Genomic DNA, 144,179 nt, shown 5'->3' with positions numbered 1-144,179 from the left:
ATCATAGATGGCATCATTTTGGCACACTGCATGCTCATTATAATAAGTCACCTGTAGCTACCTGATTTATCATAACTAAGGCTACGTTTATGTCATGGAAGTCATGGAAGTCGCAGACTCCGTGACTTCCAGAGACCTCCATGACATTCTCTACTTCAGCCCCAGGGGCTGCCAGACTCTGGAGCTGGCAGCTAGGAGGGCCCTGGCAGGGTTCCAGTGACAGGCGACAGGGCTCCCTTGCAAGGTTCCAGTCACAGGTGACAGACTCCTGAGGGGGCCCTCCTCAGGGTTCCAGTGACGGGCAACAGCCTCACATGGGGGAGGGGGACACCTCAGGTGTGGGGCTGGGAGTGTTCCATTTTCTCTTGGGGAAATATGGTCACCCTGCAGCTCCCAGCTGCCGCGGGCAGAGGGGGAACCCCACAGCTCCCAGTCACCACGGTGGCAGGGGAAACTACAGAGCCGCAGCAGCAAAAGTCACAGATAGGTCACGGCGTCCGTGAATTTTTGTTTATTGCCCGTGACCTGTCCGTGACTTTTACTAAAAATAACCATGAAAAAACCTTAGCCTTAATCATAACTGTATCTTTAAAACAGCCCATATATAGAATGATCCTGCAAATATTGAGCATGATTAAGCATCTAACTTATCTTCAAGTATGTATGGTACTGTGAATTAGGGTGACCATATGTCCATTTTTTATAGGGACAGTCCCAATATTTGGGGCATTTTCTTCTATAGGTGCCTATTACTCCCCACCCCCATCCCGATTTTTCACACTTGCTGTCTGGTCACCCTACTGTGAATTCATTCTGTGGCTCCAATCTTGTACACTCTCACACATGCAAGTTGTGCTATTGAATTCAGTGGGACTGCTCCTATTTGCAAAGTAACTCATATTGCTAAGAGTTTTTCAGATGGGAGCTATAGTACATAAATTACACAAATTACTACATTTTAATACACAAAACTTATTGACACAGTAGATAGTGCAGCCCTGGGGGGCCCTACAATCTATTGTGTCAATAATCTGAGGATTAGCAGAGTCTCATACTTCCACTGACTTCTATTTGGTTGTTTGTGAACAAAGACAACAAAAAAGTGGGAGTACTGCAGAGGCAGAAAGGTAAAACCCTGTGGAAAAAGACACTTTGTGTACTGGTGTGCAGTTTGAAAAGGGGATACATCCTGACTTTCTCCAGCCAAAGAAAGCTGGGACCGTATTATTTATGTTGTGTATATAATTAGATTGTATAGCACCAATCTCAGACTCTTGGGGCCTGCTTTTTAAATGCACTGAGTACCCACAGTTTCCAGTGAAGTCAACTGAACTTGTGAGTGCTTGGCACCGTTAAGAATCGGGCCCATTAAAAAAATTTTAAAACAACAATATTGAATTCAAACATTCTAACCATTAATCTATTAACTGAATTGCCATATAAGCCTCCCCAACATGTACACAGACACAAACACAAACTTCTGCTTCTCAAAAAGAAAAGGAGTACTTACAGACTAACCAATTTATTAGTCTCTAAGGTGCCACAAGTACTCCTTTTCTTTTTGTGAATACAGACTAACACGGCTGTTTCTGCTTCTCAGTCCATCAACCCAGCCCTTCCACAATTGCCTATAGAAAAGCTGGGGACACCAAGTTCCAAAGATAAGGAGTCTTCAAACAAAAAGCTCTGACAGCCAGAGTCTTTCATTTAAAATGACTGCCACTGTTGAAATTTATAGCTTTGCTAATATCTCACAGTGAGAGAGATACTTTCTCAGGAAATGGGTTACAAACTGTTTCAGTTTAGAGCTGCTCAGAAAATTTAAGCAGTAATTTTCCTGAAGTTTGGTCTGTGTTCTGAGCAGGTCTCATTAAAATCAATAACTTTGAGCTTCAGTTTGAGCTGCCAGCTCTGCAGTGTAGCATGCTCTCTGTGAGCAACCTGAGCAGTGATGAGCTGGCAGAAGCTCAAGAACCGGTTCCTTCCTCCAGGCCCACCGAAGACCTGGAGCGAGTGAAGGACCCGCCGCCGAAGTGCCGCCAAGGGCTCGGAGTGCCACCAGGTCAGTAAAAATTCACTTTCGAGCCTCCCCAGCTGAGAGCTGAGGCGGGATGGACAGGACGGTCCCGCGGGCCAGATCCTGTCCGTCCCGCCTGAGCTTCCCCACCCCTTTAACTGACTCTAATTCTTTTCTCTGGACATTACACCATGTCTACTATGCAGTTAGGCAAATAATTTCTTAAAACTATGTTTGATTTTATCAATCATTAATCTGTGCTAACGCTGAACTTTTGGAACTATTATTAAGCAGAAATCAAATTATTATTATTACTACTAATAATAAAGTTTACACTTCAGAACGAAGATTTAGCTATCATAACACATATGGTATCTGTGAAACCCTTAAAGGAATAAAGGAAGGGAGTTAGATATCTTCATGAGATGAGGGCAACAAAAAGAGTGCACTGTGAAACTGCATCAGTTAATGAATTTCCCTTGGAAAGTGGGAGTACTGTTTATGAAAAAGTATTATGCTGAAGATTTTTGTTCTTGTTTTAATAGTGTAGGTCTTGAAACTGACAAAAGCAGCCGAAAATAACAATGGAAACTGAAGGGATGTTGTATATTATGAAAAATAACCACAGTCTCCTTCTACAGTAAGTTTTCTAAGGCTCACAAGTTTTTAAGCAATGGTTACGAAGAGTGTGCCAAGTCAAGCACTTTCCTTTTTGGTCAGTCTGCTACCACTCCTCATGGTAAATAATACCTCACTCTGTGAGGAGTCTACTGAGCTCAAGGGCACTACTTAGAAGAAAGCACTATTCAGTGTAAGGATGGTAGAATCTGGCCTTGACTGAGAAATGACAACATCGCTAATGGAAATGGCTAGTTGGATGGCTAAAGAGACCTCTCATCAGGTAATCTTAATGGAGAGTAATAAACCTGATACGCAATAAGTGAACAATCGGATAATGGAGTCATGGAACCATATAGGCAAGGTGGAAAATAAATGTCAGGGAGTTGAGAAATCTAATCAATGCCTGATTAAGCTAATTGAAGCCTGGCCACTGAAAATTAATGATTTGGAAAATTAGTCCTAGAAAAGGAGAAAAAGCAAAGATTATTGGATCTCACAAAAGAGACAGACAGTTCAAATGTGAACACAGTTACCAAGAGATTAATAACTGGTACCCTGGGTGTGGAAGAGTTTGCGATATCACCTCTTACTGCATTGAGTATATTGCTCCCCAGTTGCTTCTTCAAGCATGTGCCACCCAGTAAGCCTCAGAAGCCCATCAGTTTGAATTTTTAAAATTGTAAGTAAAAGGGAGGAAATGAGATTGAAAGGTGTTATGTTCTAATGGCTCCAGAATTTCTTTCCCTTCCATCTTCAGTGCAGGGGTATAACAAAGGAGCTGAGCACAAAATGACAAACTTTAAGTAGAGCTGATAGACAATTGATGGCATAAAATGCAAGTATTCAAACTGTATTCTGCCCAGTTGCAAGTTTCTAGCTCCATTCACCACTCAGGGTCCTTACAACTAGAACAGCCTCAGGGTTCCTGATATTTAAAGCCCTTAATCAAATTAAAGCAGGGGCCCTGGTAGAGAGACACATGGTCCAGTGGATAGTGGGTGGAAGTCAGGAGACCCTCCTTGGTTCTAAGCACCCCTTACCGGGAATCTTAACATTTTGTTTGCTTTTTTTGACCACCACTACACACTGAGCAGAGGTCTTCCTTCACGGTGAAGAGTGATGCCCAGGTCTTTTTCCTGAGTTTATGTAACTTAGATTTCAATAAAATGTACAAATAGTTCAAATTATTTCTTCTAATATATATCACTTTGTTTGAGGCAACACTGAATTTCATCAGTGACCCTGCTAGCCATATGCCTAGCTTGGTTAAGTCCTGCTGAAGTTCCTCATAGTCTTCTCCAGTCTGAACTAACACACTGTTCACCCCCTTTTCCAGATTATTAATAAATATACTACCCAGCACCAGTCTTGGAGGCATCCCACAGTTAAACTTTTGCCGTGATGAAAATTGACCATTTTCTTCTACTCTTTGTTTTGTGTCTCTTACTCAGTTTCTGCATGACAATACTTTACTTCTCACATCATAACTACTTAGTTTCTTTAGTAGCCTCTTGAGAGAGACTTTGTCAAAGGCCTTTGTTTGTCCAAATAAATTATATTGTCTGGTTCCCATTTATCCACTATTTTATTGACACATTCAAGGATTTGAATACGTTAGTGAGGCACAATTTTCCTTTGCAAAAGCTATGCTTATTATATCCCCAATGTATCATGATCATCTAGATCTTTTGTAATTCTGTTTTTAATTATCACTTCAACCAAATTGCCAAAGGCAGAAGTAAGGCTTACTCGTCTGTAATTCTCCCAATCACTGCTATATCTTTTTTAAATGTAGGTACAATATTTGCTACCCTCCAATCTTTTGCTATAGTACAGCGGTTCTCAAACTGTGGGTCAGGATCCCAAAGTAGGTTGTGACTCCATTTTAATGGGGTCGCCAGGGCTGGCTTAGACTTGCTGGGGCTTGGGGCTGAAGCCGAGCTCCATAGCCCTGGGCGGCAGGGCTCAGGTTACAGGCCCCCTGGCTAGGGCTGAAGCCCTTGGGCTTGGCCTTTGACCCCTGCCCCGCCCAGGACAGTGAGACTCAGGTTTTGCCCCCACCCCGGGGCGGTGGGACTCAAGCAGACTCAGGCTTTGGTCCCCTCTCCTGGGGTCATGTAGTAATTTGTTTTCATCAGAAGGAGGTAGTGGTGCAGTGAAGTTTGAGAACCCCTGCTATAGTAGCTGACATTAATAAGAGATTGCATATTTTTTTTACTAGCTGCCACTGCATTCTTAAGTTCATTCAGAATTCTTGGGCATATACAATCTGGGGTATACTGCTATTTTTAGCTGATCACTTTATCATGTTTGGATTCTTCAGCAATTTATACTTTATCTCATCAGATGAGCAGAGAGAACCTCAACTCCCAAGTCTTCATTGCCTTAAAGGTGAAATTCCTTAAGCTGGTGGATGTCAAAATGCCATCCTCTGAAAGGGTGCCTCCTTCAGGATTTGTCCTGACTTAATCTATTAGCCAGTGCCAGTATCCTGGAATGGAGATGTGCACCAGGAACAATGCTCATCACAGGAACATAGGCTTCACATCAACATCCTGGAGCTGTGGATGGTCCATCTAGCCCTTCTGATCTTCAAGGAGTCCTATAACAGCCACCACATTTTGTTAGAACAGACAATACAGCAGTGGTCACCTATCTGAACAACCAAAGCAGAACAAAGGGTGAGATCCTGTTGCTAGAATCAGCTCTTTTCTTCCATATTACACATTCTGGGGAAACAACCTCCAGGGTGACTGAAGGAACCTGGAGGAATGGACATTCAACAGGGAATCTTCAGAATTGTATCTCCTACAGCTGTCTTCCCTCCATGGACTGTTTGCATCCCAGTCCAATCACTTCCTGCTCACAGGGCAGTACATACCTCGAGCCAAAAACCTGGAATCAGGAGGCTTTCTCAGTCCCTTGAATAGCAGTTATTTTATGTACCCCCACAACTTTGCCCACTGATCTGGAAGAGACTAAATAAAGCACAGTGAGACAAGTGCCAGGTGATTCTAATTTTCCCCAAGTGGCTAAGAGCCTCATTTGCTGAATATCTGTGGCACTCCTCCGTCTTCCAGATAGGCCAATCCTTTTCCAGCAAATGTCCATCCTCCAGACAGCTTTGAAGTCCTCAGGATCAAATCTCATGAGAGGAACTTCTTAAAAGTTGGATCATTCTGATAGAGTCCTGTGCACTCTGTAATATTCTAATAGGAAAAAGTATCAACTTAGTTTACTAGAAAGCATGGCTGTCTTCTCAGCTGGCATAGGTCTACTGAACTTGGGCAAAAATGATCCCCAACTCAGGACAACTAGCTCTCTACAGGACCAAGCATTGGCCCTTAATGCCCTCAGGGGGTTTACTGAAGGGGAACTGACTCATCCCTTTGTGACTATACTGCTAAAATTTAGTAAATATTCAAGCATTCAATCTTAAAATTAACTTTTCTGGAGTATTCACAATTGTAACAATCGTGCTTGAGTTTTCACAGAAAGGACGGTGGACATGACCAGATCAAAATTTGCTTTTGAATTCAAATGAATGATTGCATACAATTTTTCCCACTATACAATCAGCTCTAGTCAGATTTGGCACTGATATAGCAATGTACCAAAACATGCATATTGTGAAAGCACTTAGAAGGTGCACTATGTTAATATGTTTGTATGGAATTCTAAAAATAAAAAATGAAATTGTCCTATGAAACAGATGAAGTAATTTTTTCTGTTCGCTACTGTTGTAAGTCAAAGAACTATATTAGAACCAGTCAGGAAATGCACACATTCATGAACACTTCATGAGAAGTTGGGTTGTATCCAGGCTTCATATACTCTTACTCCACCATTACATATTGTGTTGTGATCGTGATGAGCAGGAATGGTTTAAATTGGGTGTGCAAGATACAAAAAACCCCAAAACCAAGCCAGTCCTCAGGTCAACTCAAAAACATATCCACCCCTTCTTCCATGTTGCCTCACACCCATGGGACTCTCTCTCTGAATCGATAAGGTTACTGCTCTCTCCTTCAAATCCCTGCTCAATACCAACCTTTCTTCCACCATTTAAAAGAAATTTTCCAGAGGCAGGTGGGGAAAACTAATAATGTATCTACTTAATAATAATAAAAAAGCAAATGTGTATACGTATGTAACAAGGATATATATTTGATTGTATCTTTGGCTCCCCTCCCACATACATCAAATGTCACCTGTCTTTTAAGGCCCAAGTCCAACAAATACATATGTACATGTTTAACTGTAAGCATGTGAGTAATCTCAATGAGCTAACTTTAAGCAGGTGAGCAGTCTCAGGATCATGCCCCCAAACAGTAAGTTTTATGTGAAGGGGGCTGTGACAGGTTGGATCACAGAAACCCCCTTGGGGCTGCCATCTGATGTGCCAAGACTACTTCTGCTCCTGCTTTCCTGCTCTCTCAGCTTAGGACTTCAGTGTCCTGCCTGGTTAGAGCCAGACCCGCTAGCCTGCTGCAAACCCAGACCCAGGTCTGAACCACGTCCCCTAACAGCTGTAGGCTTAATTGAAAGCAACTTAAGAAGTGTTCCTGCCTTTAACACTCAGATGCCCAACTCCCAATGGGGTCCAAACCCTAAATAAATCCGTTTTACCCTATATAAAACTTATACAGGGTAAACTCATAAATTGTTCACCCTCTATAACACTGATAGAGAGATATGTTTGCCCCCTCCCCCTCCCCCCCCCGCCACCAGGTATTAATACATACTCTGGGTTAATTAATAAGTAAAAAGTGATTTTATGAAATACAGAAAGTAGGATTTAAGTGGTTCCAAGTAGTAGACAGAACAAAATGAATTACCAAGCAAAATAAAATAAAACACGCAAGTCTAAGTCTAGTACAGTAATAAAACTGAATACAGATAAAATCTCACCCACAGAAATGTTTCAATAAGTTTCTTTCACAGACTGGATGCCTTCCTAGTCTGGGCACAGTCCTTTCCCCTGCTACAGCCCTTGTCCCAGCTCAGGTGGTAGCTAGGGGATTTCTCATGATGGCCTCCCCCTTGTTCTGTTCCACCCACTTATATATCTTTTGCACAAGGCAGGAATCCTTTGTCCCACTGGGTTCCCACCCCTCCTTCTCAGTGGAAAAGCACCAGGTTAAAGATTGATTCCAGTACCAGGTGACATGGTCACATGTCCTGTGAGACCCCAGCCTTCATTCCTCCCAGCCTGACTCACAGGAAGGCCTGCCTGCAAACAGAGCCATCCACAGTCAATTGTCCTGGTTGATGGGAGCCATCAAGATTCCAAACCCCCATTAATGGCCCACACTTTGCATAATTACAAAAGGCCCTCAGAGTTATATTTCATATTTCTAGTTTCAGATACAAGAGTGATACATTTATACAAATAGGATGACCACAGTCAGTAGATTATAAGCTTTGTAATGATACCTTACAAGAGACCTTTTGCATGAAGCATATTTTAGTTACATTATATTCACACTCATCAGCATACTTTCATAAAATCATATAGAGTGCAATGTCACAGGAACCATATCTCTATATGTGTTGGCACATTGCCTATCACACTGGAACTTTGATCCTCCTGATCGGGGCCTCTGGACTCTACTGCAATATAGGTAGCTACTGCAATATAAATATTAAATAATAATAAAATGAAACAGTAAAAGGTAAGTTCCCAGACTGAATTTGTCTTCTCCCAACAAAGAAATATGAACTGTGTGCTACTCTTTATAATTTCATGGTGTATCCCAGTGTTACCACAAGCCTTGAAAGATAAGGGTTTTTTTCTTTTAGGAAAATCAAGTTATTAAATTGGTCAGAGAGGACACTAACAGAAATGTACTAAAATCTTTTTTATTAATTACAGAAGGAATTTCATTTGAGAGTCGCACAAAATTTTGCTCAGTTTTCACAGATAAAATATATTATATTAAAAAAGTCCTAGGATTTAAATTTGGTAAAACTCCAATAGTGTTTAACTGAGCAAGTTATTCACTGCATGGAGAAGTGCTCTGCAGGACTGTTTCATTCTTTTACAGAGCATTAGTTTAATCACCTAGGAGATTTCTAACAAATGATGAAATCTAAATGGGAACAGGAACTTAAGTTATCTTGGGAGGAACATACTTGGTTTTACATTCTGTCTTAATACCAGACAATGTGCTGAAAATAAAACAGTCTAAATGCACTTTAGTTTCATCCCACAAAACGTATTTTGTTCCTGTTAAATATAAAAGAGCACTATCAGAATACTTTCTATTGACGCTGTAGGGATTTTTCACTTTTTCCTGTTAACAACCCTCTTGAAAGTGAAGTCTTTTTGATTCTTTAATTTGAAGTTTATTATTTTCCAATATAAAATAATTGCAATCAGTATAGTGGCAAATTATTAATTGCATGAACAAAAGGAGACAAAACCAACAGACAAAGGGGGAAAATCCTGTACTCCCTATTCAGGAAAAACTGCCATTACATGTTTTTCCTGAGCAACAAGTACAGGATCAGGCCCAAACAACATAACAATAATAATAAAAATACAATTGATAATAAAATAGACATGTAATATAAGTTAATAATGAAAAACCACATTAATATTCAGTATATACTGCTGCCCTGTATACTCCCACTTCCTCAATGCTGTTAGCAGTTGCAAATGTGTTCTGCTCTATAAAATGCATAAAGATATCCCATGTATACAGCTTGACATTCAGTAAATCATCCTGAAGTTTGCACAGGAGACAGACAAGCTATTTTACCACCATTTTTTCTCCATCCTTGTGCTCTTGCACTGTTATTGTAGGATTGTTGGGCTTGTAATTATATTTGTTGTATATAGTTCACAGCTAGTAGCCCTGATAGCCCAAAGGTTGAAGTACTCACCAGGTACCATCTAATTCTAATAGACATATCATCTTAGTAGTGTATAAATATAAATGGGAGCTAATATGCAATCTTTTTGTCATACTCATGAATCACACCAGTAGATCAGAAAGTTGACATCTGGTTCCTGCTTCCTCATTTTTCCAGGTAAACTGCACCAGCCCTTATACCTCCCTCTGCTTCCCTTCTCCTCCACACTGGTTCAGCTCTGCTAGCCAGTGCATGGGGGGAGGTGGAGTCAAGGCTCCTCCCATTCCCTGCCTTTGTTCACTCACTCCCTACCCCCTTGTGCTGGAAAGGAACAAATGGCCCCATGGCAGCGATGCTCTTCTCCTGCATAGGCTGGGATGAGGGGAGCCCACACAGGGGCATACTCCCCTTCATGGGTGCATAAAGCAGCTCACAAACGAGCACAATGGAATTAGGATATAGTGTGAAGGATATGAATAAATTGTATTGTCTTAGTTACATGGTAGACATATTTAAAGGTTTAAATGGACACATATTTTCCTTAGGTTAATTAATCTGAGCCCAATCCTGCTGTTATTGAAGTCAAGGGAATTTGGCCATTGATTTCATGGAGAGAAGGAGCTGACCCATGACTTAGCTAGTTATAGGTTTAGATTGGCTCCTTCTCCAAGTGAAATCAATGGACTTATGCAAGGGGAGTATATAAAATGTAATTGTCAGATATATTTCTTCATATTCATGTGCATACATTTAAAGAAGAGAGTAAAGCATGGAAAATGATTGATTAAGAATATGCACATAGTGTAACAGAAATGAATGTGGTGTAGTACTAATGCAATACTTAGTGAATACGCTGGTGAAAGAAAAGGAAAGGTCATGACCCTGTTTCAGTACTATGAGTTCTCAGAAAGGAGATCTCAGAGTAGCAAAGGGAACTAGGAAAAACAAAACCTCCAGTACTAAGAATACACTCAAAATGGATCCTGCATGTAGGAATCTAAAGACACTGAAGAGTGGAAAAAGCATATACTACACATATATGATAACCATGCAAAACATTTATTCATGATTACATTAAAATTTGTATTAAATAACCCCCCATCTGGACCTAATCGGTAGACACTGGATGAGAAAACAGATATAGGTAGTCAAATATTTAACTCTGGGAAAAGGAACTGTTTTTTCACTTCCAAACATTTGCACAGACAGTTTTCATATTTACATCAGAATTATGTGGACAGCTGCTAAAAAACCCACTTTTATTTAGATTGCATGTTCTCTGGGACAGGGACTGTCTTTAACTCTATGTTTGTACAGAACCTCTACAGGGCCTCTGTCACATCCTACGTTGTTATTATTTGTATTACAGTTGTTCCTAGAGGGCCCATCTGAAATCATTGCACTAGGCACTATATACGCTAAGAGATGGTCCCTGGCCAAAGTGCTTTCAGACTAAATAGACAAAGTGTGGGAGAAATGAAGTGATATTATCCCCATTTTACAGAGGGGGAACTGAGATATAGAGACTAGTTCAGTGACATGTCCAAGCTCACACAAATTGAAGCTGCCTCTCCTGAATCCCAGTCCAGTGCTATAAAAACTATCGGGTTTTTATAGGTAGATTTTTATATTTTGGAATCCAATACTAATTCAGGCTGAAGAACAAAAGAAGCAATGCTTTAGTGGAGCCATATTAGACTTCTGTTTTGGGGAAGAAGTGTGACTGAGTGTTTAGAGCAGGGAACTGGGTGTCAGCACTCTTGGATGTTAGTCCCAACTATGACACTGACTCTGAGCGAAGTGAAGACAAGCCACAGTGCCTTGTCTGTGCCTCAGTTCCCTTATCTGTCAAATGGGGGTAAAAACACTTCCCTACCTCAAAAGAGTGTTGTGTGATGTTCTATTAAGGATTGTACAGCATGTCGAGTTCCTCATTTGAAAGGCCCAGTTAAAAGTGTTATATTTTACATCTCCTAACTTTTACTATTTGTAGTAAGCAGTCCAACTGGATGCTCTGGCAGGGTTGCAATTTTGATTCTGAAGAATCAGGCCAATCTGAGCTATTATTAGTTACCCTCATTCTGCTGCAGCCCCTCCTATCCCAAAGCCAGAATCCCACAAAACCTCTATGCAGTCACACTGCTGCTTTCCAGCCTCTCCTATTCACCCAGCAATTTTATTCTTTTTGTTTGTTTGTTTTTCATATGAGTAAACCCATCCCACAGAGTCTGTGGAACAATGTGAGACCAAACAGATTTTATTTTTAAAAACTTCTTACAGCCTGATCTCAGGCGAGAGTCTAACTCCAAATGAGCTTCACTGAGTGCAAATACAAAGCTTGGAGCAAAGCCCATTGGGCAAAGAACCTCAGGGGCTATTAATCCACAGCCTACAATTTGTAAACGTGCAGGATACTGAGTCAGTAGAAAAAAATAATTTTAAACATCTGTGGTATTCTTTCAATTCCAGATTAATTACACTGCTCAGATTTTAATGTTAGCCAGAAATTTCAAGTCTGTCCACTGCTATGTTGGGAATGTTGCATTTTCCTTTGTGTTTATCACTCCTCTGCTACAGTAGGAGGCTTCCTGTCCAACACAATCTTATGCTGTCTTCTGTGTCCTACTTTATTCCACTGCTCACCTTGTCTGCCTTTTCTTTCTCCCTTTGTACTGCAACTTTCTGTAACTCTTTGTTAAACCGGATTATTATTATTACTTTTAAGACAAAGGCTGTATATATACCCCCACATCACTCCATCAAAATGGCAATATAAATGAAAATCTAAACAGGCTGTTTAATTCTTTTGAGAAGCTAATAATTATTTTCAATCAGCAAGGACTGCTCTGCCATTTCAAAGAATGATTAATGAGAGCAAATGTGTTTGTAATTTATTAGCAGCAGCTTTTGGGCAGGGGGACTCAGAAATGGCAGCAGTAGCATCAACATCTGACTGTATATTACCATACTATAGTTAAATATGAGCCCCATACTCTATACAGTGATCTATACTCTGTATAGTGACATAAAGCAACTGGGACATATTAATGAATGGTGCATGATTACTTTTTGTGGAAGTTTTGTAGAAAAAACACCATTAGGTACCTCTTCCAGAACACTTACTCAGACATCAGTATTCATCAAGGTGTGTTTCTCTAAGAACAGAAACATATTCCACCAGAACATAGTGGAAAGGGTGTGTAACAGGGCGTGCATGCCCCGCACTGGGACTGCAGGGGATAATTCCTCTTTTTGGGCCAAGGAGGCCATGCCCCCTCAACCCTTCTGGGTATGCTCCGTTTGGAGGCAAGGTATAAAAGGGAACAGCCCAGTTCATTTGGGGTTGACTGCCAGAGAGGAAGGCGGTTTGCTGCAGGTTCCTGCTGAAGGACCGCAACACTTGATGACACAGAGGCCAGCCAGGCAGCAGCCACCCGTGACCCCCAGGGGCTGGATGCCACAGAGGGAGGAGAGACCGGGGGAACTCCAAGACCACAAGCCATGGAGAAGCAGAAGTAACCCAGGAAGACTTTGTGGGGAGGTGATTGGAGAACTGGAGACTAGCTTGGCATGTTTCCGCCAGATCCCCGCCGAGCTGATGGCAGGCAACCCTGCCACCGTCAGGGCCCTGGATTGGGACCCAGTTTAGAGGGATGGCCTGGGTCCCCCTATCCTGGCTGCCGCCCACCCCAGGGGTGGCAGCCTGCCTCACCAGCCCTATGGACTCTGGCCGCTAGGCTGCACAGCCCTGATAGAGAGGGCAAGTGGATTGACTTTGGCTGTTAGGCCACATTACTCTGAGACCCAGAGGGGGTTGCTCACACTTGACCATGGGCCCATAATGACTGTGCCCCATTCCCAAAAGGGGACAGGGCGTGCATGACCGGCGACAGGGTGTATAAGTTGAAACAAAAAAAAGCAGAAGATGCGGCGGGGAGGGACAATAGGAAGGAATATCTATCGTAACTAGACGAGGCTAACTGCATGAGCTCCATTACCATAGTATCTGAGCACCTCACAATCTTTAATGAGTGTATGTATCCTGTGAGGTAGGGAAGTACTATTGTCCGTATTTCACGGCACAGAGAGGCTCAGAGAGAGAATAAGGGTATGTCTTCACTACCTGCTGGATCAATGGGCAGCGATCGATCCAGCGGGGATCAATTTATCGTGTCTAGTCTAGACGCGATAAATCGACCCCCCAAGTGCTCTCCCGTCGACTCCTGTACTCCAGCGCCGCCAGAGGTGCAGGCAGAGTCAACAGGGGAGTGGCAGCAGTTGATTCATCGCGATGGAGACACCACAGTAAGTCAATCTAAGTACGTCAACTTCAGCTATGTTATTCACGTAGCTGAAGTTGCGTAACTTATATCGATATCCCACCACCACCACCCCAGTGTAGACCAAGGCTTAGGGTCATATTTTAAAGGTATGGAATGTAGGCCTTCCTCTGTTCAGCATTTAAATACCTTTAAAAATCTGGCACTCAGGAGCCTCAGTGCAAGTCTGTGCAGTGGTTTTTTACACCCCTAAGCGACATAATTATACTGATGCACATTTTTTGTGGAGACCTGGCCTCAGTCTCATTGAAAGTCAGTGGGACTTTGGCTTTTAAAAGCCAGATTTTTAAAGTTGTTCAGATGTCTAGTGGGAATTTCAAAAGCACCCAGGCACCTGACCCCTTTGATTTCAATGAGAGTTAGGTGGGCACCTATCTGCATCTTTAGGCACCTAAAATTCTTTCAAAATCTGATCCTAAATACCTAAGTGACTTTTACAAATATGACTTAGGCTCCTAAGGCCTGGTCTACACTAGGAGTTGAGGTCGAATCTAGCAGCGTTAAATTGATTTAACTCTGCACCCGTCCACATGACAAAGCCCTTTTTTTCAACTTAAAGGGCTCTTAAAATCAATTTTTTTACTCCACCCCTGACAAGGGGATTAGCGCTTAAATCGGCCTTGCGGGGTCGAATCTGGGGTAGTGTAGACGCAATTCGACGGTATTGGCCTCCGGGAGCTATCCCAGAGTGCTCCGTTGTGACCGTTCTGGACAGCACTCTCAACTCAGATACACTGGCCAGGTAGACAGGAAAAGGCCCGCAAACTTTTGAATCTCATTTCCTGTTTGGCCAGTGTGGCAAGCTGCAGGTGAGTGCAGAGCTCATCAGCAGAGGTGACCATGATGGAGTCCCAGAATCGCAAAAGAGCTCCAGCATGGACCGAACAGGAGGTACGGGATCTGATTGCTGTATGGGGAGATGAATCCATGCTATCAGAACTCCATTCCAGTTTTCAAAATGCCAAAAAATTTGTAAAAATCTCCCAGGGCATGAAGGACAGAGGCCATAACAGGGACCGGAAGCAGTGCCGCGTGAAACTTAAGGAGCTGAGGCAAGCCTACCAGAAAACCAGAGAGGCAAACGGCCGCTCCAGGTCAGAGCCCCAAACATGCCGCTTCTATGATGAGCTGCATGCCATTTTAGGGGGTTCAGCCACCACTACCCCAACCGTGTGCTTTGACTCCGTCAATGGAGATGGAGGCAACACGGAAGCAGGTTTTGGGGATGAGGAAGATGAAGAGGAGGAGGTTGAAGGTAGCTCAAAGCAAGCAAGCGGAGAAACCGGTTTTCCCGACAGCCAGGAACAGTTTCTCACCCTGGACCTGGAGCCAGTACCCCCCGAACCCACCCAAGGCTGCCTCCCGGACCTGCCAGGTGGAGAAGGGACCTCTGGTGAGTGTACCTTTTAAAATACTATACATGGTTTAAAAGGAAGCATGTTCAATGATCAATTTGCCCTGGCATTCGCAGCCAGTACAGCTACTAGAAAATCTGTTAATGTGTGTGGGGATGGAGCGGAAATCCTTTAGGGACATCTCCATACAGCTCTCCTGGAGGTACTCCCAAAGCCCTTGCAAAAGGTTTCTGGGGAGTGCAGCCTTATTCCGTCCACTATGGTAGGACACTTTACCACGCCAGGCCAGTAGCACATAGTCAGGAATTATTGCAGAACAAAGCATTGCAACGTATGTTTGCTGGCATTCAAACAACATCCGTTCTTTATCTCTCTGTGTTATCCTCAGGAGAGTGATGTCATTCATGGTCACCTGGTTGAAATAGGGTACTTTTCTTAAGGGGACATTCAGAGGTGCCCGTTCCTGCTGGGCTGTTTGCCTGTGGCTGAACAGAAATGTTGCCCACTGTTAGCCACGTGGTGGGGGGAAGGGTGAGGAGTTAGCCACATGGTGGGGGGCGCAAAATGTGACCTTGTAATGAAAGCACATGTGCTATGTATGTAATGTTAACAGCAAAGTTTACCGTGAAAGAGTGTACCCATTGTTCTATAAAATGTGTCTTTTTAAATACCACTGTCCCTTTTTTTTTCTCCACCAGCTGCATGTGTTTCAAGGATCACAGGATCTTCTCCTTCCCAGAGGCTAGCGAAGATTAGAAGGCGAAAAAAACGCACTCGCGATGAAATGTTCTCTGAGCTCATGCTGTCCTCCCACACTGACAGAGCACAGACGAATGCTTGGAGGCAGACAATGTCAGAGTGCAGGAAAGCTCAACATGAATGCGAGGAGAGGTGGTGGGCTGAAGAGAGTAAATGGTGGGCTGAAGAGAGGGCTGAAGATGATAGGTGGCGGCAGCGTGATGAGAGGAGGCAGGATTCAATGCTGAGGCTGCTGGAGGATCAAACTAATATGCTCCAGGATATGGTTGAGCTGCAGGAAAGGCAGCTGCAGCACAGACCGCTGCTACAGCCCCTGTGTAACCAACCACCCTCCTCCCCAAGTTCCATAGCCTCCTCACCCAGACGCCCAAGACCGCGGTGGAGGGGCCTCCAGCCATCCAGCCACTCCACCCCAGAGGATTGCCCAAGCAACAGAAGGCTGGCATTCAATAGGTTTTTAAGTTTTAAAGTGCTTTGTGGCCTTGTCCTTTCCTCCTCCACCACCCCTCCCGGGCTACCTTGGCAGTTATCCCCCTATTTGTGTGATGAATTAATAAAGAATGCATGAATGTGAAGCAACAATGACTTTATTGCCTCTGCAAGTGGTGATCGAAGGGGGGAGAAGAGGGTGGTTAGCTTACAGGGAAGTAGAGTGAACCAAGGGAGGCGGGGGGGTTCATCAAGGAGAAACAAACATAACTGTCACACCATAGCCTGGCCAGTCATGAAACTGGTTTTCAAAGCTTCTCTGATGCACAACACACCCTGCTGTGCTCTTCTAACCGCCCTGGTGTCTGGCTGCGCGTAACCAGCGGCCAGGCGATTTGCCTTAACCTCCCACCCCGCCATAAACATCTCCCCTTGCGGTTTATGTACTCGTTGGCTTGGTGCTCCGGTGCCAAGATAGGGATATGCGTTCCGTCTATCTCCCCACAACAGTTAGGGAATCCCATTGCAGCAAAGCCATCCACTATGACCTGCACATTTCCCAGGGTCACTACCCTTGATATCAGCAGATCTTTGATTGCGTTGGCTACTTGCATCACAGCAGCCCCCACAGTAGATTTGCCCACTTCAAATTGATTCCCAACTGACCGGTAGCTGTCTGGCGTTGCAAGCTTCCACAGGGCTATTGCCACTCGCTTGTGAACTGTGAGGGTGCTCTCATCTTGGTATTCCTGCGCTTCAGGGCAGGGGAAAGCAAATCACAAAGTTCCATGAAAGTGCCCATACGCATGCTAAAGTTTCGCAGCCACTGGGAATCATCCCAGACCTGCAACACTATGCGGTCCCACCAGTCTGTGCTTGTTTCCCGGACCCAGAATTGGCGTTCCACCGCATGAACCTGCTCCATTAGCACCATGATGCCCACATTGCCAGGGCCCGTGCTTTGAGAGAAGTCTGTGTCCATGTCCTCATCACTCTCGTCACCATGCCGATGTCGCCTACTCTCCCAGTTTCGCTTTGGCAGGTTCTGGTGCTGCATATACTGCTGGATAATGCGTGTGGTGTTTAATGTGCTCCTAATTGCCAAAGTGATCCGAGCAGGCTCCATGCTTGCCGTGGTATGGCGTCTGCACGGAGAAAAGGGGCAGAATGATTGTCTGCCATTGCTCTGACGGAGGGAGGGGCGACTGACGACATGGCTTACAGGGTTGGCTTACAGGGAATTAAAATCAACAAAGGAGGTGGCTTTACATCAAGGAGATACAAAAACAACTGTCACACAGAATGGCCCCCTCAAGGATTGAACTCAAAACCCTGGGTTTAGCAGGCCAATGCTCAACCCACTGGTTATCCCTCCCCCCGGTATTCCAGGCAGGACTGAATCTCCATTAAACTTTTCAAGGTGCCCCGACAGACCTCACCGAAATGATTGTCGGCCATTGATTTCGCAGAGGCAGGGAGAGGGGAGCAAATGACTACAAAACAACTCTGGTGTATTTCTTGTTTTGATCCACTCCATCTATCTTTTACATCTTAGGCTGGCAGCAGACGGTGCAGTAGGACTGCTAGCCATCCTCATCTCCTGGCTACTCGGCAGAAGATGGTGCAATAGGACTGCTAGCCATCTTCATCTCCTGGCTGCTCACCAGAAGACAGTGCAATATGACTGCCAGCATGACTAAAGAGAATGACCTGGTCGAGTCACTCCTATTTATGTCCCTGCGCCCATATCTGCCCAGGCGCTCCTGACCGACCTCACCGAGGCGGCCAAGAGCACCTAGGACATGATGACGATGGTTATCAGGCCTATTGCACTGTCTGCTACCACAAGACAATGAGCTGCTGCTCTGTAGCAATGTAGTACCGCGTCTGCCAGCACCCAAGAGATGTACAGTGACAGTGAACTGAGTGGGCTCCATGCTTGCCGTGTCTGCACAGGTAACCCAGGAAAAAAGGCGCGAAATGATTGTCTGCCTTTGCTTTCACAGAGGGAGGGCAGGAGGGAGGGCCTGATGACATGTACCCAGAACCACCCACAACAATGTTTTTGCCCCATTAGGCATCGGGATCTCAACCCAGAATTCCAATGGGCAGCGGAGACTGTGGGAACTGTGGGTTAGCTACCCACAGTGCAATGCTCCGGAAGTCGACGCTAGCCTCGGTACTGTGGAAGCACTCCGCCGAGTTAATGCACTTAATGCACTTAGAGCATTTTGTGTGGGGGGACACACAATCGACTACATAAAAACGATTTCTAAAAAAACAACTTCTATAAATTTGACCTAATTTCGTAGTGTAGACATACCCTAAGTTAGTTAGGCATTGCAACATCAAGCAGAGCCATGCCTAAATATTGTCTATAAATCTTGACCTAAATAATAAGGCCCAAGGTCACTGAGGAAGATCTGTGGCAGAGCAGGGAACTGGACCCCACTTTCCCACATCCAGGCTAGCACCCTAAGCACCAGACTGTCCTTCCTCTCAGGCATTATGACCTTCCTTGGGCACTAGAGCATGCACAAAGGAGCAATGAATTCACATTCATAAATGGAAGAAGGTAAAAGTGTTCTGAGAACTCAACAAATTACAGTTGTTCCAAACAGTTTTAACTTGCAAACCCAGCACTTACCACACAAAGCATATATAACTCAAGCAGACACTGAACTTGGCAGCATTACAGGGATAATATTTTCCTAAGGATGAACTATTCTTGTAGAATTTTGCCAGTATATTAGACACAGATATGCTTTCCTTCATCAACAGGAATGTGTGTCTTCTTGTTCCTCCTCATTCTTATTTAGCCAATGTATTTACAATGAACAATGCAAAGAAGCCCTGTTCTTTGGGATTTCTCCACGGTGCATTATAAAGTAGATTTTTTTTTTTTTTTTTTTTTTTTTTTGGCCTTCCTTTACCGCATGGAGGATTGACCACTGCTGGAAGCAAGATACTGGACTTCATGGACCAATGAGCTGAGCTGATCTAAAAAAGCCAGGTTTTTGTTCCATTCCCTTTGATGTCCCCTTCTCCATGTATTCTTTTGTTTTTGTTCTAAGTGTTGTATTTGTCTGATCTAGACTACAAGATCCTGAATTAGACAAGCTTGGCCAAGATTTTCAGACCTGACTAGTAATTTGGGGTCCTCAAATTTTGGGTACCCTCCTTGACACACTACTTTTAGAAAGCGTTGAGAACCCAGCCTCTGGAAAGCGGGCCCCTTTTAGGGTTCTTTCATCTCCCTCTTGCAGTGCACCACTGTATTTGTCTGTCTGGACTCAATGACTAAACTTATGATGAACAGTGCCTCCCCCTAGCCCAAAGTACTGATAGAATATAGTGTTCTGCATTTGACTTTCGAGAACACAGCAGTAGTTAGAAACTGTCTGCCCCAATAATTCAGGGACTGATTGTGCCCCGAAGATCTGTTCACAGAGGGGGACCTTTGTATATGGATTTTGCCTCCCATGCAGAAGTGGTCTCAAATGCCTTTGCAGCTGCATTCCCCACAACTACCCCTGCAGCTTCCATGGAAAAAATGGATCTGTGCAGCGGGAGATAACAGGCACTGGGAAGGCTGGGGGAAGAGGGGCAGGACCAGACATCATTCTTTCTGTGTCCAGTAGAACCCAGTAGAGTGGGAATGTAATACAACTTCTGTGGTGGGGATCCTTCTTTAAGGTGGAGTCCCAGGGTCTGCCACCTGCTGCCGAAGCCCTAGCAGCAGAGTTCTAATGGAGCCACACTGCCTAGTTGTTGGAGATGGGGTCAGTGTCAGACAAAGGCATAGAGCCTGTGCACTGGTGAGCCTCTCCTCCTGCTGATCCTTCAGGATATTGGGTGAGTCCTGGGGTCCGTAGGGCTTGCAGGTGGGAAAACTCTTCCTCCCCCACCCCAATGGAAAACTTCTCTCTGTACCCTCCTGCAAGCATTGCTGCAGACGGGGCTGATCGGTCCCTCAATATTTAAGTGATTATACTTGGTTTTCCTCATCTTATAATGTGAAGATCTGGAATATGTTCCTTGACTCATTAGTCAAATATGTGTAGGTAGGGGAATGACAAAGGACGAAGAGGCAACAGCTTTTGAAGCATCTCATGCCTGCATCAGGAAAGTCAGCATGAACAAAAACCATGCTGATGCAGGTGTCCTGTTCTGCCTTATGATTCCAAATAAGTTTTGTGCATTATGGATGGAAGGCTACTTTGTGCTGCTGAACAAAGCGTAGCATTTGGTGTATTACAGGACATTTACGTCCTGCTCTCATGAAGGCACAATAGTAGCAAATCTCTTGTCAGTCCAGAATAGTACATCTTGATAATGTTCATATAACCCATGCCAGAGCACCACAATGAGCTGGCAAGGGTTATGTTCACATGGCAGAATGAGTGTTTTCCATACATCTGCCTAATGAAATCAAATATATGAATAATTCCAATCTTAATTACATTTATCAGCGTATAGGTTATTAAAAGATGTGTTTATATTTCACTGAGTTATTAGTAGAACTTTCTCATACCATTTCTATGGTTTCCAATGAGAAGGAAGGTGCTACTGGACCTGGCTACAACTGATCCTGCAGACCTTATCTGGGATATCTGAGAACCTTTGGTAGCATCAATTCTCTGATGATTTGGTTCTCTGATTGCTGGGCAGGAGCAGACAGAAGATGTTTAATGGGAAACTTTAGAAAAGCAAGGTTTTTTATTTTTCAGAAAATGCATTCAGATGTTTAACTGGAACTACTGTACAGTTCAGTATTTTAAAGGTAAGGGAGTGAAATCCTGATGGAACATATTTAATTTGGTTCTACTTATCATGCAGAGCAGATTTATCCCAATTTTCAAGAAAGCAAGTAGAAGCACAAACCAGTTATCTTGGCTTGCCAGAGAGATGAAAATTATGTGATCAAAAAAGAAATGTCTTTATAAAAAGTGGAAGAGTAGTGAGGTGAAAGGATGTAGTGGGTGAGGTGAAAGAATGAAATGAAGACGAGTTTCAATGAGTTATCTTGGGCACATACAAGAAGAATCACAGACAAAAATGTGTAAAGGGCATGGTAGCTAAAATAATATGATGTAGGACTCTTGAACACTGAAGCAGTAGAGACCTTGACAGAGGACATGAGAATGGCTGAAGATCTGAATTAAGGTTTTTTTCAAAGGTATTTATTAACATTAGGAGATGAGAGATCCAAAATATATGCTTTTAAGTGTGCAAGAGGGCAAGAGATGAAGATGATTTTATAATAGCCACAAGCATTGTGTTCAAAAATTATACATAAACTGATAGACATAAATGCTTTATACCTCAGAATAGTAAAGGAGCTCTTTCAAACTATTTAGCATCTGTAAGCAATGTGTGCTAGGTCTCAGGCATATACTAGACAATTGGAAAGGGGCTCATATTAGCTCCATCTTTTAAAAGGCATGAATTATGGAATGTTAGGGCATTATCTATTCGGAGGGCGGTGAGGAGGGGTCAGATCCTCAGCTGGTGTGAATTGTCATTTGCATTGCTTTAGCTGTACAGATGAAGGTCCACCAATGCAAACCCCTAGCGTGGACAAACTGCTCTGGTGCAAAAAATGAGTTGCACCAGTTCAGTTTAGCCTGGGTATTCTGATGCAGCATGTCTACATTAGGGATTAACACCAGGGCAGCTACATAAGTGCACAAAAAACAAAACAAAACAATGTAGACAGGGCTTCAACCATTCGTAGGTAGAACTATGGAATCTACCATAAAGGACAAAATGATAGATACGCTTATAAATAAAGTAAACAAAGATATATAATATTACAAAAATATGTTAGGACAACTTTTTTTAAAGAGGAACAGAGTAAAACTATTTGTCTATATTACTGTCTCTGTAAAGCTTTTGCCAAGCATTTCTTTCTAGGGCTATGTCTAGACTAGAATCTAAGGGGTGGGGCAAATACATTTTAAAAGTCTCACACAGGCAAGGAATACTGTCTTTAACATATGTTCGCTGGTTGTGATACAGCAGAAGGTGGAGCTTAGGCTTTGACTCAGCCAGGTTAGCATGTGTTATAGTTAACGTGCGCTAACATCACACCTTTAAATTCTTGTCGAGGCTCAGAGAGGCCAATTTCTGTGTGGAATGCAGATATATAAATTAGAAAGGTCAAATAGGCATAAGCAAAAAGTTAGTGTGATGACAATTGCAGTGGACAGAAGTCACCAGTGGGGTACCTCAGGAATCAGTGGTGGGTCTGTTGCATTTCAGGTGGTTTATTAATTGCCTAGAACAGGGTTGTGCCTGTAGATGGGCAAAATTTTGTGACGACTCCTGAATCATTATTAATACCTTATGTGACTCACAGTATGTCTTCACTTGTGCATTATCTTGACTTAACCACACTCAAGTAAGAATGGCCACACTGAAATAACACTCCAGCTGCTTTGTCCACACTGACGCTGCACTCATTCGTGTGTAGCACTAAAAAGACTTCTGGGGGAACATCCCATGATTTTTTGCATTGTAGTAAACTTTAAACTGAGCCATTTTACGAATTCTTCCCCCGTGAATTGTGGGAGAATTTGCCTGTCCCTCTTGGGCACATGGTGGGGATTGTGGAAAGGTATTGGAGAACTAGTAGCACTCAAGTGGTGCTAGCTTTTGTTCATACTACAGAGTTCACACTACAGAGTAGCCATGTTACAAGGGGACAAATTGTGTTTATTCAAGCTTTAGCCTATACCTCCTAACAGGACAGCCCACTTGTGTTAAACGCATGATGGCACTGGATCTAACGGCTTTTGTGCGTGGAAGGGACTTGGATTAGGAGGAGCAACCCTTGAGTTATAACTTGAGTTAACTTGATTGTGGGTTCGATTGGTTGCACGCTCAAAAATTGGCATTAAAATTGGAGCCTGTATCTTAAAATCTGGTGCTCAGTGATCACAGTGAGGTTATTGGTGTGCTGAGACCACAGTCTGTCATGCTAACCAACACTGTCTGATTGGTCTCTGTCACAGGGCAGCCCCTTCCTGGTGCGCCCTCCTGATCAGGCCAGGTCTGGGTGAAAGGCTCTCCCTGTCCTAACCCAAGTAACGTGGCCTGGTCAGGGGCCTAACCTTGACAACACTGGCATTGGCTCTCTATGAAGGACTAGTGTTTATATTAAGGACTTTAACACCCAGATGGCTATTTTTGAGTTTTAATTTGTTTCCTGTCAACTGTGGGGCTAGATTGAGAGCTGACCTGGCCAGAGAGCTAGGCCCTGGAAGCAGCAGACCATTGTAGAATCAGGACACTACAGAGGAAGAACCCCTGCAGAGCAGAGGAGGGTGCTGTAGTCATAAGTGCACAGGATAAGAGTCTGTCTGTATTCATCTGTTGTCTCTTATTTTATACTTAGATTGCAAGCTTCTTGGGGCAGGGCCTGTCTTTTTGTTTTGTGTTCATACAGCACCTAGAGAGCTGGCAGGTCACATGGTATTGGCTCCTGCTCCTTGTTACCAGCGGAGAGAAACAACAGTTGAGAGGAGGAGATAAATAAGTAGAAAAAGTGGATAGGGTGATTCACTTTTTTCAAACAGAACAAAACAATTAACACATTAAAAGACAGCTAAGAATACATCTTTTCCTAATACTATTTTACCTTGTAAAAAAATTGCTACAGTTGCCACAGGAAGGTTACGGGTTTACAGTGGTCTAAGCAATTGTGAATGGTAGCGGAGGTATCCACTTCAGTCTCTCTATGCAAAAGCTTGAAATTTAGCCTATTAACTCTAATATCATTTATTTGAGTGCATTTGCCTCCCATTCTAAAAAATAAGCTAGTCATAAGCATTACCATGCTTTATATCAGACAGTTTCCCTGTGAACGTTAGTATATAAAAAATAACTTATAAATGGCTACCCACTGGGCATTAAAGTAATCTAATGAAGTTAAAGCAGCTGTTTTAAAACATATTCAAACAAAATCTAATCATTGAGATTTGGCTCTCTGAATTTTATGTTGTACTAATAGGTATTTAAAATGTAGCTGATATTAAATGAATTCTTCAAATCAAGTGAAAAGTCTAGCTATTTGAACACCTCATTATACTACACTGAAGATCTTTTTCATCCATGATATCCTATTAAGGGTTGTAGTGATAACCAAAATTGTGTTCACTGGTATAATAAAAACGACATGCACAGTACCATGGTCCTGATCCTGCAGATCTTACACAGGCATAACTCTTGCTTATTCCAACAGGAGTTTTGTCAAATAAGGACTACAGAATCAGGCCTTCATTTGTAAGCCTACAATATGACTTCCAATAGAAATGTAATTTTCTGTGGCATCTTAAAAAAACCCAAAGCTTCAGTCATGATTAAACACTTATGCATGGATATTCCTTCCCCATCCCATTCACAGATCTTCTTTGAAGCAGGATGGGTGCATTAGCTTCAGACTATTTAACCTTAAATGGGACACCATCCGCTTCAAAACCACATTTCTCTTCTACCTACAAAATGTTATATCTATCCCAGTAAAAAATAATACCTAAGATTACTATAACTGAAAGGAGTTAGCCTTGGGTTTTTTTTTATTTTTGCTATTTCTTTTCAGTACTTTTACTTTGCCCATTTGACCATCATGTGTAGCAGCTTCACTCTACAATCAGGCTGTTTATATGATCAGGGTCTTAGTTTCTGCCTGGCTAAAAAGACCCTTATAAACAGCAGCAGGGGAATAGAAAACCTTAATTTTTAAAAGATTTTGTTTTAATTCAGGACCTATTATTTAAAGGGCAAGCTACCAGAAATCTGTTTGGATTTTTTGTTGTTTTTTTTAAATTCGTAAGTTTAAAAAAGATCGAGCTGACAGTGTCCCTTTAAAATATTCAAAATAAAAGAGCATTCATTCAGGTAGGGTTACACATATTTTATATTAAAGTATAAATGATAGATATGGGCATCATTATTCCAAATTCAACCATAAAAAATATTCTGCAAATACTAATGTGGAATGAACAGTGTAGTAGAAAGGCCCCCAATCTTAGGAAGGAGAGCGTAGAAAATGCATGGTTTCAATGTACAGACATGATCCAGCTCTAACTAAAGTCAATGAGTATTTTGCTATTAAATTTAGTGGGAATAGGTGAATGCCTTTTGAGAAGACCTGGTTCAATACAATGTATTTTAGCTAATAATTTCTGATACCCACATAACTAATTCTTGTCCTAGGTGGTAGCTATCAGCTATTAATATTTATATACTACAAGAAAATATATCGCCCCAATCTTTTCTCTTAACATCTTCCCTCTGATTATTCCCATCATTTTCTGAAGCAGTCATCTCATTATGCCTAGTGAGCCAAATTAATTGCTGGTGTAATTCAACTAAAGTCAATGGTGTTGCACCACGTAAGAGTTTACCCAGGATGATCTCTATTAGATATATATTACCAATATATATGGCTAAAATGAAACAGTTAATTTCAGTCAATAGTGAAGTATAGAGATGCCTATGAAGAGTAAAATAAAACTGAACAAAAGATTCAAAGAAAACAATTACTAACAAACAAATAAATGTGTTTTATGCTAAATCACTTCTGGAGTAAAAACAAAAAATCTATCTACAATAATTGCAGAATGAGCAGGATCATTTTAAAATAGAACCATTAGCCAAATGGATCCTAAATGTGACAAAAATCAATATCCATGTTTTGCTGAGTTTAGTTTTATATTCTCTTCATATCACATTCAGCTTTTTCCTCCCATACTCCTCCCATTCCTCCCTTTCTTTTTTTCAATTTCAATTTCCTCCCCCAACTCTGTTCTGAAATGTACTAGAATCCTTAGTGATGTATACTAAGCACAAATATTGCCACAAAGGTGAGAATTCTAGTAACTGTCACTTTGCTGCTGGCCCATCAGAACTACATGAATGTGACAGTCCATCTCTTTCTCACAGTTGGTCCAGGAATAAAACAAATGTATAAAAGAGTGAATGGCACGTGTACTTTAGCCATGAACCTGGTTGCCTCTTTAGCTGCTGCTTCTCTTTCATACTTTTTCTCTTCTCTCTTTCACACACTGAAAAGATGGGACAAGGGGTACCATTTGGTTGTTCTCATGCCAAGATGAGGAAAATAGACAAACCCTCCCCCCCCCCCCCAAAAAAAATCTAAAATAAACTAACTCCTGGTGTGGAGGGGTTATTTAACATTCTGATCTTGTGGACTAAGCACTTGACTGGGAGCCCAGGAACTTCTAAATTCTAATAATAGCTTTACCAATTAGTTTTTCCATGGACTCAATCAATTCATTAAGCCTCTCTGCCTCAGTTTATCTGTAAAAATTAATATAATAATTCTTGTTTGCCTCCCTCACAGAGCTGTCATGAAAATTAATTAGGTCCCAGTTCTGTCCATAGGTGTGTGTGGACACCATTTCCATTGCCTTCAATAGGAATTGTGCCTATTTATCTGAGAGTAGAATTAGGCCCTTGAGTGTTGGATTTTGCACTGCTCTTGAAGATGTGATAGGCTGAGTATTATTATAAATTTATTAAGGGAGATGCGAAGTATGCAAAAAAATAAATGTTGAACAGGAAGCTGTATTACTTAGTCATACCCCTTAAATACTGGACAAAGGAGAGGAAAAGGCAAACAGTAAATGGAGAATGGAGTTATCCTTTGAATTAGTACAAATATGTGTCCCAGAATAGAAGGTGGAACGAGAAGATGGTTGCTGTTGAAGGAAAGTATGTTAAGTGCCTAAGACACTGAGTAAATTGTTCAAGAACATTTCATGCTTACTTAATGAATGATTACTCTATAATGTTGCCAAGGTCAGCAAAACCTTGGGTTATCTATCATGTGAATGCCAGTTCCATGAGTTAAAGTGACCATAAATGCAGTAACTTAACTGATGTTTTTCAAAGATGTGTACCTCTATTATTTATTTATTTAGACTTAGTAAAAATGTGCCTATCCCATATGCTGTTGTGCAGGTACAATCTTTACAAACTATATATTAATAAACAGGGCCAAGGTCCAAAACTGGAGATTCTCCCACTTCCCCCGGCCACCATATTAAAAAATGTCTTGGTAACACCTCTCTCATCCTCTTATCTTACTCCCCCAAGAAAAGACCCAGAAGGACAGATACTATGCCTTGAAGGTCCACAAGGTAAGGCTCTGGGAAATAAATGAAGGAAGTATGTTCCATAGTATAAAAGATACCCTCACTAAATTTGCCTTGACTACAACCCCTCAAAACAAAATCAGGATCTGAAGAAATATTGAAATAAGACCTGAAGCAGTGCTCTGTGTAGCTTAAAAGCTTCTCTCTCTCACCAACAGAAGTTGGTCCAATAAAAATTACCACATCTACCCATCTATCTCTCTAATAAAATCAGGAGGCTGTTAGCTCAAGCTTCTTAAATATCTCCAGTGCCGTATTATCACCTGTGGAGAAAGGCAGTCCCTGAGTTAACTAGGACCAAATACATTTAAGGATTTAGGGCTTAAAACTAACACCTTATATTCCATCCGGAAACATATCAAAAGCCAGCTCAGATCACAGAGCAGAAGTGCAATGTGCTCTGTATGACAAACACTACTCAACAAGAGGCTGCCACATCTACAGGAGTTGAAGTTTCGGAAGGCTCTTATGGTGCAGCCCCATGAAAAGTACTTTGCTGTAACCCAATCATGAGTTGACAAAAGCATGGGTCACTGTGGTGAGGTCTGAAAGGAAAAGTTGTAAATGGTAAGTGCTTTTAGACACTCCTGCTGGACATCTAGAAACAGATGATTAGTGAATCTGTGTAACACAAGGTGTGCATACTCCCCCAGCTGAGGGAGCAACTATCAACTCTTGCTACTTCTTCCAGTTTATTCCTCCAACCTACCAGCATTATCTTGACCTTGTCTGGATTACATTGCATACCCTGATTCTGGCAAGTCAGTGTGTAAAACAATCAACCCTCTCCTCAGGAAAAGAATAGAGCCACTCAACAATGACTCAATTTTTCATTACCAGGTCTGCATCCAGGGCTGGATTTACATCTTGGGTGCCCCGAGGAACAGGGGCTAGTGCTGTGGGGCTGTTTCATTGTGGTGTAGACTTCTGGGTGTGGACTGGGGCCAGATCTCTGGGACCCTCCCCCCAGCAGGGTCCTAGAGCCCAGGCTCCAGCCTGAGCCCACAAGTCTACACAGCAATGAAACAGCCCTGTAGGCCGAGCCCCATGAGCCTGAATTAGCTGGCATGGGCCAGCCGTGGGTTTTAGTTTGCTGTGTAGATATACCCCATAAGGGCAGATTTCTGTGCCTGCCCGGAGCTTCACTAATTTAAGTGAAGTTTCATGTGGGCTCAAGGATCTACCCACTGGGACCTAGGTATACAATGGTGACAATGCCTCAAAGAGCACTATAGGTCAGCAATTAGTTTCCTTAACGAATGGTTCATTTTGTTGTTAAAACTTTTTAATATATACCTATACAACAGCATTTGTAATTATTTGTATAACTATTAATTATTCTTGTGGGGATATATGATATATACCATTAACACTAACACTGTGTTATTCAGATTTAATCCTGGGAATCATTCTCTATTATGAACAGTTTCCTTGTAATTTACTGAGCATTTTTTAAAATGTTTATATATAGATAGAAGGGTTATATAACCACTGTAAAGTAGATTTTGCTATTGTGTGACTGCCTGCTGAACTAGCCAAACTGAATTTAGGGCCTTATCTGAAACCCCTTAATTCACACAAGCAGTTTGAATGAGGTCAATGGGAGTTGTGCATACTCAGCACCTCTCAGGATTAGACTCTTCTGACGTAATACAATACATGGGCCAGTCCTGCATTCCTGTATGCCCAAAACTTCCACTCGTGCTAATGGAAGTTTGGAGTGAACCAAGACTACAGAAGCAGGCACATGATACTTTGCTCTTGCGCTCAATTGCTCTTTATGACTAGGTCATTTTTTTTGTATAAAGAGGTTTTCCCCTCCCCCTCAATTGGTTTATTTTTCCTGATTCAATTAGGTAGTGCATTAAAGTGAACCAAACAGTTATTACTGCAAGTGCCACAATTCAGAAGTGGTTTCTTGAACAATTATTTACTGTTTTGTTTTTGTTTGGTCTGCTGGGTCTGTACAGTCTGTTCTGTCAGTGCACAGAATTTAAAGAATAATTCTCAGTGGATGTTATTAAACCAATGCCATCTGAGTGCTTCAGTTTTCTTATTTATATACACAAAATAAAAATACTGCACCTTTTTGTTGTTGCTTAAATGGAAAGGGTCTTGGTAACAATTGCTCTTTAATTTACCAACACCAATAAACCAGAATTATTTTGATGGAGCTTTTGTCTAGTAACTGTTTGTTTTGTAGATTATATCTAAAAATGTTTCCATTCAGAATCTGGAAATTCATTTATTTAACCATTCATAAAAAAGTTAAACTCGTATGTAAATATAAGCTGGTGGACTGTGCTACCTTTGTTTCCTTCATTTATTTTAATCTCATTTGGAAGGTTTTTATTTTTTTTAACTGCTTGTTGATTTTGTACGAAAAGTGATATGTCTGTGTTAGATGTGGCTTTGGAATTCTCTTTAACATTATAGCACTTGTTTTGGACCAGGTGTTGACCGGTCAAATTACAGGAACATGAAGTATAATTTGTACTTGTCACACAGGCAGCCCTCGTTTAAAGATGTTAAGTACTATCTTTTTCACCTGATTCAGTGAAAGGCGATCTAAATTTGTAGTGGGCAGTTATACCCTCTCAGTGTGCCTCCGCCCTCAGCACTCCCTCACCCTGTGGATAGTGCTTTGTTATTTGAGCTCTGGAATTATGCAGGACACAGCTGGTGAAGTAAGCTAAAGAGGGGTGGATGTGGGAGGGATGGAGCTTAGAAACCATGCCTGGGTTTGTTAATAGGGAAAAGCTATTTCAAATTGAGAGGATGCCATTTCTAAGTGATTAAGCCAGAGAGAAACATGATTTATTATTCTTCCACAGGAACTGTAGGAGATATGCAGTTATACCCTAATGCACACAATGGTCCAGATTGTCAAATGTAGGTGCCAAAACTTAGGTTCCTAAAAATGTAGACACCTTAAATAAAAGAGGCTTATTTTTCAAAGGACTGGGGTACCCACAGCTCCCATTGATTCTTGCTTAATATTGACTGATTATATTTGGACTCATTAGAATAACATTAACATACATAATAATGACCAATTAATTGAAAGGTATAAGAAATATTAAAATTGTATCCCACTCTTTTGAATGCATCACACAGCACATTATGGGCTATAGTCTGAGTGGTGGTTGGAGCGGGGGACTGGCAATCAAAACTCCTAGTTCTTGTCCCAGTTATGCCACTAGTTTGCTGTGTATACTTGGGCAAATCACTTAACCTCTCTGTGCCTCTGTTACCCATTTTACAAATGGGTATACTAATACTTACCTACCTCATAGGGGTATTATAGAGTGAGATTCACAAAAATACTTAGGCCTCTTAGTCTGGGGTTTAGGTACCTAAATCCCAGTTTTTACGCTCCTTGTGATCCACAAAACTCCCCCCTCCACCCCCAAAAAAGCCTGTAGGTGTCCAAATTCACTCAGTGCCTCAGTTTTCAGGTTAAAAGTTCCCTCGGTGCCTAAGTTTCTGCCTCTGAGCATGTGCACTGCTGGCCCATGCTAGGCATCCAGGTGCCTATCTTCCACCCAAGCCCTAGATTGATCCATGAACTGGGGGAAGATAGGCCTTGGCTGCCTATCTCACATGAGGACCCCAATCTGACAGGCAGGTACAGAAACCACCTACCAGAGTAGGTCCCATTCAAAAGCTGCAGTGGTTACAGCCCTGATGTGAGATATTTGGGTTCAATTTCCCCCTCTACCTGATGGGGAGAAAAGATATGAATGCACTTCTCAGGAGAGTCCACTGAGTTATGATGGGGGGTGGAGGGCTCTCCGTCTTTCCTGTTGGAAGATTTTTCCAGTTTGTATAAATACTTAGAGTCACTGGGCCAGAGAAAGAGAGAGTGTGTTCGTGTGTGAGAAGGACTTCATACCCTTGCATCAAGGTAAGAGACACAGTCCAGTCCCTCTGCGCCGATGATGACTGTTTATTTATATACAGTGGAAAGAGCTTTGACAGGCGAGATTGAGAGAGCCCCATATCAGACTATCCCACAGCTCTGCTGTTCAAGCACTTACCTGAGGTGTGTGAAAGATCCCATTAAAATCCTTTCTCCCCCTCAGGTGAGTGCTCTAACCACTGCACTAAAGATTATAAGGTGGGCACCACTTCCTCTTCCAGATGTTTTGTGTGGAGTAAGGCAGGCACCTAACTCATTCTCACAAAACTAAACTTAGTCACCTAAGCTGCCTGGCTGCAGGAGAGGGGTTCCCAGTTGTGGATTGCAAGCAGAGACAGCAATCCTTGCAGCCTGGATTTAGACCCCTATCACTTTGGGAAGGGAAGGGCTTAGGACACACATCTGTCCTTGGCATCTCTTGTTGGCGAGTTTGAGAGCTCCCTGCCTAGCATGCTGGCTTTTGCGGATCCCATTCTTAGGCACCTAGCTCTCCCTGTTCATTGTATAGAGAGCCTATGTGCCTAATTCAGGCTTTGTGGATGACAGTGTTATTCCTGTGATTTTCTAGGTTCCTAAAAGTTAGACATTGCAACATTCAGCATCAGAGCACCCAAGTCCCTTAGTGGATCCAGGTCATAATGCTTAGTTAGTTCAAATTTGTAAAGCACGAGACTTTCATATGGAAGATACAGGTACAATAAAAGTCCAGTCAGGAGTGCCGGAAGCTCCCTAGAAGTGGGGGGGCCACCAGTGCCCAAACCATGGTTTTGTCCCTTCCCCCATGGCCCCACCCCTTCCCCAAAGCCCTGCTCTTGCCCTGCCTCTTCCCCAAGGCCCTGCCCCACTCACTCCTCTCCACCCCCTTCGTCCCCATCACCGACCCTTAAGGCAGGTAAAAAGTGATGGGGCCATGGCCCCCTGGCCTCACTGTTCCAGCACCCCTAAAATCCAGCATATTTTTATTTTATATGTTGTTCATCCTGGGAATGATTCCGCAGCTACTCCACTTGCAAAGCTCCCAATTAGGTCAACTGGAGTTTCAGCAGAAACTAGAAGCAGGCCCTCTATAATACTCATTGACAAGATTCATTATCAACGCTCCTTCTGAGTCATTATGAGCTACATCAGTACTCTAAAATATTTTGCTGATGAGTGGATTATTTAAATTTCTCAATGCACCATTAGCAAGATGATTTTAAAAATTAAATAGCAAAAGGATGATTTTCCTTTCCTATCTTTCTCTCTAGCCCTCAAGGCTGTGAAGGAAAGTCTGAAAATGTGACATGAGTCCACCCTAACGGCAAACAGAAAGAATAACCAACGTATTGTTTTTAAAATCTCATCCTTTTTAAGCCAATCTCATGATTTTGGTGGGTCTAACTCATGATTTTTGAACACGAGTGGTTGACAATACTAGGTGAGGGGGAACTGGCCTTAAGCTGTCTCTTTACCTTCAGTTCTGCAACTGGAGGGAGACTGGATTAAGTTATGAGATGCAGAACTTGGATGGGATGTGGGATCCCCCCCCCAAATCAGAGCACCTCAGAAGAGCAGGAGTCCAAACAGATTCTGTCTTTGTGCCTGAGGCCAGCCCTCAAAACAGAGGGTCGAATTCCCCCTAGTGTTCTAAGTGCAGTGTCACAATTTTATTTCAAGTCTCACAATATTTGGTGGTTTTCCTGAAGCCCAGCAGCTGGAATCAAGGGATTACATGAAAACCTCTGCTTTCAATGAAAAATAAAGAAGTGTCGCCCGCACACACACTGCTGGTAAATGTGAACCAAGCGCACCCTGAGGACTTGGAAACTAGAGAGCAAATATAAACAAACAATCTCATTATTTTGGAGCCAATTTCACGATTTCCGAATGCTTGGGGCTCGCAAGGCTGTAAGTGGGTGCCACCCGGTAAAAGGCCATGCAGTTGCAGGTGGTTCTGCTGCTCCCTTCACGCCACGCCCGCTTGCCCTTGCGTTTGTCTTCTTAGCTGGCTGCAAGCAGTCGCCAGCTCCACTGCACGCTGAGAAGGGAACAACAAACAGCCTTGCACAGAGCGGATCCGGTTTACACCCCCCTCGTCATCCCACCCGGGCAGCTGCCCGCAGAGCTGGACGGACCCGCAGCGCAGCCCTGCTGCCTCTTGCTAACGCAATAACGCTGCCCCCCTCCTACCACAGCGGGAGGGGAGAGGAGGGCAGGTCCAGCGCGGCGCAGCAGCCCCTCCCTCGCAGCTCGTCTCGTTCGGCCAAGGGGTGGGGAGGAGGAGGGAGGGAGATAGAAGCGCGCAACATCGGCGCAGCGCTGATAGAACGCGCCCGTCCGCGCGGGCAGGCTCGCTAGGGCTTGCGCCCGCCCACCTCCCGGGTTTTCTAATAGGCGCTGCACGGTGGGGGAAGTGCCCAGTGCCGGCAGTGGCGGGGAGAGGAAGGCTGGCTATTGGCTGAGGAGATGGGGGCTGGCGTTGTGCTGGTGGGGAGGTGTCCAGCTGATTAGTTGGAGGTGGCGGGACAGGAGAGGCTTAGCTGGGGGGAGGGAGAAGGTGGACATGTGGCTGAATGGGGCGATAGGGGAGGGGGAGAAGAGGGAAAGGCTGAAGAAGGGTTTGGGGCGTTTGGTTGGCAAGAGCTTGACTGAAAGAGAACAGGGCGGATTTGCCCCCAAATCGTCTAGGGCTGTAGGGTTAGTTAGTATGCAGGAGAGTCTGCCACTGAAACAAATATAGCTAACCAACCCTCCATCCCCCCACCCCAGACATACACCCACACCCTGGAGAGGAAGTGATTAAAATATGGCTTCACCTTTGCAATGTTTGCTGTCATGCATATGCAAAAACGAGCCACCTGAGTGGCTCTTGGGGTGAAAATAAACCCTTCGCTGGAGTGAGACCTGTCAAATATTAGTCCTAGAACAGGTCTGTGGTGCTTTCTCATTGGGAAAACTTGATTTTCCTGATTTTTTTTTTTTAAACAAGCCTGCAAGTGGTTGAAAGCCTTGCCCCTGGAGGGTTTCTAATCGTGCAAAATGGATCAGCCTCTTGAATGTATTTACCTTGCAAAATAGTTCCTTTCTGCTGTGGCATTTGATTAAAATGGGACTGAGAATGACTCCTGCATTTTTTGGAACATGTTGGGATGACATAAGATTTTTAAAAAATGCTGCTAAATAATATTACATTGAAAACTGCTGGATCAAAACATGTTTTTAAAGGACTCTGAAGTTATGTTTACATGCTCTTATTTATTTTATAATGGTAACAAAATAATGGATAATGGGGATCCAGTGGATGTAATTTATTTAAACATTCAAGAGGCTATTAGGGAAAGTTGCTAACCACAGAGGGAGAGGTAAATCCTGTCAATCATGGATTAAAGTCTGGTTAAGAGATGGGTGGGGGGAAGAATAAGAATAAATGGCAAATTCTCATTGTGAAGAAAGTTAATAGTGGGGTGTCCCAGTGATCAATATTAGGCCCAGTGTTGTTTAATATATTTATTAAGGGCCTGCTGGAGATGCTGACTAATGAGGCACTGAAATCTGCTCTCTTCACAAATGGCATAGGTTATACAAGATTGGGGAGGCACAACAGAATGACTTGACAAAACTAAATAATTAGGTAATGCAATGGCAGATGGGATTCAGTGTAGGTGAATGCAAGGTAATGCACCTTGGAAGGAATGATTTAAACTATTTGTACACACAGATGGGTTCTGAATTAATTGTAACCTTTCAACAATAGGATTTAAGCATCCGTGTGGACAGCTTAATGAAGATGTCTGCTCAATATGCTATGGTGGTCAAAAACAGCGAATAAGATGTTAGGCTGTAATAAAAAATGGAACAGAGAAAAATACAGAAAATACTGTAATACCATTATATAAAACATTGCTAAGTAGGTTCTCCCTTTGATTATTCTGTTTTGGTCACCTTTATCTTTAACGGTATGTGGGGATAACTCTGTATGAGAAAAAAATTGAATGACAATTTAGGGCTCAATCTTACAAAGCTGAGTGACCTGAACTAGAGTTGACTACAGTATTAGCTCAGGTTTTCAGCAGCTTACAGGAGAAAGGCCTAAGGGTTTTTTTGTTTGTTTGTTTGTGGGGGGGGTTGCAAAAAGTACAATTTTATATATACATATATACACATACAATGAAAGATGGAAGAGAGAAGACCATGTGACGTCCTTATTTTATCTTGTCCTTTAATAATAAGGGGCTATTCAAAAGGATATATTTTATCTCTGCAATGTATAATTAATCTGTGAAACTCACTGTCAGAATGTTATTGATGCAAATAGCTTAGTTTAATTCACAAATGAATTAGCCACATGCAAAAAAGAGCAGGCCAAATCTGTAGCTGGTGTAGATTGGTGTAGGTCCTTCAAAGTCCACGGAGCTGTGCTGATTTGATCACCAGCTAGGGATCTGGCCCAGCATCTGCAGTTATAGAAAGATAAAATTGACAACAGCTATTCATCTTCCTGTTTTGAGGCCAAAACTGAATGCCAGCTGGATTAAGATAGAAACCCCCTCCAACATATATCTCCACCACTGTATACATAACTGGCTGGCTGCTTTATCTTGGGTGGTTTGTCTTCTGAACTATGGGGCCAGGAAAAAATTCTTCCCATTCATTCATGGTATAATATTGTTCAATTGGCAGGTGCATTATAAGTCTTCATTAGAAGTAGTTAATGTAGACCACTACTTGGAGGCCAGATCCACTGGACTAAATGGGTCACTAGCCTGTTCTGTCATAGCAGTTCCTATGTTTAGGCAAAAGATGTGTGACTGAACTTCAGATGTCCTTTTAGCTGTTTGTTTTCCTTCCTGAAATCAAATCCCTGAGCACTGTGCGAAACAAAAATAAACCAGGGCTATACATGAGCAAGAACAAACCTAGTATTAGGGTAAAAATAGCATAAATTCAATTTAAGCCTGCTACAGTCACAGAGCTGTTTGTTTGTTTTTATTCTGCAAGCCCATCATAAGTATTCTATGAGGAATCAACTGCCCTTGACAAGTTATACATTTAAGATAATGACTGAAGTGTTAATAAAACATTATAAGCTGACAGAAGTTTTCTTCTCAAATATGAAGACCTTTAGAAAATCTGTAAATGAAATTATTGAGCAATTAATGTTTGTAAAGCCTGTGGAAGATTAAAAGCTTTACATAAATGCTTATTAGCATATTAATAACAAGCCTTATCCTACCAGATTTACTACCATCCTCATCCAGGGTGGGTTAGGCAGGACTCCATGGCAGATAGAGAAGTGAGTCAGTGATGCTCCTCTGAGAACATCTTTCACTAAAATTCCTGGAGACTATCCCTAAGACAACTTCAGATGGATGTGAGGGCTCTCACACAAGGCTTCCCTCCCCTCCACCAACACACATTCACATCCCGAAGCAAGCTATGAGGGGGTTATTGGGGGGGACTATTTGCTCAGTGAGTGGGCAAACTGGTTGGTGAGGATGTCCTGGGATTAATTTTGGGAGAGTTTGTTTGGAAGGCAGCAGAAGGGTGGGGACAGGGTTGTGGGCGGGGGGAGCTGCTGTTGAAGAACATGGATAATTTGTTAGGCTGCTACTGTTTGCTGTATCAAGGATATTTTTTCTAATGGGGAGTTGCAGGTAAACCGCAGGAAATGGGTAATTTGGAAAGAAAATTGCAGTGATCTTACTGAGCATAGACAGTGAAGATTGAGAGTTTGCAAGGATACTTCATCCGGAGTTGAGAGGAAGCAGGGGCTCCAAAAGGATCATTTTTGCAGGGGTAATTTGTAAGGGTCTTGGAGCTGGGATATTTGGGACATACAGAAGGGTAAGAGTAGAAATCATTGTTTAATTCTGCTGTTTGCCCTCACATCCATCCATTAATTCTGCTGTTTGGGAGCGTGGAAAGGAACTGCGGCCAAGGGTAGGGAGCTGGAAATGTATTGTAGTATAGGTTTACATATATATATATAGGACAAAATCCTAGCTCCGTTGTAGTCAATAACAAAACTCCCATTATCTTCAGCTGGGCCAGGATTTCACCCACGATCTTAAATAAAAACAAGGAACCAGCATAGTCTTAATAATTGTATGACAACAACTACATATAATAATAATACTCAAACTAATCTAGTGTCTTTCATCCAAGAACCTCCAGGCACTTTACAGAAGTAAGCACATGTTATTATCCCATTTTACAGACAGAGAAGATGAGGTGCATTTGAGATTGAGGGGATGGAGTTTTCAAAAGTGCATAAGGAAATCAGATGTCCAACTCCTGTTGACTTATATGTCACTGGCAGAGTTGGGAAAAAAGCCCACCTGACTCCCAGTCCCTTGCTATAACAAGTTGCATAAGTCATTATATAACTCTAATTTACTTTTCTGATTACACAATAGTTATTTAAATATATCAAATGCTTCTCCTTTAGAAAGTAAGTAGAAAAGAATGCATGCTGCTTTCTAGAGTAATTAGTTAATGTTGGTATTGTCCTTTGAAGCCATAAGGTGCTACTTTATGTAAATATTAAGTATTATTATTATTTACTATAATTAGTGCATGAATATGATATAATTAATCTGACGTACGTGGACAATACAACCTGCTCAGCTTGCCTAAAAGTTAAAGTTACAAAATTGCACAATTGTCTAACATATATTTGATTAGAAAACAGGTTTTAATTTTAGGTTTCTAAGCTATTGTTATTAACAAAATTTAAGTTTAAAAATAATTGTAGAAAGTATGAGTAATTTTATATTTTAGACATTAATTTTTAAAATATAATTACTTAGTTTTTTCCCAGAGGGCTCATCTGTGTTACTGTACATATTCCAACAGTTAAACAGACAACAGTTAAAATCTATCTGGACCCATTGTACCCAATGGCCCAAGAACCAGCCACTGACAAAAATGAAAATAGGCACCCACAGAAGTTATCCAAAAGGAAAAGAAAGTAAAAAAGTGAGGTTTCCCAAAGGACACAATTCAAATGGAAAGGTCTTAGAACAGGGGTGGGCCGCGTCCGGCCCACCAGACATTTTAATCTAGCACTCAAGCTCCTGCGGAGAAGCAGGGTCTGGGGCTTGCCACACTCTGGCACTCTGGCACTCCAGTCATGGTTCCGCACAGCTCCCGGAAGCAGCAGCATGTCCTCCCTCCAGCTGCTACACAGAGGGGCAGCCAGGAGGCTGTGCACACTGCCCCCAAGCCAAGCACTGCCCCCGCAGTTCCCATTGGCTGGGAATCACGGCCAATGGAAGCTGCAGGGGCGGCGCCTGCAGACAGGGCAGCATGCAGAGCCGCCTGGCCATGCTGCTGCATAGGAGTCGGTGGGGGAACATGCTGCTGCTTCCAGGAGCTGCTTGAGGTAAGCGCTGCCTGGAGCCTGCACCCCTGACCTCCTCCCACACCCCAACCCTGTGCCCCAGCCTTGATCCCCCTCCCGCCCTCTGAACCCCTTGGTCCCAGCCAGGAGCACCCTCTTGCACCCAAAACTCCTCATCGCCAGCCTCATCCCAGAGCTCGCACCCCTAGCTGGAGCTCTCACTTCCCCCCGTACCCCAACCCTCTGCCCCAGCCCAGAGCCCCCTCCAGCACCCTGAACTCCTCATTTCTGGCCCTACTGCAGAGCCCGCACCTCCAACCACAGCCCTCACTCCCTCCTACACCCCAACCCCAATTTTTTGAGCATTCATGGCCCGCCATATAATTTCCATACCCAGATGTGGCCCTCGGGCCAAAAAGTTTGCCCATCCCTGCCTTAGAACAAGTCTTGATGGCTGTAACAGCAAGTCTCCTCTGGATATGTTCAGGAAGGGAGATCCACAGACATGTAGCTTCTGAACTGAGAATGCCCTACCCAGATAAGATTAACTCTTATGACAAAAAACCAGGACAATTTATCTTATCTCAAATGCCTTAGGGAGACAGTGGGGGAGTGTTGAGTTGAAAGCTGGCCTGAGTTACAAAGCCTGAAACCTAAGGGTTTGCAATAAAAATTATTACCAACCTGTAACTAAAGATATGTACTAAAGGGCTTCTGAAAAGATTGGTCAGACTGGAATGTTTTCCCTTTCCCGGGGGTTATAATTGTAAAAAGAAATCAAATCAGGGGGAAGTGTGTGTGAAAGAGTCTCACAAAATTCTGACTGAACAAAATAAGAAGGCTCAGAGCTTATAAATTCCCCTGAACCACAACATATTCCTGATAGTCCTTGCGTGAATGTTTTTGTCATTACACACATTGTATACACATTATAATTATTTAATTTAGAAGAAAAACAGAATCAAATCAAAGGGGAAAATGTAACTAATTCTGCAACTGTCAGCAGTGCATAATCCATGACCACTGCCACGACTCCTTGTAACCCTTTATCACCAAAAGTAAATTGGAAGGATTCAAATACTTCACAATGTATGTAAATACAACATAAACATTTAAAATTAGCAAGGATGCTGGTGAAGCACTAGTGGCAGCCATGGTCACAGTGACAGCAACAGAGCAGGAATTACTTACTTACATACACAGCCCCTAATCCTGCAGACACATGTACTGAATTTTGAGCCCACGGAGAGTGCCATTGAAGTCAATTTTGTGTGTGCAGATTAGAAGATACTGCTCCACATGAAGATGTGAGATCCAAGAAGGGTATGCAAGTCTGTACTTACCTAAACCTGAAGTGAAGTATAATACCAAAGACAGTTCTCTTATATATCCTAATATTTATTACATTCCATCTTAATATGTCTAATATTTTTACATATATGTAATAATGGAAATGTAAAGGTAAAATGCAGGTTTAGTAAATAGAAAAGTACATTCACATTTTAGATTTGACATGAAAAATCTTTGAGCCATATCCTCAGCTGGTGTATATCAGCATATCGTTAGTGGAGCTATGCTAATTTACACAAGCTGAGGATCTGGGCCTACGGAAGTCAGAACTGAGATTGACATCATGCTTATGTCTGAGTTGCCCAGGTTTTGTCATTTTAGATCATAATCATAATGGGCCAGATTCTGTTAACCTTGCTCATGCTGAGCAGTCAGTTCCCAGGTAGTCCCATTGATTTAAATGTGAGTTTGTGGTATGCAAGGAATGAAGTGCAAGGCTCTAATGTGCAATGATCTACAAAAGTATAATAGAGCTGTTAGTCATGTGCATAAGTATTTGCAAGGTTGGGGCCTGTACGGGTGTAACCACAAATCTTTGTGAACAATAGTTGCTTTTTTTTTTTTTTTTTTTGTAGAACATAGCAACACCGTCTAACAACTTATCCAGTGAATAATGTCGGTGGTCTGCATCAAACAAATTACTTGTCAACTACCAATTAAATAATTTATTCCAGGAATATTTTCTCACATGTTCAACCTATAATATATAATTAGAGGGAATTCTCTATTTTCTGTACCAAAGAAGTTTTCAGAAATGTCCCACCAAGACATCTGCATGCACTTAAGAATACATAGTATCTATATGATTATCTTTTATAAGGTCATCTGTACCAGGGCTTGGATCCAGCTAGTATGTGGTAGCATGGTGTCCAGGTACCTCCCTCCAGGGGTTATCTTGGTCTCCAGATCTCAGCCTTCATTTTTTAACAGTAAGGGCACGTCTTCACTAGCAATGTTAAAGTGCTGCCGCACCAGTGCTTTAACGTGGCTTGTGTAGTCGCAGCAGAGCGCTGGGAGACAGGTCCCAGCGCTCTAAAAAAACCCACCTCCACGAGGGGAATAGCTCCCAGTGCTGGGAGCGCAGCTCCCAGTGCTGGTGCACTGTCTACACTGGCACTCTACAGCACTGAAACTTGCAGTACTCGAGGTGTGTTTTTTCACACCCCATGAGCGAGAAAGTTGCAGCGCTGTAAAGTGCCAGTTTAGACAAGCCCTAAGTCATTACCAGTTGTAGTTGTAAAGAAAACCTCAAATATGTGAATGGACAGTAACCAATGTGGAGAAGTCTACACAAGTCTGCAAAGAGCCTGACACAATGGCTCTGAGAGGTATGAACTGCCCCATTCATTTGATAGGTGTTAACTGAGATGACCAGTGATGATAATTTTACGTTAACTATTTCATTCCACCTGTAAGAAAGGACAGGAAGGATCACAGATCTGAAAATGTACTATGAGTGAGATCTGATTTTGGTGCCACAAATAGCTGGCATTTAGGAGATAGCACCACTTATTTTTCCCCCCTCAATCAAGGAGCCAAGCTCTAGGAACGTAGCAGAGTCTATGGGCATGGGCAAGGCTCACCAAAGGAGAGTTAGGCTCAAGGAGCCCAATGTTACTCAGAGAGATGCAGTCTTACTTTTAACATCTGTACAATCTACTACGAGTAGTGTTTCCTCTTACCAATTCACAGAAGAAGGGCTTATTTTCTGTGTGGAACTTGGAAGAATACCTCCAGCTTTTTTTTCTCAATTTGACATCTATCTTTAGTGTTTGTTGTCCGTTCTTGTAAAAGGGAGGTTTTGATGAATTTCTGTGTACTTCAGGTCCACAGTAGTATATTTTATCAGATGAAGCAACAAGAATGGTATAAAGGGGTCTGAGTTTAAAGTGAGAAGCAAGCCCAAGTCCCAAGTTAGAACGCGCACCACCACCAGAAGTAGGGCAGTGTGGACATCAGCCATCTCAATAATGACTGGCTGTAAGTAAGAGGTGATTTTATCATGGTTACGAGTACCTTCATGGAGAAAAAAAAATTCTGATAGTAGACAACTCCTTAATCTAGCAGAAAAAGACATAAGGAGATTCAATGGTTAGAACAGGGATTGGCAACCTTTGGCACACGACCCATCAGAGAAAGCTGCTGGCGGGCTGAGCCAGTTTGTTTACCTGCAGTGTCCACAGGTTCGGCCGATCGCAGCTCCTACTGGCCGCGGTTCACCATTCCAGGCCAATGGGGGCTGCGGGAAGCGGCGTGGGCCGAGGGATGTGCTGGTCGCCGCTTCCCGCAGCCCCCATTGGCCTGGAGCAGCGAATCACAGCTGCGATCAGCTGAACCTGCGGACGCTGCAGGTAAACAAACCATCCTGGCCCGGTAGCGGCTTTCCCTGATGGGCCACGGGCCAAAGGTTGCAGATTCCTGGGTTTGAAGCTGAAGTTAGACAAACTCAGACTAGGCGCACATTTTTAACAGTGAGTGTAATTAACAATTGGAGCAATTTACCGAGGGATGTGGTGGATTGTCTGTCACCTGAAGCTTTCAAATCAAGTCTGGAGCTCTTTCTAAAAGATATGCTATAGCTCAAACAGAAGTTGTGGTATTGATACATAAAATATTAAGTGAAGTCCTTTGGCCTGTGTTATGCAGGTCAGACTGGATTATCACAATGGTCTCGTCTATGAAATCAAGACAGCAACTACAGTTCTAAATATGGTCTCCATTCTACAGATGCTTATGCACTAAGTAAAGAATGTGAGATTATGGCTGAAATTGGAAGACTCCAAAATTATGCTGGAGATCTAGGTTCAAATTGTATTTAAACTCATTTTTATCTATGGTTTCTTGAGCTTAGTCTATCTCCCAGTGAATGTTTGTTCACATAACAAAACTACAATAGAGTCTGGTACAATTCAGCATACTTGGCATCCTCTGTTCTGGAGAATCCTAGCATTTGCATTATGAGGTAGTAAAGGAGAGAGATTTAATTTATTAAAACAATCAATAGATTAATTTATGGTGAACATCAGTATTGAAACTCTCATTGGTATATGGCCACTATTCTCTACACTTTATAAGTAACCATAACTAGCCATCTATGAATATAGGAATCATATTTAAAAAGAGTTTAAATTGTTTTTAAAAGGTACAAGAGAACTCTCTCTAAACTAGATTAAATCTATCATTATTTCTACTCCCTCTTCATATAACCTTTGTAAATCATATAAACCTAGGGATGATTTGAGACATTTCCTTTTCATTGTAAAATGTTTAAGATTCATACTTAAATATTTTTAACTGTGCTCATGAAAGGTACTAAATTAACATATCTGGAAACCAAAGTCTTCTGTTTATTCACAGAAGAGGCAGTGTGGGCAGAGACAATGTAAATTTCCCATGTCCCATCAATGTTTCAGTCTAGTTGTGGAGATACCTCACTGAAGGTCCCTAGTACACAGCCAGACAACTTCAGTTTGGAAGAGCCCACCCATTGAGGTACCACCTAGGTAGCAATGTGCTGTTTGCTCCCCCGATATCTCTTTCCTCTCTCCTCGTGACCTCAGACAGAGTCGTTCAATCTTTGTGCCTATTCAGTCTTTCACCTTTTTGGTTGAGACTTGCAACAAGGATAGATGGCATTTTATACCATTTGTCATGTTTCTTTAATGTGGACATTTGTCTACTAGAAACTGGACAGAGACCTTCAATTTATTTCATGGCGGCCACTGGGCTATCAGTTGGTGAGTACTTTTCGTCACAACTAATTTGGACTGAATTTGAGCCCAGTGACATTGAGCTTACTTCAGAAGCCATTACCAATCTCCTAAATGCCCAAAGAAGTTCCCAATCCTATTATTTAGTCCCATTTAATAACAATATCCAAAAGATATAGAGATGTACTAAAGATGTCCACACTGGGATTAGGTGTGAGAGAATACAAACAGATGAAATTTAATGATTATTTTAATTATTGTATCTTCTTGAACCACCTGAGAAATAACTTTGTTCTGAATAGTCTCATTTTCAGATTTAAATTTTAAAAGAAAATGTCTTAGAATAGAATTACACTTACAAAACAAAAATGTTAATTATGTTCCCTCAGCTATGAAGTAAGTGTACGGGGAAGGGGACACAGTACAAAAAAAATGGATCCTGGCAACCACCCATTATCCCTGGATTCTCTCAGAGTGAAGAGACAACACAGGTTTATGGTGCAAAGGATACAGCCACTATATATATATAAACTAACTTGAGCCATCTAGACAAACAGAAAGAAGGCATGTGGGGAAGTGCTGGTGAGACTAGCCCAATTTATCATTCTCCTGGCACATGTCCCTCAGCTTAGAACATCTCTTCACTGAACAAACCTATGGTTCCTGGCATGTAACTGGGTAATTTAGGTATGGGGGGACCGCTCACTAGTGGCAGTGTGTTGTTAGCTCCCCACTGTCACTTTACTCTGGCCTCATGACCATCTGTCACCAGAGGGCATTAACTGCCCTATGAAGCCCAGCAAAGAAAAAAAATCTGACCTGTGCAGATAACTCTCTCTCTAGCTTTCCTTTCTCCCATACTAATTGACTGTGGCTTATCTACTACAGATTCTGCATCTTGCAGATGCTTGTCATCAGTCTATCAATCTTTTAGCATCATGCCACTACTGGAGGGGATTCCCACTGGGGGAGCTCTCCCACACCAGGGTTGGCTGGTTATGTGCCAGGGTTTATAGACTCACTAAGTAGCTAGCTTCACTGTGGTGAGAGGATGCTCTAAATAGGAAGACATATGGTAGGCTCTGGGGAACTCCTGGCTTGTCTACGGAACCAGTGGAAGGAACAACAACAGTGATTACATGAGGCTTGTGCCTGACATTGCATGCTGTAGCTTCTCCAGCTCTATCCTCCTGACTTTGACAATATCCAAACTAGAAAACTTGCCAAAGTCATTTTCTTCCAGCTGGATAATCAGGGAATCTGGTGCTGAGGCTTATAACCAACTCTGCAGTGCTGGCACCAGCTGTGTCTACTACATTCTCCTTCTACCAAACCAAGTAAAAGTGACAGACTCCTCAGACAACCCTAACTATTGTCCTTCTGAACTAGTCTTTGTCCACTGCTCTGTACAATGTGTGATAGAATGCTCACAAATGCACTCCAGGATGGTTTGCGTTGGCAAGGTCACAAATGAGTACAGCCTGGCTTTTCAAAGGCGCCAAAGAGAGTCAGATGCCCAAATCCCACTGAAATTCACTGTCCCAGTGAGAGAGATACCCTGATCTTCCTATCATTGTATGTCTAGCGCTGAACATTGTTGTTGGTCCCAGGAAATTAGAGGTGCATGGTGGGTGAGGTAATATATTTTATTCAGCCAACTTCTATTGATTAAAGAGACAAGCTTGCAAGTTACACAGAGCTCTTCTGCAGGTCTGGGAAAGGCAGCTGTGCATAACATTTATTGCATCTGCTTGGATTCTTCTTTTTGGTTTTCCATTCTGCTATGCCTATTGCTGTTGCTCTAATGTGCAAGGAATGAGAGGAGTAAGCACTCAGGATCCCACTATCCTACATGGCCTTCTGCTTCAAACTCTTAACTCCCAAGTGGGGGGGGTCCATCTTCATACTCCTGTGCTAGCACATTGTCAGATATTTCTCCATTCCTCTTCTGAACACAGGTACCAACTATACCCAAGAGCCTGTTGCAGCTGGGTCAGCTTTTGAACTTCTCTGCCATACTTTTACTCCCATGGCATGCCTTCCCTGCATACGCAGTGCCCTACTTTCTCATTAGCTGATGGCAGCACCAGGTCAGTTATGCAAAAGGCCCGAGAGAACACCAATGTGTATGCTGCCTTAAATAATTGTGCTTCACACTGGGACTGGCAAACTGATGGATTCATGCTTTGTATCGAGTACTCCCCATTACCCGTCCCCTACCTTGTCTTCCTGTTTTTTTCCGATTTGCTGTAGAATCCTATGCATCCCTCTGGTGAACCATAAACTAAGTTGCTTTGCAGCCTCTGATGAAGAAAACACCATATAAGATGTAAATGCCTGAAAACACCTTTCAGGCCCATAGTGTATTGGGTGATATGCCTACTCATCTTTCTTGCTGTCATGTGCCAGTTCTTCACAATCTGCTTTGGCATCTCTACTTCTGGTGCCAGCTTCCAGAATCTGTAAAACTGAAAATAAGAAAGGGCATCCAAAGCAGTGTTAATCCTAACTGATATGTGTTGAGCTTTGAGAAGGCATTGCAATACAAATGGTCTTACCAGTGTCACCATGGATTTGTATTTAGCAAATTGCTTGCTCATATTGTCCACAACTGCCTAATTGTCAAACAGCAACAGTATGTCCTCAATACTCATTCTTTTGCCCACAAAACTACTACTACCATCAAGGGAAAAATCTCCAGGATGGTGGTTGTCCCTCTTCTTATCACTCATGGCCCAGATTGGAGACCATGGCTAAATCATATTCCCCAAATCAAGAGCTTCAAATGTGCCAGAGAACACCTGATTATCCTCTCCAGCAGGCCAGATATTGCATCACATGGTTGAGACCCCATTCAATTCCTGTAGAAATTCAAGCCAGATGATGAGGTCACTTCCTTAGCAAAGCTATTCTGGTGATGTCCTTGCTCCCATCTTTTAATGCTTCCTGCCACCCCTTTCCCTAGGGAACTCCATCCTTGTCACACTTCACTGTTGTTGTTTTTTAAGTGGTCTGCCTCTCCCCTCCTTCTGTTCATTTATCAGCTCTGTGCTTGGTTCTTACCCGCTGTGTGCTGGACTGCTGCCCTCTGCACGTCTTCTGCTCCAGTTGCATCTGTATCCTGAACCCGAGTTGGTTCCAATAGCACTGTTCACATTACCCACCTGACTAAGTTCCCTCTAAGCTGCGCGCCCGTGCAGCAGGCTATCAAGGGCCATGCAGGCGCACAGTGGGGAGAGACACCTCTCCTCCAGGCCACAGCCCCAGAGCTGCTGCAGCAGGGAAAGGCACTCTCCCCCAGGCCCTGGGGTACTGCAGCAAGAGAGGGCTCTCTCCCTGCCGCAGCCCCAGGACAGGCTGCACTCCAAACCCCTCATCCCCAGCCCCACCCCAGAGGCCACACCCCCAGCCAGAGCCCTCACACCCCCAGCACCTCAACCCTCTGCCCCAGCCCTGAGCCACCTCCCACACTCCGAACCTCTCAACCCCACCGCCGCCACATATCACCTCCATATTGGTGCACATAACAAAATTCATTCCACACATGGATGGAAAAAATTAGAGGGAACATTGCCGCCAGAGCAATTTAGGCAGAAAAGCATCACCTTTAACTGACCTCTTAATAGGTTATGGCCAGGGTAGACAAGTAAGGCCCTGGCCAGTCAAACTGCTTTAAAAGAGGGTCAGACTTCTCCTTCCCCAGTAGGGCCCCTACAGCCTGCCCTATGCTGTCACAGCAGTGCCCTGTAGTTCTACTCTTTGAGATGCATGTGTGCCCGCAGCACACTTCTGTTCTTGCACTGGGAAGTGGAGGGGACAGAAGCATTACTGCTTGCTACTTGATGGCTGTTTGGACCTAACAAGGGGTATGCCCCATTCTTTGTCTCCAAGCACAGCTGCCATAGAGCTGAACCAGAGCCTTCAGCACTCCCAGTGAGCTGTGACATAGTGTCCCTTCTTCAGAGTTTCATACTAGATAAGATTTAAAATAGGACAGTATTCAACTTCACTGCAGTGTTTGCAACCCTCCTCCCCTTGCCCTCTCCCTCTTGTGTGATAATTTAGTGCAGCTGGGAAGATTTGGTGGATTTTTACCTAGAGATGCATTTTGAAAATCCAGGATTTCTGAAATGTGGGGTTCTGTTTGCATGCCATCCCACCGTACCAAATGAGTGCTGAATGTTAGAGGTGATGTGCTGAGGGGCAGGTTTATAGTGATGTGCCTCAGCTTACAGGACTACTGTATTTACAAAGCAGTTACCATGTTTATGTCTTTCTTTTTTCTTTTCCAGCAAAAAAGCAGTATCAAATAGCGCTTATATTCGTTTCCTGCAAACCCGATCCCTCTAAATCAGCCCCAAATCACCACAAGACAAAGCCAGTCAGGCGAGAGGTTGTGCAACTTTGCAATCACCTCTTTCCTCCCCCACCTCCCAGATCAAGGGCAGCAGCAGCAACAACCGTGTATGTGTAAAAAGGTGGATCTCGGGAATGAGTCTTGCTGAATTTGTTTACAGAGCAGAGTCGCCTCCGTGTGAATGCCAAAGCTACCGAGAGAGGTAAACACAAACTTAGCAAAAGCACACGTACATGGAGCAGCCGAGTGTAACCCGGAAAGTGCGGATTGGATCTGTGTCTCTGTGTGCCATGGAAGACAAACATCCCCAGTTCTGTTCCTTGCCACCTGCAACCTCTGCTTTAAGCGTGCGACAGCCCCCTCCAAATAGAGGCAGAGGAAGAAATACCTCGAGGGATGTGGGGGAGGGAGTTACCCCTTCCTAAAAAAAAGTAGACACGCTCACATAAACAGCATTAATTCTCACGTGTCTGGAGCTGTATCGAGGAAGCCCAGCAACTGTGAACAAGGCTCGAGCAAGGCTGTTCAGTAGCTTTCAGTGTAAGGCTTGTAATCGGAAGCAGTGTTGCAGAATTGCATGGGGGGGGGGCGGGGGGAGATACCATACACACAACCTCTGCTCCACAAATCGACGGCAGTTTAAAACAGCCTGATTGATTTGAGCTGGGAGGGAGTGCAAGTTGAGTACCATATTATGTGACAAAACCGAAGCCTGTTAAGTTGTTATTAGCAGTGGCGGCAACAGTGTCCATTATGATACCGAATCTATATTCTCTGTCAGTCTTCTCTCCTCCGGTTCTATGCAATAGATTCGTAATCCCCTCCCCCTCCCTCGCTTTGAGATACAAGAGGAGTGTAGCAGGGATATGGCTCCTAGCATTAGCTGATCTGAAGACACCGCATAAGTGATCAGCAAACACACGTGTCGCTCAACCAGAACGAACAGGATTCTTTGGATTCCTTCCAGATCCGCCTGGCTTTTTTTTCCCCTTTCTTTCTTCCCCCGCCCCCCTCGCTTGCTCCAGGTTTTACTTCTGGTTGCCTGTGAAGCTTTTGCTCCTCCCTTCTGAAATCCTATATTAACTGTGGCCGAAGCAGGGTAAGGGAAACACAGCTCATTGTTGGCAAGTGCTGATGAGCCTCGCAGAGGAGCGAGAAACAGCTTTTGCGTCCGCAGCCGCCGCCGCAGTAATACCAGCGCTAATTAATAATTCCTATCCTCACGTAACCACAGGGAAGAGAAAAAGAAAAGCCCTCTCTATGCTGGGCTAGTTTTACTGACTGGTTTCATCAACACCCTTGGAGCAACAACAACACAAAGAGAGAGAGAGGTGAGGGTAATGGAGGGGGTTTTGCTTGTTGTTTTGCTTGTTTATACTTTGGTGTGCGGCGGCAGCCCGGATGTGAACGGCGCAAGAAAGAATACGGGTCATTCTCCGCGGTGCACCATAAGCGCCTTAAAATGCGTGTTATAAAAATAAAATAATGGGGGGGGGGGGAGGAGAAGCCTTGTGGACTTAATTCCAAAAGTTGCTGACGCGGGGAGGTGGGACTTGTTTCCCTCGCTGTTCTTTGCGGGGTATCTTTTGAAAGGTTTCCATGGCTTGGAATGGGAAGAATGGCTCACTCGCCTGGGAGGCGGGTGTTGCAGGCGATACTTTTAGGGGCTAGGTGTGCAGGAGTTGCAATGGGAAGGTGGGTGAGTTCTCTGGATTCGCAGCAGGGACTGCAGACTTCTTTCAAAGAAATCAGTAGCATTGTGTGGAGGAGCGCTGCTGCACGCTCTCTCGGAGGGGAGGGGTGCTCCTGAGCTCGCTTTTTAAGGGACTCCTGTAAGTGTAAAAGAGTGTGGGTAATGTCTGTGGATTTTAAGAAATACCTCTTCCCGTATGTTAACTTCCTAGGTGGCAAATGGCAGACCACATGATGGCCATGAATCATGGGCGATTCCCTGATGGAACCAGCGGGCTTCATCACCACCCTGCACATCGAATGGGGATGGGTCAGTTTCCGAGCCCCCATCACCATCACCAACAGCAGCAACATGCCTTCAGCGCCTTGATGGGCGAGCATATACATTATGGAGCTGGAAATATGAACGCAAATGGCGGGATCAGACATGCAATGGGGCCAGGGAACGTGAATGGGGGGCATCCTCCTAGCAGCATGCCTCCCACGGCAAGATTTAATAATTCTCAGTTCATGGCCCCCCCTGTTGCAAGCCAAGGAGGCCCCTTAACGGCCAGCATGCAGCTGCAGAAGCTAAACAACCAGTATTTTAGCCACCATCCTTATCCTCACAACCACTATATGCCAGACTTGCACCCTGCAAATCATCCGATGAACGGAACAAACCAGCATTTCAGAGACTGCAACCCAAAGCATAGCAGCAGCAGCGGCATGCCTCCTTCAGTCCCCCATGTCCCTGCAGCAATGCTGCCTCCCAATGTCATAGACACTGACTTCATAGATGAGGAGGTGCTCATGTCCTTAGTCATAGAAATGGGTTTGGACCGCATCAAGGAGCTTCCTGAGCTGTGGTTGGGACAGAACGAGTTTGATTTCATGACAGACTTCGTTTGCAAACAACAGCCCAGCAGAGTGAGCTGCTGACTTCTTTAAAACAAACAAAGGACTTTCTATCCGTGTGAATGAAAACATTCCCTTAGACACAGTATCTCGCTTTTCAGTGCTTGAAAGGTTGAGAATCTGGAAAACAGAGTAAACTATGAGCTTGTATAAATTGGGGTTGTTTTTAAATAATTGCTGCCACTTTTTCTTTCTTTCTTTCTTTTTTGCTTTGACACTCACTTTTGCTTCCTGTAATAATTATTTCTGGCTAACTCTGGCTTTTTATGGGTTTCCCCCCACCTCTTAATTTCCTCACAGTAACATGTCCATAATTTCTACAGTGCTCAGCTGTTAGATACTAATCTTGGCAAATTGCTTAATCTTGTGGATTTTGTAAACAATGATTTCCAATGACTTGAACTGCATTCAGATTCTGAGTGAACAGGGAAAAATTGCATTAGTTGGTTGCATGAACTTTGAAGGGCAGATATTACTGCACAAATGCTGCCATCTTGCTTCATTTTTAACTATGCATTGCAGTGCAGACTTTTTTTTTAAATATGCTAAACTGGAAGCTTAACAGATGTGGGCCAACCCCTCCTAGATCAGGAAAAGAATAATGTTACTTAAAGTCTGCTACCCAGTCCCCTCCCCCCATATGTATAGACAATAATATGGTGTGGATGAAATGTTGACTAGTCAGTGGCAAACATTTCACAGATTTTTATTTTGTTTCTGTCTTCAGCATTTTTGACACTGTGCTAATATAGTTTATTCAGTACATGAAAAGATACTACTGTGTTGAAAGCTTTTTAGGAAATTTTGACAGTATTTTTGTACAAAACATTTTTTTTGAGAAAATATTGTTAATTTATTCTATTTTAATTTGCCAATGTCAATAAAAAGTTAAGAAATGCTTTAGTTTTTCTAGAAGTCATTTACGAAATTTTTTCTTCAGAACTCCCCTTGCCCCTGGTAAGTAGAACATCTACCTGTAAAACTGTGTTGGTGTGCAGGAAAACATTCCAAAGTAGAATTACATTGCACCAATGTATACTGAGCTCAGAAGAGCAGGATTTAAACATAATTATGGCATAAAGCTTAATAAGAACCATTGTAATATGCCTGTCAGTGTGGTTTTATCAAAAATAAAGTTGCCAAGAAGCAACTTTTTGTGTGTGACTTGCCAGCATAGTTGCTTTAAATGTAGTTGTCCAGAATTATGATGCATAAAGTATTTATTATATTTATCTATTAAACTTGTAATTTTATAAATTCTCTTTCACTTACATGTTAGACTTTTTTTCTTTTGTATTTTTACTATGTCATGTTGAAGAGTTATTTAAGAGATGGACTCATTAGGTGGTAGGGATTTTTTTTCTATGCCATCTTTGATTATTTGGATTACATAAATGCTGTATGAAACTAAAAGACATGCATCACATTGAAATCTACTATTTTTCTTATTTAGGAAAAGGAAATACCTAGCAGTTATAAGTTTTCTACGGTGGGACAATCCTAATCCATTTTTCCCCACCCCCCCCCCAGACATGGTTGCCAACTAATTCCCAATTAAATGAATTCATACCCATTTGTTTCCAGTATTTGGGGGAACCTCCTTTCACTATAAGGCAATATATACATTTTGTTCTTTTTAAGGGCCAAATCTTGTTGTCCTCTTTGCTCCCCTACCCTCCCCCCCGAAAAAAACCCAACAAAATCCCTTCCATGTAAATCCTTACTTCAGTAAGGACAGCAAGATCATATCCCTAATACTTATAATCTCATTTAGCTATGCTTCCCAAGTTTGACACTGATCTGACACCATCCTCTTTCTAATTCTTTTTAAATTATTTTTTCAGTGTTGTCAGTTCAAGTGTGATGAGAAAGAACAAAACTATTATGTAGTTGAATTTTTGAACATGGGTGTATATAAACAGAGGACAATAACCCCAGGTAGAGTATTTGTGTTTGTAAGTTACAGTGTTATGAATCCAGCTGGGAAATTAAGCTGGTTAGTATTGCCAAACAACTGATAGCTAAAGTATCACTTTTACCTTTTACACACAAACAAGTTTGTAACTAGAGTTACTATGTGACAAATCATACTCCTATTCAAAATGGCTAATGTTCATAAAGTACACCAACAGATAACACTAGAGACAAGCAGGTGTGCAGGTTTGCGGGGGCAGTAGTATAATGATCCTTTACTCCCCAGTATTTCCGGGTAGGAAACATTCATTCTTTCCTTCCACCTGCCTCTGAAGAGACGACAGTATGTTTCAGACCATGATCACTAATTTTGTGTGGCACTAAATTTAATACCAAATGCCATTGAACCATATCTTATCAAATGTCCTACAACTTTGTGTTTGAAGAATGCAGATATAGTCTTAATACCTGCTGCCTAATTTGGCACTAAATAAATCTTTTTCCATTTTTGAGGCTGTTTGTCCTACACATTGCTTTGACAGCCTCCTTTGTTTTGTTTTGTTTTTTTTCTGGTATAAAACAAACTATCTGAATACTATACTTACTGCTATTTAAGTCCTCTTCGGTAGACTCCTAAAACATAAGGGAATAGTCTTCTGTTTACTGCTACAGATTCTTGATTTATAAAGTTGATGAAAACATGGATTCTTCTTAGTGGAAGCATTACTACTTAGTCTGTGTGCAGTGATAAATCCTCCCATATAAGCTTTTCCATAAATAGGTAGTTTTATAGGCACACAGGAAAAATCTATTTGCATACACCTTATTGCATAACTCCTGTGCTCCAGTTCCTCCAGACAATGTCAGATCAGACTGAACTGCAAAAAGCACTGGTTTTTTCCAGAGAGAAATAGTGCAAAGAATTTGTGTCGACTTTTGAGATTATACCACAGATAAATTTGCAGAACATTTATAATCACATCACCTACATTGTCACCTAATTGCTAACAAAGAGTCAGATCACAGTGGAGGTCGTAACTATATTTCTTTTGCTACATTTCAGACTACATTTTCTTTTTCATAGCATTGTCTACCAAACAACAGTTAGAGCCTGACCCTACTCTCTCTGAAGTGAAGGCAATGGTAAAATTCTCACTGATTTGATGTGGAGCAGTAGAAGGCCTTGAGTTGGTCCTAGCTGGCTTTTGTAGTGTTTATAGATATGTTTAAATAATTTGTAGTTTGAGCAAAATGATTAGTGAAATATGTACAGTGACCTAGTTTACCAGATATTCATAAACCTTGTGGTCTTGCATCCTGTTAATTTGCTTATAGTACAGGAAACCTGACCTCTGTACTTTGGCTGTTTTTCAAAAAGTTCTAATATGGTACATGAGATCTACTGTTCTTTAAGCCATGTCCATAAATAGACGCACTGCTTTAGTTGCAGGGGAGATCAAGGATAAGCTTTCACATAACACCAAACACACTTGTCAGAAAAATAGATCCTGATTAATAAAATAATTTCAGGATCTTGTGGTTGGAAAAATATAGGCACGGCCGCTTTGCTGGTACTGATAAAGCCATTACAGCCTGAGCTGGGTCTTGCAAGAACAGTTACCTCATCACGGCTGTTTATGGGGTGCTCTACAGAGCACACCAAGAATAGGCTGACATCTATTGTGAAGTTTATAGTCTCCATGACTTTTACAACTGTAAAAGCCTGGGCTGGATATAAATTGATGTCATCAGTAAAGGCCAGGTTCTTTAGAGCAAAATATTAATCCACTAATCTGTTATGGGTGGTCATTTTGAAATATAAACTCTTTTCAACCCTGAATATATTAGGTGTTTGCGCCCCCTTGTGGTTTGCATATTAAAAGGAAAGCAGCTATTTTCTTAAAGGGATATTTTTTCAGAACCATTTTTACCTGTGGAATAACAAGCATACATCTGAATGACAGATGACCAGTTCAATTAAAGGGATTCTGAAAACAAACTAATAAAAACTGGAGAAAGGCAGTACATTAAAACTCAGAAGAAAATAACCTTATATGACAGAGTTATAACAAACTGTAGGCAGCTTACTGCACTCCTTACTCCATGAAAATTCCCAGTCAGGAACCAGTGCTACAGTATTCTGCAGGAGCAGTCCAAAACACTGTTGTATAATACAGCATATGTAAACAGGGAAGCTGTAAAGTGCAGTCACTTTCAGGTGGAAAGACGGCAACTATTCTGCACCCTAGCATCATTATCCACACTACTGGGGGATGAAGTGAATAATAAAAGTATCCAATCGTACCCACAAGGAGTCAAAATATAATTACTTGGCTTGGAAATTGCCTTATTTCTGTAAAAAGGGCCAGAGTGAGATGTCATGTATTTAAAAGTAAACAAATTCCCTTTCTATGTTACATACCGCACTGTACGTGACTAAAAATGAAAACATTTCCTTTTCACTATGATTGCTCTTTGTTTACTTTTAATATTTCTCTCAGCATGGACACTGATCACTTTTGAGTCAGTTCCTTTTTCTTGTTCTTATTCACTAGCACAGTGTTACAGAGTTTGGGTTTCAAGTGCTGCAGAAGAATGCTTGTTTTAAAAAAGAAGTTTTCCATTATAATTAGAAAAAATTATGAAAATATTTCTGTCAGGCTCATGTTTTGTAAAAGTTTATTGTTCTACAAAATCTAAGAGTTAAACTGTCCCCTGCTTAAGTTATTCCTGTGATAGGGACTGGAAACTGCCCAAGTCTTGGTTGCATGCAGTGTAGTTGTAGCTGTGTCAGTCACAGGATATTAGAGAGACAAGGTGCGCGAGGAAATATCTTTTATTGGACCAGCTTGTTTCTCTTACCAACAGAAGTTGGTCCAATAAAAGACATTACCTCACTGACCTTGTCTCTCAAGTCTGGATTGGTGGAGTTTCCATTTAAATTTTTGTTTGGCAGAGACACTGGTTTCCACACACCCAGCTCTGACAGGGAGTTTATATTCTGCAACCTATCTATCTTTGGAGATTGACCAGAAGTTACCGTCATCTATCTGTATGGACACCCATACCCATTATGTTTCATGGCCCTCCTGTGTCTGTCTCCCCACTGGCTTCTTCTCCCAAAATTTCTCCTGAGTGAGGTATTACCATGCAATAGGGGGTACAGGGTTAGTTACTACTGAAGGGACCAGTGTTCATTTATACCGAAAACCTTTACAGGGCTGATAGAGGAAATGATGGAACAGAAAGTTACCATTGTCCATGCATGGGCCTTGCATCCTCTCACCCATGGAGCCTTCAATTCCTGCAGAGCAGCCACGGAGGTGTTCCCATATTACTGGGGCAAGGAAGGCTTATGCTGTGGATCTGGCCTACCCTTTAAACTCATCTGTTCCGTCTGTCTCTCATCTCTCATGTTGACAGAGGAGTCACTGGGGACTAACTACGGGACCAAATTTGACCTGACAGTGAGGGAAGCAGAATAAATGATGAAGGCAAAGTCATTTACTTTTTAAAAACTGGTAGATAACATTGTCAGGAAAATAGAAATAAGTCTAGAAATCAAAGGAATTTGGGACCCAAGGCAGAGGCAGTTTCTCAGGCTTGCATGTACTTCAAGTACATTTTGTCAGTAGACAAGAGATTCAGAAATTGTATTTACTCATTTCAATAGCATGCCCCTATCGTTAAAATCAGAGCTCACATACAGGATAAAGCTGAGTCTCAGGAACTGCAACAATAGAGAAACACATCAAATGACTGAACAGATGAATCACTATTATTGTATGTTCTCTGTTTTCCTTTTTGTCCCATTATAGAAAAGACATTTGCAACATCACGATTTTAATAGAGAAGGGTCAGGTGTTTCAATCCCAGTCCATCTGACACAGACACATACACGCACACTCTGATGGGCAGTTTGATCAGTGCCCAATCTTAATAGCCATATCAAAGAAAAAGAGATTTGCTACATGAAAAAAATAAAAGGCTTCCATCCATTGATATTCAGTATTCCTAAAATGCTCATCACTTTTCCTCATCTCTTTTCTTTTCCCTAGTCTTCTTTTTGATGATTTCTTATAGCAGAATGTTTACCAGGAAAGCTATTCACCAACTTGACTATTGTTAAGGCTACTGGTAAAGTAAAATAAAAGATAATGGGCATGATTTTCAGAAGTGTCAAACACCTATACCTGCAGCTAAAGTTCACAGCAAGTATGGGTGCTCAGCACCTCATAAAATCAGGCTCCAAGTAATAGATACACTAGGGTGCTTTGGGACAAATGTTATCCTGTCTCAGCCTCTTTGTATGCCATGTAACAAATTTGATTGTTGTGTAGGAAGATTTTAGGATCATGGTAGGACTTTGAACCTATTTTGACTTTTTATCTGCTGCTTAGCTAAACAAAGAAGCACAATACAAGGGGGGGTGAGAGGGGAATAGATTTTGAGCCACTCAAAAGTACTGTGAATTCTATATCACAGCCCACCCAGCTAATGTTAGACCACTGCACACGAAAGTGTGAAGTTTTTTAAGTCTGTAAGATGTCCATTCTTCCTTCATTTAAATAAGTGCTTGGTATATCTTTGCTTCACCTAATTAAGCAAGGATCCTTCGCCTTCTCAAGTCAATCACAAAGTTCAGATCGGGCTTGTCCAGGATGCAATCTTAAGCCTTTTGCTCAACCTGTTTTAGGCTATCATTCCTCTATTTCCCCTGATCCATTGATCTCTCTCTGCACAACTTCACTTAATCCCCTTTTTGAGAAGACTGGCAGACAGCACAGTTCAGTTTTACACTCATCAGTTTAATTTAGGTTAAATAAATACCAAAATAAACACTTTAAAATGTACTTTATTGTTTTTGGGGAAGGGGAGTTGCCTTTAAGATACACATTGGGACTCTTTGCAGGCTTGCACCCCAAAATAGTATGGAATACCTGAATTGACCTATCAGAGAATTGACCCCATGCCAACAAAGGATGAGAACATCATTACATAGGTAACCTACCTAGTCCATGTGTTCACTGATCTGGATCCTCCATGCAACAATACGTTGTGCGATAAACCACTAGATCATAAGCCACATGGCTCTTTAGAAAATGTTCTCACCTTTTGAAGCGAGCTTCTTTTTTCCGAAGCTTTTAATGAAACACTGCAAATGAAAGACAACAGTGTACAGATGAGCACACAGATTTGTTAAGGAGCCACTTACATTGTTGAAACTCTAACATGAAAAATGTTTAGAGTTAATTCCCATTGTACATACTGAGATAGAACAGGAGTAATTTAACATGACAGATTAAAAAAAAATCTACTGCCATGGCTGCAGAGAGTCTGCAGTACTCAGCCTCTGGCCACTAGATGTAGCTGAAGCTCTGTCTTATTTAAGCATATAGTTAGAGATAGATATTTCTATTTGATTTATAATGTACGTCTTAATTAACTGAAAGGCAGTCAACAAAAAGGAACACTGCTTCATGTTAATGGACAGTTGTTCTTTTTCTCTTTAACTTCATCATACTATGCTAAAAATTCCATAAGGTAATGTAATCACAGAAATAAGAGTAATATGGAAATGGTCATCCACTCTGTCCTCTTCCCAGCCAGTCCAGGATAGCTCCTTACTTTGTTCATTCTAGCCATAAATGTTTCAAGCAATGGGGCTTTTCACCACTTCTGTTGAGAGACTGTTCACAGTCCACAGAAGTCTTGAAAGTCACCTCCCCCAGTGCTATCACTAGGGCCTCTATTTGCCCATATTAGCTCTGCAGCTGCCAACCTATTGAAATGTCACCTAATTCCAAAGCTGAACCATTGCTTATTATTGCAGTTCAAGAGACGAAAGGAGAATTCTGTAGTCTTTCCTGCAGGTCCTTTTTGCAGGTGCTCAGCTGCAGCCCTCAAATGGTCACTATAAGGTGGCCAAGAAGGTGGAACAACACTGATCTCTTTGGTTGTGGATGGGGGAGACAAACCAAGAAAAGATTTGGAGTAAGCTGTAAAGCAGGATCAAAATATTTACTCTCAGTTTCATTGCTTTCATCTTCAGCTAGCTCTCAGAAGGCTGGAGTATCTGCAGACAAGGATCCTGGTTTGTGGTGCATGCTGATTAATAGTGGTTAATAAACATCGATCCATGATTTGACCGGAGATAAGGGCCATGACTTTGCAAGCATCACCAAAACCTGGTTCGATGATGTTGCTGGGCTTGTTCTGGCACACATGGGGATGACCTGTATTTGAAACAGCATAAAACTATGTAAGATTGATGGGTTGGTGATGTAGCTGTGCTGTTCACTTCCAGTCTGAATTGCAGGCAGTCTCCCATACCGAAATTGGATCAATACACTTCCTGGTATCTTCTTCCTTTTTTGGTCAAGATTACTGAGAAGGTTGTGACAAGACAATTCTTTGAACATCTAGATGCCTCCGGCCTCCTTGACTGGGAGTGTCTATAGTCTGGGAGCAGACCTGGTTATGGCATAATATGACTAGGTAAAGGCACTGCAGCCTGAAAAGAATTAACAGGTCGCAGTTGGTCACATGTCTGCTTGGGACAGAGTATAAACGGAAGGGGAACCTGGCTCAAAGGGAATGGGTGTGCCTTCTCTCCTGGCTGGCTAAAACAGGGAAAACCTCTGGGGTAGGACTGAGCATTTTTTTTTTCCAGTTGATTTTCTTTTGGTGATTGTTTGGTAGAGATAATAAGCCAGCCTGGAGGAAAAAGCCTCAGCAGGACTGAGTCTTGGAGGTTCATTTCCTTTTCCTGGCTGGTGAAACTACTCACCATCTTACACACACTGACTACTCCGGTTGTTTGATAGATGATCTCCTACTGGCACTGGATAAAGATCAAGGTCCTGATTTGTCCTCCACATCTTAGCTGTGTGGGAGGCAATGCAGCCACTTCTGTCAGCTTTCCACCCTCAGAGAGTTGTCCTAAGCAAGAGGAATTCTCCACAAGCCATCTCTGGTCATTTTAAGACTGCTTTGTGATGCTTATGTGGCACAAAGTGGCCTTAGTGGACTGGAGAACCAGGTTTCAGGTATCCGTGCTCAGGTGATGTTGGCTTCTCTGTGAACTTTAGCAGGAGTTGATCAGGATGCCTTTCAATTAGGGCTGTAAAGCGATTAAAAAAATTAATCGCGATTAACTGCATGTTAAACAACAATAGAATACCATTTATTTCAAATATTTTTGGATGTTTACTACATTTTCAAATATATTAATTTCAGTGGCAACAGAGAATACAAATTATACAGTGCTCACTTTATATTTATTTTGGATTACAAATATTTGCACCGTAAAAAACAAAAAAATTGTATTTTTCAATTTACCTCATACACATACTGAAGTGCAATCTCTTTATCATGAAAGTTGAACTTACAAATGTAGAATTACGTACAAAAAAACTGCATTCAAAAATAAAACAATGTAAAACTTTAGAGCCTACAAGTCCACTCAGTCCTACTTCTTGGTCAGCCAGTCACTCAGACAAACAAGGTTGGTTACAATTTGCAGGAGATAATGCTTTCTGCTTCTTGTTTACAATGTCACCTGAAAGTGAGAACAGGCATTCGCATGGCACTGTTTTAGCTGGCGTTGCAAGATATTTACGTGCCAGTTGCGTTAAAGATTCATATGTCCCTTCTTGCTTCAACCATCATTCCAGAGGATATGCTTCCATGCTGATGATGGGTTCTGCTTGATAACAATCCAAAGCAGAGCAGACTAACACATGTTCATTTCCATCATCTGAGTCAGACGCCACCAGCAGAAGGTTGATTTTCTTTTTTGGTGGTTTGGGTTCTGTAGTTTCTGCATCAGAGTGTTGCTCTTTTAAGACTTCTAAAAGCATGCTCCACACCTCGTCCCTCTCAGATTTTGGATGGCACTTCAGATTCTTAAACCTTGGGTCGAGTGTTGTAGCAATTTTTTGAAATCTCACATTGGTGCTTTCTTTGCGTTTTGTCAAATCTGTTGTGAAAGTGTTCTTAAAATGAACATGTGCTGGGTCATCATCCAAGACTGCTATAACATGAAATATATGCAGAATGTGGGTAAAACAGAGCAAGAGACATACAATTCTCCCCCCAAGGAGTACAGTCACAAATTTAATTGACACATTATTTTTTTAACGAGCATCATCAGCGTGGAAGCATGTCCTCTGGAATGATGGCCGAAGCATGAAGGGGCATATGAATGTTTAGCGTATCTAGCATGTAAATAGCCCTGCTACGTGGCTACAAAAGTGCCATACGAACGCCTATTCTCACTTTCAGGTGACATTGTAAATAAGAACTAGGCAGCAGTATCTCCTGTGAATGTAAACAAACTTGTTTGTCTTAGCGATTAGCAGAATAAGAAGCAGGACTGAGTGGACTTGTAGGCTATAAGTTTTACACTGTTTTGTTTTTCAGTGCAGTTATGTAACCAAAAAAATCTGCATTTGTAAGTTACACTTTCACGATAAAGAGATTTGCACTTCAGTACTTGTATGAGGTGAATTGAAAAATACTATTTCTTTTGTTTATAATTTTTACAGTACATATATATGTAATCAAAAATAATTATATAAAGTGAGCACTGTGCACTTTGTATTTTGTGTTGTAATTGATATCCATAGTGAAAATGTAGAAAAACATCCAAAAATATTTAATACATTTCAATTGGTATTCTATTGTTATAAGTGCGATTAATCGTGATTAATTTTTTAAATTTAATTTACTTTTTTTGAATTAATCGTGTGAGTTACCTGCAATTAATTGAGACCCCCCTACTTTCAATGGCTTCATTCCTCTCTTTTGGAGAGGTTACAAGCATTGTTTTGTGCAATTGCACTTTGTATCCCCTGGACAGTCTCAGGTGTGGTTCTTCAGGGCTCCATCATGTCCTCCCTCTTGTTCAGTGTGTATCCGGGGTTGTTAGGAGCGTTAGTGAGACAATAAAGTTTTATAACTGTCTCATCCAATCCAGCCAGTGCTGTCAAATACTTTAGCAGGTGTTCAAAACAGACTGGAGCATGGAAGAGGGTTAGCTGACTGCATATCAGTCCAGTTAAGACAGAAGTGATATTGGTAGAATGGGAAAGCCATGAGAAGCTGCAGTGAGGATATGTGCCCATAATTCATTATAAGAATCTGCAATTTATGCATACTCAATGAGTCTTATAGCAGCAACCCAACCTAGCTCATTTCCAGCTATATATGGCCAGTAAGTTTGTCTCAGTTCTGAGCCTTGTTACCATGATTTGTGACTTTGTTAATTTGAGATTAGACTACTGCAGAGCACTCTATATAGTGCTACACATTGAGGCACCTCGGTCTCTACTTGTGGTACATAACAGTGTAGTCTCATTCAGCCTAACTCAATTTATTGGGCTTAATATAGGAGTATCTAGGGGAAATTTAATGGCTATGATATAAATGATCTAATGATCCATTCTGCAAAAAACCTGAGGTCTACCAACCTATTCTTGTGGAGTCATGTCTTTCAATGGCCTGTTATATGTTTTAAGAATTTAAACAGACTCTCTGCATTGAAAATAGTGAATAGTAATTTAAAAAAATCAGTGACATCATTATTAATTTTTATTATTACTATTAATTTGTACTGCGGTAACACCTATAGCCCCAATCTGAAATCAGGACCTCATGGTGCTACGCACTGTACAAACACAGAACAAAAGGATGGTCCGTTCCCCAAAGATTTTACTGTCTTTGTAGAAGACAGGGTGGGAGGGGAGCACAGGGTAGCAATGAGACAAGTATAACTGCATTTTATTAGACCAAAAGAGAAAGGAGGGAAGTTTATAAGAAAAATACAATTAGTAAGTAATGTATTCTTACAATGACAACAATGGTGATGTGTGCAGAGCCGGGAATTGTATTTGCAAATTGACTGTGATGGTTTAAGGGACAACCACAAAATTTTGTCACAAAGGAATAATTACTTTCATATGTTAATTTCCCAGTTGCAGTGTGTATATTGAACTAAAACAACAGCTATTTTGAACACGGAGGACTACTTTTTATTGACCACTGAAAGTGGCCAAACATTTAACAGCCTCATATCCTGCAAGCTCCTCATGTGAACCCTATACTGTGAAGGATAGTGGTAGGGTTTAGAGCTTTGGCATTCAAGTCAGTTAGCAGGAACTAAAACAAGGTCCTGATTCAAAGCCCGCTGAAGTAAATGGAAATCCTCTAAGGCCCCAAGACCCTTTTTGAGGTGGCTCCATTTTCTCCAAGCATGTGAATAATTCCCATTGGCATGTATGAAGAGTGTGTCTAACGATTAAAGCAAGAGACAGAGTCAGAACTCATTCTGTTCCCAGCTCTATAGCTGACTCACTCTGTGATCTGGGCCAGTCATTATATTTGTGTATTTCTATTTAACTCTTCTGTGCCTCAGTTTACCTATCTGTATAATAAGTACAATAATATATGCCTTCCATACCTCACCAAAGTGTATTGTGGAGCTCTGTTAATAGATGTTTATGAAACACTTTTAGATCCTTGCATGCAAATTACTATATAAATGGAAATCATTATCACAAAGAGCAAAGGAGACCCCTTTATTTGTCCTTTAACCTTTAACATCAAAACTAGTTCTTAATTTGAAAAGTCTGACCTATGTTTTTAAAAAAGGCCTGTTTATTTTAACCTAGCTAATCCACGATCTGTATATAAACAATTGTTCAGTTCAAACAACGTGATAAAACCATCGTTAATATTATGAATAAGTGATTAACAAACTTAAGAACAAAATGAAAATGTGAGCAGTCACATGTCTTTCAAATCTATAATAAAATAATCAGAATGCTGATGATCATTTTGGGGTACTTCCTGCTTATAAGGTACTGCACTGAAATGGAATTGTTCGGGGGGATAACAATTATTGATTCAGGTTTTTCCTAATTCTGCAATTCCCTGCATTCTGATTAGGTTGGGGTGTCTGATTTACATAATCACTGGGAGGTAATGGAGAAATGCTACAAACTAAATCATAATCTTGCCTTTATAATGTCATATGCAGAGGAAAACTTGTTATACTTTTTGAAATTCATAATAGAGAAATGTTAAGATATATCTGAAGATATTCAGGGCTAAATACCACCCACATATCTCTCTACAACCCCACTGAAGTCAGTGGGGCGGCCAGGGTATAATTTAAGACAGAACTTGGTGCTTACAGTAAATGACAATACACACACACTGACTTTTATATCTGGGGACATGAAGATTTATTATTGATCTTGGCTTCACTTCAGTCATATTTACCTTTCAGGTCAATAAAACTTGATATTCCCCATATCAGAGCTGGTTGTTTTTTTTTTCTATTTGTCTCTACCCCTGCTGTTTTTTATGTGTTTGTTTTTCTTCCTATGTCTTTACTTACTGGAGCTTTGAACTGTTCTCAATAGAAGCATGTTTGAGGAGATGAGTCCACGTACATAGCAGGCAAACTCTCACGCCTACATACCCATATGCTAGGTCTGCAACACGACTTTAATTTGTGAATGGAAATACATCTTTATACCTATGTACTGAGAGGCCTCATGGAAAAGATTCTGTGCCCATAGACATCTTAAAATGTGCTTCAATACAGAAAAGTTGTTGTTTGCGCCACAAACAGCTTTAGACAGCACACAATAATATCTGCTCTTTCTGTTATTCACTGCATGCTCCCTTCTGAACAAACAATTCATCTGCCAGTCTGTCTAGAAAACAGGGTTATCATTATACTTAATTCACCATCATTGTGTCTATTACTATTTCTATCTCTATCTATATTTCTTTGTCTTCCAGCACAAATGGTCCTTACCATTTCCAAGCACTGTACATCTACTATCTCAATTTTTAACCTTCTACTCTATCAATCTTTATTCTCCCTATTTGTATCATTAGTTAAATATCGTTCAGATCTCCTTTCTTAGATTTCATTGTCATCAGAACCTGGTCCTGGGAGGGACACTCCAGATAAAGACTTTTGGTTCCAATCCTGAGATGCCTTACAGCCCATGTCTCCTGCACTGCTAAGGATCTAGCCTTCAGTTTCCAACTTTCTTATTTTCTATTCTTCTCATTAACGGGTGTTGCTTGTGAAATCCAGGGAAGTGCCACATACCGAGCAGCTGCAGAAATGGGCCCTTGGTAGATCTTTTCTATTTCTAAGTTTTAGTGATGACCTAAACGGTGGTGCATGTTGATAACAACTTTGATGTAAGTGAATGTTATTTTCACACTTAAGGAGGTAGAAAGAGGATGTAGCAGGAAAAACAACTAGCAATGTAAGAAAGTATTATATAAAGTAAGCCCATCCTACTTTATCTTACACACCTTTGGTATAGTTGCTTTCCATTTTATTGTCCCCTGCACTGTCCTTGGCATGTAAATTACTGCAGTTTACATGCTATGTGAAACTTCAGTAATACCGGAGTAAAATATATATAGGAATGACAGAGTAGGTCATGCTGGTGGGGGAGTGGCACTATATGTGAAAGAAAGCATAGAGTCAAATATAGTAAAAATCTTAACTGACTCAAACTGTACCATAGAATCGCTATAGCTAGAAATTCCATACAGAAATTATACGTGTATAGCAGGAGGAATATACTTCTGACCACCTGATTAGGATGGTGATGTGGACTGTGAAACGCTCAGGGAGATTAGAGAAGCTACCAAAACAGAAAACTCAATAATAATGGGGGATTTCAACTATCCTGATACTGACTGAGTACATGTCCCTCAGGATGGGATGCAGAGATAAAATTTCTAGATACCATTAATGACTGCTTCTTGGAGCACCTTGTCCTGGAACCCACAAGAGGAGAGACACTAAGTGGAGCATGGGATCTGGTCCTAGAAGTGAATGTAGCTGAACTACTCAGTAATAGCAACCATAAGGTAATTAAATTTAACATCCTGGTAGAGGGGAATATCAAAGAAACCCACCACAGTATCATTTAACTTCAAAAGGGGAACTACACAAAAATGCGGAAGCTAGCAAAGAGAAATCAAAAGGAACAGTCACAAACGTGAAAGCTAGCAAACTGAATAGAAACTATTTTAAAACACCATAATACAGGCTCAAATTAAATGTATATCCCAAATAAAAAAACCATTAAGAAGACCCAAAATTATCACCATTGCTAAACAGCAGAGTAGAGAGGCAGTTAGAGGCAAAAAGTCACCCTTTAAAAATTGGAAGTCAACTCCTGCTGAGGCAAATAGAAAGGAGCATAAACTCTGACAAGTCAAATGTAAAAATATAATTAGGCAGGCCAAAAAAGAATTTGAAAACCAACTAGCAAAGGACACAAAAACAAACAGCAATTTTTTTAAGTACGTCTGAAGGAGGAAGCCTGCCACTAGATGATCAAGATGCTAAAGGAGCACTCCAGGAAGACAAGGCCTTGGCAGAGAAGCTAAATTAATTCTTTGAATCAATCTTCACTGCAGAGGATGTGAGGGAGATTCCTACATCTGAGCCATTCTTTTTCAGTGACAAATTTGAGGAATGGTCCCAGATTGAGGTGTCAATAGAGAAGGTTTTGGAGCAAATTGATAAACACAAATAAATTACGAAGGAACTCAAATATGAAATTGCACAACCACTAACTGTGGTATGTAACCTATCACTTAAATAAGCTTCTGTACCAGATGACTGGAGGATAACTAATTCAACATCCTAGTCAGATGGCAAAAATAACGAGAAGTCCTTGTGGCACCTTAGAGACTAACAAATTTATTTGGGCATAAGCTTCCGTGGGTTAGAACCCACTTCATCAGATGCATGGAGTGAAAATACAGGAGCAGGTATAAATACATGAAAGGATGGGGGTTGCTTTATCAAGTGTGAGGTCAGTCTAATGAGATAAATCAATTAACAGAAGGATACCAAGGGAGAAAAAATAACTTTTGAAGTGGTAAGAGCGTGACCCATTACAGACAGTTGACAAGAAGGTATGAGTAACAGTAGGGAGAAATTAGTATTGGGGAAATTAAGTTTAGGTTTTGTAATGACCCAACCACTCCCAGTCTCTATTCAGGCCTAATCTGATGGTTAGCTGCAGAACTGGAATTAATTTGCAAACTGGATACCATCAGATTAGGCACCCATCCTTTCATGTATTTATACCTGCTCCTGTATTTTCACTCCATGCATCTGATGAAGTGGGTTCTAACCCACGAAAGCTTATGCCCAAATAAATTTGTTAGTCTCTAAGGTGCCACAAGGACCCCTCGTTATTTTTGCTGATACAGACTAACACGGCTACCACTCTAAAACCTATCCATCTCATGAGAACAGTCTTCTGTCCATCAATGTCTCCTAGAGGTCAAATATCCCAAAGCCCTCCTAATAGCACCACAACCTGAGCCATCTGTTGATCATCATAATCTTGTCTCACCATCATTCTCCTGCTCCAGGGACAGGTAGAATCCCACTGAAGATCACCTGAGCCTCCATTTCATTAAGCGGCTTCCCCAGCCTGGATGCATTCTAGTGAGAATCTAGCTGTGTCGTTTGTTCCCACATGAAGGACAATCAGTGGATTCTTTCCTGCTCCCATTAGGATCCTCTTCAGCCCCAGGTCCACATCCCGTATCTTAGCTCCCGGCCAACAGCACACCCTTCTGTTCTCTGGATCAGCTATGGTGACAGGCCTGTCTGTTCTTCTTAGTAGAGAGTTACCGATCACATAGACCTGCCCTTTCCTGGTAATGATGTGATTCTCTGGCCTTCCTCCTGTTCTTTCTGGCTGCAAGTCCTCTTGTCTTTTATTCTCCCTTGCAATCTTCTGTGAGTCATCCTGTATTCTCCTGTGGTTCTGAGGTACAGGTATTTCCATTGGCTATTCTCTTCTTACAGGACTAGCCGCTCTTCTCTTCTTCCTTGCCCTCCCTCCTTCAGTTACAGCCTGCTCTGCCCCTTCTTCATTTTCCAACTCTGCAAACCTGTTCATGAGCTCACTTTCTCCCTCACTATCTGGTCTTTTCCTCTGTCTGGTTCTCATAGTCACATGTTTCCAATTGTTACTTTCCTCATCCAGCAGTCTCCCATCACAGTTCTTCAGTCCAGCTTGCATCTTCAAATCTTGACTTTTCCCTTCAGCCTCCTCTTGCCTTCCCTCTATCATTTGCTTGAATCCCCTTCAAAACTCAACCATAGTTTTCTCCTGCATCTCCAAACCTCAGATTGTCTCTTCCATCAGTTCTATCAGGCAGCATTTCATACAAACTAAGCCTTTTTCAGATACCCGCTCCAAGATCACGTACATCCCGCAGCTTCCACATCTGGTCATCTTCATTGTCTCTTCTATTGCTTGGTTCAGTACCACTGCTGCCTCAGTTCCCTCTGAAGCACCTGGCATTGGCGTCTGTCAGAAGACAGAATACTGGGCTGGATGGACCATTGGTCTGACCCAGTATGGCCATTTTTGCGTTCTGAAATAATTTACACCACTATTTACATTTGAATTTGTTCCAGAGACTTCCATGTGATTATACCTGCTTACACCAGGTCTAAATTTGGCCAGACAATCTTGGATCCCACAGGTGTGTTGATATGAAGTCTTTTTTGATGGAGGGGTGACACATTTTTTAAGGCAGTTGTACTGAAATAGATGGTTTTGAAAAAAAACTGTCCTCGGTTCAAGGATTTTTTTGCACTTCTGTTCAGATTCTGCTCCAGTTTACAGTGGTGTTAATCCCCAGTAGCTCCACTGAAGTAACAGAATAATTGAGCAGAAAATCTGGCCCTTTTTCTTCTCATTAGATTTCCTGCATATATTGGCGTAAAGAAAGGCTGTTTCAAAACTGCAGAGATGCATTCAGATATGACTGCATGCACCACCTGAGGGATTCCGTTACCTTCAGTGGGATTTTTCGTGAGACTATTAATCAATTCACCAAGTTCCTCAACGGCAGATAGCATAACAGATTTATAGCGAGTTTATCTCTTAGGCAAGCTGAAGTGGTGGAAATTGCCTGGAGAAAATTGAAACCATAATAACTGATTTTTATTGCTGTTAAGATTTTGAAAGTCCTGAGTCTTTCCAAGATCAAATCAAAACTGCTCAGCAGCAAGCCATGGGGAATTCCTCCAGATTCCTAGAGCAGCTTTCTCGCTTAAATCCAGAAATGATACTGTTACAGATGTAAATTTAGAATGAAATTATTTGCCTAAAATAGACAACTCTGTTACCTCTAGGGATTTTCAGTATCTGCTAATTTGGCTGTGTTATTAACTTTGTCATTGGTATCCAGGATCTATGAATTGTAGAGGAAAGCTGCAAAAGCTTAGTTATATAAGAAACCCTCAAGGCCATAAAATGTTAAGAGGCAAATCATAAACTCACAGCTCTTCTGAGATTGATTTGGAGCCAGAAAATCAGAGGGAAATGAATACTGTATGGGACACCTGGTTTATGTATGTAAATAAATATATGTGCATATGCAAATATGATTTTTTTCCCCCTCTCCATTTTGATGTGGGAGCTGCTGGTGATAGCAGAACTTCGTCCCATTGCCAGCAAGGTCACCATTCATAAACATCTGATTGATCCAAATGTTTACCACATTCCTACAGGGGTAAATTAAATCTGAAAGAAGACAATTCATGACTCACAGTAGGGGTTTGAAGGACCATGGGCGCTGGAACAATTTGTAGAGTGGGGTTGCTGAGAGCCATTGAACCAAACTGTAAACCCTGTATATGATGGAAACCACTTCAAGCCAGGGGATGCAGCAGCACCCCCAGCACCCCTAGTTTCAGCACCTATGTGTAGGACCCGATGGCAACAAAACTGTAGCTCTATAAGGCAGAGAAACACTGCCAGACTAAGCACAAGCCTCTGCATTGTTTGCAACAAAATGTGTCCCCACATATCCTGGAAACAATTGTCATATAGTGTTCATTCCACATGATACTTCTCTTACGTGTTTCGTAAAATACATTGCACATATGTTTAAATATGATGGGCCAAATTTATCCCTGAAGTAGAATTACACCAGGAATGAATTCTGCCCATTTGTGTGTAAACCCCTGTAACGATGCTGGTTCTGGCGGGACCCAACTGAGAGTGCCAATTCAGGACAAATTGCTTAAAGCAGGGCAGTTGCAGCCCAAGGGTGGGGTTTCTGTGCACACCAAGGCAAACCAAACCAGCCAAACAGAGAAGACTTTGGTTTTACCCCACTGGCTAAACACAAGTCACACAAGCAATTCCCTTAGACACTCCAGTTTCCCAGTATCACCACCAGTGCCACTTGTTATGGGGACAAATGGTTATGAAAACCAATACCCCAGTAAAAGAAAAAAAGGTTCTCTCGATCCCAAAGGACCAAGCCCCAGACCCAGGTCAATATACAAATCAGATTTTACCCACAAATCACGTTGTTGCCAATCCTTTAGAATCTAAAATCTAAAGGTTTATCCATAAAAAGAAAGAAATATAGATGAGAGCTAGAATTGGTTAAATGGAGTCAATTACATACAGTAATGGCAAAGTTCTTGGTTCCGGCTTGCAGCAGTGATAGAATAAACTGCAGGTTCAAATCAAGTCTCTGGAGAACATCCACAGCTGGGGTCCTTGGTTCAAAGCTTCAGTGTAGCAAAGTTCCTCCAGAGGTATGAAGCCGGATTGAAGACAAGATGGAGGAGCTGTAGCAGCTTTTTATATTCTCTTGCCATGTGGTCTTTCTTTCTTTGTTCCAAAGACAAGCTGTCCATCACATGGCCTGGAAAAACCTCAGAGTTCTGTCCATAGGCATGTCCCTGCATGATTTGCTGAGTTGCAAGGCGTGTCTGCCTTCTCTCAGTGGGTCAATTGTACAGCTGATGGTCCTTAATGGGCCCTCAAGCAGGCTAGGCAGAGCTGACACCAACTTGTCTGAAGTGTTCCCCAGAAGCATAGCACAAGTTTGAAGTACAGACAGTATAGAGCCAATATTCATAACTTTAACTACAAAAATGATACACACATATAGACAGCATAATCATAATCAGCAAACCATAACCTTGTCTTAGATACCTCATTTGACCCCCTTGATACAAGATTTGATGCCACTACAGGACCTTGGTTGCAACAATGATCTGTACAGTCCCAGTTTATGTCAGTAACGTCACAACCCTACACTGGGACAGATAGGGTGACCAGATGTCCCGTTTTTAAAGGGACAGTCCCTTTTTGGGGGACTTTTGCTTATATAGGTGCCTATTACCCCCCACCCCTGTCCTGTTTTTTCACAGTTGCTATCTGGTCACCCTAGGGACAGAAGGGATTAAGGAGCTGTTCTGGGCCCAGGTGACTCCATCCCTCTACATCTTTAGACCCTGTTGCAGTGGGAGGAGAAGCTTAAGAGGGAGATAGCTCAGAAGGGGACAGGAGAGGGGAGGGAGGGAGCAAGGTAGAAAAGAGGTGAGAGGAGAGGAGACCTATCTTGGGAGCTCCTGAATAAGGGTACAGCCAGAGTCCTTCCTGAAAGGGTGGGGCCTGCAAGTGGCAGCTGCTCGAGGCTTTAGAAAAGCGGCTATGGAAGAGATCCAGCTGGGAGCTTTCCCTCTTGGGCAGAGGGCTAAGAGAAGCCTGGGAGGCTGAGCCCTGAGCTGGGAGCCTGGCTGGAAACAGGGCTGATCAGGGACTGTAGCCTGCCTGAAACCATGGGTTGAGAGAGAGCATGACAGCCTTGGGCAGTGGGAATGAAACCCAGGAACTTGCCTCAGCTTGAAGCGGGATCCAGCCTGCAAGGAAAAAGGCTACCAGTTGAGCTGAAGATTCAGTTGTGTTTGCTATCTTCTGTTGGACTTGAAGTGAAGGATTTTGATGCCTTGTGGGGAAGCAAGTGGTAGGAAGTGCCCTAGGGCGGCAGCCCTGAAGCATCCTGGGGTGTTTGATATCACTGCCTCTCATAGGGCTCAGGGTCAGAGTATGGTGGAGAGCAAGAGCCTGGGCTCCCCTAGCAACCACCCTTTTTGTGGAAGGGGTATAAACCCCTGCCCCAAGGAGAGGATAGGGACATTGTAAGCACTGAGTCAAGGGTGTGTCACCCACAACCAGCTTGGAGGTGGGCTGAAGATTTTTCTTTTGCGGGGACTTTGGGCTGTATATATTTTGTTGGATTCTGTTACCCCAGAAGGGAGAAAGCGCAATTGGTGACCTGACCAAGGCAGATTTCTGACGGAATTTCATCAAAATCCACATGGTCTTGCAGAACATGCTGAGTTTGACAAACTGACAAATTCTGACAAAAACATGTTATGCCAAATTTTTTCCAACCAGCGCTACTAATTCTTGCTCAGGATTTCATGGCACTCACTACCCCAGCTTTCCCCACCCCCTCATCCCCCCCACCATCCCCCAATTGTGCACTCCCAGAGGGCTAGGAACAATCTGACCCAAAATGTCTGCCGTTGCCAGTTTAGTAAATTTGAATCAGTAGCAGCGTATGAGTCGGTAATGCTGGTAAATTCTGTCTGGGTTTTCTCTGTGTTGATGCTGGGCCTTCAGGGACCCTACTTTTAAGTGTCCTGCTTCATCCCTCCCTGCTTACAGAGGCATTGTCGAGTTAAAAAAGGACTTCCCTTAAGGACTGATGTTTCTTGTAAGCCATAATATCTGGATTCCCCCTGGATAATGTGTGAAGCCATATTTCCCATGTTGGGAAATAAAAGCAAGCAACAAAACTCCATGCAAAGTGTGCATATGTGGACTCTTTCCCATAGCTCAGCCACTGTGCCTACTGCTGCGTTAGGATCCTTAGTTCCCCCTAAAGTCAGGTGGAGATCCTGGCAACATGTTGAGCATCTTCTGGTCCAGCCTCAACTCTCACTCGTCACCCAGTTCACTGACCTGAAATTTTCCGCTTCCTCACTATCCTAAGCTTAAGGTATCCTTTGGGCTCTCTAATAATCGAATGAGCTGGGTTGTCTTGGGGATTTGGTCCAGCACATTGTAAAATGGGTCCCTCAGCCCTAAGGGACATGTAGAGCTTGCTGATTATAGAAGCTTCTATTATATTTTTAAACTTAAGATTGTGACTCATTTGTGTATGTATGTTTGCCTGCTTTAACCTTGCAAATAACTATGTGGTTCCCTTTTCCTATTTAATAAGTCTTTATATAGTTAATTATAGGATTGGCTACAAGCATTATTTTTGGTGTGAGATCTAAGGTGCAATTTACCTGGGGTAACTGTCTGATCCTTTGGGGCTGGGAGTAACCTGAATATTGTGATTTTTGGAGTAAAGGACCATCTATCACTAAGGCACACTCACCCGGGTGGCAAGATAGATCAGAGTACTCCAGGGGACTGTCTGTGACTCCATGTTAAGGCTGTTATAATGCCTAAACAGTTTACATTTGATAATTCTTGCAGATATCTAAGTATAGAACTCACAACCAATTTGGGGTTTGTGCCCTGGTTCTTAGTCTGCCCTGAGGTTGGTACTCATGCTCTTGAGTCTCTGCAGACAAGATTATAGGGCCTCAATCTGTCATTATCTTTCTTCTCTCATTAGGATGTCAGAAAGGCGAGGAGCAGAAATGTCTGTTGGGCAGTCAACTTGCAAGGGGACTCTCTGCTCTGCTATTAGAGTCAATCCGCTGGGATGCTTGCACTCAAATTCTGGAGTGTTTCTCTCTTGCTGTGTCATCCAGTCCTTCCCCCTCCCTCAGTCGCTCAGTCCCTCTCTCTCTTGCTAGCTGGAATACCGGTGAGAGTCCTGTTGCTGTCCTGTCCTTGCCTGCGCCTTCCTCCTGATTTTTACTCCACTCAACTCTTCTTCTCTTTCTGGTAAGTCTGATAAACAATTTCTCTGCTGACACTATTTTGCGCCTTTCATCAAAATGCCTCACTTCAGTACTGTCAGTGCAAGTTTTCAAGATAAGTTTATTTGGGGGGCGTTACTTTGAAAGCATAGGTGCTGTGTGTGTGAGACACAAAGCCGATATAACAATAACAGCCCTGTGGGGGCTGCCACTGTCAGCCAGACATGCATTTCTCTAAAGAAAGGTTAAAAAAATAAAACAGAATTAGATGAAGATGGATCTTACGTGAGATGAAGGAAAATGGCAGTTTTGCTACAAAAATAATCAGGACTCAGGTGTGGCATGAGACGTAAAGCAGGTCATCTAGTAAAATTTCTGGGTCTGGTTTCTTACTATTCTTCTGTGGGTGTGTGTCCTGCAGCATCCCATTACTTTGCTGATCTTTGTCCTAGAAGTTGTAGATAAATGCCAAATCTTTGATACCTGTTACATAATTAGTCATGTCAGGTTTATTATTGTTTTTGAAGGAATATGAAGGGTTTAGGATAATACAAGGCACATCAATTTGTCTGTGGATAATCAGAGCTAATCTGACATGGGACTTGCCGGAGTTTGACATTTACTGCTTTAAGTTTTGCTGCTAGTTTAAGGCTGAGTTCATTTCAAGATAACACTTTAGTTTTGATCAACACATGCTGTTTGGTTTAATCATGTTGAAGACTCTGCTTTACTGATGATTTTTAATGAATTTCAAGAATAAAGTGCTAAATACCATTACCCATTTTAGAAGTGCTTAAAATAGCTTCTGGCTGCAAAGCAGATGCCATGTGTCTTTCTGCTGGCTACAAGAGAAGGCAAGAACTAAATATAGACAAGTGTTTGCAACCCTTCTTGCAGTGCAAACTGAAAGAGGGGAATGATAAAGAAATACTTGTGGCAGAGAAAATGACACTTTTAATAACCCCCATCCCCACTTTAAAGGACTTATGTTGTTTACAGAAAAAAAAAACATTTATTTTTGTGGCTGTTCATAAATAGATCAGTATTTCCTAAGTGCAGAATGTAAAAAGGTTGCAGAGCGTCTGTACTGCATGGGTGAATATTTTTTCCAGCAGTAGAAGAATACTATTATCACAATACTGCTAAATCAGGGCACTCTCCTTTTCTATTTTGGGACTAATTGGCCTTTAAAGTAAAAGTAGAGACCTGAAAGTGAGATGTTAAGGGTCACTGTAAGAAAACATTTAAAAGGATGCTGTATTTTAGATCCAAACAAACAACATATGACAACACTGACAGTCTTGGGATTATCCAACGGGGATCCACAGTTTCTCTCTCCCTTCAGGCTAAACAGATTGTATGTTCGAATTTCCCCAAGAGTGCATGGGCTGACTGCAATATTAGAAGTTGGACTGGCTGTTAAAGTGGGGTGTTATCTCCAGTGGAAGTTAAAGTCTTGTTACATTTGTTTTGAAAAGGAATATTAGAGGATAACTCCAGTGTCCTAACCAACATTCCCACCAACAAAACTTTGCCCCCCTGAAGGCACAAAGGGTAGGTTTACACAGCAAAGACAAACCCACAGCTGACCCATGCGAGTCTACTTGGGCTTGCAGGGCTGTTTCATTGCTGTGTAGACAGCAATGGGCTCCAGCCCAGAAGTCTACACAGCAATGAAACAGCCCCCAGCCCTAATCCTGTGAGTTCGAGTTGACTGGCACGGACCAGCCACGGGTTTTTCTTTGCTGTGTAGACAGGCCCAAATGGCTCTGGTCCCAGGGACACAGTGCAGTTCCATGATTCCTAAGCTCCAGCATGCAACCAAGTTGGGGAACAAGGCAGGGCCCATAGATTCATGAATGGACAGATTCATTGCCCATTCCTCCTCCCCCTCACCACAGAATAGGGGGCAGCCCATATGGGAACTACCACAGCCATAAGGCAGTTGTAGTATTCACAGAGAGTGGAATCCACTTAGGTGCCTAAACCCAGATTTAGGCCACCAAGTCCCATTTTTAGGCACTTAAGTCCCCCATTGTGATCCATAAAACTCCTACCCTCCAAACTCATTGGGTGCCGAAGTTTTTCAAAGTAAAAATTCCTTCAGCACCTACATTTCTGCCTCTGTGCATGCACACTGCTACCTTGATCTAAGCATCCGGCCACCTGTCTCCCGCCTCAGCCCCAGAGTGATTCACAAACTAGGAGAAGACAGACGTTCCACTGCCTCGCTCACCCAACGGGCCTGATCCAGTGGGCAGACTAAGAGGGCACCTACCAGATCAGGCCCCATTCAAAATAGCAGAGGTAGTTGTGCCCACCTTATAACTTTTATCCCAGTCGTTAGACCACTCACCTGGGATGGGAGAGACCCAGATTCAGTTCCCTCCCCCATGGCAGGGGGAGAAGGGTTGGAACGGGGGCCCTCCCATCTCTCAGGTGTGTGCGCTAACTACTGAGCTGTGAGACATTCTGAGCTGAGTCTCAGCTCTCCTGTTGAAACTGTTCTATTCTGGCTGAATAATGGAAGAGTGACTGAAGCAAGGGGATTTGACCTAGAGTCTCCTGCCCCCTAGGTGGGTGCCCTCACTAGTGGACTACAGAGTCAGTCCCACTCTCTTTCTCTGACCCAATCGTTCTGTCATTATTTAATCCAGAGTACAACAGCTTCAACAGGAGAGAGCCTGACATTAGAATATCTATAGTGCATTCTCTTAGGTGGGAGACTCCAGTTTCAATCTTTTCTCCCCCTCCACCTGGCAGGGGTGGGATCTGAACCTGGGTCACTCAAATCCCAGATGAGTGTGCTAACCACTGAGCTAAAAATTTTAAGTTGGGCATTACCACCTCTGGCCATTTTGTGTGGTGTGAAGCAGGCACCTAACTCATTTCCTCGGGAAACTACACAGGCACCTAAGCCAGGAGAGGGATTCCCATTCATGGATCGCTCGCAGAGCTTGGCACCTCCCAGCACCTATCTCTGAGAAAGGGGTTGGGCTCAGCATATCAGTATCTGCCATCCGCTAGCTTAGGCAGCTCCCCTCTTAGCATGCTGGCTTTTGTGAATCCCACTCTTAGGCACCTATCTCTCCCCATTCACTGTATTGAAGCCAAGTCCAGATACCTAACTTGACTTTGTGGATCGCCTGTTGTTCATGTGATTTTCTAAGCACTGTGACTCTCAGCATTGCAATGCCTAAATCCTGTTGTGGATTCCACCCAGAGTGATTCTATAACTGCTTTATGGCCTGATGAGGAAGGATTCCTGATGCAATGCCAGGTTACTCTGCAGGGAATGACAAGGTGGGTGAGGTAATATCTTTTATTGGACCAACTTGTGTGGGTGAGAGAGACAAGCTTCCAAGCTTACGCAGAGCTCTTCTTCAGGCCTGGGAACAATACTCAGAGTATGACAGCTGAACACAAGGTGGAACAGATATTTCAAGGGGTAATATTAACATATTCATGTGTCTGTTATAACCAGATATGACCTAACGTGTGGTACCATTGAGCAACTGTAGCACATTTAAGGTTATATGTTATAGAACGTTAGTTATGAATTTCACACCGGGTTTGCCTAGATTAGAGTTTGTGGTCCTGTTTTAACTCTAGTTCATTTATTGCCAATTAATTCAAATTAATGACCACAATTGTAAATGCTAGTCTAAACACTTCACAAATGTTTGTATTCTGGAACAAACATTTGTAGAGCATCCAGACTAGCATTTATAATCATGGCAGTTAATTTGAATAATTGGCAATCGATGGACTCAAGTTAAAATAGGACCACAAACTCTAGGCTAGACAAATATATTAATGCGAACAGGAATTGTTTGGATAAATCACTTATGCTGGGCCTAATTTTCCTAAGTAAATTAGGCACAAAATGCTATCAAATCAGAATGGTAACATTTTAAACTAATTTCACACAGGGGTACTGACTACAGTAGTGACAAAGCAGCAGAGATATGATATGATATGATAGCATTGTCCGTAGGACCAGGCACTGCCGTCTTTGCACAGGCAACATAGAATCATAGAATATCAGGGTTGGAAGGGACCTCACGAGGTCATCTAGTCCAACCCCCTGCTCAAAGCAGGACCAATCCCCAACTAAATCATCCCAGCCAGGGCTTTGTCAAGCCTGACCTTAAAAACTTCAAAGGAAGGAGATTCCACCACCTCCCTAGGTAATGCATTCTAGTGTTTCACCACCCTCTTAGTGAAAAAGTTTTTCCTAATATCCAACCTAGACCTCCCCCACTGCAACTTGAGACCATTACTCCTCGTTCTGTCATCAGCTACCACTGAGAACAGTCTAGATCCATCCTCTTTGGAACCCCCTCTCAGGTAGTTGAAAGCAGCTATCAAACCCCTCTCATTCTTCTCTTCCACAGACTAAACAATCCCAGTTCCCTCAGCCTCTCCTCATAAGTCATGTGTTCCAGTCCCCTAATAATTTTTGTTGCCCTCCACTGGACGTTTTCCAATTTTTCCACATCCTTCTTGTAGCATGGGTCCCAAAACTGGACACAATACTCCAGATGAGGCCTCACCAATGTCGAATAGAGGGGAACGATCACGTCCCTCGATCTGTTGGCAATGCCCCTACTTATACAGCCCAAAATGCCATTGGCCTTCTTGGCAACAAGGGCATACTGTTGACTCATATCCAGCTTCTTGTCCACTGTAACCCGTAGATCCTTTTCTGCAGAACGGCTGCCTAGCCATTCGGTCCCTAGTCTGTAGCGGTTTATGGGATTCTTCCGTCCTAAGTGCAGGACTCTGCACTTGTTCTTGTTGAACCTCATCAGATTTCTTTTGTCCCAATCCTCTAATTTGTCTAGGTCCCTCTGTATCCTATCCCTACCCTCCAGCATATCTACCTCTCCTCCCAGTTTAGTGTCATCTGCAAACTTGCTAAGGTTCAATCCACACCATCCTCCAGATCATTAATGAAGATATTGAACAAAACCAGCCCGAGGACATACCCTTGGGGCACTCCACTTGATACCGGCAGCCAACTAGACATGGAGCCATTGATCACTGCCCATTGAGCCTGACAATCTAGCCAGCTTTCTATCAGCCTTATCGTCCATTCATCCAGCCCATACTTCTTTAACTTGCTGGCAAGAATACTGTGGGAGACTGTGTCAAAAGCTTTGCTAAAGTCAAGGAATAACACGTCCACTGCTTTCCCCTCATCCACAAAGCCAGTGATCTCGTCATAGAAGGCAATTAGATTAGTCAGGCATGACTTGCCCTTGATGAATCCATGCTGACTGTTCCTGATCACTTTCCTCTCCTCTAAGTGCTTCAGAATTGATCCCTTGAGGACCTACTCCATGATTTTTCCAGGGACTAAGGTGAGGCTGACTGGGCTGTAGTTCCCAGGATCCTCCTTCCCTTTTTTATTCCCACTAAAGCCAATAAGAGTTTTGCCTATGCAAGGACTGTAGGAACAAGTCTGTAGGCCAACATTTTGAAGGGTCTTCCCCCAAAGATTCCCAGTGTTATGCCCACAATTAATTGCTGGAGGACGTGATAGGCTATAGAAGGTTGACTCTCTTATCTGTAAGTAGCCGGACTTCTGAATATTAACATTTAATACCCAAGATCAATTTGACTGGTAGCAGTTTGATATGCAGAGTCATGTATTACAAATACATTGCACATCTCTCATCATACACTGTCTTTTAAAACAGCAGCAACTTGGACGCTGCAGAGAGTACAGAGCAATTGATCAGGGAGCAAAACTAAATTTCTTCTTTAAACCATTTCTCAGTTTTGTCATATTGCTTTATTGTGAGGGCCCTACCAATTTCACAGCCATGAAAAACATGTCACGGACTGCGAAATAAGCTCTTCCCCATGAAATCTGATCTCTCCGAAATCAGCCGGGCTGGGGAGGGACTGGACTTGTCCTTCCCCTGCACGGCTGTTATCAGAGGGAGATCAGACCCACCTGCACAGGCAGGCACAGCAGTGAGGGTGTACTGCCCTGATTTCTGCGCTGCAACAGCAATGGAGCTGGGCTCTGGGCTGCCGCCCCCCGCAGCTCTTGCTGTGGCTTGGGGCACCTGGGCTGGGGTCAGCTGCCGCCACCTGCAGCTCCTGCTGCAGTTCGGAGCTGCTCTTCCCCCCCACACCACCACAGCTCCTACCAAGGCTGGGGGGCCACCCAGGCTCCAGCCAGGGCTCGGGGCTGCCACATACACCCCCCGCCCCCTGCAGCTCCTGCCCAGGGTCAGGGCACACAGGCTGGGGGTTGTTGCCGCCGCCTGCAGCTCCTGCCATGGTTTGGGACTCCCATTCCCCCTCCTGCCTGGGCTCAGGGCTTCCACCCCGTGGCTCCTGCCAGGGCTGGGGCACCCATTTTTCAAGTTGTCTGGGGCCCCTGGGTACGGGCCCCATGGGCCCATGCGTTAATCCACCACTGGCCCTGAGTAGCAGCTAGGAGCCCCCAGTTGGGGCATTCCCTGCAGCACTGGGGAGATCGGACCTACCTCCACCTCTGGGAGCCTCCTCCAGCTGCGGGAAACTCTGCAACTGCAGCACAGAAGTTAATATGGCAATCCAGGAAACCCCCCCACAACAGTTTTGCCCCCACCCCAATTCTCTTTTGAATTAGGACCCCCATGGTTACAACACCCTGAAATTTCAGATGTAAACATCTGAAATCATGAAACTGATCAATTTTAAGACCTGGGGCCATGAAATTGAACAAAATGAACCATGAATTTGATAGGGCCCTATTTATTGTGAAAGCAAGCTCATCTTCCCAGGATAAGACAGCATTGATCTGACATATTGGATTAAAAGCAGACAAAGAATTCTTATTTACTAGACACTCTGGGGCTTTATGTCTTACCAGATGTGTGACCTGTGCTATCACTAAAGGTGACAACAACAAATAAGACATATGACAAGACTGAAAGAGAGAAATCCAAGGGCAGTGTGAACTAGTTCTAGTATCAGGAACCAATTCTGGGATCTAATCCTACCGGTTTGCACCACTTCAGGAGTGCAAAGTAGCAGTAAAGTCAACTCAGCTTATTCCCTGAGGATTTCCCTTGTTTAAACTGTATCTCTGAATGGCATAGACTCAAAGTATTAGCTCTTACACCACACCCCCTCCAGGACCCCAGCCTTCAGGGCGTGGCCAAGACATCTTTATGCCCCAGTGACCCCTGTTGCTAGAATGGTCCCAGGCTCCTGTTGAAGTTAGAGCAGCCTTCAAGCAGAGTCCAGACCTCAGGATTTGGGGAACATAAAGGAGGACTAACGCACAGCATAATTTAACTAGTGACTGTGGATGAGAAATATTATGGGTTTTATTTGTTTAGCTTTACAAAGAGGAGGGCAACACAGAGTGTACCAGATTCATCTCTTGCGTAACCAGTGAAGCATCATGAAATAATGTTATGATGCTGGGATTCTGTCTTTTTATATGTTTTGTACAGTGCCAAGCACACAGTTAGCAGTACTAATTAAATATGAGAATAGCATTTTGCGGAAGTTTATTTTGTTATTAATTATTTGGTTTATTGTGGTAGTGCCGATGGGCCCCACCATACTAGATGCTGTACAGTTACATAGCAGTTTTAGATTTAAATATTTCTCTTCAGTGTTGCTAACTGAAGGTACGACACATTGTGCCACAATGAGTCTGAACTAGAAAGTGAAACTGGTTAAAGTCTAAAGCAATGGTCCCCTAACTTTTCAGGATCATGCCCCCCCCCTTAATCCTGTGCGTGTCCCCCACCCGACCCCGGAGCCAGGAATGGAGCCATGGCCAGGGCCCAAGGCTGGGGGTGGGGCCAGGGCCGGAAACGGAGCTGGGTACGGAGCCACAGCTGGGCTGTGGTGAGGGGCCAAGGCCAGGGGCGGGGCCAGAGCAGAGCTGGGAGCAGGGCTGGGTGGCGCTCCCTCCCTGCCCCCCCTTGGGGGATGGCCTGGGCCCCGCTGCACCATCCCGAATGTTCCTCCTTGCCCCACCCCCAGAGGGGCACCCCACAGTTTGGGAACCTCTGGTGTAAAGTGAAGCTGCCGCAGTCAGCTGGGGAAGAAATGCAAGAAATAAAACAAGTGGCATACAGTACACTCAGAAAGCACAGTAAATTAGATAATATCTGGTTTAATCATCTGTGGTATCACTGGCAATGGGGATAAGGATTTTTTTAATGTTAGTTTTATGTGGGCATTTTCCATTTTTAATGTATAAAATTTGCTTTTTTTCACTGGGGATAAATTGCCTCAGATGCTAAAGTTTTTTACATAACATATTTATGAAGTAACAGAAAAGCACATTCCCCTGTAACCTACACAAAACCACTAGTGTGTTGTGTGATATTTGTGTACTATTAGATGGCTACATTAATTTGTTAATGTTAAACTTACATTTGTGTGCTACTAGGTACTACACCAAGTATGGAGAATAACCAGTCCACTGATCTCAAACCTGAACACCAAGCACTCCCTCCTGCAAATAGCACTTCAACATCACCTAATCAGAATGGCCTTGAGAAACAAGACTGTGAGAAATCCTCTCCCACACCCCAGCCCCCAGAGAATGAAACAAGTGTTCAGCCTGAAACAACAGTTTGTGACATATCTGAAGAGCTGAGCCGACAGCTGGAGGACATTATTAAAACCTATGGGTCTGCTGCTAGTCTAGTGGAGAAAGAGAGAGCTGCTAAAGGAACTGACAGGTCTGAGAAGGGAGAATCATTCAATAACGAGGACGGAGACTATGACGATGCAAATGACGAGAGCGAGAAAGAGCAGATAGCTACCGGGGATGCCTCGGGAGCAAAGGAATCCAGCATAAATAAGGAGCAAAAACTGGAAAAGAAAATCCTGAAAGGGCTAGGCAAGTATTTATGTAACTGAAATGCAGCCCTTCTATGAGTCATTGCTTAAAACAGAAAAAAGAAACACTCTGATCTATGTTGAGTCCCACATTAAATCTCTATTGGTCATTGATAGTAAGAATTTTCTGGTTACGTGTGGAGAAGTGGGTTTGTGTGTGTGTGGGGGGGGGGGGGGGGGGGGGGGAGAAAATCTGGATTTGTGCTGGAAATGGCCCAACTTGATTATCATGCACATTGTAAGGAGAGTGATCACTTTAGATAAGCTATTATCAGCAGGAGAGTGGGGTGGGGGGAGGTATTTTTTCATGCTTTATGTGTATAAAAAGATCTTCTACACTTTCCACAGTATGCATCCGATGAAGTGAGCTGTAGCTCACGAAAGCTTACGCTCAAACTGGTTAGTCTCTAAGGTGCCACAAGTACTCCTTTTCTTTTTGCGAATACAGACTAACACGGCTGTTACTCTGAAACGTGTGGAGAAGTGTGACTGTTGTTGCAAACTTTATCTAGTTACATAGGTTTTACATAATTATCCAAGAAATAAGTTTAGGCTGCATCAGATGTTGAGCCTTTTAATGACACGGACACTCAGGAGAATATTATACAATATTGTGCCACCCAACTAGCACTTTTTTCTCCTAGTCAATGCAGTTTGGAAGTTGTGGGTTGGAGAATATGCTGGGGAGAGAGGTGTTACCCGGGGTTTTGCTGAATCCAAAGTTCTCGGTAACTTTACTCTTTGCGAGGCAGTGGCAGGCAATAAATCAGTGGGGACACGGAACGTCTGGCCGATAGATTGTTGATGCAAGCAGGCAAACAAAAGTGCTTTCACTCAAAGCTTCTACTTTATTTAGTCTCCAGCACTTACACAGGTTAGCAGAGCACCCCAAATTAACCCCAGATTGAGGGTTGAAGGTCTTCAGTGGATATCTGTAGACTTCCAGTGGCCCACCTTCCATCTGCAGGGGAACTTGAGAGGTGTCCAAGAAATGTCCAAAGTGTCCCAAGTGAACAAGTGTCCACTGAGCTCAGATTGCTTCCTTTTTTTATACCCAGTTTGTTAGAATTACCATGGCTTGTTCATCAAAAAACCTGTTGAGCAGAAGTTAAGTGTGGAGTTCTCCAGCCTGTCAGGCAGGGAATTTTCCAACAGTTAACCAGCTGTATTTCACATAACCATAGTTAACTATTGCCAGACTTTCCGTCTTGCTTCAGCAAAAAGCTCAAGTCAGGATGGCACAGGGCCATCTTTACTCCTCGTGGTCACTCACTTCCCTCTGCCCTTCTGGTCAGTTAGTTGTGCTAAGGTCTCAGAAACAGCCTTTCTAGCTGTTTTCAGCAATGAGCATAACAATTGATATTCCAGCTGCAGGCAGTGGTCCAGGCATGTTACTGGGCTCTGGGCTACCAAAAATCTCCCTCTCCTATTAGGTGTACCTTCAGAAAAGGAAAATCTGATCATTAGCTTATACTTCAACAAATCTCTCCTCCCCAACTTCTTTGAAACAGCTTATCAATAATAATGATAAAGTGTTTGTTGCAACACTATGAGGATTGGTCATGAGAAAAATTGCAGAACCAGTTGCAAAGTCAAACTGCAAGGCATGCAGATTTCTGTGTGATGTTTTACCCAATAAGCTTTTGGAATTGATGCAAAAATATGTAACAAATCCATGTATTACATATATGCAGACAACTCCCTGGGCATAGAAATCAGGACCCTCAGTTCCAAGACACAGGGTTCTATTATTTGAGCTAAACAAAAGTCTCTGCTAGTTCTTCCTACTATCATGGCTTTTAGATTTCTGTGGGCCAGCCACTAGAGAGCAGTATAATCACATAACAATTTAGCCAGTATATCATAGACATACCCATCCACCCTCAGCTTATAGAGACATAGCTTGTCCTCAAGTCTCTGAGCTTCCCAGGAATTCAAATCCAATGTCAGTCCATAACAAAACCATCAACACAACCAATAAAGAATGTGATTGCCAGTTGTGACTGCATGCACATGAGATTGAGAATACCTGTGCAAAGTGAGTGTAAAGCACTATCAGATCAGAGTTGTCCACTTGCACCTAATTTGCATGCAAAGGGTCATGGCTGCTATCGTGGTGTATGAGGGCGAAAACAGTGGACTTTTCCTACAAGGAGTACACCCGGAGTTAAAAAGGTATCCAGCTGGTGTAAAGCTGGTAACTTAGCTCCCCTCGCAGCCTATGGAATAGGAAGAGTATTGTGGGAACAGAAGAGGCCATGACCACAGCATACTATGCTCCAACTATGCTCAACTGCACACAACCCCGAAGGGACCTTTTGCAGGCTGGATGTAAGTTAGAGCAGCACTAATGCTGCTCTAATTTATACCAATGGTCAAAATTGTCCCCAAACAATACCAGAATATTGGTGTTACAAAGGTGGGTATAAAGTATTTAATTGTCCACCTCAAGGGTGGGTGTGGGTTTAAGTCTGGCAATGTATGTACAGTGCATTAAAGATATAGGGCCAGATTCTCTCTTGCATCCGAGATTCCACATGGGGTCAGGGAGCCAGATGTGGCTACCTGAATGCATGGGCAAGTCTGCACTGGTCCTCGATAGAGTAGCCTGGGGGCTGCTTCCATCTATGCTAATGGCACGTGGTCACAGATGATCAGCATAATGGCGTACAACCCTACCCTGTCCCTCCCTCACTTCAGCAGGCCCCCAGCATGAGCTTTCCCAGCACCAGCATGCCCCCTATACTAGGCAAAGAGGATGACACAGCACCAGCTAAGAGTATCTACCTGCTGAGGGAATTCTTATATGTTACAGCCAGAATCCAGCCCTTTTGCACCATACAAAGACTCTGGCCCAGAAATCTCTAGGGTAGTACTGTGCATATAACCCAATCACTTTACTAAAAAGTATTGAATAAAAATTGTTCATGAGCAGGGATCCTAGAAATTCGTTTGCCATGGAAAAAATGCAGAAAAATGCAGAATTGGGGTTTTTACAGGAGGATCTTTAGGTTTTAAAGTTTGTGAAAAAATAAAAAATATTAACTATTAACTGGGATGATTTAACTGGGACTTGGTCCTGCTTTGAGCAGGGGGTTGGACTAGATGACCTTCTGGGGTCCCTTCCAACCCTGATATTCTATGATTCTATGATTCTAAATTTTATTGAAAATACCAATGTCATTTATTCAATGCGTGCAACCTCCCCACCTTGTGGTTGATTTTTGAATGCGCTTTAAATTTACACAGCTAAACGTACTCCAATAAACTGCTTCCGCGAATAAAGGTTACTCCGTTGCATATAGGGCGTTCGTGCTTTAGTGAGTCTCAAATTTCACTTCAGCTTCCAGACGTGGGTAAGAAAGGATGCCAAAAACATTAAAAATCACCCTAAATCATGTCACTGAGTTTGGCAAGGACAAATTTCATGTGGATGGTAATGGGCTCTTCTGAACTTTATGCAGCACGGCTGTATATTATGTTAAAAGGCAGATAATTGTAGGACACATGGAAAGCGCTAAGCAATCAATGAAAAGAAATGAAAACAAGAGGCTGAAACAGCAGGGCAAGTGACAACAGTGAAGAAACACTGACTGGATCATTCTATTAATTTTATTTTATTATAATGATTGATGGCACTGGTAGGCTTCAAACTCTTAAACATAAATATATCAATAAAACATTGTGTTTAACTGATACCTATATATATTGTTGCTAGGAAAACTAAAGTTCAGCTTTTCATTTTAATTCTAGAAAAATGCAGATTTTTATGGTTTCTTATTGGAGAATTTTGGTTTTTGTATTATAGAAAACTAGGATCCCGGCAGATTTTCAAAGGCAATTAACTCCCATCGACTGTCAATGGAATTTAGGCACCTAAGTGTGCTTTTGAAAAATCTACACCTATAGCTAGAAAACTGTTCAGGACCAAGTTCTAGAATGGGATCAAGTTCTAGAAATGTTTGTGATCAGCAGGCTCTGTTCATGTCTTTCTTTAAAAAAAACAAAAACAAACAAGGTGAAAATTATTCCTCTCATACCAAGAGGTTTCATTTCAAACTGATTCTTTTAGATTAACACATCAAACAGCCTATTTCCTAACAGCATACCATATACTAACTGCTGTCTCATCAATCCTCTGTTTCTTTTTTTTAAGGGAAGGAAGCCACGCTGCTGATGCAAAGCTTGAGCAAGCTGAGTACGCCAGAAGAGAAGCTGGACATGTTATTTAGGAAGTATGCTGAGATGGTTAGTATAGTATTTGTTGACTTATGTGAGAAAAAATAATCTATACCTGAAGCGATAAACAAGATGTGCAATGCAATATGCTCTGACTTTATTCTGTATAAAGTCTTTTATACAAACTGTGTCTCAAAACACTTTTCAGGGTTAAATAATAAATCATAGCCGAAGAAGAAGAAAAACTAAAGGGCAAGGACCAAAAGATATATTTTCAGAGGAGAACTGAAAAGAGATGGAGAGTTGATGAGGCAGAACACTGGCAGTTTAAATGAAATATGTACCAAACCTTTTGGTAAAGTGCAGCCGAATTGAAGACATGCATTTTGCCAACCAGCTGTGAGGCTACAGCCATGATAAAGAATTAACATCTACTGCAGCTGAAAAAGGATTTTCTCCTTATTAAATTTGCATATTTCCTACTATACCTAGTCCTTTTTAAAGAAGACTAAATATTATTTTTTTATACTATAGGTATAAGCTTATTTACCAAGGACCAGAACAGTTGTTTCTAATTCCATGTATTCTCTCCTCTTCATTTCTCAAGATTTGCCTGCCCCCTCATCACGCAAGCAACTTTCACAAGAAGATTCTGAGCACATAGTTTAGGTCAGAATCTTATCTCATATACACCAGAGTAGCTCCACTGATTTTCTATTCTGGATGTAACTGGGTAGAACTGATATCAGGCCTGGGGCCAATATCGCTTGTAACATAGGGAAAGCTAAGTAAAGTATCTTTGACACAAATATACAGGTGGCAGGCTTGTTCCCTACTTGCACCTCGTGTAATTATTTACATCTTTTCAAAGTGGTTGTAAAACCACTAGGGGCCTGATTCTCCTTTGCCCTGCTCCATGTATTATTAGCACCAGTGCAAAGTGAATGGACAACACTACCACTCTGATTTGGTAGGGTTTTATACCCACACTTCACATGTGTAAATTACTACACAAGCTCCCAGACAGGAGAGAAGTGGGTCCTATAGCTACCATCCAAGTGCCTGATCCTGCAGTGAGCTCCCTGCAGGCAGCACCTCTGCACTCCCTCCCATACAGAGCCCCATTTAAGTCAGTGTGGGCTGATTTTCAACATAAGTAAACTGGGTCCATGTGAACGCAGTGATCTTCCCATGCTGAACTAATTGTGGGATCAGGATCTAGTTCATCTTCTGTGTAATTCTATTGGCTACATTTGGCCCAGTGTGGGCACCAACAAAATAAGAAGAATTAGGTAGGTACATTGATTGATTTAGGAGCAGGATGATAAGAGACCTGATGAAGAACCAAGAAAAATCAGCCATAAAAATGTTGTGGACTAAATTTGCCACAGTGTGCAAGGAATTTGCCTGGTGACACCTGTGATCATGTACCATGAACATGGAGTGCAGTAGTAAAATAGGCAGCACTTGCTACTGGACAGCACTTTAGAGAGAAAATTTCAGGGAACACTAGTCTTCATTCTCTCTTAACTCTGCCTGCTGCAAACACTTCAATGCAACTTTTGTTAAATCGTTTTTCTCATGCACATTTAGAGATATGCTGAAGTACCAAGGTTTGGAAAAGAATCTTCTCCAAAGTTCAGGGGTGTTCATTTCTGGGAGTTGGCTTTAGATCCATCTCTAGAATATTAAGGATAAGGAATCAGAAGAGGTGTGACCGAGATGGGTAGAGATCCATCTAGTTTTGTTTGTGTAACTGAAACAGCAGTTCTGTGAAAACTGGCTTATCATAACACAAAAGTGCGCAAACAGCAAGGTGGCCTGTGATTTGTGACCCTTAAAATTGTAGGGATCAGTTATTTCATACACTGGAAACCTGCCTACTAATATCCACTGTGCTTAGGAAAACCAATGTTTGTGAAAAACACTGTTAAGAATTCCAATTACATCACCAACCAAAAGTCTTGGGTTTTGATGAAACAGAGAGCAGGTCAAGTTTGTACTTTAAACAGCTCTCTAAAAACCAGAAAACAATAAAAGTTAACAGCCTATCGCATTTGACAGCCTGACTTCCTCAGGCAATGATTTTCTCAGTGTATTGGTTCCTGCACTGTTTGCTTCCTAAAACAGATTAAAAGAAAACTGAGAAACTGAGCATGGCTTTGCACTATCAAACCAACACACACTTGAGATTAGTGGAATCCCTGGTTTCAGAAGTGGGTGTTACTATGGACACTCCACAGCTAAGAATGACTGACATTCCTAACTTTCCATTTCCTTTCTTTTGAGACTGATATTTATGTGTGTGTTTGTGTATGTATATATAATTTTTAAACAGGAAATTATACTCTGGTTTTAAGGATCTTTTAAAAGGAGTGGAGATAATTTAGGCATCATTTTCTCAATAATAATATACAGAGCTTTTAAAAACTAATTAAGTTGTAATTATGAGTAGTTTAAGAGTTTAAGAGCTATGCAGGTGGTGTCAGAGAGAAGGCTTTGGATTCTTTGACCATGGGATGGTGTTCCAAGAAGGAGGAGTGGTAGGCAGAGATGGGCTCCACCTAACGAAGAGAGGGAAGAGCATCTTCACAAGCAGGCTGGCTGACCTAGTGAGGAGGGCTTTAAACTAGGTTCACCGGGGGAAGGAGACCAAAGACCTGAGGTAAGTGGGGAAGTGCGATATCGGGAGGAAGCACGTGCAGGAGAGCGCGAGAGGGGAAGGCTCCTGCCTCATACTGAGAAAGAGGGACAATCAGCAAGTTATCTCAAGTGCCTATACACAAATGCAAGAAGCCTGGGAAACAAGCAGGGAGAACTGGAAGACCTGGCACAATCAAGGAATTATGATGTGATTGGAATAACAGAGACTTGGTGGGATAACTCACATGACTGGAGTACTGTCATGGATGGATATAAACTGTTCAGGAAGGACAGACAGGGCAGAAAAGGTGTGGGAGTTGCATTGTATGTAAGAGAGCAGTATGACTGCTCAGAGCTCCGGTATGACACTGCAGAAAAACCTGAGAGTCTCTGGATTAAGTTTAGAAGTGTGAGCAACAAGGGTGATGTCGTGGTGGGAGTCTGCTATAGACCACCGGACCAGGGGAATGAGGTGGACGAGGCTTTCTTCTGGCAACTAACGGAAGTTACTAGACTGCAGGCCCTGGTTCTCATGGGAGACTTCAATCACCCTGATATCTGCTGGGAGAGCAATATAGCGGTCCACAGACAATCCAGGAAGTTTTTGGAAAGTGTAGGGGACAATTTCCTGGTGCAAGTGCTGGAGGAACCAACTAGGGGCAGAGCTCTTCTTGACCTGCTGCTCACAAACCGGGAAGAATTAGTAGGGGAAGCAAAAGTGGATGAGAACCTGGGAGGGAGTGACCATGAGATGGTCGAGTTCAGGATCCTGACACAGGGAAGAAAGGAGAGCAGCAGAATACGGACCCTGGACTTCAGAAAAGCAGACTTTGACTCCCTTAGGGAACTGATGGGCAAGATCTCCTGGGAGAATAACATGAGTGGGGAAGGAGTCCAGGAGAGCTGGCTGTATTTTAAAGAATCCTTATTGAGGTTACAGGGACAAACCATCCTGATGTGTAGAAAGAATAGTAAATATAGGAGGTGACCACCTTGGCTTAACAGTGAAATCCTTGCTGATCTTAAACACAAAAAAGAAGCTTACAAGAAGTGGAAGATTGGACAAATGACCAGGGAGGAATATAAAAATATTGCTCTGGCATGCAGGAGTGAAATCAGGAAGGCCAAATCACACTTGGAGTTGCAGCTAGCAAGAGATGTTAAGAGTAACAAGAAGGGTTTCTTCAGGTATGTTAGCTACAAGAAGAAAGTCAAGGAAAGTGTGGGCCCCTTACTGAATGAGGGAGGCAACCTAGTGACAGAGGATGTGGAAAAAGCTAATACACTCAATGCTTTTTTTGCCTCTGTCTTCACGAACAAGGTCAGCTCCCAGACTACTGTACTAGGCAGCACAGCATGGGGAGAAGGTGACCAGCCCTCTGTGGAGAAAGAAGTGGTTCGGGACTATTTAGAAAAGCTGGAGGAGCACAAGTCCATGGGGCTGCATGCGCTGCATCCGAGAGTGCTAAAGGAGTTGGCGGATGTGATTGCAGAGCCATTGGCCATTATCTTTGAAAACTCATGGCGATCAGGGGAGGTCCCGGATGACTGGAAAAAGGCTAATGTAGGGAAGGGAAGAAGGAGGATCCGGGGAACTACAGGCCAGTCAGCCTTACCTCAGACCCTGGAAAAATCATGGAGCAGATCCTCAAGGAATCAATTCTGAAGCACTTAGAGGAGAGGAAAGTGATCAGGAACAGTCAGCATGGATTCACCAAGGGCAAGTCATGCCTGACTAATCTAATTGCCTTCTATGACAAGATCACTGGCTCTGTGGATGAGGGGAAAGTAGTGGACTTGTTATTCCTTGACTTTAGCAAAGCTTTTGACATGGTCTCCCACAGTATTCTTGCCAGCAAGTTAAAGAAGTATGGGCTGGATGAATGGACTACAAGGTGGATAGAAAGCTGGATAGATTGTCGGGCTCAATGGGTAGTGATTTATGGCTTCATGTCTAGTTGGCTGCTGGTATCAAGTGGAGTGCCCCAAAGGTATGTCCTCGGGCTGGTTTTCTTCAATATCTTCATTAATGATCTGGAGGATGGTGTGGAGTGAACCTTAGCAAGTTTGCAGATGACACTAAACTGGGAGGAGAGGTAGATATGCTGGAGGGTAGGGATAGGATACAGAGGGACCTAGACAAATTAGAGGATTGGGCCAAAAGAAATCTGATGAGGTTCAACAAGGACAAGTGCAGAGTCCTGCACTTAGGACGGAAGAATCCCATGCACCGCTACAGACTAGGGACTGAATGGCTAGGCAGCAGTTCTGCAGAAAAGGATCTAGGGGTTACAGTGGACGAGAAGCTGGGTACTAGTTAACAGTGTGCCGTTGTTGCCAAGAAGGCCAATGGCATTTTTGGCGGTATAAGTAGGGGCATTGCCAGCAGATCGAGGGACGTGATCGTCCCCCTCTATTCGACATTGGTGAGGCCTCATCTGGAGTACTGTGTCCAGTTTTGGGACCCACACTACAAGAAGGATGTGAAAAAATTGGAAAGCGTCCAGCGGAGGACAACAAAAATGATTAGGGGACTGGAACACATGACTTATGAGGAGAAGCTAAGGGAACTGGGATTGTTTAGTTTGCGGAAGAGAAGAATGAGAGGGGTTTGATACCTGCTTTCAACTACCTGAGAGGGGGTTCCAAAGAGGATGGATCTAGACTGTTCTCAGTGGTAGCAGATGACAGAACAAGGAGTAATGGTCTCAAGTTGCAGTGGGGGAGGTTTAGGTTGGATATTAGGAAAAGCTTTTTCACTAGGAGAGAGGTGAAACACTGGAATGCATTAACTAGAGAGGTGGTGGAATCTCCTTCCTTTGAAGTTTTTAAGGTCAGGCTTGACAAAGCCCTGGCTAGGATGATTTAGTTGGGGATTCGTCCTGCTTTGAGCAGGGGGTTGGACTAGATGACCTCGTGAGGTCCCTTCCAACCCTGAGATTCTATGATTCTAAGAGTAAAAGTAATATGACTTCAGTTATTTAAAAGAGGGAGGAGGAGTAAAAACCAGAATATTCAGAGTCAATGTTAAACTTAAAAAAAAACAAAACCCCAAATATCTACAGAATATGGGAATGAACTGTCAAACGCACCAAACCCCTGTTCCCACACCAGCCTTCTTTGTTTCTTTCATACTTTGCAAGATGTGTTATTTTTGGGCTAAGGATTTTTTTCTAAGTGCTCTAAGGACTCCACAGCCATAGCCTGTTGATATCTTCCATTTGGAAACACCACTGCATTTGTACAGTTTGCAGAGTCCTGAAAATTTGCCTCACCGAACATTGGCTTTATAATTGGTTTTATACACAAGTGTCTCTGATGTTGTGTGTGATGCTACATCACAAAATTGAGCTGTGCTCTTTTCAAGTAATGCCCTAATTTAATAACCTGGGTGATTTATACTGACTTTGATGGGATTTAAGCACATACTTACAGAGACCTCATGGCTGCAGCATAAGTTAAAGCAGGACCGGTCCTGCTATAATTTACTCTCCACTACAGTCAATCATAGCTTGAAAATATGGGCTCATACCACCAACTGCCCCTGCAGAGGAGAGGCTTTGAAGAATCTATCAGAAGAGAAGCACAAAAGCATTCATGCTCTGCTGCCTCTCGAGATATAACTCTGACATACATTAGCCATGATGATCAGGGATGCAACCCCATGCTCCAGGTGTCCTTGTGCCTCTGACCGCCAGAAGCTAGGACTGGACAGCAAGGGATGGATCACTCACCAATTGTCCTGTTCTAGTCATTACCTTGAAGCATCTGGTACTGGCCACTGTGGGAAAACAGGATACTGGGCTAGATGGACCACTGTTCTGACCCAGTATGGCCGTTCTTCTGTTCTTATGACATTGCTAAAGTGAATAAATTAACAAAATTAACCAAAGGTTTTGCTGACAAATGCTTATGCTATTTACTCTGCTCTACCAGCTGTGCTCTAGCCCAGCACAACCAGTAAAGGTGGTTTGGATTAGTGGAGCAGGGTGTGCTTTATCTTAATTTTTCCCCACAAAGCATTGTGCCAAACTCCCTTGTGGTCAGTTTACACTCTTAAGGCTCTCCCTATCTGGAAAAAAAGGCTAGAACCTTAGCGTGAAATCCTAGCCTCACCAACATCAACAGGAGTTTTGCCATTAACTTCAGCGGGACCATGATTGCAACATTTTTTATTCGTAATATCATTACTGAAAGCTTAGGTCTCCAACTGTCATTTGTTAACCTTTACAAGTCCACTGGAATATGATGGCCATTCTGTCATTCTTAATTTGCCAGTGAGTTACTGCCCAAAGATTCTTCTTCAATTTCAAAATAAATACCATCTTCTCAAGAACTTTCAAATACAAGTTTCTAGGGCAACCCGTTTTTATAAGATGTAGCAAAAAAGCAGAAGAATTTCCAAGTCATGATTAAGACCTAATTCTTTCTAAGTCCAGTGTCTCAAAAAGAGCTTGACTGAGTCATCTACGATTTGGACAAAATATTATCTGCTGGGCACAGGTCACACATGCAAAATCTGAAGCAAAGAGAATATTTGTTATATTTTTAAAAGGAGAGGGAAAGTGGGTCAAAAATCAGACTTATAAAGGAAAACAAGTCTCAGCCTTAATTATAGAGAGGCTAGTGACTCTCTATAATGGTAGAAAATGTATTTCAGCAAGTGCAGTCTGATCATATGTAAACATAGTTTGGGGCTATATATAAAAATATGAATATGTATAGTGAAAGTTGGACATAAGATGCAAATATATTTGAAGCAATGGAAGTATAAAACAATATTCATTAAGATTGTCCTCTGGTTTGAGCTACATATCATTTCACTTAGTGAACTCTCCTTGTCATGCCGTTTTAGTGTTTCAGAGGCCATTCTGTGATATTGCTGATAAGATAGTGATTCACAGTGTCTTTTTTTAAACCAGACAACACTATTCACAGAGACATGGCAAGATAAGTGAACGACTTGTGGAACATACTTTCAGTACTACATGTCTTTGTTCACAACATGATCCCTGTGGTGAAGAGTGGTGCTGTGTAGCATCAATAGAACAGCAAAGACCCTATCTGACTTCTTGAAGTCTCTGGCACTTCTCCATTCATAGGGTCAAAAGTCTGCTTGGGGTAGGGTGGTAATTTTGTTTGTTTTTCTGGTAGGTATTATGGAGTAGAAAGGGGAATCGGTAACTACCATTCTTATGGTGGAAAGACTTTGTCCAAGGAGTATTTTTTTGGTAGGGGATTGTGAGGTGAACGTTATTCACAAGTTTCTTCAGTGAATAATTCCTGGCCTGTAGAGCATTCCAGTTGTGGATATTGAAACTTAGATTAATTAATAGTTGAATAGATAAATCAGTTTCCACTGCTTTAATTAGCCACATATCATGTGGTATTGTTTCTGTTCACAGATTAGTTACGTAAATCACCCAATCAACAAAGTCTAAAATTCAAGTTTTATATTCTATTGTAATATTCGCAACTCACATCAGCACTGTATTGGTCAGTTGCATATGTCAACCATCAGGGAACATAAATAATACCATGTAACTTATGTAACTGACCAACACAGTGCAAATATTGAATTGTCTACTTTATTGTAGAATGTGCAATTCCCTCTAACTGTAACAGGATCAGGTGCCTCTCAAGAGCCCCTCATGGTCAAGGTTGCTTCAACAGCACCCTGCCTCGGTTTCCCTTATTCCTGAACACTTTAATTAAACTCCACCAGGCCAGAGTCCTTAAACATTTCCCTTTTGGGTCTAATTTTCTGACATAGATAATTGTTCTTGGACAAAGCCTTTCCACCCTAAGAATGGCATACTCAGATATCCCCTTCTACTCCACAGTGCCTACCAGAAAAACAAACAGACCCATCACCATCCTACCCCCCAAGCATACTTTTGACCTCATAAAGGGAGACACGTCAGGGGCTCCATGAAGTAAACTGTGGACTTTGCTACTTCTATTGATGTTGGACAGCCCCACTCTTTATCACAGGGATCGATTGCACTGTGAACGGACAAAGAAGTGTAGCACTGAAAGCAGTGCTCCACGTGCTGTTTGTTATCTTGTCACGTTCGGGGCTGTAATTCAGATCAGTGAGAGGTTGTGTCGTTGCTTCTCCTGTAACCCTGAGTGCCTTAAAATGCTCTGCTGCTGTAGCTCTCCATCTGGACGCTCCAACCCTGCATACAAACATGTACTGAGTCTGTGTGAGTTAAGCAGCCCTGGTTCAGCAACTCTGACTCCAGCAGCCTACTTGTCACACCACAGCCATGCTCAGGACTCCACCAGCCTTGGTTACTACTAGTCAAGTGACTCCAATACTTGACTAGTAGTTCCCAAATTTCCCCAAAACCATCTGTCCTGAAATGCCCAGCCCTCTCCTGGATCACTCAGAAGAGTAATAAGGTCTGTTGCTCCTTTAAAGAGACAAAAGCACAGCAGTTTGTTTCTTTAACTAGTGTTGACAATCACTTCAATTCTAACAAGCTCTGGGTTGATTTAGAATAAAAGTAAAACAATTAATTTTATTTAATCAAAAAGAGACAGGGTATAAAGTCAGAAATGGTTACAAGCAAATAAAAGTGAAAAACACTTTCTAGTGACAAAGTCTTAACAAAACTACAGTCTTGATTCAAGGTAAGACTCTTACCTTGCTCCTTCCAGCAAGATGGCAGACCAACCCATTAGTCAGGATCTCCCACAAAATCCAAAAGTCTTGGTTCCCTTGTCTTCTTGGGTGAAAAATAACTTGGGGTTCTTTGCCCATCTCTTTTATACACCAGTGAACTTTTGAAATGTATCCTTCCCAAAGTCCAGTGCCTCTGCTGTGAGGAAAAGTGCCATGGAGTCTGATGGAGAAAGTTCCCTCCTGGTTTCTTCCCTGCTCATGCTTTCTACAATGCAAAGTGATCTGTCCCTGCAGGCTCCAATATGCCAATGGCTGATCACTTGACTATAATTACTAGCTGTCTGTGATTGTACCGGAATGGAAGCATAGAGGGTTTTTCCAGGCAAAGAAAATGCCTTTCTCCACTCCCCAGATTTGTCTAGTTCAAATACATTTTAGCAACATCATACAGAGGGAATTCATAACTTCACATATAACACGAACACAGGCATTTTACAGTGATACTAATAACCGCTGTATTAGCTTTCATATGATACCTCATAAGGCATATTTTGTATAAATATTATTGCAGTAGTGCGTAGAGTGTGAATACAGGGGTGACTAACTCAAAACAAACTCAATCCTGGGGCTTCTCCCCTTTTCCCAAAAGAAGATCCAAGCCTTTCTGGTTCTTCCCTATTTTTGGCAGGCCACTCCCAGCCCTACCTTGCTGGAGTCATTTGGTCCCTGAAATCTCAGACTCTCCTGCAACCTTCTAATTCTCTACAGCTTCACTCTGCCATAGATTCTTCTTTTATAAGGCCCAGGTGACTTTCTCTAGCACAAGGGTGGTCAACCTGAGCCTGAGAAAGAGCCAGAATTTAACAATGTACCTTGCCAAAGAGCCACAGTAATACATCAGCAGCCTCCCCATAAGCTCCCCGATCCCCGCTCCCATCGCCTCCCACCCACTGGCAGCCCCACCGATCAGCGCCTCCCACTCCCCGCACCTCACGATCAACTGTTTCATGGCATGCACAAGGATCTGGGGAGGAGGGGGGAGAAGCGAGGGCATGGCAGGCTCAGGGAAGGGGGCAGGAAGGGGTGGAGCGGGGGCAGGGCCTGTGGCAGAGCCCGGGGTTGAGCAGTGAGCCTCCCCCAACACATTGGAAAGTTGTCGCCTGTAGCTCCAGCCCCGGAGTCGCATATTAACTTCTGAAGAGCTGCATGTAGCTCCGGAGCCACAGGTTGGCCACCCCTGCTCCAGCACAACTGGGCAGTCATAGGTGCACTGGATCCCCTCCTTCTTCATTACCCTGTCACAGTAATGAACAGCACCAATCAAAAGTACAGTTGTAATTCTACGATCAAATGCACCACTAAAAAGTAGTTGTGGCAAATATTTGGAAGTTCACACCAAATACTTACTTCAGCCAATATAGTATGATATTATTTTTTGGTGACCTAAAGGAATTTGTACCGCTAAAGAATGCACTGCCAGTGACAGCAGAAACCCACAGAAAGGCTACATTTTTGATTACCAAGGGCTTTTCTTTCAACAGCTGCTGGGTATCTAGTAAATTTTTGAGTTTTGTTGCTTTCTGGCAGTGATAAGTGAACAAGGTCTGTCTGAAAGACCGGTCTACTTCTCACAAAGCCACAGTATAAAATGAGTAATCACTGAGTTACCTCATGACAGGGTATGAGAATTCCCACTGCATAAGGCTCCAGTGATTGCCCCGGTTTTAAACAGCAAAACAGAACAAAAACATTCAAACTTGGATCTGGCAGACTGAAGAAGAAAGAGTTGAAACGGGAGGACAGAATATTAAAAATTACCTTCATGCTCCCCCCATCCACATGCGCGCGCACACACACAAACACATCATTCACTGGGCTATTGTACAGATTGTGATTTTACTGCCTGTAGTTTGCCTCTCTTCACTAGGTGCTGATATAAATACAAAAAACTCTCCAAACAGTTATGAAAGAGGAGGAACTTAGTTAAAAACCAAAGAGCGCATTTTCTTTTCCTTCCTTTCAATATACTGCATTTTTATTTTTACCTACATTTTGCCCCTGTGTCTTTAGCTGGAAGAACATCGTGCTGAGCAGAAAAAGCTGAAGTATCTACAGAAGAGACAGGCGCAGATCATCAAAGAGAAGGACCAGCTGCAGAGTGAGCACAGCAGAGCCATCCTTGCCCGAAGCAAACTTGAGAGTCTCTGCCGGGAGCTCCAGAGACACAACAAAACCCTCAAGGTTAGTAAGAGGCCTCTCAAACTATACAGCAGGATATATGCCCCATACTGTGTGGGCAGGCTCAGAAACGTTACTATGCTGTTCAAACATCACACTGAAAAGATTATTTACATTAATGTATACAATATGCAATTATATACCGTAGGCCTCATTCCTGCTTACATTAAGGCCCTTTACCCAGTTCTGGCTCTGTAAAAGGGCCATTAGGTGAGTGTAAATGACATTTTCACCAATTGTAATCCTTATTTATACTGTCAGAGTGGTGCAAAGGGCCCTTTGTGTGAATGACACACAGGGTATGCTTACACTGCAATCAGAGGTGTGACTGAAGACTGTGTAGACATACCTGAACTAGCTCTGATCTCTCTAATGCCAATAGCAATAGCAGTGAGGCCATTGCAGCAAGGGTGGCAGCAGGGGCTGTACAATCATGCCTGGAACCCTGGGCAGCTACTCAAGTGGCTAATCGATGTTGCCACCCTTTCTGTCATGTAATTCTTGTACACAGTAAGTTGCAGGACTGCTGCTAACAGTTCAGACTCTTGTGCCAGATGTGGCCAGGCTACAGAGATTCCTTTACAGAGAGAGATACATCAGATGTGCCTGCCATGAGATCCTTTAAATCAGCGTTTCTCAAACTGGGGTCTGCGGACCCCTGGGGGTCCATGAAGGTACTCCAGGTGGTCTGCGGGCCTGGCTGATCAACTCCGTCCCCCTCTCTCCCTCAACTCCTCCCCTCCCTTCCAGTGCCTCCTGCACACCGGGAAACAGCAGTTCAGCAGTGTGAAGGAGGGACTGGAAGGATGGGCGAGGAGTGGGGATGGGACACGCTTGTGGGAGGGAGTGGAATCATGTCCAGGGTGACCAGCCCCATTGATCAACTCCTCCCCCTCCCTTCCAGTGCCTCCTGCATGCTGGGGAACAGCTGTTCCCCAGCTAGGAGAAAGGCGGGGGGAGCTAGGACCGGGTGTGCTCTGGGGAGGGGGAAGAAGAGGGGCAGGGGTGAAACAGGGGTGGGAAGAGGTGGAGCCTTGGGGGAAGGGGTGGAGTGGGGGCAGGGCCTGGGGCTGAGCAGGGGGGCTTGCGGGTCTGTGAAAATTTTTAAATCAAAATGGGTGTCCTCGGGTTGCTAAAGTTTGAGAACCGCTGATTAATGCATTGCTAGTCTCTGGCTTATTACAAACTCAGGTAAAGTATGTTTCACACAAGACCACCTAGTGGCAAAACATTATAATGCAGCTTTATATTGCACTATATCTCCCCCTTTAAGTTTTACATTCCAATCATTTACAAAATGTACACTAGGACACGGTCTTTAAAGTTCAATATGGATTAGTCTGTTAAGTGTCTCTGAATCATACTGGTTTTCTAATTACACAACCTGAACATGTAACAACTCGATCATCTGGCTATCCATAGTTGCAACAACTGGCCATGGTTGGTTTGGAATCTGTGTCTTTTTTTTCTTGTTATGTACCTACCATCTGCAGGTACATAACTCTGTTGATTGTGATCTCTCAGCAACAAACTGTAGTTGTCAACAGTTTCTGCTGAACTCTCCATGTTGGTTTCAGTCACATATAATCTGGGCATGAGGGTTTTTTTTCCCCCTTTACAATAGCTAGATTTCTCCATCCTTTTTCTCCATTCAGCTTTGACAAAAACACGATCATGTTCTACACCCAGCAGTTCTCTGAGTTACCTCTGTTGTAAAAGAGTTTATAAGCTCTTTCCTTTTTAGCTGATTTGGCTACTCCCTTCATGTCTGGCCACTTTGGAGATATGACTTTGGAAAAGAACCTAACAGTAGTTCTGAGGTCTTCCCATCAGGAGTTGTACTGGATTATATAGGCATTGATCTGTAAATCAGAAGAGCAAGGAATGGATCTTCCTGTTGTCTGAACAGCTCTCTCAGACTCTCCATTTGCTTGTGAGTAATGTGGGCAGCTAGTAATATGATCAAAATCATATTTCAGTTGGAATTACTTATATTCTGCGGTGGTGAATTGTGGTCCGTTGTCTGTCACTAGTTGTTCTGGAATACCAAAATGAGCAAAAGTGCACATCAGTTTCTCAATAACAATAAGACATATTATGTCTTTCAAATACATTTCTATATACCTGGAAAACTATCAACCAGCTAATGATGGCCTCTGAATTAGCATAAATTTCCAGCTAGTCTCTTCCAAGACCTGTCTGGTAGAGTTGTTATTCTATGTGACAGGTTTCAGAGTAGCAGCCGTGTTAGTCTGTATTCGCAAAAAGAAAAGGAGTACTTGTGGCACCTTAGAGACTAACAAATTTATTGAGCATAAGCTTTCGTGAGCTACAGCTCACTTCATCTATGTGGTTCAGCATTGCCTCTTAAAGTTATTTTACTGGATCTCCTTTTAAAACTCCAGTATCATCAAATACTTCATTGAGTTCTTCCACCTTTCTCACTAGTCCCATCATGGCTGCCATACAAAAGCTGAGAAGATCATTGGTCTTTAATCCTTTGATCACATGCACTTTGAGTGCAAAACTTTTTTTTTGGGGGGGGGGATGTTGTTTCTGTGGGGAACTGGCCTGTGCAGTTCAGAATACCTCCAGGGCTAGTCAGAGATGTGTCAGGTGACTTCAGCTCTGGGAGGTGCTGAAGGTGATTGTAAGTCCCCTCTGATAATATGACTCATGTCTGCTGCTGAATCAATAGTCTTTCCATGAATATCCAGTTTCACTCTCCAGGTGGGCTCTGTGTCATCACACATGATAAAGCCCAGAAACTATGGCTCTTGATTGCCTATAATATAAGTCAACACCCTAACTGCTTTAGTGCAGCAAATTGCTGCACAACGTCCATATTTTGTGCATTTATTACATATTGCACCTTTGACTGGACATGTATCCCTGGGCTATGAATTTTCCCATATCTTATGCATTTAGTCTAAAAAGTATGTATTTAGCCTGGGCTATATCCCTCTTAGCCTCAGAGGTCCTATGATAATTACTTTTAGCCCTCTTTACAGCTTGTAAGCTAGTTTCTTGTCTTTCAGGTCTGGCAAATAGCTCTTGATTTTGCTGTTTGACCAGTTCAGATACTTTGCTATCTGAATAGCTGCCCGTAGGGTTTTCTGTTTTTAACTGATCATAGAGCTCGTAGATAAAATCTTTCAAAGCAGCTGTATTCTCAGGCCCAAAATCACAGTTTTCTGCTAATGCATGTAAAGTTCTGATAAAAGATTCACCAGATTCCCCTGTTTGTTGAATTCTTTGGTGAAAACATGCCCTTTCATAAATCACATTTCTATGAGGTATAAAGTATTCATCAAACATAGCCAGAAACCTTTCACAGTCATCTCTGTGACTCCCTTTAGTAAAGGTAAAATACTTAAAGATATGCTCTGGGTACTTTCCCATCGCATAAATTAAAGAGCATACCTGGATATCTCCAGTTTCCTTATGGAGTTTGGTTACATTGTGAAATCTTGCAAAAATATTGCTTCCAGTCTCTCCATTCTTAAGGTGTGTCAAAGCTGAAGTTCTCTGGGGCCCTAAAGAGTGGCATGCTGATAAAATAGATCCTGAAAACGTTGTTGCTTTTTTTCAATGTGCAACTTTTGTTACTGCTTTCCTTCTGTTTCTGTTCTCCTCTGCAGTTAGGTTGCCTTTACTGCTGACATCTTGTCATGTACCACATATGGACTAGTTACAGAGCTTCCACCACAGAGAGAGATACAGAGAGATTGTGGTGGGATGACTATCCCACACTTACCTTGCAGAGTTTAATGCAGGCCAGATGGGCCAATTAACCCATTAGGTAGCTGATTAAGGAAGCTCAGCTGGGCAGGATTAAGCATGGCCTATAAAGCCCAGGAGCTGAAAGAAGAAGGGGTAGCTGGGAAAAGGTAGACACTCCTAGGAGAAAGGGAAGAGTGAGTGGAGACTGCAGTTACTACCTGGGAGAAAGGCTTCGGGGAACTGGTAGGCCCAGGAAGAAATGGGGAACCAGTAGTAGGAAGTAACCCAGAGATAGAACAGTGATGCCAGAGAGAGGAGGCCTGAACTGCTGAGCTGAGGGCCCCTGGCTGGAACCCAGAGAAGAGGGTGGGCCCAGGTTCACCTACCAGCCATTGGGCAAGTAGCACCAAGGCAATGAGTGGGAAGACTGCCTAGGACTATTGAGGAGCTAAACCTCCCCTGGAAGGGGTGAACATGGACTGTGAAACAGCTGGAGGGCCAAGCCACAAAAAGGACATTACAGGTCCTGAGGCTGTGAGGGGGGCTGCAGGCGGACAGCAGAGACAGAGTGACGGTGTGCAAACTGCAGGCAGGGAGCATCAGCCTTGAGTTAATCCCCAGAGTACCACTCACCAGTCTGGCTGTGAGTGGTGCGCACCATGACAGAGATGTGTTCTCTTTAAGACACACTTTAATGCACTGACAGGTATAGCCATTGAGGTATATGCTCAGATAAGGTATATTACACATTGCACCACTTAGTGACTAAACAGCATAATACAGTTTAGCATTTCTCTACACATTCTGCCACGGCATCACTGCTATTGTTATTCAAGCTAACTAGATCAAAGCTAGCTCAGGTATTTCTACATGTGTTGTAGTCACAGCTCTGATTGCAATGTAGACATACCCTTAGACTCAGTATGTTTTATATATTACATATGTGTTTCCATAACAAAATAAGCACTAGTGATTTGCTGCAGGAGACTCACAAGGAGCTATTGGGTATTTTGATATAATTTGGGTGCTAGGGTATTTTGAAATGACCATTGAGGATGAACCAAGCCAAAAAGTCAGTCTGATTTGCCTTGAGGATGAGAAGGATGTTGACCTAGTCTGTAAAAACTGTCTGAAGTTACAGTATCTGTGTGAGAGAGAAATTTTAATGTGTGTCAATGGGCTCAGATTCAAAGTGTGTCTGTAACTTCTTTGGTGTATTAGGTTGTCATGGATTCATAGGGTCTGGTCTATGCCCCAGCCTGTAACCAGTCCCTTGGGAGTGACCCCTTTAGTGTGCTCGTCCCCAAGGATCCACACAGTTCCATAGGGGAAGACCCATGCCTCCAGGACTCATAAACTAGGCCTTCAGGCACCAGCAATCCATGGCTTCCTGCAGTGAGTCCAGCCAAACCAGACTCCTGTGGGAGACTTGGACTATGCCCCATCAGGGCTCAGTGTTCTCAGTGAGTATCTGTAGTGACACCAAGCAGCTTTTTCAAACAAGTTAACAATTTATTAGTCACCTAGCGTACAGAATCTGAAAGTCCTTAGGTTAGCACAGAGAGGCAAAGGTTAAGAGAATTCAGCCTGGCCAATGCCAGGCCGGGGTTCCCTTCAGCCAGCTAGGCTCTCTCTCCATTTCCATCCCTTTGTCCTTAGTTCCCGGTGTTTGAGTGTCTCTCTCCAGAGGCCAGTTCTCAGCCAGCTTTTCCTTTTGTCCTCCAGCTGGTGCCTTTGCTCTGCCTTCCTTCTGAGAGGTGGGGAGGAAATTTTCTTCCTCTTGATTGCTGATTGCTATGAATGTCCTGGCCAATGTCCCAGTCTTTCCAGGTTCTCAATTGATATGCTTTTCAGCCAGTCCTTTCATGACCTATCCATACCACCAGAGACAGTTTAGTTACACAAATACTTCATATCTCTTACTTTGCCCCAACAGTAACATTTTGGCCCTTTATACTCTGTGCATAGCAAGGCAAAGCATGGAGGGAATCTCAGACACACGGGAATCATAAAAATATTACTAAAATTCCCACTTTTCACATATGCCACTTAGACGTGAAATCTACAACAACCATGTTTCTTTAAATATCTTATTTTCTATTAAAAAGGCTCTGTTGCTAATTTTTCTGCTAGTTGTTTGTGAATACCTATAAATAATAAATAGTATTATTGTTATTACATAAAAAATCTCTTCTGATCATTTTATCTTAAACCAATATCAGGCAGTTTTAAAGTGACTAAAGTATGTCCACTCATAGTTAAACCAGTGGAAACCCTAAGTATTTTTTTTAAAACCCACCTTTAGTTAAACCAGAGCAACTTTGTGTGTAGAGCAGACCTAATAGTATGGTGAGAGTAGATATGGAACTGGTTGCATTGTTGAATATCATAAATGACATCTCAGTAGTCAGATACTTCTTGATCTCACTATGACTAGGGTAACAAAGTTTGCTCCCTATTTTTGCATGGGGCATAAGTAGTTCATAGAGCCTTTTACCTTTGAACCTAGCGAGACTATCTCCAATATCTGTCACCTTTTAAACCATTTTACTTTGGAACTGGGTGACCAGCCAGGCAAACTTTTGGCTATTATTATAAAGCCAAATTCTGTCTGGCTTCCATTGGCTTTAGTACTTGCCATGTGAACACACAAAACACAATTACACCCATAGCAAGAATTGAGTGTAAGCCTGTCCCCTAAAGAGGACAGAAGTTTAAAATTTGGCCACTACTTTCTTAGCCCTGGTCTCCACTACAAGTTTAGGTCAAATTTGGCAGCATTAGATCGATTTAACCTGCACCCATCCACACGACGAAGCCATTTTTGTCGACTTAAAGGGCTCTTAAAATTGATTTCTGTACTCCTCCCCAACGAGGGGATTAGCGCTGAAATCGACAGTGCCAGGTCGAATTTGGGGTAGTGTGGATGCAATTCGATGGTATTGGCCTCCGGGAGCTATCCCAGAGTGCTCCATTGTGACCGCTCTGGACAGCACTTTCAACTCAGATGCACTAGCCAGGTATACAGGAAAAGCCCCAGGAACTTTTGAATTTCATTTCTTGTTTGGCCAGCGTGGTGAGCTCATCAACACAGGTGACCATGCAGTCCCAGAATCGCAAAAGAGCTCCAGCATGGACTGAATGGGAGGTACTGGATCTGATTGCTGTAAGGGGAAATGAATCCGTGCTATCAGAACTCCGTTCCAAAAGATGAAATGCCAAAATATTTGCAAAAATCTCTAAGGGCATGATGGACAGAGGCTACAACAGGGACCCGCAGCAGTGCCATATGAAAATTAAGGAGCTCAGGCAAGCCTACCAAAAAACCAAAGAGGAAAATGGCCGCTCCAGGTCAGAGCCCCAGACATGACACTTCTATGATGAGCTGCATGCAATTCTGGGGGGGGGGGCTCCCACTACCCCACCCGTGTCTGTGGACACCTGAAAGGGGGGAGTCTCCTGCAATAGGGATGAGGATTTTGGGGACAAGGAAGATGAGGAGGAGGAGGATAGCGCACAGCAGGCAAGCAGAGAAACCGTTCTCTCCGACAGCCAGGAACTGTTTATAACCCTGGAGCCAATACCCTCCCAACCCTCCCAAGACGGGCTCCCGGACCATGAAGCCGGTGAAGGCACCTCTGGTGAGTGTACCTTTGTAAATATAATACATGGTTTAAAAGCAAGCATGTTTAATGATTAATTTGCCCTGAAGACTTGGGATGCATTCGTGACCAGTACAGCTACTAGAAAAGTCTGTTAACATGTCTGGGGATGGAGTGGAAATCCTCCAGGGACATCTCCATGAAGCTCTCCTGGAGATACTCCCAAAGCCTTTGCAAAAGGTTTCTGGGGAGGGCAGCCTTATTCCGTCCTCCATGGTAGAACACTTTACCACGCCAGGCCAGTAGCACGTAGTCTGGAATCATTGCATCACAAAGCCTGGCAGCGTATGGTCCTGGTGTTTGCTGGCATTCAAGGAACATCCCTTCTTTATCTCTCTGTGTTATCCTCAGGAGAGTGATCATCCCAGAGAATTGGGTGGGGAGGGGGGTTTAGTTGGGTTTGTGCTGCACGTTAACCTGAAAACCGCAGCCCTCCTTTTAAATGGCCAACCCAATGGGTGCTTGGTATGGGAAAGGAGGGCGCTGCTATCTGAAACCATTCCCACATGTTATGAAGGTTGAAGAAGCTGAAAAACTGTGACTTACCATGGCTGCCTGCAAGCCGAATTCTGTTGCCCAGCCCTGCATGTGTGATCTCTCACACCAAACCGGCAGGCCCTCAATATAAGAGGCAAAATGTGACCATGTACCGAAAGCACATGTGCTACATAATGTTAACAGCTTGGTTCACTGTGAAAGAGTCTACCCATTTTTCTCTAAAATGTGTCTTTTTAAATACTACTCTCCCTTTTTTTCCTCCTGCAGCTGCAAATATTTCAATGCTCCCCCTATCATCTCCATCCCAGAGGCTAACACAGATAAGAAGGCAGAAAAAAAGCATTCGTGATGAAATGTTCTCTGAGCTCATGCAGTCCTCCCACACTGAAAGAGCCCAGCAGAATGCGTGGAGGCAAACAATGTCAGAGTCCAGGAAAGCAGAAAATGAACGCAAGGACAGGAGGGACGAGCGAGATGAGAGGTGACGGGAGCAAGATGAGAGATGGCGGTAGCACGATGAGAGGAGGCAGGATGCAATGCTGAGACTACTGGGGGATCAAACTGATACGCTCCGGTGTCTGGTGGAGCTGCAGGAAAGGCAGCAGGAGCACAGACTGCTGCTACAGCCCCTCTGTAACTGCCCTCCCTCCTCCCCAAGTTCCATAGCCTCCTCACCCAGACGTCCAAGAATGTGGGGTGGCGAGGGGTCCTCCGAGCACCCAACCACTCCACCCCAGAAGACTGCCCAAGCAACAGAAGGCTGGCATTCAATAAGTTTTGAAGTGCAGTGTGGTCTTGTCCTTCCCTCCTCCCCTCATCCACCACCCCACCCGGAGCTTCCGTCCTCCCCTACCCTTCCCGGACTACCTTGGCAGTTATCTCCCTATTTGTGTGATGAATTAATAAAGAATGCATGAATGTGAAGCAACAATGACTTTATTGCCTCTGCAAGTGGTGATCGAAGGGGGGAGGGTGGTTGACTTACAGGGAAGTAGAGTGAACCAAGGGGGCGGGTTTTCATCAAGGATAAACAAACACAACTGTCACACCGTAGCCTGGCCAGTCATGAAACTGGTTTTCAAAGTTTTTCTGATGTGCAGTGCACCCTGCTGTGCTCTTCTAACCGCCCTGGTGTCTGGCTGCATGTAATCAGTGGCCAGGCAATTTGCCTCAACCTCCCACCCCGCCATAAACGTCTCCCCCTTACTCTCACAGATATTGTAGAGCACACAGCAAGCAGCAATAACAATGGGAATATTGGTTTCGCTGAGGTCTAATCGAGTCAGTAAACCGCACCAGCGAGCTTTTAAATGTCCAAATGCACATCATACCACCATTCTGCACTTGCTCAGCCTATAGTTGAACAGCTCCTTACTACTGTCCAGGGTGCTTGTGTATGGCTTCATGAGCCATGGCATTAAGGGGTAGGCTGGGTCCCCAAGGATAACTATAGGCATTTCAACATCCCCAACAGTTATTTTCTGGTCTTAGAAGTAAGTCCCTTCCTGCAGCTGTTCAAACAGACCAGAGTTACTGAACCTTTCAGGTACCTTTCCCGGCCATCCCACGTTGATGTCAGTGAAACGTCCCTTGTGATCCACCAGTGCTTGCAGCACCATTGAAAAGTACCCCTTGCGGTTTATGTACTTGCTGGCTTGGTGCTCAGGTGCCAAGATAGGGATATGGGTTCCGTCTATAGCCCCACCACAGTTAGGGAATCCCATTGCAGCAAAGTCATCCACTATGACCTGCACATTTCCCAGACTCACTACCCTTGATATCAGCAGATCTTTGATTGTGTTGGCTACTTGCATCACAGCAGCCCCCACAGTAGATTTGCCCACTCCAAATTGATTCCCAACTGACCGGTAGCTGTCTGGCGTTGCAAGCTTCCACAGGGCTATCGACACTCGCTTGTGAACTGTGAGGGCTGCTCTCATCTTGGTATTCCTGCGCTTCAGGGCAGGGGAAAGCAAATCACAAAGTTCCATGAAAGTGCCCATACACATGCTAAAATTTCGCAGTCACAGGGAATCATCCCAGACCTGCAACACTATGCGGTCCCACCAGTCTATGCTTGTTTCCCAGGCCCAGAACTGCCGTGCCACGGCATGAGCCTGGCCCATTAGCACCATGATGCCCGCATTACCAGGGCCTGTGCTTTGAGAGAAGTCTGTGTCCATGTCCTCATCAATCTCGTCATCGCGCTGCCATCGCCTCCTCGCCTGCTTTTGCAGGTTCTGGTTCTGCACATACTGCAGAATAATGCGCAAGGTGTTTACAATGCTCATAACTGCCCCGGTGATCTAAGCGGGCTCCAAGCTTGCCGTGGTATGGCGTCTGCAGGAGAACAGAGTTGCAGCGGAAGCGGTGGCTGACAACGGATGCCACGAGAATAGATATTTATAGAAAATGATGAGAGCACCTGCAAGGTGGATTCATGAGAGCAAGAGAGCAGAGTTGCCACGGAAGTGGTGGAGGATGACGGTTAGCACTGCGCACATTTCCTGAGGAAGAACACACTTACCTGGGAGCCCATGAAGACAACATGGAGAAATTCGCTATTGAGACAATAGCAGCAGAGCAGAGTTGCAGTGGAAGCGGTGGATGACGACGGTTAGCAGTCCTAGTGCACCGTCTGCTGCCAGCAGCACCTAGGACACAACAGCAGCGGTGTCGGTGAGCTGAGCTGAGCGGGCTGCACGCTTGCCGTGGTATGGCGTCTGCGTGGAAAAAAGGCATGAAACGATTGTCTGCCATTGCTTTCATGGAGGGAGGGGCCACTGGCGACATGTACCCAAAACCACCCGCGACAATGTTTTTGCCCCATCAGGCAGTGGGAGCTTAACCCAGAATTCCAATGGGCGGCAGAGACAGTGCACCACTCCATAGGTCGATGCTAGCCACGGTAGTGGGGACACACTCCGCCGACTTAATGCGCTTTGTGTGGGCATACACAATCGACTGTATAAAATCGATTTCTAAAAATCTACTTCTATAAAATTGACCTAATTTCATAGTGTGGACATAAAGATGCTATAGACCTTTCTGTAAAACACAGAAGCACTAAGCCTACTCCAGCCTTGTGCAGACATTACAAGCAAGTAAAATAAAATAAGCCTATAGGAAAAAATATCAGTGTCTCCAAAATGGATAAGAATTAAATTCATAATGAAGAAAGTCAGTTGCCAACTCTCACAAATTTAACATGATTCTTGTATTTAGTGGATTTTTAAAAGGCCCACATTCTGGAGTCATGTGATTACGTGGGGAAAAAAAGTAAAGCTACATTTCTAGCCCTTGGGGTTTCAGAGAGAGAGAGAGAGAGAGAGGCTAAAAAACCAGAAAGCAAATAAAAAGAATCCAAAGTATATTATTTTAACCATGGTTTTAACCCAATTTAATTATTGGTGGGGGGAGGGGAAGGAGAGCCTGGCACATAATTTTTGAACACTTGGGGTTGGCAAATCTGCTTATATTATAAATCATGGGGAAAAGAAACTATAGAAAGCAGCTGATCGTGTCACTTAAGTTACAAAGCTCAAAACTTACCTCTCCTATCCACATTATGAATCTCCTCTCACTTGCCATGGCATATTATATGCACATCATGTCATGTGAATATCATGTGTATAGTCTGCACTCGTTCAGTGTGTGGAATTCCCACTGACATGCACTGAAGTGCTACAGAATATGCAATATAGAATTGTACTACAAACAAGAAATACACAACAGAAAGGAGAGTTTGTCTTGGTTCTTTTTCTGGTTAATATCAGTAACCTCAAATCTTTATGCATTTACAAACCAACCATGCAAATGATTTCCCTGCAACTACACTTGACAGCAGAAAACAGATTTTTAATTCTCCCTCAAGAAAAGCAAAATACATGTTCCTAAAAATAACAGAATTTATTCTCATTGTTATACTGTATATTCCACTGTCTTTTACAGAAGTCAGCTAATACCCTCAGTGACACATTTCTCTGTGTTGTGTTATTGTTCTGAAAATTAGCTGACAGTCTGGTGGCTGTTTAATGACATAAATATCTCATGTCCCTTGTGCTTCTTGCTCATGGACAGTTAAGAGTGAAAGACTCTTACATAAACACCAGCCAGTCACCAGTTCTGATTCTGGGCATGACCGAAGCAGTTTGTGAGTCAGACTGCACTGCCTCAGAATCACAGGATCATCAACCTAATCAGGGAGTAGTAAACTGATCTCACCTGCACTCCTTTCACTCAGGTGTGACTTCAGTGGAATTACAGTATTCTTGATTTACAAGATCCAAATCAAGCCTGGATAATCTTAATTCTATGAGGTCTTTTATTCATAAAATATCGCTCATTAAAATGATTCAGCCTACACATAAAGTAGCATTGCCCCTTTTTGACCCAAGTAGCTAGTCAAAGTTCAAGGCTATGTGGGAGTTTGAGGTGGAAGGAGAAATTGGTGGCAGCCAGGTATTTCTTTGATGCAGCCTTGTTTATTTACAAAGAATGCACCAAGTCCTGTGTCCCTGACCACAGAAGGAACCAAGAACAAAAGGGAGCAGGTCCTTAGCTTACCAGCCCCCCAGACCTCTTTGGCCAACACCAGACCTAAAAACTCTCTAGCTTTTCCCACTCCAGAATCACACCACTGTGCTTACAGGCTCCTGCTTGGTTTTTCTTACCATTTTTCCTCTGCCTCTCTCTTCTTCTTTGTGACCTCAGCAGTATCTGAATGTTCTCTCACAGTCCCACACAGCCCTCCCCAAAACAATACGCAGCCCAAAAGCTCCTGAGTGGGTTCACACACTCCTGTTGTCTTAGGTGAGGCTTATGTTTATAGTTAAGTTAACTGAAGGGTGAGTTGACACCTATCACCCTCAATGGCATTTTAACCCAACACATAACAAGTTTTCACCCACTTCATAACAGTATCTTCTTTCAGATGTTATGAGATTTTATTAAATTTATTATTGCACTTTTAACAGTGAAACATAGGAAGGCTATATCAGTATCATATTGGCATATGAGGTATGGATATACCTCCAATATGGAAATTAAGAAAAGAGAGCAAGGTGGAGGAGAGAGTAGAACTGGATCAAGGGGATATCTTAAAAATGAATTTTAGTTTCTGGAAGCTCATCCACCTGTAAGCATAGAGGAGATGCAGCATATTTATTTGTGTTAAAACTCCAAACCATAATTTACAACTGTTAGAGAAGTGAGTGTAGATTTCACTAATTAATGAAGGAAATATGATTTGCATGTTCTGAATGCTTCGAACATGCTGAAAAGAAATCCTACAGGAAGAGATTCTGCTCTGTGACAGCAGTGTGAATCCAGAGCATTGGATTTGTGGAGCTACTCCAGCTTTAACAGCTGTAAGCAAGAGCAGATCTGACTCTTAACCTTTAGTATTATGAAGAAAACTTAAATGATCTTGCTGTACAGAAACAAGCCTGAGAAACCAAGAGCAACAGGCAGTAGAGGGAATGCTCACAGATTAATAGGGATAGGAATGACTGAAGATTTTGGATGTACTTGAGGTGAACAATTACACAGTAACACAAATAGGGAAGTTTACTTTGAGCCAGGTGATGGCTGCCCCAATGTGGGGGCAACAGCCTTCCCCCTTCCGTGTGACCCTGCTCAGGGGGCAGCACAACTGGTGTGGAGAGAAGAAACATTGCTAAGCTAGATCTAGAGAGCCATTGCCTCTCCACTGGCCCAGTGTAGGTGCAGTACATGCTACTCCCTTTCCTAGGGAGCTAAAGCTACTGCTTCCTGGTACACTCTGGGAAGGAATTCTTGACAAGTCAGTCAGCATTCCTCCTACAGTAGTGTCTAGAGGCCTCTGAGATCAGAACCCCTTTGTGCTAGCTATTGTACTTACACATAGCAAGATACAGTCCCTGCCTGAAAGAGTTTATAACCTAGACAGGCAAAGGAAGTATTATTATCATACCCATTTTATAGATGGGAAAACCAATGTACAGTATCACTCAGGAGTTGAATGCAGTTTTCCTGAGACCAGTTCAGTGTCTTAACTACAAGACCAGCTTTCCTTTCAGCTAGATGCAGCCTCATTTCAAAATACTTGAAATTCAAATGGTGACCATTATCTGATACCTAAAATCATAATATGAGAAATTCTGATTGGACCAGCTACTCTATGGACTCCCAGTTCTGCACAGCTGCTTGTAGAGTGTTCCAAAACCCCACCAGGCAGTCAGTAGCTCAAAGCCACCGTCTGGCCTTTTGTTTGGGGGAGAGAAGGAGATCAAATTGAACAATGCACCCCACACCAAAAATGCATGATGACTCTAACAAACCTTAACCAGCAATTCTTTTGTTGTGCTTCAGGTAATTATTCTTCCTTCCAAAGTGAATAATAAATGAGACCCAAAGTGTTATCACTGTGTATGTTTTAACATTTGCACAATTGCTACTTTCTGGCTATTTTATGTCACCTTGCTACAAAATGGTTCATTGTAGCTCATCTCCAAGATGTGGAAATGTTTTGCTTTATATTCATTTGGATATATTTATTACTTTACTGAGCTCAGAATAATGATAATGATATTTTATTAATGCACTTTGCTCTTCTAAAAGAATGAAGTATCTATGGAGGCTCGACTTAAGGATCAGGCCCTGTGCTAGGAATCTAAAAGACACGTATTCAATTCCCAGCATTACCAAAGGCTTCCTGAGTGAGCTGGACAGGTCACTTTCTCTCTCTATGGCTCAGTTGTCCACCTGTAAAATGGAGATTATAATATTGCTTTCCTCCCACTCTTTGTCTTGTCTATTTTGGTTGGAAGCTCTTCTTTGTGTGTTTGTGTGTACATATAGCGCTTAGTTCAATGGGGCCCCAATCTCAGCTGTGGCCCCTAGGCACTACTACTGTAATACAAACAATAATGCTATCCCAAATTTCCCTCCTCCAGAAAACTGCATGACTCTGTGATCTCCATCCATGTCCAGTCCACCACAAGGAAAAGTGACCTCCAATAGAAGCAGTAGTTGTTCTTCATCAGATCTTTAAGATGTGTTCCTTGTAGAAAGTGTAGAATGTTACGCACCCACTGCGCACTCGTTTTTTTTTCTAGAATAGGAGATAAATCTATGCCTTTGAGGAACATCTATAATATAAATTAGAGTGTGCTAGTCAGCTACAGCTGTATTCACACATGGTTATAGTAAATTATCCTTGTCCAGTGTAATCAGGGATTTCGTATAAATAAATATGCTAGCTGAACTATGCTATGGGATTGTAAAGTAAGCCACTATGCGATTTGTAGGTTGGTTTCTTAATGTGTTGTAACATGTTAGGTGTGGCTACCAATAATGTTACAACAGGATTACACACCCTTAGAAGCAAATAACTAAGAAATAAAAAACTGGGTCATCCCAATGCTAGAACACTGAATCCAGACATCTGATACTTTCACTTATACATAAAAACATCCTAAATAGAGTTTCACTGATAAGCGTGGAACAAATCCGGCCATCCTTACTCCGGCAACACTCCCATTATTTGGCTCTGTGTTGGCAAATAAACTTCTGTATCTGTACAACACACAGCCCGGTATAGCTGTCTGGTTTACTGCTTGATGAAGCAGAAGAGGCTGGGTTATGAGAGAGAAACCCCTCTACTGGTGCTGAACAAACATTTTTGTTCGTGGCCAAAACTTTTCAGTTTGGGGGGTTTCAACTAAAAGCCGAAACTTTCCACAGAAAGCAAACACCTTCCAACAAACATGGTCATTTTGTCAAAAACCCAAGTTTCCGTCAGAAAACAGTTTGGATGCAACATTTTTGACCAGATATCTTCCTTCATAGCAAAGGTAGTGCTGAAATATTGGGAATCGGTACATTTATATTTTGAATAAACATTCTCATACCCAAGCTGATCTGGTTTGAGAGTTCCCTTTAACTCAATCTGTATAAATGCAAGTCCTTGTTTTCCTCCTTTCTTTCAAGGCTACTGCCTAATCCAGTCTATGTATTTATAGTCACACTCATTACCTGGTTTAAAAAAGAAAGACAGAGCTCTAAATAGACATTATAACCTTCATATGAGTCCAAGTCTTTTCTTTTTTTTAAAGCTGGCTGTTGTGTTACCCATTTAAATTATCACATTCTCCACCTTTTTAACAGGAGGAAACTCTTCAACGGGCCCGGGAGGAAGACGAGAAGAGAAAAGAGATCACTAATCATTTCCAGGGCACACTGAGTGATATCCAGACTCAGATTGAGCAGCAAAGTGAAAGGAACATGAAACTATGCCAGGAGAACACAGAGCTGGCCGAGAAACTGAAAAGCATCATTGATCAGTATGAACTCAGAGAGGAGGTGAGACTACTAAGGCATGCAGCCTCCTTGAGGTAGGGAAAGGCAGGTTTTGAAGTGCATGAGGATTAGATTTATTGACACCACTCCATCCTCTTAATTTGCAATCATTTTTGTTCTTCACGAGGCTTTTCCGTGAAATGCAACATGGATAACATTGTCAAGATTTAATAGCACATTGCAGTTTAATCTAGACCTCATCAGAAGCAAGTTAGTGTTTCAACCTTTCTCTGGCAGCTGCAGATTAATAAAAAATGTAAACCAGGTATGCTCGGCATCTGAACAGACTCTAGTGTGCAGACCCGCAGTAAAAAAATATATAGATAGCATATTATCCCTTCAGTAAATCTCAGAGCTATTGAGAAAATTTCAACAAAGCTCCTATATTTTCAAACTATGCTGATTTTTTTCCCATCTTTAGTAAATATCTCAACTCATGACTTTGTGGTACTTTTTATTGTTAATTAGTATGTTCATTGTGGTTCTCAGTCCAAATATATGCACTAAAAACAGAAGGAAAAGTGACATAAGTACTGTGTACTTCCAGTCTCAGAGGCTGACCCACTTTGGACTGAGCACATCCATCTAATTATTTTAAAATCTTATCGTATCAGACATGAGACCATCCCCTGAATGAACTATAAATGCATTTTAATGGTTTCTATCAAAATAAAAAGAAATTTTATCTAAATGTGGCATGATTTATAGACCCATCTCATAAGAGATTAAGAATTCAGATTTTTTTCCCAACCCAAATCAGAACAAAATATCAAAATTTTAAAAACGTTCATGAACTAACAATCTGAAACATTTTTTGGATCATGTCAATTCATAATTTCAAAATGTTTTGTTCTGATTTAGACTTTTTATTCTTAAGCTTTTTTTAGAATAAATTAGCTAAAATTTTGAAACGTAAAGTCATTTCAAACCATAAAACAAAATTTTTCTATTAGAAAATGTCAAAACAGAATGTTTTGACTATTTCAAAAGTTTTTTCTCAAAATTTTTTCAAATCGAGCAATTGGTTGAAAGCAACCCTTCCTCTGGACAGTTTTGGTTTCATAAATCAGCATTTTCCCCCACACAAAAAAGTTACACTGGAAACTTCCCAGCCAGCTCTAATGATTTACTCAACACAGCAAGAGTCATTGCCATTGCTGATATTTCTTTTGGGAGAGCCTGCTATAGAGTCATCGATTCAAAGACCAGAAGCACCATGAGATTATCTAGTCTGACCTTCTGTATATTTCACCCACTAATTTCTGCATCAAACCAATGTTATGTGGTTGAGCTAGAACACATGTAATTACCAGGAGGGAACAATAGCCAATAAGGGCTCAACCTCACAAAGTGCTGAGCACTCTGGCCTGATCCAGTAAAGTACTGAAGCATGTGCTGAACTTTACATGTGTGTGTAGTCCAATTGCCTCAGCAAGACAGCTCCTATGCTTAAATTTAAGCATGTCCTCAAGTGCTTTGTTATGTCAGGCCAGAATGCTCAGCACCTTGCAGACTGAAGCCCAAAGGGCCCGATCCTGTTTAGAGCTCTGTCCCGATGAACCCCTGCACCCACACTGAGCTGTTTGCAGGGTTGGGGCCTAAAATCTCTGTTTTCACTTTATAGGATCAATTGACTTTGATGTTTGATTCTAATATGCTCCATCTGTCAAAATCTTGACCAGTTAACAGCACCAATAAACTGTGTTATGCATGTTCATGATCTAATGAGCAATCATTTGAGATATGATTAATCTTTTTGATTCTACTAATGAGTTTATATGTGGATATTGTACATTCTAATGCACAGTATTGGAAAAGGTCCCCAGGACTTTTTTGTTATTATAAATCTGACGAATACAAACTTGGTTTCACTTCTAGAGTAAATTCTGGTACAATTTGTTCTTATGACAAGACCTATCATTTTCTAATAACTGCAATAGGCTGGGAATGTTTGGGGTTTCCATTTGTAGAGCCCTTCTCGGTACAAAAATTGGATCTGCATTCAATAGGTGATCTGTAAAGATGGTAAGCAATACAACTGCATCCGCAGGTATAAAGTAGATATCCATGGATTTGCAGGGCTCTAACCATTTGCAATATTTTGGCCTTTATGCTTGTTCTAGTAGGCAGCCATACATGTGTGAGCATGCAGGTCTGTTTTTTCACTACATCTGCAATTTCAACACAGCAGAGTTTGTTTTCTTGCAGCAACTTGATAAAATATTTAAGCACAGAGAACTTCAACAGAAACTGGTGGATGCCAAGTTGGAGCAATCACAGGAAATGATGAAAGAAGCAGAGGAGCGACATGAACGAGAAAAGGAATACGTACTTATCTATCTAATCTGTCTGCTCATTTGTCTGTCTGTCGTTAGATAAAAGATGGGCCCAAATCATCCCTGAATACTGTTTCACCACTATAATTGGCTCTACAGGTCTGAGTTGTGAGACAGTGACAGGGCAGTGTGAGGGAAACTTTGGTGTGACTGTACTATAGATTCAGGAATGCAGCCTCCAGAACTGCCAGATTGCCACCTTTTCTTAGTGCATGGCTAATTCATCAGTCATGGGGCCAGATCATGCTACCAGTCCTAAAGCACCAATCTCCATCAATGCCCGCCAATGACATTTCCCCATGGGCTCTGATGACCCCACTGAATGTGCCTGAATTCCAGTTGGGCCCAGCTGGTAGAGGGTGTCTCCAGTAGAGGGTGTCTCCAGTAGAAGGTGCGGGCAGTGGCGAACAGAGAGGCCAATGAAGGAGTTTCGAGTGTATCATCCAGTAATCAAATCAACAGGTGCTGAAAGTGGAACCCCTAGAAGTGCTGTCCCTCTCAGAATGTGGGGGCTAGAGTTGTCACCTTTGCTGACTCTGTCTGCAAAACCCTTCTCCAAAAGTATTTTAGCCAGGCTATATGGACCTATTTCTGTTATTTCCATTTTTTCATGAAGTAGTGAAAAATCAACATTCTTTGTACATGGTTTTCTGGAGAGGGGAATTTTCTTTGCAATTCTCCGGAACAACTAGCACCTATGAAAGAGTAAGCTCAATAACTGGTTCAATTAGCTATAAAATCATAAGGGAATGGGCATATAATAATACATACTTATGCTTAAATAGTTTTATGAACATTAACTGAATTAATGCTCGCAGCCTGCCTTTGAGGTAGGCAAGTATGGATTATTACAACTTGGTAATAATACAGCCCAAACTCAGTCAAAGAAGTTAAGTGACTGTATAGGCACTGACTCCATGGGTACTCCAGGGCTGGAGTACCCATGGAAAGAAATTAGTAGGTGTTTAGCACTGTGGCAAGATGGCCGATTTTAGTCTGGTGGGTCCTGTGCTTTTCTTGTCGGGGAGCTAAGATGCCACCTTTGCCCTGCTCTTGGGTGCCGAGGGCTCTGCTACTAGCCCAGGAAGGTGGTAGAGGAGGGAAGCGGGGGAGGGGTCTGGGTTTGCTATGAGTCCCAGCCCCTCTCAACCCCTGTGGGATTCTTACCCTCGTCCCCCTTAGGTGGGGTTACCCTCGGTCCTTAGATGCTGGGGAGAAGGGAGTCTCCCTGTCCTGCTGGGCAGGGTCTCCCTTACTCCAATTCTCAGGTTTTCAAAATCTCTCAACGCACCTCCAGGCTCCAGTCCTTCCTCCTCCTCCTCTGTCTGCCAGATGCAGGGGGGTTTATTAGGTTCCTAACAGGGCCTTAATTGACTGCAGGTGCTCCAATTAACCTGCGGCCACCTTCCCTAGTCTACAGGGAACCATGCCTTAATTGGCCTTGAGCTTATATATCTAGCACTGTCCCACTGCTCCCTGGCCCTCCTGTATCACAGCACCCATGGGCAGTCAGCTCTCCCCTCCCCCTCCAGCACCTCCTGTCCACCTGCTGCCCCGCCAATCAGCGCCTTCCCCTTCCCCCCAGTGCCTACCGCCCACCGCCATCAGCTGTTTCGTGGTGTGCTGGGACTCTGGGAGGGAGGGGAAAGAGTGGGGATGGGGCACGCTGGCGGGAGGGGGCGGAACTGGGCAGGAAAGAGGTGGGCGGGGGTGGGAGTTTGGGGGAAGGGATGGGGTGGGGGTGTGGTCTGGGGTGGAGTGGGGGTATGAGCACACACACACACACACACACACCCGCCCAGAGGAAGCCGGTGCCTATGAGTGAGTGGCCCCAAGCCATGTGATGAGTCAGTGTCAGAGTAGGATTGGTACACTGGAATTCATCATTCACAGTCTTGTATCCAGACTGCAGGACTATACTTGTCCTCCACCTGAATCATATTGCACACTACTGAGTTCAAGGCACCATGCTATTAAAATATATGTAATTAAGACGTTTATGATCCAGCCCTCTTAGGATGAGCTCAGTAGTACAGAAGGGCAAACTTCAATCACAGAAAGCACTTGCTGGAAAAGTCTTTCAGGGACAGAACTGTCTTACAACTCTCTATGTACCATTTTGCAGAGCTCTCCCCATCAGTTTTGCCTTAAGTTTTTAGCTTTTTCAAGCTGTTTTTTAATAAAGTGTTTTTATTCTTATAGTTATCCAATTAGTCTTTTAATTGTATTTTTTGTCTTAACTTCAACACCATACATGGTTTACTTGCCCCAGCACAAAACCTCTTTACCTCCCTCAGCGAGCGCTGCGGGATCTACAAAAACATACAAGGAGGGACATTTGTGCAGAGACATTTTTAAAATGTGCTCTTGCTTCTTAGGAACCTACTCACTGAACATTAAACAAACCCTGAAATTCCAAGCGCCAGTGCGTCAAGCAAACATGGCACTGCACTGCATGCAGGATCGTGAAGCAGGTTTCTCCAGTCTATTCCTCCTCCTCTAACTTCCCCCAAAGATCCAGAGCACTCAGCCCCGCTATTGAGGTCAGGCAGCAGGGCCAGGATTAATATAAGTATCGATTGAGAAAACAAGTTAGTCACCTAATAAAAATGAATTGTCTAATTGACTGAGCCTGCAAGGCCCCACGCTCAGCTCACTGGAGTTTCTCTGTAACACAATAACTTTTGAACACTGCGTCCGATCAATTCTAAAATACCCAGAAGTTCTAGGTATCAATGGGCAGAGCCCTAATCATCTTGGTGAAAGTGGAAAAGCCCGATTTCTGCTGTGAGAGGAAAATCAGGCCCACCAAGTGCCCACTTGGGGCTGCAGATGGCGGAATCGCCCTGGCGGCCCCTGCTGATGCTGACATGTCATAGGCAGCCCCTTCATACACTGCTCTCTCTCGTGGGCTGTACAGCTTGGCCTACAGAAGCAATGAAGAGTGTGATTCTCTAGTAAAAATGTAACATTTAGTACTACGTGTGCTTCTTTAACTGTTAGCACAACCTGAGGATGTGTTAGCACACGGCTTCAATGGCCTAAGGTAGATTTTCTCCACCGTCCTACATTTGGAGGGTGTTGCTTTGACATCCCAATGTGCCATGTATTATTGGATCTGCAATTAAATGCGGGTGCAGTGTAGGCCTACTAGACTTCTAAGTGCTTGATCTGAAGGCACAGTCAGGTACTTGAACATCTAGTTTACGTGAATTTGCAATTCTGTGGGTGCAAAAAGGAGAGCCTGATTTGAAAATCTAGCCTATAATACTTCGTTACACCTTGCCTTAAAACAGATTGTAAACTGTTAGGTGCAGGGACTGTCCCTTACTCTGTGTTTATAATGCATACCACAATGGGGCCTGCCTGGTCCTGACTGGTGCCTCTACCATAACACAAATACCAAACAATCACATCATAATTTTTCTAAATATTGCATTCGATATTTTTATTATGAATTGGTCTCCGAGTTGAGTCCGCCCTTATTATCACTTCACATTTTATCAATACAAATACTAATTTTTATGATTCAGTTTCTCCCAGTTTGTTTTTTGCAGATTATCTTGGGCTGCCTAATACTGCACATTAATCTGTGTAGCCAATCTGTGGTTTGCTTATGTTACAGAAAAGTTTATTAACTCCTGGATTTTACAAGCTGCAGAAATAGTGCAGTGTGATAATATGTTGGAAGGATTTCATTATTGTCCAAAAATACTACTTTTTCTCTCTCATTTTAACTCTGTTTTGTTGTAGCAGGGGATATACGGGTCTGACCTTGGGTCTCTTCATCATCCTAGCCAGGATGTCTGTCAAGGTGACCCTTATGAACATTTAAGAAATAAAGATCAAAGCACAGGCAGTTTTGGGAATTAATGACTGGCCTAGACACCAAATGGCCCTGAGGCTTTTCAAAGTTTTGTTTCAAACCATTAGACCCAACCAACCTGTAATTCCTCAAGAAGCAACCATGTAGGTGCCAAAAAGGGAGACCTGGACTTGAAAATCCAGCGCAGTATGCAAATGTTAACATAATTAAGTATTCTTCACATATGTTATTTACATACTTCCTCAAGAAAGTGACTCAGAAATTAGGGCCCACCTAACTAAGAGTTATCCATACCATCTCTTCATGCTGCGTGGCCTTCCATAGGATCCCTTGGATTATATATGTATCTATCACCACCTATTAAATTGACCTTGGTCAGAACTTGGGATCCTAGCCAAAATTATCTAAACACTGAAATCCTGTCTCCATTAAAGTCAATGGGAGTTTTGCCATTGACTTCAGTGGGGCTAAGATTTTACCCAGCTGACTGAGTAAAGTATATATAAGTATATTTCCTTAGGTGCTGTACGGCCATGTTGTATACAACATATAGGAGCTTCTACTCCAACTATTTTTGAAATCCCAGGTTTTTTTTCACTGAACCCCCCAGCCCATAATTTTCAAACTCATGCTAATGACCCCAATCTAGATAGATTCTTTGTGCAGCACATGGATGGAATTTATATCAGCTATTTCCAAAGATACTAATATAAAGTAGTTGGAATGCCAGGATTTATCATTGCTAAGGCACAGATATAACAATTTTCTCTCTGTTTCTCTAAACACAGCTACTGACTCAAGCTGCAGAATGGAAGCTCCAGGCAAAAATGTTGAAGGAACAGGAGACTGTACTACAGGCCCAGGTGAAGTTGATTGCATGGTGTGCCTTTGTGTGCCCATTTTTAGCCCACGTGCCACATTCCAGGTAAAGTATTCCAAAAGCTTTGTATGTATGCCCCCTAAGCCTATCCTGAATCATTAAGACACTGTAGTAATGGAATCAGGCTATATTCAAGCATGTAGTAAAACAGTGCACCACACCGAAGTGTTTGCATGTGCATACAATACTGATCCACAAAGCTCTGTGCTGTAATAATGTTGGATGCCCATACCAGTATACTCACCATAACTCTTCCTCAGCCCAGACCTACACGCCTCTGAGGCTCCAGTCCAGCAAAGCACTGAAGCACATACTTAACTTTAAGCACATGAGTTGCAGTGAAGTCAGTTGTTAAGCACGTCCTTAAGTGCTTTGCTGGAATCGGGCCTGAATCAGAATTCTCATTAACTTCCATGGCAGTTCCAAACACAGAGTGCTTGTACAAATGCGCCTTTTGTGCTTTCTGCTCAACAGGGCATAAAACAGTGTTTGAAAAATACATTAAAATGGAATGTATTACACAAACTATCACACAGATAAGGCTGGAGCAAAATGCAATGGCAGCCAAGTAACATACAACTAATATAAAAACATACAACAGTTACTCCATCACAGAGTGGCACAATACCAGACCTGAAATGTGGGTAAGCAATTAAAAGGGGACATAGGATGTGTATACCAAAAAGAGAAAACATTGATAGATTTTCCTAGCCTTATGGAAATACCTAATGGAAATATTCATAGAGAATGATCTTCTTTTAGGATTTAAATGAGAATTACCTCCATTTAGTAGAATTTTTAAACCAGCCTCTAGTACTCTATAGCCCAGAGAGAATTCGCTCTTAAATGCTGGTGGTCCTCAGAGCACTTCCTGGAGATCCCTGGAGAGCTCAGAGCAGGTCTGCCAAACACAGTGGTGAAAACCCTAACAATGGCTCCGTACCTCATCTGCACTGGTGCTTCCGTTGTTATAATCATCAGGCAAATTGCACAGGCTATAGCTATGGGGGGAAGTTTTATGGAAAAATGACTATTGTAGACAGAGCCTCAGCAACTTTGGGGTTACTTATGGGCTAGAATGTAATTTTATACTCTGCCCACAGTAAAGGGCAACATCTTCCCAGGTGCAGCCCAGGGATGGCGCTATGACTCAGAGCGTCAAAATTCACGCCCACTGGGTGAGGAATAAGTTATTTATCCCTTTTCATAGAGTAGCATATCTCCTGCTCTGCATCCTGCCAACTATTCTGGCCTGCGAGGAAGGGGAAGCAAAGCCAGGGCTCCTCCCACTCCACACCCCCTCCCTGCCCAATTGCTCACATTGCATAGTACTGGGTGTGTAGATCCGGGTCTACCCCGGAAGGCAGACTCACAATCCAAGTATGGTGACCTAACATCCCTATGCAGCCAAGTAAGAGCTGTGACAGTCTAGCCAACGGTCAACAAGGTGAGAAGGATATGGTCCTTTATGCAGTTTTTCAAAGGTTAAAATAAGCAGGGAAGAAATTGAAAAATATTAAATAAACTTATTCTGCACCTACTGTTTATGGACATCAATTTGATAGGTTCTCCAATCAAACCTCACAGGCTTCCTGAGGAGTCAGTCCCCAATTTTCTTTGAGTGTTTTTAATTAAGTCTTTATGTTCAGCTAGAAAGAGTTTTGTATATCAGCCAGACCTCACTAGCCAGTTTAATGAAATTGAACACGAGAGAATATATTAAACATGCATTTCAAATTGTAAAAATAGTAATAAAGGAATCCATTCAAGCCTCTCTCAGACTGCCTTACTTGGGGGTTGAGGCCCTGATTTTAATGGGACTACTCACATGCTTAAATTAATCTATACACTCAAGCTCAATCTAGACACTTAACTGAATGATTGGCTAATCAGTCAGCTGACTGGCTAGTGTGATTTCAGCAGAGGAAGAGTCTGCCTAGATTCCAGCTGAAGATTCCTGCAAGCAAGTGGAGGGAAGATGTTGTTTTAGACTCAGCAGACTGTATAGACTTGGTGATCAAAGACTCTAACTGAGACTTAGGTGAACAAAACCTAAGCTTTTGGGAACTTTCAGTTTCTTCTCACTGTATTTCTGTGAGGACTGAACTGTTCAGATTTGAATTTGTTTTCTTTATTTATGTTTATGTATAACTGTGAAGGTAATGTCTGTGGGATGATAAAATAGCCGTGTCATGTTGTAAAAATTAGATTATTTGTTTCTTTATCATAAGATTTTATAAAGTTATTTAATTAAACTCATTTATTTAGTTCCTTTTGGGACTTCAATGTGGGGAGGTTGACCCTGTGCATCCTTGCTGAAAATCCTTCATCCGATGAAGTGAGCTGTAGCTCACGAAAGCTTATGCTCAAATAAATTGGTTAGTCTCTAAGGTGCCACAAGTCCTCCTTTTCTTCCTAGTCTCCAGCTACTCTTCTGTGGGAGTTGGGGTTTTTTTAGGAACTGGTGAAGGGTAATGAAGTGAACTCTAGCCCGACCAAAGCCCGACTGGCACACTGTAATAGCACTTTTCTCCTGCTTTGTTGCACCGCCTCATGTGTGAACAGCAAAGTGAAATTGACAAGAGACCCTTGCTACTCTGCTTTTGCTGGCCCTACCTGCTGCTCCACTCCAGGTACAAGCCAGAAAATAAAGCTGACTAGATTCCTTCTCAATTCACTCTGCTGCTTCCCTGTGAAGTGGCTCAGCAGGTGGGGTCAGGGAGTTGAGTAGTGAGAGGAGGCCAGCTAGAGGATGCAGGAAAGGGGAAAGCAACCAGAGAACATAAAGGTGTAGGGAGGAGAGAGGAAATAAATAAAAAGAGCACAAAGTGAGAAGGAAAAGAAACAAGACTCGGAATAAAGGAAAAAGGAAAGGAGAGAAAGGGAAAAGATTTAAAAATAGGAAAAGTGAAGTGAGAGAAAAAGAAGCAAGAAGAATTGGGAGAGAGGATAGAAGGTGAGATAAATGGAGGAGAGTGAAGGAGGAGACACAAACACACGGATAAAAATAGGGAAGACTGATAAAGGAAGGGAAGGTCAAGATAGAAATGGGCAGGAAATGTGTCACTTTGGGACAAGCCACTGCCAGCTGAAGCTCCCACTAAGACGGGTCTATTATGCCTTTGTTACAAATGCTTCTTAAACTGCCCAGGCCACACTTGGCATTTTGGAAGGCATTGCAGTTAGGACTCTGAGCCCTTGGGTTGTTTACGAGGCTTTACTGCTCTCTGCCTATGGGACCTTAGGAAAGCCACAGAGGTCAAAATTTTTCAAGTCTCTACTTATTTGACATTCTTCCAATTTTTGGGTACCCACATGCCACCTTGAGCCTGATATTCAGAATGCTGAGCACCCACAGCTCCCACGTACTTTTGAAAATATTGGCCTCAATCTTTCTGCTCTTCTTCATTTTATTCCTCTCTAATATAAGGATAATATAGTTCCCAGCCTCATCAGGGTGTACTGAGGCTAAGTTCACTAAGGTGATGCTTTGAAAGCTGCTCTGCACGCACAAAAGGATTATTATTGAATCATATTTATTCCCTTTTCATTTAATTAGCATTAAAACAAGTTGTATGTTCATTCAGTTTGCCCGCATGGAGCTTCTGAAACTGATCTGTTTGTTCCTGTGTACGTAGCTCACCCTCTATTCTGAAAGGTTTGAAGAATTTCAGAAAACACTGACAAAAAGCAATGAGGTGTTCGCCAGTTTCAAACAGGAGATGGAAAAAGTGAGTAGGGTGTATCATTTCTAAAAATCTGACACTTTCCATTTTGATACACATGGTTCTCCTTTGTGATCATTTATCTTTGATTTGGAAAATTTCTGTACGCTTGGGTGAAACAAACTAGTCCAAGTTTGAGTGGGATGTGAGATAGGGCTCAGGAAGACCAAACATATTGCAATATTGTTTTGATACTTTGTGTACGTTTCTGATTTCTGTCAACTGATATAACGGCTAATAGAAAAAGAGACCCACAATCTCCTCTTCACAGAAACTTATGGGACCAGCTCTTCAGCTGATGTAATAGACCTACACTAGTTTATACAAGTTTGGAATCTGGCCCCTTGTGTCTTAGCACTGGAAGTTAAAGCTTCCACTCTCTTCTCCAGCAAAGAAATAACAAATATGTGAAAGAAAAAGGAAGTATAATCAATGAACTGCTTGCAATCTAACCTGATGGCTCATATGGCCATTTAATACCATTTATGAATTGGCATAAAACTTTTAGTGTTGGCATAAATATTTAAGGCACAATTCACTGTTGCCCTGCATTTCATGCAGCCATTTACCCCACTGCCAAAGGAGTTTAAAATGCTACCTAGTCAGAGTTGTCCCCCCACTTTGCACTGGTGGTTTAAATGACTGCACAAAGTGCAACACAAGAGAGAATCTAGCCCATAATTTTCATGTTCCAGGGGCTCAAAATTCTGAGGTCCTGATTGAAAAGAGCTCTAATTGTCTTCAGTGGGAGTGAGGTCTGAGTAAAGACTGAAGGGAAGATTGTGGTATTTAGCTATTGGCCTGTACTGAGGACACTGCAGAGGTGATCATCCCAGAAGGTGTTCCACTAGGAGTTGTGCCTCAGGCGACACATACTGCACCTGCTCCCCTTAGCATAGCCAGCCAACTCCGCAGTCTGGGCAAAGAGCAAGGGCATGGCTCCACTTCTTCCCTGTGCCCCTTTTGTGATGGTTTGCACTCCAGGGGGAGGCAGGAGCGTGCTCAGGATTTTGTGTCTGGACCCAGTGCAGGAGTGCACAAAGGGAAAGAATCCCCATTCCTTCTCCTCTCCTGTTCAGGGGAAGGCACAGTCTAGTCCTGAGCAGGACCTCAAGTAGGGAAATCTTAGGCCTGGTCTACAGTATGCGGTTATTTCAGAATAAGCTGAGTTAATTTGAAATAAAACTGATTCTGTCCACATGACCAAACCGGTTTTTTCGATTTAAAGGGCTCTTTAATCCAATTTCTGTACTCCACCTCGGCAAGTGGAGTAGCGCTAAAATTGAGATCACAGTTTCGGGTTACTGTGGATGCAATTTGATGTTATTGACCTCTGGGAGCTATCCCAGAATGCTCCCTTGTGACCACTCTGGACAACACTCTCAACTCCGATGCACTAGCCAGGTAAGCAGTAAAAGCCCCGGGAACTTTTGAATTTCATTTCCTGTTTGGTCACAATCAGCACAGTCCACCATCATAGGCGACCATGCAGAGTCCACCATCACAAGAGACCACGCAGTCCCGGATTCGCAGATGAGCTCCAGCATGGTCCAAACGGGAGGTACTGGATCTCACCGCATGTTGGGGAGATGAATCTGTTATGGCAGAACTAGGTTCCAAAAAAAGAAATGCAAATACGTACGCTAAAGTCTCCAGGGCCATGACGGAAAGATGCTACTCCAAGGACACAGAGCAGAGTCGTACAAAAATCAAGGAGCTCAGCCAAACGTACCAAAAAGCCAGGGAGGTGAACGGGCGCTCTGAGTCACAGCCCCATACATGCCACTTCTACCGTGAGCTGCATGCAATTATGGGGGGTGACGCCACCACTACCCCACCACTGTTCATGAACACCTGCAAGGAAGGGGGGAGTTGCATGGAGCGAGGAGGAGGAATTATTGGAAGACGAAGAAGAGGAGGAGGAGGAGGACAGTGCACAGGCGGCAAGTGGGGAATCCATTTTCCCCCCTATCCAGGAACTATTCTTAACTCTGGACCCAATAGCCTCCCCCCACTCCCAATGCGAGCTCTTGGACCATGACCCTGGAGAAGGCACTTCTGGTGAGTGAGAGCCTGATCGGAGCCACGCGGTGGGGGGTGGCGGGAAACCCAGCCACGCTGGGCTGTTCGCCTTTAGTTTAAAGGGCTCATCCCTGCTCAGAGCCTCATCGGAGCCACATGGTGGGGGTGGGGGTGGGCAGGGGTGGTGTGTGAAGCGATCATCCCAGAGAGCCCGCAGGCCCTCCTTTTCTATGGCAAACCCACCAGGCATTGCTTGCTATGGGAAAGGGGGCCTGGCAGTTTGAAAGCATTGAAATGAATGCGGAAGAAGCAGAACCCCGCGTGCCCCTAGGGCTTACCATGGCTGCCAGCAAGCTGAATTCTGTTGCCCAGCCGTGTGTAATGGCTTACTCACACCAAAGTGGCAGGCACTTCAGTAGAAGAGGCAAAATGTGACCTTGTACAGAAAGAACATGTGCTGTGTACTATGAATTGCCTGTTTCACTGAGAAAGTGTCCCCTTTGTTCTCTAAAATGTATCTTTTAAAATAGTACCCTCCCTTTTTCTCCTCCTGCAGGTGCAAATGTTTCAACGCCCCTATCTACTCCATCCCAGAGGCTGGTCCAGATTAGAAGGCGGAAAAAACGAACTCGGGACGACATGTTCGCTGAGCTCATGCAATCCTCCAGCAATGATAGGGTCCAGCTGAATGTGTGGAGGCAAACAACTGTGGAGTCCCGTAAAGCGTTAAATGAACACGAAGAGAGGAGGGACACATGAGATGAGAGCAGGCAGGATGCTATGGTCAAGCTCATGGGGGAGCAAACTGACATGGTCTGCTGTATGGTGGATCTAATGTGGGAAAGGCAGCAAGACCACAGACCGCCACTGCAGCCCCTGTATAACCGCCCTCCCTCCTCCCCAAGTTCCATAGCCTCCTCACCCAGACGCCCAAGAACACGGCAGGGGAGGCTACGGGGACCCACACACTCAACCCCAGAGGATTGCACAAGCAGCAGAAAGCTGGTATATCTGAAATTTTGATTTGGTTTCTGGACTTGTCCTTCCCTCCTCCTCCACCCCCTCCACCCCCCACCCCCCCGGTCTACCTTCTGATTTCTCTCAATGTGTTGTGCAACAAATAATAAAGAATGGTTTTTAAACAATTGTGACTTTATTTCCTTTCATATATATATAGGGGGTGGGTAACTTCAAGAGAAACAAACACAACTGTCACACCGTACCCTGGCCAGTCATGAAACTGGCTTTCAAAGCTTCTCTGATGCGCAGCGCACCCTGCTGCATTCTTTTAATAGCCCTGTTGTCTGGCTGTGCGAAATTGGCCACCAGGCAAGTTGCCTCAACCTCCCACCCCGCCATAAACGTCTCCCCCTTAGTCTCACAGATATTGTGGAGCACACAAGAAGCAGCAATTACAATTGGAATATTGGTTGTGCTGAGATCTAACTGAGTCACTAAACTGCGCCAGCGAGCTTTCAAACGTCCAAAAGCACATTCTACCACCATTCTGCACTTGCTCAGCCTATAGTTGAACTGCTCCTTACTACTGTCCAGGGTGCCTGTGTACGGCTTCATGAGCCATGGCATTAAGGGGTAGGCTGAGTCCCCGAGGAAAACTATAGGCATTTCAACATCCCCAACAGTAATTTTCTGGTCTGGGAAGTAAGTCCCTTCCTGCAGCTGTTCAAACAGACCAGAGTTCCTGAAGATGCGAGCGTCATGCACCTTTCCTGGCCATCCCACGTTGATGTCAGTGAAACGTCCCTTGTGATCCACCAGTGCTTGCAGCACCATGGAAAAGTACCCCTGGCGGTTTACATACTGGCCGCCCCAGTGATTCGGGACCAAGATAGGGATATGCGTTCCGTCTATTGTCCCGCCACAGTTAGGGAACCTGAGCGCATTAAAGCCATCCACAATGGTCTGCACATTTCCCAAAGTCACTACCCTTGATAGCAGCTGGTTAATGATTGTGTTTGTACTTGCAGCACAGCAGCCCCCACAGTAGATTTGCTCACTCCAAATTGATTCCCGACTGACTGGTAGCTGTCAGGCATTGCAAGCTTCCAGAGGGCTATATCCACTTGCTTCTCAACTGTGAGGTCTGCTTTCATTTTGGTGTCTTTGTGCTTCAGGGCAGGGGACAGCAAGTCACAAAGTTCCATGAAAGTGGCCCTACGCATATGAAAGTTTCGCAGCCACTGGGAATCATCCCATACCTGCAACACTATGCGGTCCCACCAATCTGTGATTGTTTGCAGGGGCCAGAATTGGTGTTCCACGGCATGAACCTGGCCCAACACCACCATGATCTCCCAATCGCCACATGCCTTGCTTCTAGGAAGGTCTGTGTCCATCTCCTCATCACTATCGTAATCATGCTGTCGTCTTCCTTGCCCGGTTTTGCAGGTACTACACATACTGCTGGATAATGCGCGAGGTATTTACAATGGTCAAAACTGCAGCGGAGATCTGAGCGGGCTCCATGCTTGCCACGCTATGGCGCCTGCATGGGTAATCCTGGAAAAAGGGCACGAAACGTAGGAGAGCAGAGTGGCAGCAGAAGAGGTGCTGTTCAGTTCACGATCGCCAAAAAAAAGTGGGAAATGGTTGTCTTCTGTAGCTTTCACAGAGGCGGGAGCCCAGGACAGACAACATGGAGAAGCTTGGTAGCACGACAAGAGCGGGAGAGCAGAGTTGGTGGCGGAAGCTGTGCTGCTCAGTTCATGATGGCCGAGCAGAGTTGGCAGTGGAAGCGGTCGATGAGGAAGAGAAAGAGTAGATACTTATAGAGATTACATAGAAAGATGAGAGGAAATGTGAGGTGGTTTCATAGTACCAGGAAAGAAGCAGTGCACCATACTGCACAGTCTGCTGAAAGCACTATGGCATCTGCACACCAAAAAGGCGAGAAACAATTGTCTGCTGTAGCTTTCATGGCGGGAGAAGCGACTGACGACACACACCCAGAAACACTCGCGAGAATGTTTTTTCCCCATCATGCACTGGGAGCTTAACCCAGAATTCCAATGGGCAGCGGGGACTGCGGGAACTGTGGGATAGCTAACCACAGTACCGCTCCGACATTCGATGCTAGCCTTGGTACTGTGGACGCACTCCGCCGAATTTACGCACCATAGTGGGGACACACAAGACCGAATGTATAAAATCGCTTCCGAAAATTCGAATAGAATAATTTTGAAATAATTTCGTACTGTAGACCTACCCTTAGACTGATAAGGAGGGAGAAAGAATCCCTGCCAAATGCCAGAAAATTCAGTCTGAATTTAGTAATGCAACCAAGAGGGGCTTTGCTTCTGTAAGTATTTGTCATCCCAAGAGGTGACAAGTGACTTCAGGGAGAGCTTGCAGCACTCAGTACTTCATAGAATCATAGGACTGGAAGGGACCTCGAGAGGTCATCTAGTCCAGTCCCCTGCACTCAAAGCAGGACTAGGTATTACCTAGACCATCCCTGACAGGTGTTTGTCCAACCTGCTCTTAAAAATCCCCAATTATGGAGATTCCACAACCTCTCTAGGCAATTTATTCCAGTGCTTAATCACCCTGACAGGAAGTTTTTCCTAATGTCCAACCTAAACCTCCCTTGCTGCAATTTAAGCCCATTGCTTCTTGTCCTATCCTCAGAGGCTAAGAAGAACAATTTTTCTCCCTCCTTCTTGTAACAACCTTTTATGTACTGGGAAATGGTTATCATGTCCCCTCTCAGTCTTCTCTTCTCCAGACTAAACAAATCCAATTTTTTCAATCTTCCCTCATAGGTCATGTTTTCTAGACCTTTAATCATTTTTTGTTGCTGTTCTCTGGACTTTCTCCAATTTGTCCACATCTTTTCTGAAATCTGCCACTTCTCCCCTATCCACAAGACTTGTTACCCTGTCAAAGAAAGCTATCAGGTTGGTTTGACATGATTTGTTCTTGACAAATCCATGCTGACTGTTATTTATCACCTTATTATCTTCTAGGTGTTTGCAAATTGATTGCTTAATTATTTGCACCATTATCTTTCCGGGTACAGAAGTTAAGATGACTGGTCTGTAATTCCCCGGCTTGTCCTTATTTCCCTTTTTATAGATGGGCACTATATTTGCCCTTTTCCAGCTTTTCTGAATGTCTCCCATCTTCCATAACTTTTCAAAGATAATTCCTAATGGCTCAGATATCTCCTTAGTCAGCTCCTTGTAGCAGTCTAGGATGCATTTCATCAGGCCCTGGTGATTTGAAGACATCTAACTTGTCTGAGTAATTTTTGACTTGTTCTTTCCCTATTTTAGACTCTGATCCTACCTCATTTTCACTGGCATTCACTATGTTAGACGTCCAGTTGCCACCAACCTTCTTGGTGAAAACAGAAACAAAGAAGTCATTAAGCACCTCTGCCATTTCCCCATTTTCTGTTATTGTCTTTCCCCCTTCGTTGAGTAACAGGTCTACTCTGTCCTTGGTCTTCCTCTTGCTTTTAATGTATTTGTAGAATGTTTTCTTGTTTCTTTTTATGTCCCTAGCTAGTTTGCTCTCATTTTGTGCCTTGGCTTTTCTAATTTTGTCCCTACATACTTGTGTTATTTGTTTATATTCATCTTTTGTAATTTTGCCCAGTTTCCACTTTTTGTAGGACTCTTCTTGGAGTTTTAGATCATTGAAAATCTCCTGGTTAAGCCAGGATGGTCTCTTGCCATACTTCTATCTTTCCTATGCAGTAGGATAGTTTGCTCTTGTGCCCTTAATAACATCTCTTTGAAAAACTGCCAACTGTCTTCAATTGTTTTTCCCCTTAGACTTGCTTCCCATAGGATTTTACCTACCAACTCCTTGAGTTTGCTAAAGTCTGACTTCTTGAAATCCATTGTCTTTATTGTGCTGTTCTCCTTCCTACCATTCCTTAGAATCATGAACTCCACCATTTCATGATCACTTTCACCCAAGTTGCCTTCCACTTTCAAATTCTCAACCAGTTCCTCCCTATTTGTCAGAATCAAATCCAGAACAGCCCCCGCCCCCCCCCCAGCTTTCTCAGAGGATTGGGCCCTAAGGAAATCAGAAGTCTCCCTATCAAGTGTTTGTATTTGTTCACATTAAAACACTAGTAAGACTGTAATCTTTGCAGCAGAAAGTGAGAGAGAATTGAGTGATCAGTTTAGAAATTGGCCATTACTATTGGAGTAACCATTTTGTGTAGGCTGTGGCACCAGGATATCTCTTTTCTTCATGTAGATTTCCTTTGAGAAATATTAACTTTCCTTCATCACAGCCTTAACTATTTTTAACATGTATAATCATTTTTAACCATGTAATACATTTTTCCTATTTTGAAGCACGTGGGTTTGAATGGTAGAGGGTATTCACTTGTGTCAAAGTTTAACGCTTGGGGAGTTGAAATTAAACCAGTCTCTCGCTATATGTTAGTCCTCAGCCATCATTCTTTGACAATGCTGTATTAACTTTTATTGTAGTTACTGGTAACAGAGCTATAAATAGAGGTTTAAAAAAAGATAACTAAAATGCTGTTCTAACTTCAAATAACATTTGGGATTCCTGCTGTGATTCTCTTCCTGCGTCTGTAGATGACAAAGAAGATGAAGAAGCTGGAAAAGGATACAGCTACATGGAAAGCCAGGTTTGAGAACTGTAATAAAGCTCTATTGGACATGATTGAAGAGGTGAGAAACCTACTTCACAATTTTTTTCATATTTTCAAGTTAATTAGGGGCTGATCCAAAGCCCACTAAAATCAATGGGAAAACTCCCATTGATATTGATGGTCTCTGGATCAGGGCCCTTTTTCTTAGTATATGTTGATGAGGTCAGATCTTGGAAAAAACATCGTATCTGTGGAGGCCAAGATATTACTGGGCCTGGCTCTGTGCATACACTAACAGCTTGTCCACACGGGAAGTTAAGCCTAATTGACTAAAAGGGTGAATTTAAAGTGCATTAAACCCCCATATGGATGTTCTCATTCAGAAGTGAAGTGGCTTTAGTTCATTTTAGATTAAGGCCACTTGACTTCTGAAAGTCAAACACAGGGGTTTTAATATGCTTTAAATAATGCACTTTAAAGTCAGACCTTTGGTTAATTCAGCTTATTTTCCAGTATAGAAGTCACTGGGGACCACAATAGATTTAAATGTTCCCTATATAGAGAAATTGCATAGAAAATTAGTAGGGATGTGGAAACTGATTCAGATAAAATAAGAAGTTACCTAAAGTTTCATCCCAAACTTAATTGTAACCTGGACTAAGTTTCTGAGGTTTGAAAAAAGAATGAATATCGTCCCCGCTGCAACCTCCAGTATTGTCATTTTTGTGGACTTCTACGTCCAGCTAGAATCAGAAAATGTAGATGTCCACAAAATGCTGCAAGAAAGGCTGTTCTCACAGAATTTGCAGCCAACCAAAAACAAGATGGATTGAAAATACGAGGCAGCCTGTTCTCAGGAAAATTCCAACACAGTGTTCCAGGAAGTCCAGATAAGCAATACAGGTTTTGGGTGCTTATCTGTACTGACATTCTGAATGTTTTATGGTCCTTCTATCACTAGAGATTATTCATGGCTATGCCTATGCCTCATATCTCTCGGTGAAATTCAGCTGAGTGCAGAGGAACTGCAGAATGCCTTATTTACCACTTAAGTGACACACTTCAGTTAACTGGGATGAATTAGTACTTAATTAGGAAGATTGTAATTGCATCTGATTACTTTGGGGACTCCAGCTACCTTGCAGTGAAGAAAGGTTGCATGTAACAAATTATATCTTTATAACTGCAACATACGTGTGTGAACTTCATGAATATGAACTCCATTTTTCTACACCTTTGCCTGATTTTGATTCCATCACAGAAAGCAATGAGGGCTAAGGAGTACGAGTGCTTCGTGCTGAAAATCCAGAGGCTAGAGAACCTTTGCAGAGCGCTGCAGGAAGAGAGGAATGAACTGTACAAAAAAATAAAAGAAGCAAAATTCACTAACGAGGAAGAGGAGGGTGAGGAGGATAGAAATGATGACATCTTGGGAAAAGAGGCTGATGCAAGTCCTTCCGTTACTGAACAGGATAGTGCAGAGCTGTCCATGATTGATGAGAACATCCTGAAGAATCTAGCTGCAGCATTCATGGTGACCCATCACGTGCAGGATCCCCTCACAGTCTCCAGTGAGACCAGTAATCCAGAGCCGGCTAACCCTCAAGCATGCAGTCCTCTTTGTCTCACAGAGCCAGGGCCTCCTTCCCATCCCACCCCTCAGCCAGAGGCAGGGAATCCCTCTGGGCAGCTGAGTCTTGCTCTGAAGTCCACTGAATGTGTGCCAAAGGCTGAAAAATTTGAAGGCACGCCAGCAGAGCAGCCCACGCAGCAAACAGGAGATGCTGACATGGAAGGAGTAGATTAAAAGTAATGCTGTTTTCTGGCTTGTCTTTCTGTCAGTCACAGCTCCATTTTCTCCCAAAACTGATTTTCTGAAACAAAAAAAAAAAAAGGGGGGTTGAAAACATGCTCAAATGTGTTTTATAAGGGTGTGTAATGCATCTTACCTCTTCGCCACCACCCCACACTAATAATGGGTTTGCTATTTTGGCTGTCCCTGACATACGCAAAGCATAATATTTTCTTAATGTCAGCAAAATATAACAATTACAAGATCTTCTTTCCAGGCATAATGAGTCATCTCACTCGACAAAATCCAGGCAAAGTGTTGAGGTTTCATGTTTTAAGAATTGCTGCAATACGGATACACATTTTTTAAAGCTATATAATTAAATATATCAATTTGGCTTGATGGTGCACAAAACATGCCCTGTTTAGAAGCCAGGTGAGCTTAATAAATGAGGTGATGAGGATTTGTGATCACAGCAGAAGCACTGATAGGGTAAACTGAAGCCATTAAGAAATACAATAATGGCACATTTTTGCAAAAGTTACCTGCACAAATCACTAACTTGTTATTGGAAATTTTGTATCTAAACACCCACACACAACTCCAAACATCTACCCCTAACTGCCATCTCTGTTCAGTGCTGTGATTGTGTCATTACTTTCAACAGAACCATCGTGAAAGGGGAAATTTCTTCGCAAGATGCCTCCTAATATTGCTGTTTTAATCTTTAGGGGCAGATCCTGGCTTTTAAGCAACAGCCCTGCCTCAGCAGGAGCACCAGAGATTGTGTCTCAGGCAGGTATACTCTCTCCCCATATTTCTCTTTGTGCACAGGTGGTGTACAGTCTGCTCTGTCCAGAGATTGCTCCCAGAAGCATAAACCCGGGTGTTTAAGCTCGTGCAGTCAGGAACGGGAGCTGAGCTATGCTGCTTCCTCTTCACTCCCTTTTTGGTATCCTGCTCCTCAGAGTGGAACAAAAGCAAACAATCCCTGTGCTCCCCTGAGTGCCAGGAATGTAGAACATAGGAGAGGAAGGATTGCTTGTGCTCCCCTACCCATCTGCAAGCCCACTCAAGGGCCCCTCACACTCTGGTCCTCACTATTTTAGCCAGCTTCTGTATGTCATCAACTTGTTTTTAGAGTCATGAGCAAAAGGGGGAGCTTGTAGGGCATTCAGCAGGGAATGTCAGGAGTTTTGTTTGATGGAGAGTCCTAATCTGCCCTGCCTGCCCTTTGCTAGAATCCCTCTCTCATCCCCAGCATGCATCCTCTGCACTTAATCCAGTGGGCAGGGAGCCGTAGTGGGCCAGTCTGTATTCTGCTATGGTTTCATGACTCTCTGGGGATATTAGTTGGCAGTTCCTCCATGGAGCAATGAGCACAGGCATGTATTTGGCACAGTTCATGGAATCCCATGACACCTGTCCTATCTGTGGCAAGAAGGAGACCTTGCGTCACATCTATGTAGAGTATGTCAGGCTGCAGCCATTCTTCCGGCTCCTTCAGAATCTTTTACTGAGGTTTTGGCTGCACTTTTCCCCTCACCTGTTTATCTTTGCACACCTTATCCATGGTCCCAGGATGTCGCGAGATCTCCCCATCAACCTGCTCCTGGCACTGGCCAAAATGGCCACCATCAAACCAGGAGGAGAAAGCTTGGTGGGGCAGGAGAAGCACTCGGCAACTTTGGGGCCTATTTTTGGTCCCTTATCAAATCATACCACTGGTATGATTCCTGTGGGTGGTATCCACTGACTCCTTAGACATCTTTAAGGAGTGGTGGACACTGTCAGGGTTCTCTGCTTTGTATCCCCTTCTGAATCCCTGATTTTTAACCTTTGACCTTCACTCCCATTGCTGTTTTCTAATTCGTTCTCCCACGTAATCATTTGAGGCCTGGGCTTAGTGGTTCCTCCCCCACCAGGGGGCAGGCCTTTAACTATGGTTGGGACTAGGCCTGCCATTTTTAAGAACATAAGAACGGCCATACTGGGTCAGACCAAAGGTCCATCTAGCCCGGTATCCTGTCTTCAGACAGTGGCCTATGCCAGGTGCCACACAGGGAATGAACAGAACAGGTAATCATCAAGTGATCTATCCCCTGTCGCCCATTCCCCGCTTCTGGCTACCACAATAGGCACACTTAATCCAGAGCCCACCAATCCCAGTACCCACAATAGGAATACTTAGTCCAGGCCTTCATGCTACCAGTTCCTGGTCTGACTATCTCAACACTGTGAAAAAGCCACTAATATGAGAACAGAAGTCCAGAAGTTAGAAAGAGAAATGTTACACACAAACAACCCAGCCATACATACGAACACTGAGAAACCCTCAAATGCTCTAGAAAATCATACATGCAGATTTAAATTGAAATATTGGTGACCTAGGCGGAAAGATGTCATTTGTCAGATACTGTGATCACAAAATTCTTGTTCCATTTCACCCAAAAATGAGTCTCCATTTTTAATCCTCATTCATTCCCAAAGAGATCATTCAGCCCGGTTAAGACAATATAATTTTTTTCATTATTTTCACTGTTTGGTACAATCTTTTGGAAAGTTATCTGTTGCAGTATTCACAGTATGATTTGTGACAGTTGTTTGTTCTGGGGTTGGCCTTATCCATTATGGCTAAAATTTTTAAAATTTAGATGCCTCAAGTTAGGCACTTCCTTTTATATTTAAGCACCTAAATTTTGGTAATCTCCTCTGAAAATCAGGCCGCTTAGGTGCCTAGCATTGAAACTTTTAGCCTATACATTAATTGTTTCAATTGTTGAAAATCTATAATCATGTGGTTTACTTTCTTTAGGTTCCAGTGATTTTGTGTCTATAGAAGCTGAGTATAAATTTGAAGCATATAGTTTTGCTTGTTGTTAGGGTGTTTTTAAATTAAATTAGCATGATTCATATATACATTAAATCTCTTTCTGCTCTGGTGATTTGTGAATTTTTTGGTTTGGGTTTGTTTGAGGTTTTGTTTTGTTTTGGGGTTTGGGGCTTTGATTTGGTTTGGTTTGGGGGGTTTTTGTTTGTTCATTTGTTTTTGTTTTTTGTCATTTTAATACCTGTCTTTGTTTTATAATGTCTTCACCACCATTGTATCTAAGTTCCTTACAAACTTAAATATCCAGTTACATCCCCCAAAACTACATTAAAAGAACATTCAGTTTACAAAGTCATGCACTCTGAAGGAAGGAAACGCCGGAATTAACATTGCTCATGTAACCAACAGACAACAGCCGCAACCCCCAACACCACCCTGATTCATTCTCAGCACACCACCCATCCTGTGCACTGAATAAGGTAGAGGTCCTGTGGAAAATTAGTATGTCATCATGGCACTTTTGCTCATGCCTCTCTTCCCATCCCCGCTCTTGCTCCTAACTCCCTTCCCCAAGTCTCCCAATTCCCTCCTCTCCCTCAGGCTCCTGCACCTGTCTTCCAACCCTGCATCTCTTCACCTACCACCCCACAGCACATAGGCCAGACAGTGAGGCCCATTATTGTGCTTAGAAAATGAGTTTCATTCCGGCACTAGGGGCACCATTTACTCTCTGCAGATTTATACAGCCAATAACCTGAGAGGCCTTGTATTAAAAGTTCTCTGCAAGAAACCCTACATTTTTCTGTCATGGCACAAAGTTACCAATTTTGATACCATACCAAAAATAGTTCTTGTCCATAATTTCATTACTATTTGCCCTGTAAAGGCCCAAATTGACTGCAAATGATTGAAATGTATATGGAAGTATATTACAGGCAAGGCAGAATGGACTGACGAACTTAGAAGTCATACACAAGAAAAAATATTGCAAATAGCCAATTTGGGTGAAAAAATCTTTTATTTTTAGTAGTTGTGGATAATAAAATGTGCTAAAGAATTACAAATTCTTGCCCTACTGGGGTGTTTATGCATTAATATTTTCTACCATCAGTCTAACAGATAATGTGCAATAAATTACTATGACTAGCTTTTCGTAGTAAGTATAGGTCAAAGTATTACCCCATCCCTATCATTTGTTTTTCTTGGCAATACTCACCTTTCACTGTAGGCTGAATTATGTTATCATTTACCCTCAAGAGAAGTGTTTGTGCACCAGCCTAACTACATGAAATGATAGAAAAATGCATCAAATATATTAAATTTATGAAAATGCCTAAAATGTTATTTTCCTTGGCAACGAGCATGTTTCTTCAGCCACAACACTGAACCAAGTAAAACACAAATCTTTTGACTGGACTCCCCTTTATTTCTTGCTCAAATATTTATAAGTGGCAGTTTATCTGAATTGGTATGAACTGACATAATTATTGATATAAGTCAAAATTGTATTTTCTATTTCAAGTCCAGTGTTTGTTGTGAATTATATATATTGCTATTGGCCCTGTATTGCTTATTCCCTGAGTAAAGTACATTTTTATTTCCCAGTCTGGCATCCTACTCACCACAATCACTCTTGCCGGACACGTCATCATTGTGAATAACAGGTTCAGCAGCCTTTTGGTCAATGTTCTCACACTTCTGACACAAGCCTGGGCAGGAAAGCCCAGCAGGAAAACAGGAACAATGGAACATCACCATGTTTGACATTTTACATGCTTACAGGCATGAATCACTGTAACATACAATCTGGTGCTGGATTTCTTGCCATCCAGATCATGACAAGCTCCTTGTTTTCTAAATGCTATCCAGGGCCACCAGGGGAATGAGCATTCATCCTGTCAACAAGAGAGTACCTCATTATAGCAGCCTGGTCATTTGCCTGCTTGCTGCGTTGGTGTAGAGCATTACATGTTGGTGGCACGCTCAGTTCAGGCAGTGAAGATGAAGCTAGGCAGAACACCTTGCATCGGGCATCACTGACATCCTATGGTGAAGCTTGGCCATACCGGATGGCACACACATTTCTCAAGCACAAGGAAAGTTGAGTCTTGAAGTGTAAAGTCTTTCCCAAGGTCTGTGAAAGCATCCAGGAACTCTTCACTCTGAGAAGCCACAGCAAATGCCTTTCTCTTTCCTTTCCAATAGAAGGCACTTGCAGAATCACATCCTGTGAACGTGTGGAGTCCAATAAAGGGGATACTTACTTTCGGGCCTAGAGTTGAAATGACTTTCTCCAAATCAATAGTGTGGCTTTGATTCCCATCACAACTGAAGAAATGAGAATTGACTGGCCGTTGTGACTTAAGACTGATGCCTATGACTGTAACATCTGTATCTGGGTTCCTAATGATCACAGTCTGGTAGTCCTTTGCAGCCTGTTTCACATAGTCACATTCTTCGTGGTCACAACTTAATTCATCAACAGCTATGACTGTCACTGAACCCTTCTGCACAGCCAGACAGTAACACTCTTCTCCATGAGCTATGTAGAGAATGATGTCCTTTCCTACAGCTTGCAAATCTGCATCCCTTCACATCAGGTACAAGAATGTCTGAAGTGCTTCCTTACTGTTGCCATAAGAAAGAATCTTCTTCCACTGACTGGGGGTTTTCTGGTCCTTTCCATAGATTTGTACCGCTTGGGAGCCACCTGCTGCTCAGCGTGACTGTTCCACATTTTTGATGTTCACATTGGGTTACTGATCTGTGACAAAGTCCAAAGAAAGTACACTTGTACTTTCTTGCAAGCTTAATTATGTACATTAAAAGGGCATCTGCAAGCTCACCCAATGTTGAAAGAATATCACGCAATGCTTGGATGACAGCCATTCCATCAAAGATTATTGCACTATTCTCTGGAATGTGGTCAGTAAGACAGTCTCCACCTTTGAATTGAAGATAGAACAGAGCTGATTTGTTGGTTTTTGCCAGAGCATCATCAGCACTAGCAAAAGGGTAGGAAACTGCTGCCAAGGAGTAGGACAAGATTTCCCAGAGACTGAGGCTAGATACATATAACAGTGCAAACCAGTTTTATTAAACTGGATTCTTTGGAATCTTAGATGATTGACAAGGGATTTCCTGGTCTTCATGACCATCCTTGAGCACGACTATATTGGTTGAATACATGGAACTGGTCAAATTCAAAGCCGCCAAGCTTTACTACTGTCTCTTTTTATGTGGTGCAAGTGGCTCAATACTGGGTTAACTTGCCAACATTTGCACACTGGATGCTAAAAAATGAAGGGGAAAAAAAACCGCAACATCTAGGAGACAACACAAAGCCACTTCCTGAAAATTTACATGGTTGACAATGTTTATTGCTGTACGTGCAATGTGCCATAAATATTAATTGCTGCTACAAAAATGCAGTGGTCCTAGGTACAAGCACCTTTTGTTGTGTTCCTACACTGTCTTCCTTTTATTTGAAATCAAATGTATCATCATTTAAGACATCAAAATCTCCCCATAAAAGACTGTATGTGCTATTTTTCTATAACACTGCCACTAAGAAAAATATGCTGTTTGCCATGAAAAGACATGTTACTATGAATATTTAGGAAAAAATTAATTTTAATATCATGCATTTATCATCCAAATTCTTTGCCTGGAGTTAAAAAGGAACACATTAATAGCGATACTGAACCATGAGTATTGCTGATGATAAGACAAATTAGGAGCGGGGTAAAGTTTTGCACCACTAATTTTACCAAAATAGAGATATGGCTAATTATTGCACATAATCTGTTTGCATGATAAATGAGAAAAATGTTGGTGTATATTATGCACTAGGCGGACCAGACTTCTGGGCCTTATAAACAATTCCATGCATAATTCAAAGATGAAATACAAGGGTCTGACCGTTTTTTTGAACATTTTAAGCATGTTTTCACCCATGTATCATCTATAAGCTGTATTATGCTTTCAGTGATCATTGCAAGACATTTTTGAATATACTTCAATTATTTTTAACATCTTGGGCCAAGATTAGGCAAATACTCAGGAAATTATAGGCAAAAATTCTTTAATCAGCATGGTGTCAAAAACTGTTGCCAGCCAGGTAACTTTGGATGTGCCATGACAAAAACTTCAAGGTTTCTTGCAGAGGACTTTTAACACAAGATCTCTCATGTTATTGTCTGAATCAAATTTCACAGACTATATAGTGCCCCTCTTGCTGGAATGGCACAGCACAATAATGGGTCTCACCATATGGCCTACCATAGTTACTCACCTCTCTGTGTTTCAGTCAGTCTGCTTCCTCCTTCTCCTCCACACTGCTTGGGTGCCAGCAGAGAGAGACTGAGAACACAGAAGAAACAGTCTCCCTCTCTTAGTTAAGGCACCCAGCACCACAGTGGCCTGCAGTAAATGGGAGGAGGAGCTGCCATGAAAGTCCTGGCTTAGCCCCTGCAGCTCCAGGATGGAGCATGCTCAGTCACTGTGTGGGGATAGCCACATGCCCAGTCCAGTCTCATGTAGGAACTGTGTGGAGTAGAGCAAGCTCAATGGAGACAAAATCTTCAGCAAATTTAGTTGACAAACTAAGAAGCCTTCCCTGAGCATGTGTAAGCTGAAATTTTTCAGAGGCTTATAACTTGGCCAAATTTGGGCAGATTTTCCACAGGGATGGCAAAAGACACATCCCTGATGCTCACAATACCTCTGCCTAATGTCAAGTCCCTGCTCCCAGAGTTGCTACATCTTCTCAAGGAAACGAGCTGTACGCATTTTTTTAACATTGTCAGGGAACTCTAGGGTACAGATGTGGGGACCTGCATGAAAGACCCCCTAAGCTTATTCTTACCAGCTTAGGTTAAAAACTTTCCCAAGGTACAAACTTTGCCTTGTCCTTGAACCGTATGCTGCCACCACCAAGCATTTTAAACAAAGAACAGGGAAAGAGCCCCTTGGAGATGTCTTCCCCCAAAATATCCCCCCAATCCCTACATCCCCTTTCTGGGGAAGGCTTGATAATAATCCTCACCAATTTGTACAGGTGAACACAGACCCAAACCCTTGGATCTTAAGAACAATGAAAAATTAATCAGGTTCTTAAAAGAAGAATTTTAATTAAAGAAAAGGTAAATGAATCACCTCTGTAAAATCAGGATGGTAAATACCTTACAGGGTAATTAGATTCAAAACATAGAGAATCCCTCTAGGCAAAACCTTAAGTTACAAAAAGACACAAAAATAGGAATATACATTCCATCCAGCAGAGCTTATTTTACCAGCCATTAAACAAAAGGAAATCTAACGCATTTCTAGCTAGATTACTAACTAACTTAACAGGAGTTGGAAGGCTGCTTTCCTGATCTGTTCCTGGCAAAAGCATCATACAGACAGATCCTTTGTCCCCCCCATCTCCAGATTTGAAAGTATCTTGTCCCCTCATTGGTCATTTTGGGTCAGGTGCCAGCGAGGTTACCTTAGCTTCTTAACCCTTTACAGGGGAAAGGGTTTTGCCTCTGGCCAGAAGGAATTTTATAGCACTGTATACAGAAAGGTGGTTACCCTTCCCTTTATATTTCTGACAAACATGGATAAAATATTGTATTTTAGATAAAAACCATTTTATCTGAAACGTCCCACAAAAAGTCAGTCTGAGGCAGACTCCCCGCAAGGAAAATTTCAGCTCAAATGTTAAGCCAAACTATAAGCAACTGAAAACAGGATCTTATAACAGCAAGTCTTGGGCAAACTTAACTATTGGTGTCACAACCAGAACTGTCTATAATACTCTCTAGGGTGGCCACCTGTCTAGCTTTTTCCAGGATCTTCCCTCTTCTCTCTCTCTCTCTCTCTCTCTCTCTATCTCTAAATTCCCCCTCCCCCACCTTCTAATAATTACATCAATTTAACTTTAGGCCAGATTCTTCCCTGGGATACGTATACACAGCTCCTGTTATACTGCAATCAGTGAGCACTGCATATGCACCCACGGGACAAAATTCAGTGCTGATTTATCCTTTGAAATGAATGGCATTCACAGGATGTACATCAGTGCTCAATTTGGCCCTTGGTGTTTATTTTAAAAGTTTGTTTAAGAAACTATAGCATCAATCATGGTATTTATACCTTATCTATCCCTCCATGTTGTCCTTTATTATACTGCAGTGTGTTTGATTCCCAACACTTTAAATAAACTACCTTTACTTAGACATGGAGCAAATATTAGATATGATTAGTTTGCTTCCCTTTTTATGTCTCTTTTCCATTTAGCACAAGAGCTGTGAAGTCCTGTACTTTCCTAAACTGCTAGGAGTCCCTTCCCATGATGCACAGCAAGGGCGGTACACCCTGATTTCAGAAAACGACCCTCCAAAACAAAGTACACAAAGAGTTAGGGTTTCCCTCCCTGACAAAGAAAATTGCCTTCCTGCCAGCAGCACAATGAATACCTTCAGAGGACACTGAAGTTACATAGGCCCCCATGCTCCCCGTTTCTACATCCTGAGTGGGAAGGCAAAAGCAGATTCTGGGCTATGTGATGAAGGGGCTGTCCATAAATTATGGAATGCATTAGGGGGTGTGGGTGTTCTTAAATTTGCATGTTTGTTTCAGTGTTCCAAGGGTGGGTTTTGAAAATCACAAAAAATAAATGTGTAATGTAATTTATGAACAGCTGCAAAGGGGAAAAGGCAACTCTATCGGAGCATGGCTGCCACAGCATCCAATGCACTCCCTGTTCACGTGGATGAGGGGCTGTGCAAGAAAAGAGTCTGAAGAGCCAGCAGGGTACAGAATCAGGAAATAGTTGCTGTACACTGAGTCCCTGACCAAATCTGCATCACATAGATGGCGGGTTAAAGTGAAT

General features: G+C 42.9%; 2 protein-coding genes across 3 annotated transcripts; both read left to right on the top strand.

Moving 5' to 3' along the window:
* The first annotated feature begins 49,145 nt into the window (after positions 1-49,145).
* On the top strand, positions 49,146-52,082 carry CITED2 (Cbp/p300 interacting transactivator with Glu/Asp rich carboxy-terminal domain 2). Of its 2 annotated transcripts, none has more exons than XM_043543055.1 (2): positions 49,146-49,549; positions 50,125-52,082. In XM_043543055.1, exon 2 carries the CDS (start codon positions 50,134-50,136, stop codon positions 50,833-50,835), a length of 702 nt encoding a protein of 233 aa, XP_043398990.1. In that variant the 5' UTR covers positions 49,146-49,549; positions 50,125-50,133; the 3' UTR covers positions 50,836-52,082. The 2 variants fall into 2 exon arrangements, with proteins under 2 accessions (XP_043398990.1, XP_043398989.1); XM_043543054.1 differs by having other exon boundaries at positions 49,146-49,553.
* Positions 52,083-73,385: 21,303 nt separating this feature from the next.
* On the top strand, positions 73,386-137,332 carry TXLNB (taxilin beta). The gene is made up of 10 exons (XM_007058084.4): positions 73,386-73,526; positions 81,918-82,373; positions 86,529-86,620; positions 97,896-98,066; positions 114,095-114,289; positions 116,495-116,614; positions 121,237-121,311; positions 124,967-125,059; positions 132,661-132,756; positions 133,939-137,332. Exons 2-10 carry the CDS (start codon positions 81,932-81,934, stop codon positions 134,482-134,484), a joined length of 1,830 nt encoding a protein of 609 aa, XP_007058146.2. The 5' UTR covers positions 73,386-73,526; positions 81,918-81,931; the 3' UTR covers positions 134,485-137,332.
* Positions 137,333-144,179: the final 6,847 nt, after the last annotated feature.

The sequence above is a fragment of the Chelonia mydas genome, chromosome 3, assembly GCF_015237465.2.
Source record: "Chelonia mydas isolate rCheMyd1 chromosome 3, rCheMyd1.pri.v2, whole genome shotgun sequence".
NCBI lineage: Eukaryota > Metazoa > Chordata > Testudines > Cheloniidae > Chelonia > Chelonia mydas.
This window is presented reverse-complemented; position numbering and strand designations above follow the sequence as displayed.

Excerpts from the sequence above, each read along its gene's own strand:
- CITED2 (XM_043543055.1), top strand. The coding sequence starts at position 50,134 with ATGGCAGACCACATGATGGCCATGAATCATGGGCGATTCCCTGATGGA.
- TXLNB (XM_007058084.4), top strand. The coding sequence starts at position 81,932 with ATGGAGAATAACCAGTCCACTGATCTCAAACCTGAACACCAAGCACTC. Across the intron at positions 86,621-97,895 it reads TTAGGAAGTATGCTGAGATG|CTGGAAGAACATCGTGCTGA; the intron begins GTTAGTATAGTA and ends CTGTGTCTTTAG. Across the intron at positions 125,060-132,660 it reads TCAAACAGGAGATGGAAAAA|ATGACAAAGAAGATGAAGAA; the intron begins GTGAGTAGGGTG and ends CTGCGTCTGTAG.